This window comes from Emys orbicularis, chromosome 24 (genome assembly GCF_028017835.1).
Source record: "Emys orbicularis isolate rEmyOrb1 chromosome 24, rEmyOrb1.hap1, whole genome shotgun sequence".
NCBI classification, from domain to species: domain Eukaryota; kingdom Metazoa; phylum Chordata; order Testudines; family Emydidae; genus Emys; species Emys orbicularis.
In genome coordinates this window covers 2,698,262-2,833,641 of record NC_088706.1, presented here as the reverse complement: position 1 = coordinate 2,833,641, position 135,380 = coordinate 2,698,262, and the positions used below count along the sequence as shown (strand labels likewise).

The 135,380-nt window shown below is 50.5% G+C and overlaps 5 protein-coding genes and 1 long non-coding RNA gene across 6 annotated transcripts; 3 read left to right on the top strand and 3 right to left on the bottom strand.

Moving 5' to 3' along the window:
- The first annotated feature begins 16,299 nt into the window (after positions 1-16,299).
- LOC135894253 (bone morphogenetic protein 2-like) lies at positions 16,300-22,832 on the top strand. Its single transcript, XM_065422319.1, has 5 exons — positions 16,300-16,582; positions 16,852-16,994; positions 17,417-17,539; positions 20,310-20,508; positions 22,426-22,832. The coding sequence occupies exons 1-5, from the start codon at positions 16,300-16,302 to the stop codon at positions 22,830-22,832; spliced, it is 1,155 nt and encodes a 384-aa protein (XP_065278391.1).
- Positions 22,833-35,695: 12,863 nt separating this feature from the next.
- On the bottom strand, positions 35,696-42,410 carry LOC135894252 (potassium voltage-gated channel subfamily V member 2-like). Its single transcript, XM_065422317.1, has 2 exons — positions 41,160-42,410; positions 35,696-35,968 (listed from the first exon to the last, which is right to left on the bottom strand). Exons 1-2 carry the CDS (start codon positions 42,408-42,410, stop codon positions 35,696-35,698), a joined length of 1,524 nt encoding a protein of 507 aa, XP_065278389.1.
- A 10,367-nt stretch (positions 42,411-52,777) lies between these two features.
- On the top strand, positions 52,778-61,093 carry LOC135894131 (uncharacterized). Its single transcript, XR_010562362.1, has 3 exons — positions 52,778-52,896; positions 60,113-60,235; positions 60,799-61,093. It is a non-coding gene; the product is annotated as an uncharacterized LOC135894131 (long non-coding RNA).
- Positions 61,094-61,175: 82 nt separating this feature from the next.
- Positions 61,176-66,501, bottom strand: NDUFA7 (NADH:ubiquinone oxidoreductase subunit A7). The gene is made up of 4 exons (XM_065422176.1): positions 66,376-66,501; positions 66,105-66,154; positions 61,803-61,952; positions 61,176-61,449 (listed from the first exon to the last, which is right to left on the bottom strand). The coding sequence occupies exons 1-4, from the start codon at positions 66,424-66,426 to the stop codon at positions 61,353-61,355; spliced, it is 348 nt and encodes a 115-aa protein (XP_065278248.1). The 5' UTR covers positions 66,427-66,501; the 3' UTR covers positions 61,176-61,352.
- A 44-nt stretch (positions 66,502-66,545) lies between these two features.
- Positions 66,546-69,385, top strand: RPS28 (ribosomal protein S28). Its single transcript, XM_065422177.1, has 4 exons — positions 66,546-66,671; positions 66,926-66,973; positions 68,036-68,176; positions 69,253-69,385. Exons 1-3 carry the CDS (start codon positions 66,633-66,635, stop codon positions 68,156-68,158), a joined length of 210 nt encoding a protein of 69 aa, XP_065278249.1. The 5' UTR covers positions 66,546-66,632; the 3' UTR covers positions 68,159-68,176; positions 69,253-69,385.
- Positions 69,386-78,973: 9,588 nt separating this feature from the next.
- On the bottom strand, positions 78,974-125,304 carry KANK3 (KN motif and ankyrin repeat domains 3). Its single transcript, XM_065422074.1, has 11 exons — positions 125,260-125,304; positions 98,308-98,389; positions 90,783-92,711; positions 89,798-89,897; positions 89,340-89,591; positions 86,344-86,431; positions 85,132-85,351; positions 83,773-83,915; positions 82,772-82,972; positions 81,748-81,846; positions 78,974-79,851 (listed from the first exon to the last, which is right to left on the bottom strand). Exons 2-11 carry the CDS (start codon positions 98,342-98,344, stop codon positions 79,795-79,797), a joined length of 3,126 nt encoding a protein of 1,041 aa, XP_065278146.1. The 5' UTR covers positions 98,345-98,389; positions 125,260-125,304; the 3' UTR covers positions 78,974-79,794.
- Between the last annotated feature and the right edge of the window lie 10,076 nt (positions 125,305-135,380).

Below are 135,380 nucleotides of genomic sequence, written 5' to 3'. Positions count from 1 at the left end.
CCATAACACACACAGACACAGGGAGTGGAGGAGGCAGGCAGAGGAAGGAGGAATCGGGTGAGAGGGAGCAGCAGTGGGGGATGCAAAAGGAGCAGGACTGGGGAGGCAGTAGGAATGGGGGAGGGGAGGCAGGGGAATGTGTTGGAGCAGAGGCTCATCTGGACATTTCCCTTTCTTGGTGTGTAGGATCTGAGCAGTCCCAGACCTGCACTGTTCTGTATTACAAACAGCCCTGGCCCTGGCAATGGGGAAATGTGGAGAGGAAGGAAATAATCTGAATAGTTTCCTTCTGCCAATTAACTAAAAGCTACTCACATTGCTTGTAATTAGCTCCCTGTGTATTCTGGATAATTAGGAGCCCTCTCACCCTTGTTACTTTGGATTAGAATAAATTATAGACACAGATTTTCAAAGGAGCCTTCGACATTATCCTAATCCCATTAAACCTTAATCCCCTGTACAGTGCAGCCCAGCAAGGGGCTCAAATGGGCCAGGCACCCCACAAACTGCCTGGCCATGAGAGGATCCAATTTCAGGTCAGTCAGTCTAGTCTGTGATGTGGGGAAAATGAAAGGTGCAAGGAGAACCACTCTGCCCCTGCCAGCCCTGTGAGAGCAGCCTGTCCCGGGTCTGTAAGGAGAGGAGGAGACCAGGCTGCCGGCTGCTGCTTAGTCACTTCCACTGGTGAGATGACTGAAGGTTTAAGGAGCTGCCCAACATTGCAGCCAGGTGTGAGAGCAAACTCAGGAGGGTCCTTCAGCAGAGTTGCTGGCTGACTCCAGGTGGTTGAAGAGAACAGTCCATCCCAGTTCTCCCATCATTTTAACCCTTCCATCACTTTCTCCATCAAGCTAAAGTGCCCCCTGTGATGAGGGCAGAGCAGCTTGCAATTATGACTGAAGTAGCATAAGAGCCCAGCTGGCAGAGACTGCCTGGGCAATTCCCTGAACCTGTACTTCCCCCAGCCACCTGCTGTGAAGTTTTAAGGCCAGAAGGAACCATTCTGATCATCTAGTCTGACATCCTACATAACATAGGCCAGACTCAGAGAGTTCCTGCAGGGGAGAGAACACCCTAGTGTGTCACTGAGGCTACATCTACACTACAGGGGGGGGTCGATTTAAGATACGCAAATTCAGCTACGCGAATAGCGTAGCTGAATTCGACGTATCGCAGCCGACTTACCCCACTGTGAGGACGGCGGCAAAATCGACCTCCGCGGCTTCCCGTCGACGGCTCTTACTCCCACCTTCGCTGGTGGAGTAAGAGCGTCGATTCGGGGATCGATTGTCGCGTCCTGACGGGACGCGATAAATCGATCCCCGAGAGGTCGATTTCTACCCGCCGATTCAGGCGGGTAGTGTAGACCAGGCCTGACACTATCAGGCCCAGGGACTAGTGGTTGGACTAGAGCGTAGCTTTTAGAAAGACATCCAACCTCAGGATAAAGGCTCCTGGTGGTGATAAATGTACCTCTTCTTTTGGTAATGTTAAAAGGTTGCATCTTATTTCCAATTTGAATTTGTCTAGCTTCAACTTCCAGCCATCGGATGTTGTTATGCCTTTTTCTGCTAGATCAAAGAGCCTATCAAAGAGATCTAGTATCTCCTTCTGTAGGTAATCATAGGTCATGCTCAAATCATCTCTTAATCTTCAATAGATTTAAAATATTGAGTATCTTTAGTATCTCACTGTAAGGCAGGTTTTCCAGACCTTGAATTGTTTTTGTAGTTCTTCTCTGAACCCCTCTCCAATTTTTTAATATCCCTTTTAAAGTATGGAAGCGGAAACTGTACACAGTATTCTAGCAGTGGTCTCATAAATGCTGTATGCAGACTCCCTCGTCCTGTTTTCACATCCAAGAATCGTTTCAGCCCTTAAAGCCACAAAAGCGCAGTGGGAGCTCCTGTTGAGTCACTGCTTTCCAGAATACAGTTTGCCGTCCTCTGTTTCTTTGTTCCTAAATGTCTGACTCTGCATTTGGCTGTATTAAAAATCAGTGTTGTTTGGCTGTGCCCAATTTACTAAGATATCCCATCGCTCTGTCTCAGTGACCTGTCTCCATCATTATTTACCACCCCCCATTTGTGTCATCAGCAAACTTTATCGGAAATTGTTTTATATTTTCTTCCAAGTCATTGATAAAAATGTTGAATGGGTTGAGAGAGAACCATTCCCTGAGGAGTCCCAACTCATTGATAAATTCCCCATTTACAATTATGCTTTGAGATCTATCAGTTTGTTTTTGAGCAGTCTGATATGTGCCACAGGGATTTTATATAGTGATAATTTTTCAGTTGGAATCACATGGTAGTAAGCGAAAATTCAAGTATATTACCTCAACACAGTTACCTTTATCAATCAGACTTGTAATCTTATCAAAGAATGATATCAAATGACAAAACCTATTTTCCATGAAACCATGTTGATTGGCATTAATTATATTTTTCTTCCACATCAGTCTTTCCATTAATATTCCCAGGATTCATGTCAGACCTACTAGCCTATAACCAGGCACCCCATTTACCCTTTCTAAATATTGGCAGAACATTGGCTTTTGTCTAGTCATCTGGAATTTTCTCAGTTTTTCAAGTTATTCAGAGTTACCATCAAAGATTCATAGATTCCAAGGCTAGAAGGGATCATTATGATAATCTAGTTTGACCTTCTGTATAACACAGACCATAGCATATCCCTAACCTAATTCCTAGAGTAGTTCTTTTAGCAAAACATCAAATCTTGTTTTAAAAATTTCCGGTGATAGAGAATCCACCCTGACTCTTGGTAAATTGTTCCAATTATTAATTACCCTCACTATTAAAAATGTATGCCATATTTCCAGTTTGAATTTGTCTAGCTTCAACTTCCAGCCATTGGATCATGTTAGACCTTTCTCTGCTAGACTGAAGAAACCATTCTCATATATTTTTTCCCATGTAGGTACTTATAGACTGTAATCAAGTCACCCCTTAACCTTTTCTTTGTTAAGCTAAATAAATTGAGCTCCTTGAGTCTATCACTATAATGCATGTTTCTAAGCCTTTAAAAATATCAATTGTCCAGGAGTCTCAGCCAACTTCTTTAAAATTCAGGTGCAATTACCTGGTTTTTTAAAAACGTTTACTTTTATTAGATGCTGTTTATCATCCTGCTTGCTTACTGTTAAAATAGAGAGTATATGAGTACTTCTGGAAATTGAATTTTAAATTCTCTTTCTATGCCTATTCCAATGTGCCATAAACACTCATGTTGACAAGACTTGATCACAGAAATGTTTGTAGAAAGTGATAACAAAAGGGGCAGGAACATACTGAAATGAACTCAATGAAAAATTTGAATGAGTATTTGCAAAACATTTTTGCACAATTTCCCAGCTCTCATGTATATGTATACGCTGTGAGGGTATAATAGACAATTGCTTTAATATTCTTAGTATATAACTAGGGGTGGGAAAATCAATTCAGGCAAATTAAGAATTGGGCCTAATCTTTCTTGAAACAGACATAAATTTCCATTGATTTGGCAGTCTCTCTTGAGCCACTGCAGCTCCTTTCATTTTTCTGGTACCCTGGGCCTTTGCTATTTCATAGAATCATAAAATATTGGGGTTGGAAGGGACCTCAGGAGATCATCTAGTCCAACCCCCTGCTCAAAGCAGGACCAACCCCCAGACAGATTTTTGCCCTAGATGGCCCCCTCAAGGATTGAACGAACAACCCTGGGTTTATGCAGGCGAATGCTCAAACCACTGAGCTATCCCTTCCCCCCTAGCTATTTAGGTAGGTATAGTCATATTTTAATTTGTTTGGGGCAGAGACTATCTTTTAGTTATATGTGTATTCAGTACCTAGCACAATGGGGCCCTGATCTCTGACTGGTGCCTTTAGGAGCTAAAACAACACACATAGTAAATAAAAATATAAATTAAGGCATGATCCTGCAAACACTTATGCATGTGCTTTACTTTGCATATATATGAGCAGCTCCACTAAAGTCAATGGAATTGCTCAGATATGTAAAGTTACAGTATATGTGCTTGCAGGTGTGGGGCCTTAGTCATGAACCAAAATGCAACACGTACCCCTGGAAATAGTCACATTTTGTGTGTTGCTGCTGCTGCATACAGAGGTTTTTCCCTATCCCACTGCACAGTAGTGAGTACTCAGCTGGAGCACTGGGTCCAGTTCTGGGCACCACACATTAGGAAAGATGTGGACGAACTGGAGAGAGTCCAGAGGAGAGCTACAAACATGACCAAATGTTTAGAAAACCTGATATATGAAAAAAGGTTTTAAAAAATTGGCTTGTTTAGTTTTGAGAAAAGAAGACTGGGGGAGACCAGATAACAGTCTTCAAATATGCTAAGGGCTGTTATAAAGAGGATTGTGATCAATTATTCTTCATGTCCACTGAAGGTAGGGCAAGAAGTAATGGGCTTCATCTGCAGCAAGGGAGATTTAGGTTAGATAGTAGGAAAAACTTTCTAACTATAAGAGTAGTTAAGCTCTGGAATAGGCTTCTGAGGAGGATCATTGGAGATTTGTTAAGAACAGGTTGGACAGGGATGGTCTAGGTTTACTTGGTCCGGCCTCTGTGCGGGGGGCTGGACTTGATGACCTCTCGCATTTCCTTACATTTCTATGATTATATGAAAATCCTATATAATTTGTTGTCCATAATCACACTTTGGTCTCTTTTTGCATTAACGCCTCCCACACATCTCCCTCCTGTTCAGTATCTGGGCTTTGGATTCTTTTTCCCCAGGCCCCCAATTTTTCCAAAGTGGCTACCTAAAGTTAGGCTCCTAAAGCCTTAGGAAGTGGACAGATTTTCAAAGGTGTGGAAGACACTGAATTCAATGATATCTGAAAATCAGGTCACTTTCATTTAGGTTCCTTCATAGAGATTTAGGAGTCCAATTCTAGGCACAGGTCTGACAATTTTGGTCAAATGTATCAATGTATGTTTGCCTTTTGAATTCCTACCCATACCCTATTAATCTAAGTCAGCCTCTCAGAACTGCCACAAAAATTTACCAACCCAGGAGAATTTCAGTGTTTTGGTTCACCTGCCATTCCTGCATGGTGCTCCTCCATCACCATCTTCATCTGCCCCAAGGTTGGGAAGAGGGGGTTGCTATCTGGTAATTCCCATTTTGTGCCTGTCCCCTAAGGGGCTTAAACATGTGGTTTTGGCAGAATCGTTTCATTGCTGTTCTCCTTAATTCTTTCTCCTCATTGTGTGTGTGCTGATGTGCCACTCATAGTGCAAGATGCTGCTTCCTTTAACACAGCAGGGGGATGCATCATTTGTGTGTTGTAGGATTCTGGCTAATGCATTGGTCCTAAAACTATTGCTGCTTTGTGCACATACAACCAAGCTGTAATTCCTGGTAAAAGGTGACACAGACCAGGGCAGAAGAGAATGCCCTTGGTTTATTATGGCTGTATGTATTATGTATTACTTACGAAAGGTTACGGTCCTTCCACACACAGTGCCACCTTTCCTCCAGACCCTTCCAGAACAAGGCACTTCAAAACCTCGAACTCAGACTTACAAAAAACAAGAAATACTCAGTTAAGCTCCCTGCCCTCATGCGTAGCCATGACAATGCTCGCTAGTGTTACAAGAAAAAATGAAGTGCAAACTTACAAAGGAATGCAGGAACGAACATAAGGATTGTCAGACTCTATCAGAGCTGAGGTCCATTTAGTCCAGTATCCTGTCTCTGACAGGGGCCAGCACTAGATGCTTCAGAGGAAGGTGTAACTAAGAACCCCCTGGTAGCAGATGTGAGATAATCTGCCCCAACTTGGTCTCTAATAGTTAGAGATTGGCTCAAAACCTGAAGCACAAGGTTATATACCCCTTCTGGAAATTGTTGTTATAATGAATTATGATAGCTCTGGATATTCTTGATATCCATATAAACGTCCAATGCTTCTTTGAATCTTGTTAAATTCTTGACTTCAATGAGTTCCATAGTTAATCACACACTGTGTGAAAAAGCATTTCCTTTTATCAGTTCTGAATTTCCCATGTGTTAATTTCATTGAAATTCTCCTTGTTCTTGTGCTATGTGACAGAGATAACAGATGCTCCTGATCTACATTTTCTAGACAAGTAATTATTTTTTTAGATTTTTATTATGTCCCCTCATATTCATTTCTCTTCTAAGGTAACAATCCCAATCTTTTCAATTGCTTTTCATATGAGAACTTTTCATATGAAACTATCGTAAAGAACAAAATTGTCAGACACGTAGATGAACATAAATTGTTGGGAAATAGTCAACATGGTTTTTGTAAAGGGAAATCATGCCTCCCCAATCTACTAGAATTCTTTGAGAGGGGGTCAACAAGCACGTGGACAAAGGAGATCCAGTGGCTATAGTGTACTTAGATTTTCAGAAAGCCTTTGACAAGGTCCCTCACCGAAGGCTCTTAAGCAAAGTAAGCAGTCATGGGATGAGAGGGAAGGTTCTCTCATGGATCAGCAACTGGTTAAAAGACAGGAAACAAAGGGTAGGAATAAATGGTCAGTTTTCAGAATGGAGAGAGGTAAATAGTGGTGTCCCCCAGGGGTTTGTACTGGGCTCAGTCCTATTTAACATATTCATAAACGATCTGGAAAAAGGGGTAAACAGTGAGGTGGCAAAATTTGCAGATGATACAAAACTACTCAAGATCGTTAAGTCCCAGGCAGACTGCGAAGAGCTACAAAAGGATCTCTCAAAACTGGGTGACTGGGCAACAAAATGGCGCATGAAATTTAATGTTGATAAATGCAAAGTAATGCACATTGGAAAACATAATCCAAACTATACATATACAATGATGGGGTCTAAATTAGCTGTTACCACTCAAGGAAGAGATCTTGGAGTCATTGTGGATAGTTCTCTGAAATCATCCACTCAATGTGCAGCGGCAGTCAAAAAAGTGAACAGAATGTTGGGAATCATTAAGAAAGGGATAGATAATAAGACAGAAAACATATTGCCTCTAAATAAATCCATGATATGCCCACATCTTGAATACTGTGTGCAGATGTGGTCGTCCCATTTCAAAAAAGATATATTGGAATTGGAAAGGGTTCAGAAAAAGGCAAAAAAAATGATTAGGGGTATAGAACGGCTTCCGTATGAGGAGAGATTAATAAGACTGGGGCTTTTCAGCTTGGAAAAGAGGCGACTAAGGGGGGATATGATAGAGGTCTATAAAATCATGAGTGGTATAGAGAAAGTAAATAAGGAAGTATTATGTACTCCTTCTCATAATGCAAGAACAAGGGGCCACCAAATGAAATTAATAGGCAGCAGGTTTAAAACAAACACAAGAAAGTATTTTTTCACGCAACGCACAGTCAACCTCTGGAACTCCTTACCAGAGGGTGTTGTGAAGGCCAATACTATAACAGGGTTCAAAAGGGAGCTAGATATATTCATGGAAGATGAACATAAGAACATAAGAAAGGCTGTACCGGGTCAGACCAAAGGTCCATCTAGCCCAGTATCCTGTCTACCGACAGTGGCCAATGCCAGGTGCCCCAGAGGGAGTGAACCTAACAGGCAATGATCAAGTGATCTCTCTCCTGCCATCCATCTCCATCCTCTGACAGACAGAGGCTAGGGACACCATTCCTTACCCGTCCTGGCTAATAGCCATTAATGGACTTAACCACCATGAATTTATCCAGTTCTCTTTTAAACTCTGTTATAGTCCTAGCCTTCACAACCTTCTCAGGTAAGGAGTTCCACAAGTTGACTGTGCGCTGCGTGAAGAAGAACTTCCTTTTATTTGTTTTAAACCTGCTGCCTATTAATTTCATTTGATGACCCCTAGTTCTTGTATTATGGGAATAAGTAAATAACTTTTCCTTATTCACTTTCTCCACATCACTCATGATTTTATATACCTCTATCATATCCCCCCTTAGTCTCCTCTTTTCCAAGCTGAAGAGTCCTAGCCTCTTTAATCTCTCCTCATATGGGACCCGTTCCAAACCCTTAATCATTTTAGTTGCCCTTTTCTGAACCTTTTCTAGTGCCAGTATATCTTTTTTGAGATGAGGAGACCACATCTGTACGCAGTATTCGAGATGAGGGCGTACCATTGATTTATATAAGGGCAATAATATATTCTCAGTCTTATTCTCTATCCCCTTTTTAATGATTCCTAACATCCTATTTGCTTTTTTGACTGCCTCTGCACACTGCGTGGACATTTTCAGAGAACTATCCACGATGACTCCAAGATCTTTTTCCTGACTTGTTGTAGCTAAATTAGCCCCCATCATATTGTATGTATAGTTGGGGTTATTTTTTCCAATGTGCATTACTTTACATTTATCCACATTAAATTTCATTTGCCATTTTGTTGCCCAATCACTTAGTTTTGTGAGATCATTTTGAAGTTCTTCACAGTCTGCTTTGGACTTAACTATCTTTAGCAGTTTAGTATCATCTGCAAACTTTGCCACCTCACTGTTTACCCCTTTCTCCAGATCATTTATGAATAAGTTGAATAGGATCGGTCCGAGGACTGACCCTTGGGGAACACCACTAGTTACCCCTCTCCATTCTGAGAATTTACCATTTATTCCTACCCTTTGTTCCCTGTCTTTTAACCAGTTCTCAATCCATGAAAGGACCTTCCCTTTTATCCCATGGCAGCTTAATTTACATAAGAGCCTTTGGTGAGGGACCTTGTCAAAGGCTTTCTGGAAATCTAAGTACACTATGTCCACTGGATCCCCCTTGTCCACATGTTTGTTGACCCCTTCAAAGAATTCTAATAGATTAGTAAGACACGATTTCCCTTTACAGAAACCATGTTGACTATTGCTCAACAGTTTATGTTTTTCTATGTGTCGGACAATTTTATTCTTAACTATTGTTTCGACTAATTTGCCCGGTACAGACGTTAGACTTACTGGTCTGTAATTGCCGGGATCACCTCTAGAGCCTTTTTTAAATATTGGCGTTACATTAGCTAACTTCCAGTCATTGGGTACAGAAGCTGATTTAAAGGACAGGTTACAAACCTTAGTTAACAGTTCCGCAACTTCACATTTGAGTTCTTTCAGAACTCTTGGGTGAATGCCATCTGGTCCCGGTGACTTGTTAATGTTAAGTTTATCAATTAATTCCAAAACCTCCTCTCGTGACACTTCAATCCATGACAGTTCCTCAGATTTGTCACCTACAAAAGCCAGCTCAGGTTTGGGAATCTCCCTAACATCCTCAGCCGTGAAGACTGAAGCAAAGAATCCATTTAGTTTCTCCGCAATGACTTTATCGTCTTTAAGCGCTCCTTTTGTATCTCGATCATCAAGGGGTCCCACTGGTTGTTTAGCAGGCTTCCTGCTTCTGATGTACTTAAAAAACATTTTGTTATTACCTTTGGAGTTTTTGGCTAGCCGTTCTTCAAACTCCTCTTTGGCTTTTCTTATTACATTCTTGCACTTAATTTGGCAGCGTTTATGCTCCTTTCTATTTTGCATAGTTCCCCCTTTTGAAATTAAATGCCACAGTGTTGGGCTGTTGAGATGGTCTTCCCATCACAGGGATGTTGAACGCTATTGTATTATGGTCACTATTTCCAAGCGGTCCTGCTACAGTTACCTCTTGGACCAGCTCCTGCGCTCCGCTCAGGACTAAATCTAGAGTTGCCTCTCCCCTTGTGGGTTCCCGTACCAGCTGCTCCATGAAGCAGTCATTTAAAGTATCGAGAAATTTTATCTCTGCATTTCGTCCTGAAGTGAAATGTTCCCAGTCAATATGGGGATAATTGAAATCCCCCACTATTATTGAGTTCTTAATTTTGATAGCCTCTCTAATTTCCCTTAGCATTTCATCATCACTATCACCGTCCTGGTCAGGTGGTCGATAATAGATCCCTAATGTTATATTCTTATTAGAGCATGAAATTTCTATCCATAGAGATTCTATGGAACATGCGGATTTGCTTAAGATTTTTACTTCATTTGATTGTACATTGATCCATCAATGGCTATTAGTCAGGATGGGCAGGGATGGCGTCCCTAGGCTCTGTTTGCCAGAAGCTGGGATTGGGTGACAGGGCATGGATCACTTGATGATAACCTGTCTGTTCATTCCCTTTGGGGCACCTGGCATTGGCCACTATCAGAGGACAGGATACTGGGCTTGATGGAACTTTTGTCTGACTTAATATGGCCGTTCTGATGTTCTTATGAGAGTTTTTTCTGCCCCTTGATCATTCTTGTCGCTCTTCTCTGAATTCCCTCTAGCTCTACTAAACCCTCTTTGACTCGAGGTGTCCAGTATTGCACATAGTATTCCAGATGAGGCCACACCATTGGTTTGTATAAAGACCAGGAAATGCCCCACTAAGGGGCTGTTTCACACACACAGAATGACACACACACACACACCCCGTGAGATGGCAGCTCCTTGCTGGATTGTTCTTTTAGGAATGGGGAATATTTGCCTAAAACACAGGAACCTAATAACAGGGAATCCTCTAAAACATAATTAGCCTCTTTAATTGAGACTGTGCAGCTGGAAACAAGGAGGACAGGGTAGTTCAGTATGTCCAGCGTGATCCCTATATTGTTGCTGCTGCCCAGGCCACACTGAGGGGAGTCGTCCTGACTTGGAGTTGTGTTGGCACAGAGAAAATGGCATTGGCTGTGAGGGAGAGGCAAGGTACTGAGATGTTCCCACTTGCTATTGCCCTCCCTATGGAGCTGAGTTAAGGATACATGGTTGTGCCATGTGAGAAACAGCCCCTTAATTGTACATGTTCTGTTTTTCGTCAATCTGTGCTTTGTTGTTCCTTCTCATACTGACATTCTCTTCAAGGATATGGGGTGAGAGGAGGAGATTTCAATGGGAATTGGGTGCCTAGATAACTTTTGGATCTGGCCGTTGTCTCTAACCCAGAGTGGGTTTACTCATCTGCATGGCTGGGACAGCAGGTCTTTATAGACAATGTTAGACATGAGTCTCAGGGAGCTTGACTCATCCCTGATACTAGTGCTGCAGTAGGGTGACCAGACAGCTAGTGTGAAAAATTGGGACAGAGGGTGGGGGGTAATAGGAGCCTATATAAGAAAAAGCCCCAAATATCGGGACTGTCCCTATAAAATCGGGACATCTGGTCACCGTAGTGCTGCAGAGAGAACCACTGCCAGAGATCCCGGTCTGCACAACAGTTCCTGTGAGAGCCACCATCTCGTCAAAGGAAAGAGCCTAATCACTACTACTGAAATGTATGTTACAACATTCTCCCCACGCCTGTCCTCAGACATCCCCCTGATCTCACCCGGGGTACAGTGCTAAGGAGACAATGGTGAACAATGCACGTCTCAGAGATGGGAGTGTAGTGAACTGGGGTAACATTGTGGCTTCAGAAACACCTGGAGCATAGTCACTGTTGTCAATTTAAAACCAAAACCCTTACACAGAGCACAGCACTGACCCATGGCCCTGCAACATGCCCAAATATGCCCTCAATATAACTGTGGTGTACCCCCAAAGGCCCCCACAGAGCATCCCCACCACCAGAGAATGGATGATGGGGAATGTGGGATGCCCCAAGAGCTTTAAAAGACTCCTGAGGCACAGATCTGCCCTAAACAAGCCAAAATAGCCTCTTTGGCTTGGGTCATTATGAACCTCCTAAACAGAGGCTGCTCAAGGCAATCTGCCAGCCTAGGCAAAACTTCAGTGTGCCTCCCCCTTCCTCATAGGCCTAGGTTGGCATATTTGGTCCCAACACACAGGATCACAAAGCCACTCAAATTTGGTTCTACCACCTCCATCAGGAGTGGCCAGGCCATCACTGCCATCCTAGACAGCTGCCTAGTTCGTTTATAGCTAGAGCGACCTCTGGTCCTAAGGCTCAGGTCTGTTCTGTTCATTCCCTATGAAGCACCTGGCATTGGCCACTGTCGGCAGGCAGGAGACTGGGCTGGATGGACTTTTGGTCTGACCCAGTCTGGCCATTCTGATGTTCTTAAGGGATGGTGAGTCTCCCAGTATTGCCAACCTCAAGTGTTCAAAAATTTTGACTCAGGTCCAAAAATACATGAGATTGGCCTAAAAATCATGAGTGTTTTTTTAATTTCAAATGTGGTAGTGGGGAGTTTCCCTCTTAATCTTCTGGTTTCTGAGCCTTTAGGTTATGCTCGGGGCATATTTTCAAATTTTTAACCACAAGGGTTAGAAACTTACATTAAAAAAAAGTAAGAAGAAAGAAACTGAGATTTTGACATAATCCCATGACTCCAGAAACTGGGGATTTAAGAAAAAACACCACAAATGGTGAGACTCACAGTAAAATCACAAAAGTTGACAAGAAGTGACCCAACGACTGGAGGGGTGGGCATGGCCCCTCTGTGTTTCCTACAGCACCTAAGGTGGTGGTTGGGTCACTACACAAACCACAGGAGAGAGTCTCTGGCTTCGTCTCCTGGCTCTCCAGCCTGCTTTACCTAGGCACCCCATTTTCTACTCCCTCCCTGAACAGCAGAGGTCTAGGCCCCCTCCCCAGCCCAACTTCTGCCCAACCCCCATCTCTCCAGTGCCTCTTCCTTCTCACTACACAATTCTACACAGCTCTTCTGGGAGGCAGGGCAGGAGTATTATCCCCATTATACACTGAGAACTGAGGTCCAGCAAGATTAAGGCCAAAATTACTAGCTACCTGGAAACATTCTGTGGTAAATGTCTTACCCAAGAGCACCTAGGAAATCTGTGCAAAGCTAGAGAGAGAAACCAGTTCTGCTGTGGTCCATTGTATCAACCATAGGCTCATCATCTTTTCTTTCAAACGTCCTGCCTCATTCACTGCACAGACCTGTGTTTGTGTGCAACTATTTACAAGGAAACTTCATCTGCGTGTCTCACTGTGCTTAGCAGAGATGGATATGCAGGAGTAGGCGCACTGAACAGACCGCATAGACAAGGACATTAATTTAGCTTAATTATTGGTTGGGCTACATGAGGGAGCTAGTTTCTGTTCCTGGCTCTGTCTGACATGACCTTGTGAATCTTTTCTCATACTGCCGAATTCCTAGTTTTTCAGGTTGATTTGACTTTTTTGTACATTTTAGAAAATGCAAAATCCAGTTTGCTAGAGACCCTTAGCTATAGCCTTAACTAAACAGGGAAACAGAAATTCTGGCAAGGGTATCCCCAAGCTCCCCCATTCCACACTAGTCAGCAGCATGATCTTCATAGCCTCATCACAAACCTTGGCTAGTTCAGAGAGCACACATGGGTTGCACAAATATTTTCTAGACAACAGTAAAATGCTGAGAATCATGCGTCCTGGTTTCTCTTCCTGGATCTGGGAGAGGAATGTACTACAGAATGAACAGTCAAGAACAGAGATTTAGCAGGTGTCTGCTGAAAAGCAGTGTGACTAAGGGGATAACAGTCTTTCATGTTGAAGATGTGGGCTCTATTCACTGCTCTGTTTAAAATGGCTTTATGCACTTTCTCGATCACTTTATGAGTAAAGTGAGGGAAAGATGACAGTTGCCTGGCACCTGAATTGTGAAGTACAAAGAAATAATGTAACAGCAGTTAATGGAAAAGATAAGCCTAGAACTTGAAATTCAATAATCTTTTCTTTTAAGGGCAGCACCACACTTAAAATACTGTAGCTGTCGCACTTCAGTAAAGACACTACCTATGGCAACAGGAGGGCTTCTCCTGTCAGCATAGGTACGCCACCTCTCCGAGAGCGGGTAGCTATGCCAACTGGAGAATGCTCCCCTTGACCTAGCGCTGTCTATACTGGAGGTTAGGTTGGTTTAACTGCATCACTCAGGGATGTGGATTTTTAGCAACCTAATTTCCTAGTGTAGACTTGGCCTTAGTTAAATGATATTGAAAGTGTGTGTGCACTGCTAACTGTCACTTACTAGATGGCAACTACTCTGTAGCATCAGAAAGAAAGTCTAATCACTCTTTATATTTTGGTAACATATTCTATTTCTTAGCAAGGGCTTTCTGATGATATAAATATCATATGCCCCCTGCCGCCTATTTGTTCCCAGACTTAATGAGCTATGCTCACCCAAAGAAACTGCTTCCCAAAAACAGTAACTGTCCCATCAAAATAAACTACTCTCTGGTGCCTGTGAATATCAACCTCCACTTCAAATCCAGAATATTGTCATCTGCTACCATGCAATTTGTGACCCAAACTCTGTCCTTGAAAATTGGTTTGTTATCCAAAAATTTGACCCTTCAGCCTAAATGAACCAGATAACAATAGCCTCTGCTTGTCTGTGCCCCTGGTCCTTGCCTCCCCTGCAGGACGACAGGTATATGGGGCACAGGGACCATGCCTTCCCTCCAGCCACCTTCCCTTCAGAACATTTATTAGCAATCGGAAAGTAACTGGTGTTTATCATCTCGCCCCACACACACACCCCTGTGACAGGAATGGCGGACCCCTCTCCCCCGTCCCTGAGACAGGAATGACTGACCCCCCCACGCCCCTGTGACAGGAATGGCTAAGCCCCCCCCCCCTCCAGTGATAGGAATGGCTGAGCCCCCTCTGCTCCCCACACCCCTGTGACAGGAATGGCGGACCCCTCCCCCCACATCCCTGAGACAGGAATGGCTGACCCCCCCCACCCCTTTGCGACAGGAATAGCTAAGCCCCATCCCCACCCCATCCCTTGATAGGAATGGTTGACCACCCCCCCACACCCGTGACAGGAATGGCTAAGACCCCCTCCCCCCTAACCTCTTGCAACAGGAATTGCTTCCTTCCCCCCCCCCCACTTGTGACAGGAATGGCTGAGCCCCCCTGCTCACACACCCCATGATAGGAATAGCTGAGCCCCCGCTCTCCCTCCACCCACCCCCGTGACAGGGCTGGCTGAACCCGTCCCCTCACTCCCCCCATATCAGGAATGTCTGTCCCCGGCCCAGGAGGGCCTTGCCTGCTCTGTCCCTCTCAGTGTCTGTGTCACTGAGGCAGCTTCTCCTGGGTGTGTGGGATTTTTCCCATTTGTGGCTATGGAGAGTGGAAGATTTGGCTGGGAAGGGCCCACATTAAGGCCAAGAGCTCATGAGCACAGTCTGGGGTTGCTCTCATGCTTCTCTTGGCTTTTCATCCTGGCATGCCTGAGATGTATCTTGCAAATCAAATCAATCAACTTCACTAGCCTGGCAAACAGTTCTTATTTATCATGTGTATTGCGGTAGCACCTGAAGCCTGCCATGGTAGGCACTGTCCAGACACGTGGTGACACAGTCTCCACCCTAAAGAATATACATTATAAATGGACATGACAGACAAAGGGTAGGAAGAGAAACGGAGGGCAAGTGCCTTCTCAGCAGGGTAGTGACAGAGCTGTCCCACAGCAATACCTGACCCACTAGTTCCAACTGAGCACTGACTTGCTGTTAGGAGGTAGTTCAGTGCAACAATCATATGTCCAGGAGATGTTTTCACAGCAGGGAACAGGGTTTGAGCCCCTCTGTCCATTCAGTATGGGGCTGTGTCTACAGTATTAAGCTGTGTTTTAACTATCTGAGCGTCTAACCCTGCTCAGAACAGATCTAGACACCCAGGTGGTTATAATGGCGGTGGTTGAAGGTGGCTGGTCTATGGCACTTCTCCCGAGGTCCAGGTATTTGTTTTCAGACTAGTGGCAGTCTGCTGTCTCTGCCCTCTCTTTCCTCTTCCCACCCCCATGTTATGCATGGTTTGAAGTATCTTTCTTGGACATTGCACTAGAAAATGTCTCTTGGCCTTGATCTCTCATCCCTCTGGACAGTGGTTGCTTATCTGTCAGGTGCATTTCTTACCTCTACTACGTGAGGGGCAGAGGCCGTTCTACCCTTTCCTCCACTCCTGGTTCAGAGCGGTTCAATTCCTGAGCACAAAGGTCCTCCTGTTTGCCCCATTAATGCCATCATTAGAAGGCAGTTAATCTCCTATGGAGAGCAAACTCCGCTCAGCCAGTGCCTTACGACAATGGACATGGATGTTTACTACAGGGAGCAGTGCAGGTGCTCCTTCCTGCCTGCTCCCTTCCCTCCACATTCTGCTCTCAAAGAACAAGAGTACACAAGTGGGCTTCCTGCTCCATACAGCTTGTGTACTGGGCTAATTGCTGAAAGGCGTTCAGTAGCCCAGTTTCGCACCTTGTTAGCACTGCAATTAGCTCTCTTTACCCTTCCTGGTGGCTCATTTGCATATTTGACTTAATTCCATCTCTCCCCACTGTTATAAATGTGCTGCTGGATAGGGGGTGGGAGTTGTGCAGGGGGACTGGAAGAGGACAGCCATGCTGAGACTCCTGGTGCTGCTGCTTCTTGCCAGCCTGCAAAGCTGCAATCCCAGACCCCCCAATGTCCTTCCAGAGGAGGATTCAGAAGACAGGAGAACGGAGGCTCTTAGAAGGCTTTTGGAAGTATTTGGCATAGAAGACCCTCCCCGCTCTCCCCACCATATCAAGCAGCCTCCCCAGTACATGGTGGACCTGTACAACACGGTAGCAGGAGCTGATGGCATCACCAAAGACCCTGACATCTTGGAGGGAAACACCGTCCGCAGCTTCTTGGATAAAAGTAAGAACTCTTGGTGGCTTTGGTTGCTCTAATGGTCTGATCTGCTAGAGTTTGTGTGTAGTTTTCCAGGGCTCTTGGTGCTTGTTTGGATCCTAGACGCCAAGGGGAGGCCTGGAGTAAGCAGTATCCCATATGCACTGATGAAGCACATCCCCCCAGAGGATGTGCGGCATCAGAGTAGAGTGTTTAGAATGTGCCCATGTGATGTTCCTTTTTAGTTTGGCTGAAACTGGGGTCACCAAAGTTTCTAATCTGACCCTTTGGTCCAGCTCACAGTGATGAGATGCATTTCCTGTTCATCCTATCGAGTGTGGCTAAGAACGAGAGGATCCTGACAGCCGAGCTGCATCTCTTCAGACTGCGGACTAAGGTGACTGAGGGGCCTTTCTACAAGAGACATCACTTCTGCCAGGTAAGGAGAGATGAGAAGTGCATGTGTCTCTGCTTTGAAAGTGCATGGGCCATATTCTGCTCTCAGGGACACTACTATGAATCTGGAGTGACTCCTGTACATTTACTGAGAGTGGGATTTGGCTCCTGGTTTGTGCGCTGACCTCACCAAAGTTGGATCCTTACTGACTTCAGCTAAATCAATATAAACCACTTTTAAATCAATTTCAGTGTCCACACAATAAGTTGCACCAATTTAAGTAAATCGGTTTATAAAAAATTGGTGCAATTTTTATGAGTAGACCAGGCCTCAGACTACAGAGGTTTCTCACTAGGCTAGTTTGACTTTCCCCCATCTCTTCTCCTTTAAAACATAGACTTTCAATGAGATTTTCCTCTTCCAGTGGCACCTGGTGCTAACTACATTGTATTCACAATCCCCAGGTGAGTGTCTATCAAGTCCTGGACAAGAACAAACTGGATTCCTTTGAAGGGAAGAAGCTGCTGGCAGCCAGACTTATCGCTTTGCAGGGCTCTGGCTGGGAGGTGTTTGGCATCACACAAGCTGTAAGTGTCTTCAGCCTAAATTAAAATGTGTACAGAGAGGAAGAATGAAACCTTCCTGTCCCTTCTGTCAGCAAACTGCCATCCCCAGCCCTTTTAAACCAAAGGAACTCCCAATGCCCTTCCTTGGCCTCCAGCTGCTTCAGCCTAGAGGGGCAGCTGCTGAGGGGGGAGGGGATGTCTGTCAAAGGCTTTTCTGTGCCACCATTTGAAAAAGTTGGCTGAGTCTGCTAGCCCACCTCCTTTGACACTGCAGCCTTGACAGCCGATCCAGCCATTTCACAAACCTGTGTTCTTGAATCAATAGAGGTGACTCGCAGGGGTTTTCACTGAGGCTGTGCTAGCCAGGCCAGCCGCGTTTAAATCTTATTTACAGAACTGCTTTTGAACCGTATTGAAATGGCTCCTCTAGAACTGTTAAAACGTCTTGAGTAACAGAGCTGTGGGTATGGACAGCCCAGATGTTACAGTACAGATGTCAGGGCAGTGGCTATAATCTTCACAGCCTGAGAAAGGGACAGAGAAGTCTGGCTTTCTGCTAAAATTTAGTTTGAAGTGAAGTTATGATCAGGAAAGTGATGATGTAAAAACACACCAGCTTCTTTAGTCTGAGCAGCTGCCTTGTCAGATCAAAACCAGTTCTTGTCATTCCTGTTGGTGCCTGAGAAAGAGTGAGCTGAGCTCCAGTCTGCCTTGTGCAGGAGCCGCAGAATAGTTAACTAAATTCCTGCTGTAAATTCTTTACTCTGAGGTGTACAGTTCAATGTTACCTAAACCACACCCATAATCCACCATTTGGGTCAGGCTCCCAAGGGATGATCCAGGAGCCAGAAAGAACCCACCAGGACTGATCCTCGGCTGAGTTTGCAGTGCTGGTGGCAATCAGGAACAAACATCTTTTCCCTTGGAAATGGGGCAGTCTTGATTTGAAATCAGAGAGACACTAACCACTGAGCCCACCATGCCAATTTTTTTCACAGTCACTTTTCAGAATAGAACCAAACTTTCTATTGATGCTGCTGATTTTTGGGAGGTGTGGTGATGTCTGGTACACTGCATACGTGTAGCGTAGAGGGTGTATATTTCGGGAGAGACACCTGGCACCATGTGTATATTTGCAGGGAGACATCTGGCGCAGTGTCTACATTTGTGGGGTGATACCAAGAGCAATGTACATATTTTTAATATGAACCATTGTAAAAAAAATGTGCTAAATATCACCAAACAGTTGTATAGATCTATGTTTATTATGAAACAAGAAGATATCTTCTAGAAATAGTAACTAATGTAAGAACTAATTGGGAGAGAAAAGGCACCAAGGAGATGTGGCAGTCTTATATTTATTTGTCTTCCTCTGTAAGGGTTTGATAGGTGATGTGTCCATTTGCTTATAAGAGCAACCTTTAGCCATAGCTGGAGGGCAGGGCTAATGATGAGATGCAAGGGCTGGGGTTTAACATCTCTTAATTTCATCATTATGATCACATTCTATAGGAATGTTCCATTTAACAGATAATGAATATGAGTAGTATGAGCACAGCAGTAGGTGTTGCAGGTTACTATAAGCAACCTATTGGCTTGCCACACTCTATAACCATAGCTTAACCATTTATTAAAACATGTATTAAGCATGTATAAATCATAAATTATGTAAACTATTTAGAAGGGGAACCTTAATATAAACAGTTACCCATTATTTATTTGTGTTACAGTAGCTCCTAATGGCCACATTGTGTTAGGAACTGCACAAGTACACAGAAAGAGACAGTCCCTACCCCACAGATCTTTTAACAGGTCGTATTTCCAAAGCAGGTTCCCAGTCCAGGGCATTACACAATGAGAGACGTGTGACTCTTCAGTGAAAGCCAAGTGGGCGGGGCAGAGAGGAGAACACTATCCAATATACCAGAGGGGGTCAGGCAGAACCCTGCTTTCCTAAGTGGCTAAAGAGCTTACGTACTGTGGTGAGAGGCACAGCAGACTAACTTTCCACAGTAGATTGCTTTGGTCCCAGGCCTGCAACTGACAGTGCGCAACTCACCCCTGTGTCCATGCAGAGGCCCACTGAAAGCAGGGGTGTCCTGCATGCTGCCAGCAGCAGAATCAGGGCCTTAGACTGAGCTTTTTGCAGTAAGGATGGTCTTTATCACGTGTGTACAGCACCTTGCACAATGGGGCCCTGATCCCTGACTGGAGCTGCCAGGGCTACCACACTTGTGGCTGTTCGTTACAGAGGGACAGTCACAGGATTCTAGAATAAAGGGTGAGCTCTGGGCCCACTGAGAGCTGCACATAAATAGCACAGGGTAAGCCTTGCCGCAGGCCGGGGTGTTTGGGGAGCTCCGGCTCCAACCTGGGATCAGACCCAAGCGGAGTTGTTCTCAGGGAAGCTCAGTTCATCTCCTCTCTGACTGCAGGGCTCAGCACAGGCGAGGGGAGGGACATGTGTGCTGCTCGTACCCCTTGGCTGCATGCAGGATTCAACCCCAGGACAGGGGAATAGTGGGGCTGGTAAGCCTCACTCCCCACTGCTGGTGTGTGTGTTAGCCGTCACCAGGCAGGGCTGGCAGTGGCATTCTTTTATTGCCCCTTTCACTGGAGAGGCTGTGGGGGTTTGGACTGACACAATCTGAGGACTGAGATGTCCTCAGTGGTTTGGAAGACGCGTTGGTACCCAGTATCTCCTGTCTGTACCTCACGGTGCCTTCCTGGGGGCTGGGTCCTGTCCCTTCACAGGCGCTACTGCCATGCTGACCGTTGTGTGGTTTTGCAGGTTCGTGACTGGATGGAAGAGGACAGCAGTAATCACGGCCTGCTGGTGACTGTCCGCGGCTTGGGGAGTGCTCCGGTGGATCCCAGCACGGTGCGATTTGCATCAGGAAGAGATCACCATGAAAGCAAGAAGCCCATGCTGGTTCTGTTCACTGATGATGGGAGACGAGGAGCTGCTCTGCCCATCAGCAGCCTCCCAGGTCAGGCGAACCCACCCACGCTCCGCGGGGAAGGGCACAGAGTCGATGAAATAATCAGGGAATAAAGTGCAGCTCTTCTCTGCAAAGGGGCTGCCATCACTTCCTCACTCACCATTCCAAGTCATGGTTGCTGGGGCCCAGATCTGCAAAGGTATTTAAGTACCTAACTTCCATCCAACGGGAGTTAGGTGCCTAAATACCCTTGAGGATCTGGGCCCTGCTGACTAAACTAAGGGTCACTGCTTTGAACTCTTCTAACCCGTGCGGAGCCCAGGCCAGCTGTGGGAGGGGGGCTGGACTCTTCCATGGCTCACCAGCTACGTTCCAGCTACACTTGTTCTGGTTCATCATGGGTGCGATGCAGGAGCCAGGGAGACTCATAGACTTTAAGGTCAGAAGGGACCATTATGATCATCTAGTCTGACCTCCTGCACAACGCAGGCCACAGAATCTCACCCACCCACTCCTGTAACAAACCCCTAACCTATGCCTGAGTTATTGAAGTCCTCAAATCGTGGTTTAAAGACCTCAAGTTGCAGAGAATCCTCCAGCACGTGACCCATGCCCCACGCTGCTGAGGAAGCTGAAAACCCCCCCAGGGCCTCTGCCAATCTTCCCTGGAGGAAAATTCCTTCCCGACCCCAAATATGGCGATCAGTTAAACCCTGAGCATGTGGGCAAGACTCACCAGCCAGCACCCAGGAAAGAATTCTCTGTAGTAACTCAGATCCCACCCCATCTAACATCCCATCACAGACCATTGGGCATATTTACCTGCTAATAATCAAAGATCAATTAATTGCCTAAATTAGGCTATCCCATCATACCATCCCCTCCATAAACTTATCAAGAGCCCAGTGGGACTCTCATCCAGGGCAAGTTTGGCAGCTGAGATCATTTTATGTGGAATCTGAGGAGATTCAACATGGAGTCAGAGGCAGACTCCCTCCTCCCCCCTCCCCTGAGCCATTTGGGTAGAGTCCTCTCAGAGCAGAACTGGACTGTAATTCTCTGTCCTGTGCAGCTTCCCCTTCTGTGAAATGGGCATAACAATTGCTCCCCAGCCTGCCCCTGCAAAGCACCGTGGGAGCCTCAGGTGGAAGTGGCTAGTTATCTGCAAAGTATAAAGTATTAAAAACCCCTTGTTTTTATGCTGTCCCATGAAAGAGGAATGGGGGAGGGGCATCACTGTTAAATTAGTGGCTGCAAATTTAACACAAACGAAAAGAAATGCTGCTTCCCTCCAGCTTGTGGCAGCGATCAAGCAGTGGAATTTCCCGCTGTTGGATAATAACACTTGTAATTGTGCTGGGATGGGCTAATGAAATGTCATGGCTCAGGCTATCAGCTGGTCACCAAAAGGATCAGATCCCTCCTCCTTACACAGAGCACCGTGGAATTAGCCAGGTGCATTACAGGGATGGCTGCCTCAAGGTATTGCCCACAGTTAGAGCCGGGATACTGGACGGACCAGTGCTCTGGTCTGGTAAAGCAAAGCCTGTGCTCCTGGCTCCCGAAAGCTCCATGGCAAACAGTGGACCATGAAGGGTTTGCAGTTTCTTTCTACAGTGAAGGGAGCTGCAGCAGAACAAACTCTTTAGAGAACTAGGCTTGGACACATGCCTTTCTCTCATGCTATGTCAGCTCCATGATGGCCCTGTGTCTCTTCTCTATCCATTGTCGCTCCATGGACTCTAGTGGTGTCCCTCCTGATTTAAACCTATGTGAGTGAGAGAAGAATCAGTCCCAAAGTGCTCAATGATTCAGACTGACACTGGGATTTTTGAGAAGGGGGCTGAGTGACTAGATGGGTGCAGGAAGGGAGTGGTTCACACTTGCTACCTTGCTTTCAGTCTCACTTCAGGTTTGTCTGATCAATAAGGACGCTATTCTGATCTTGTTACTCCCCCCCCCCAGATTTGAGCCCTCAGACTCCAGACCTCCCGGCTGCACCGCTGGCACCAGAAGTGAGCGGGGCGCGGAACGCCCGCTCGGTGGATCAGTTCCTGCCATGCCAGAGACAACTCCTCTCCGTGGACTTTGAGGAAATTGGCTGGTCAGGATGGATCATCTCCCCGAAAAGCTACAATGCGTATCACTGTAAAGGATCCTGTCCCTTCCCCCTGGGCGAGAACATGAGACCAACGAACCACGCCACAGTGCAGTCCATCATCAACGCCCTCAAACTGAGCCAGGGCGTCAGCAGCCCCTGCTGTGTCCCAGACAAACTTTTCTCCATCAACCTCCTCTACTTTGATGATGATGAGAATGTTGTCCTTAAACAATACGATGACATGGTGGCTGGGAGCTGTGGCTGCCACTGATGCCTGTCCCATAGGAAGAGCAGGAATGGGTCAGGGCAACAAGGAACCTCCCTCCCTCCTGCTCCCAGGAACCAACCCTCCCAGAGCCACTCACCAGCGTGAGCCTATGCTATGCTGCCCACTCAGGTCAGCAGGCCAGAGGTACCTGCATTTTCACCACACTTTCAAGAATCTCTGTCCTGCAAGAAATCCACATCTCCAGCTGCCACCACTTGGCTCAGTGGGGCAATTACATCAAAACGGCACCTAAAGCACCTGGGAAATGCTTTGATTAAAGACAAGCAGCCTAAGCCTGAGATGCCTTTGTGTGCCCCTGGTCCCCTCGAACTGTTATGGCCTTTGTCACATGGCTAAAGCCTACGTACCATTTCAAAAGCTGTGGACTGGGTGCATTTAAAATAAAACGGAGTGACTTGAATTTCCCAGGTCCACTCCTGGTTCCAGTCCCACAGAGTGGTGGAGAGACCCTTTGGGAAGCATTGTCCATGGAAAGGCCTCCTTGCAGGCTGTACGATATGTATATAGCAAAAGCACTAATATATGATGGAAAACTCCTGTACAGTGTGCCTGTAAATGTCTGTACATTTCTGCCTTATGCAACCTGTAAAATGAATTCAGAGTAACTATTAAACATAGGACAGGAGTTCTCGGAGTGGGGTTTCCTTTGGCAAGGCTGCAGTAGCCTGGTGGCTGTTCATGGGGTCTAGGTCTGGGATACAGAGCCATTCTTCTCCAGGTCACGTGGTCCAGGCCAACAGCGGCTCTGATGCTGTGAGGTGCCCTGTATGGAATGACCTAGTGGGCTCAGCCTACCCCGGGGCCTGCTGTTACTCCTCATCCCAGCTGAAATGTCACACACTAGCAGGGTTCCCGGGGTGAGCAAGTTCCATCTCCCAGCCATTAGGGGGCAGCTTTCTCTACCTCCCCCCCTGCTGGCTTCTCGCCTGCCTCTCAGTGCAGCACAAGAGATTAACACGACGAGCAAGTAGTCATAACGTGTACCCCTAAAAGTCCCCAAACGGTGGGGTTCCCAAAGTAGCAAACAGCCCCAGAAGACAGGAAGATGTGGCTGCTTCCCTCTGCCCCTGAGACAGTTCACTTCTTCTCAGAAACTGCAGCTGCTAAGGGCCGTTTAATGTAAGATTAGAATCCTGATTTGAGGCTGGTGCTTGCAGCGGGTGGGGGATTGAGGCTAATCTGCAGGTTAAGTCCTCGTGGTCAGTCTCTGACTCCAGGTTTCTGAGAGAGTTTCACAATCAAATGATCTTGGCATCTTCCTTTCCTTAAGCCGCACGCCTAGGCTTCAGAGATGGCTTTTCAGCCTGACCCCAGACAGTGGGGTGCAGTTTTGGGACCTATGAAGAAGAGGAGGTGTAGGCAAACACTGTTGTTATGGCCGAACCCCCTGCTACTGAGGAAAGTCCAGTTGTTTATATATGTGCCCTCAGCACCGTGTGTTCAGGTGCTGCACAATCACACACAGTTGGGCCCCAATCGCCCCCATCAGTTAATGGGAGTTTTGTCACTGACTCCAGTGGCAGCAGGACTGCCCCCCGCCCCCCACGAGAGCTTTTAAAACACACATCTTTCAAGTGCAGAGATTTCTTGTTGAAAAATAGTCTTTTGGCAAAACTGAAATTTCCCCCCAAGTACTTAAACTTTCCATGGAGCTTTTCATACAATGGTTTTAGCAAAAAGGCTCTGGAAATGGTTATGGAGCCATGTCATTTACCCGCAACCTGCCGAAAATGGAAATTTTCAATCATGTTTTCAACAAAAAAATTCAACATAAAAAAATGTGTGAAAAAAAATGGTAAGAAGCCAACGCCTGTGAAAGGGAAACAGCACCAGTGTTACTGGGGAAACTGGCTGTGGATTTAATGCTGCTTTTAGCTCCCTCTGGGCCCCACCAGTTCTGCCTCCTCCTGGACAGCTCTGCTGAGCTGCTCTTGTTCTAAGCCCGTGGTTCCCAACCAGGGGTACACGTACCCCTGGGGGTACGCAGAGCTCTTCCAGGGGGTCCATCAACTCATCCAGAGATTTGCCTCGTTTTACAGCAGGCTACATAAAAAGCAAGAGCAAAGTCAGTACAAATGAAAAATTGTTTATGCTGCTCTATAAACTGAACTGTAAGTACCATATTTATATTCCAATTGATTTATTTTATAATTAGATGGTAAAAATGAGAACGTATTAGGGCAACTGTGACACTTGTATTTTTAGGTCTGATTTTGTAAGCAAGTAGTTATTAAGTGAGGTAAAACTTGGGGGTACAAGGGACAAATCCAACTCCTGAAAGGGGTACAGGAGTCTGGAAAGGTTCAAAGCCACTGTTAAGCAATGGGAGGCAGCAGCTACCCAGAGATAACATGAGGAGGGGTCAGGGCTGGCTGATAAAAGCCTCTCACGGGCTGAGGGAGAGGCAGGAAGCTGGATATACCCTGTGAATGAAGAGCTTAACCAATCCTCTGGCTGGGTCAGGGTGAGGGCTGGGGCTGGGGCGGATGCTCAGTGGGAGGAAGAACTTGGGTTCATTTGGGAGTGAGGGGCTGAGTGCAGACTGGATTAACCCATCACTGGGCCCTAGGTGACCACAGGGTCGCAGCACCACTCAGGTTTGGCTCGGCAGTCCCTCTGTCACGACAGGGAAGCAGCTGGGTCAAATTTGAGTGAGTGGCATTGTAATCTGGCACACAGGGTCACAGTGTTGCTGAGATTTGGGGACCCCGCAAATCTGGCACTGACTGTGGGCAGATGCCCAGGGGAGGGTGGTGCTGGGCACTCATAAGAGCATAAGAACGGCCATACTGGGTCAGACCAAAGGTCCATCCAGCCCAGTATCCTGTCTTCCGACAGTGGCCAATGCCAGGTGTCCCAGAGGGAATGAACATAGAATCACAGAATCATAGAAGATTAGGGTTGGAAGAGACCTCAGGAGGTCATCTAGTCCAACCCCCTGCTCAAAGCAGGACCAACACCAACTAAATCATCCCAGCCAGGGCTTTGTCAAGCCGGGCCTTAACAACCACTAAGGATGGAGATTCCACCACCTCCCTAGGTAACCCATTCCAGTGCTTCACCACCCTCCTAGTGAAATAGTTTTTCCTAATATCCAACTGTAGTGGGATGAACACCCGCTCCAGCCCGGAAGGGTTGGAAAAGCCCTGCCGAGGGCTGGGGCTGTGAAAGGGAGCAAAACCCCGGCTGATTGGGGGAAATGGCTGCAGCTGGGGCCACGCCCCAAACCAAGCAACTGGGCCTTATAAGAAGGCCAGGGCAGCCACAGGGAGTAGTCTCTCTCTAGCTGTAGAGCGAGATGGGCCTGGCTGTAGGGAGCCAGAGCACCTGAGTGAAGCAGGGCTGGGGACAAGCTGGGTAGCTCCAGCCTGGAAAGCCCCAGGCTGTGGCCTAGTATTAGGCCAAGGGGTACTGGGGGTTGCAGAGGGTAGCCCAGGGGCAGGCCAAGGCAGCAGGTCCAAAACCCCTTTGCCTGGGATGAGTGGCTGATACTGCAGTCTGCCCCAGTGAATGGGGCTAGATGGAGACTGGGCAGTAGCCAAGACTGAGGCAAAGTGGGGGTAGTGGGTGGGGGTTCCCCTGGGAGGGGGAGACCCAGAACTGTGGGGGTACTGCCAGGGGGCAGCACCCCAGGTAAAAGGTCACTGGGGTCCAGGGAGGGACACTGGCCTGCAGAGGGTGCTCCAGGACGCTGGAAGGGCTAATTCCCGGAAGTAACCAGCTGGAGGTGCCGCAGGGGTGAGTCTGCTCCTCTACACCAACCTAGACCTCCCCCACTGCAACTTGAGACCATTGCTCCTTGTTCTGTCATCTGCCACCACTGAGAACAGCCGAGCTCCATCCTCTTTGGAACCCCCCCTCAGGTAGTTGAAGGCTGCTCTCAAATCCCCCCTCACTCTCCTCTTCTGCAGACTAAATAACCCCAGTTCCCTCCGCCTCTCCTCGTAAGTCATGTGCCCCAGCCCCCTGGTCATTTTCATTACCCTCTGCCGGACTCTCTCCAATTTGTCCACATCCCTTCTGTAGTGGGGGGGTCCAAAACTGGATGCAATATTCCAAATGTGGCCTCACCAGTGCCGAATAGAGGGGAATGATCACGTCCCTCGATCTGCTGGCAATGCTCCTACTACTGCAGCCCATCACTGTAATCCCCAGGTCCTTTTCTGCAGAATTGCTGCTTAGCCAGTCGGTCAGAACAGGGAATCATCAAGTGACCCATCCCCTGTTGCCCATTCCCAGCTTCTGGCAAACAGAGGCTACGGACACCATCCCTGCCCATCGTGGCTAATAGCCATTGATGGACCTATCCTCTGTGAATGTATCTAGTTCTTTTTTGAACCCTAGCTTGATAACCCCCTAGGTGGGACTTATGGGGCTCCTTCACTTCCTTCGGGCTCATCATGTTGCAAAAACCCTTCAGCTCCTGCTGTGACACCCCTCAGTCACACTTGGTCCCCGGCATGGGAGGGATCCTGACACGTTGTCTCCTGGCCCTGGCAGTGAGCAAGGCTAAGTCAGTCTCAATCCTCTTTCAAACAGGGTTTCAAAAATAGCAGCTGCTTAGCCTGGGGACACAACCCTCCCCCCTCACCTGCTAATCCCTGAATTCCTACCTAGAGTCAGATTTGATGGCAAAACAACACTGGGTAAATCTGTGCTGACTAGGAGCACAGCCTGGGGGCTGGGCCGTGTGCTAAGCCAGCCGCAGGCTCCTTTCAGGGATGCAAAATACACTCCAAGAGCAGGAGAGTGGGAAATACACTGCGTTTAAATGCATGGCAACAACCAGTGAAGGTTCTTAACATCAATATTCCAGCTCAGACCTTCAGTTAATGGCGGCTCCAACGTGGCTCGGCTCCCTGCGCACGTTCTGGGGCAGAGCGCCGTTTGCTTGGGGAATGGGCTGCCATTCCGGTGTAATGGAATATTCGTGTAAACTGCCTGCCCTGGCCATTTCCCTGCTGGCTGGGTATTTGGTAGGTGGATTACATTGCTCCCAGGGTTCCCCTGCACTGCAAGCTACCCAAAGCCCTGCACCGAACCTGTCGGGGGGGGGGGGGGCAGTGCACCAGGTTAAGGCTCCTGAGGCCTAATTCCTCAGATGTCTCTTCAGGGGGTTGGACTAGATACCTCCTGAGGTCCCTTCCAACCCTGAGATTCTATGAGTCAGTCCAGAGTCCACTAGAGACAAACAAGAGTTTCTAGGTTTTCAGGCCTGGATCAGTTAGTGGGGTGTCTCCTTGGGGGTCCTCTGCCCTGGTTACCTGTCCCGCTTCTGATGCTTCCCCACAAGTTCTGCACAGGGCTGATCCTACAGTTCTGCATCATCCAGCCATCACACCCTGTTCACACCCACATCTGCCCTGATGTCCTGCCATCACACCCTATTCACATGTGGGTCTGCACAGATGTCCAGCCATCACACTCAGGTCTGCACGGATGTCCAGTTGTCCCACCCCGTTCACACCCACATCTGCCCTGATGCCAAGCCATCACACCCTATTCACACCTGTGTCTGCACTGATACCCAGCTGTCACACCCTTTTTCATGTGTTTCCCTGGCTTCTGCTGTAGCTGGCTCTGGACACAGCTCTCTGGCAGTTTTCCCTGCTTCTCTAGGCATGCTATGCAGCTGCCACTTCCCCAAGCAAATTTGCCCTCTGCCCCCACCTTTGAGAGGGCCCCAAACTGAGCGGCACTGTGACCTGACACACGAAATCACAGAGCCACTCAGGTTTGCCTGGTGGCCCCTTCGTCATGTGGCAATGCCCAGAGCAGGAAGCTGGATGAAGCCCAGCAGGCCAGGAAGGGATGCTGTGGGGTGAGTGCGGGCTGGGCTTGCTCCCCAGTCCCCTGGTCTTCTCTCAGCAGTAACTTTTTTGGAAGCGGGGGGTGGGGGCTCAGTTTCAGATTTTGCCCCTGGCCCCCCATAAACATCTGTGCAGCCCAGCCAAGCACCAGGGTCATTCCTGGGTCAGGGTTTTTCCATTGAGTTTCTGCCCCATCTGCCTATTGGCCAGGGGAATGGGGTACATAATTAATTGGGTACCATAATATAATTAAATTTAACATCCCTGTGGCAGGAAAAACACCACAGCAGCCCAACACTGTAGCATTTAATTTCAGAAAGGGGGACTACACAAAAATGAGGAAGTTAGTTAAACAGAAATTAAAAAGGTTTCAGAGTAGCAGCCGTGTTAGTCTGTATCTGCAAAAAGAACAGGAGTACTTGTGGCACCTTAGAGACTAATGCATTTATTTGAGCATAAGCTTTCGTGGGCTACAGCCCACTTCTTAAGTACTCCTGTTCTTTTTGAGAAATTAAAAAGTTCAGCACCAAAAGTGAAATCCCTGCAAGCTGCCTGGAAACTTTTTAAAGACACCATAACAGAGGTGCAACTTAAATGTATACCCCACATTAAAAAACATAGAAAAAGAATTTAAAAAGTGCCACCGTGGCTAAACAACAAAGTAAAAGAAGCAGTGAGAAGCAAAAAGGCATCCTTTAAAAAGTGGAAGTTAAATCCTAATGAGGAAAATAGAAAGGAGCATAAACTCTGGCAAATGAAGTGTAAAAATGTAATTAGGAAGGACAAAAAAGAATTTGAAGCACAGCTAGCCAAAGACTCAAAAAGTAATAGCAAAATTTTTTTTAAGTACATCAGAAGCAGGAAGCCTGCAAAACAACCAGTGGGGCCACTAAACACTCGAGATGCTAAAGGAGCACTCAAGGACGATAAGGCCATTGCGGAGAAACGAAATGAATTCTTTGCATCAGTCTTCACTGTTGAGGATGTGAGGGAGATTCCCACACCTGAGCCATTCTTTTTGGGTGACACATCTGAGGAACTGTCCCAAATTGAGGTGTCATTAGAGGAAGCTTTGGAACAAATTGATAAACTAAAGAGTAATAAGTCACCAGGACCAGATGGTATTCACCCAAGAGTTCTGAAGGAACTCAAATGTGAAATTGCAGAACTACTAACTATGGTATGTAACCTATCATTTAAATCAGCTTCTGTACCAAATGACTGGAGGATAGCTAATGTGACACCAATTTTTAAAAAGGGCTCCAGAGGTGATCCCAGCAATTACAGGGACCTGACTTCAGTACCAGGCAAACTGGTTGAAACTATAGTCAAGAACAAAATTGCCAGACACATAGATGAACATAAATTGTTGGGAAGAGTCAACATGGTTTTTGTAAAGGGAAATCATGCCTCACCAATCTGCTAGAATTCTTAGAGGGGGTCAACAAACAAGTGGACAAGGGGATCCAGTGGACATAGTGTACTTAGATTTTCAGAAAGCCTTTGACAAGGTCCCTCACCAAAGGCTCTTAAGCAAAGTAAGCAGTCATGGGATAAGAGGGAAGGTTCTCTCATGGATCAGCAACTGGTTAAAAGACAGGAAACAAAGGATAGAAATAAATGGTCCATTTTCAGAATGGAGAGAGGTTAATAGTGGTGTCCCCCAGGGATCTGTACTGGGCCCAGTCCTATTTAACATATTCATAAATGATCTGGAAAAAGGGGTAAACAGTGAGGTGGCAAAATTTGCAGATGATACAAAACTACTCAAGATAGTTAAGTCCCAGGCAGACTGCGAAGAGCTACAAAAGGATTTCTCAAAACTGGGTGACTGGGCAACAAAATGGCAGATGAAATTTAATGTTCATAAATGCAAAGTAATGCACATTGGAAAACATAATCTTAACTATACATATACAATGGTGGGGTCTAAATTAGCTGCTACCACTCAAGGAAGAGATCTTGGAGTCATTGTGGATAGTTCTCTGAAAACATCCACTCAATGTTCAGCGGCAGTCAAAAAAGTGAACAGATGTTGGGAATCATTAAGAAAGGGATAGATAATAAGACAGAAAATATATTGCCTCTAAATAAATCCATGGTACGCCCACATCTTGAATACTGTGTGCAGATGTGGTTGCCCCAGCTCAAAAAAGATATATTGGAATTGGAAAGGGTTCAGAAAAGGGCAAAAAAAAAATGATTAGGGGTATGGAACGGCTTCTGTATGAGGAGAGATTAATAAGACTGGGACTTTTTAGCTTGGAAAAGAGATGACTAAGAGGGGATGTGATTGAGGTCTATAAAATCATGACTGGTGTGGAGAAAGTAAATAAGGAAGTGTTATTTACTCCTTCTCATAACACAAGAACTAGGGGTCACCAAATGAAATTAATAGGCAGGTGGTTTAAAACAAATAAAAGGAAGTATTTCTTCACACAACGCACAGTCAACCTGTGGAACTCTTTGCCAGAGGATGTTGTGAAGGCCAAGGCTATAATAGGGTTTGAAAAAGAACTAGATAAATTAATGGAGGACAGGTCCATCAATGGCTATTAGCCAGGATGGGCAGGGACGGTGTCCCTAACCTGTGTGTGCCAGAAGCTGGGAATGGGCGACAGGGAATGGATCACTTGATGATTCCCTGTTCTGTTCATTCCCTCTGGGCACTTGACATTGGCCACTGTTGGCAGATAGGATACTGGGCTAGATGGACCTTTGGTTTGACCCAGTCTGGCCGTTCTTATGTAGATGTGGATCCACCTTGGAGGGTCCCAGGTCCTTGGGGAACGGGTTGGTGGGAATGGTAGGTTCCTGCAGGTTCATCACATTGATTTTGATCCCCACTGTGGTGACTTTGGGCACTTGTTCAACCCCTTTGAAATTCATAATAATATTGTAGAGTTTGGTCCTTTGATCTCCCCATGCCAACCCCCCCACATGTAGGTGGTAATTGGGGTTGCCAGCGCGCCCAAATTTACTAAGGCAATATTGGCCTCTGCTGCAGGATCCCACCCCCGTCCATAAATTAATTCTGTCCCTTCACACGCACCGTCCGTTCTGCCTCCGAGCCCCAAGCTAGTTCTGTGCCCCCCCGCGCGCCTCCTGCAGTTCCTGGGGTTTTTCCCCTCTCCTGAGTTTTGGTGTTTTAATCTTTGGAGTTGGCCTTGCAGAGTCGTGCACTTGTGAAATCCCTTGGAGGGCAAAGGTCATTCCCTGTGTGATCCACCCCCACGCAGTGTAGCAATGTCCCACATTTGGGCAGTCACTGCCCCTGCTACGGGAGGAGCTAGCAAAGGGGGTTTTATAACTCAGGTAGTAGAAGAAGCTCAGCCTTCAAAGTCCAGGGGTTGTAGGTTTGATCTCTGCTCCATGGGGTAAACTTTGCAGCACAAATTAATCTCCCCCCGGAGTTGGGTACTAGCGCATAACACGATAGATTCAGGGCAGATCTATTCTGTCTCCTCCTTAGGAAGCCACTCCTCACTGCTGTGACACTGGGAACCTTCCCCAGTATATTTCATTCAGCAAATGGTTTGTGCCCTTGAAGAAAGGGGGAGATTTGATCTACATAGCACAAGCAGCATAGCACTGCATTAAGGGCTAGACTGAGCCAGAAAGGGTGGGAGCCCAGAGTGTCTGGTTACTCAGTCACAACTCCTTCCCTGCTCCCCCTTTGGCTCTGCGGAGAGTAAACTACTGCAGTCCTAAAAGGAAGCAGCTTATTTGCCCCTTCACACCAGCTCCGCTCCACTGGCTAGTGAATTAGGGGGAGGGGGGAAAGGCTGAGCATTCCCTCTCCTCCCCCGCCCCCACCTATGGCAGAGGGCGAGTGAGCAGCAGGTATTTCCCCCTCAGTGTCACCAGCCTCAAAACTCACAAGTCAGACCTCCCCAATCACGAGATTCTCTTCAAAATCATGAGATTTTTTTAATGATAAATTCTGGGTTCCTTTATTTGCCTTCTGGGAGGTGAGACTTTAGGGTTGGCATTATCAAGGTTTTAACTTAGCTACAAGCTGAGATTCTCGTGTAATCACCACGTACCCAGAGCTGGCACTTTAAGAAAAACACCATTTATCAGGAAGCATGCAGTAAAATTGTGAGCATTGGGAACCCTGAGCTCCCTGCACGGCTGTGTTCGAGTGAGCAAAAACTGGCCCTATATGTGGCTAGAGAGAGCCTGGTACCCATCTGCTGAGCAGTGAGTAGCCACTGCGAGGAAAGGTACTACCTCATGTACAGGTGGCCAAACTGGGCCCATAGAAAATATCCCAAACCCTGGTAAATCTTACTGATTTTTCTGCTGATCAGAATCAGGAGATCTCTGCTGAGAGATGTATTCTGTGGCCAACAGCAATGGCTTTATGGCAAACTCTGATTTATCATTTTATTTTTTTCTTGTACAGCTGTTGTTTTGTTCAATAAAAATTAAAGAAAAGAAAAGGAAACACCAAACCAATTTTCTTTACACTTAGCATGAGGTTTATTCCCTGATGGGGCCCATAACCAGGGCCGGCTCCAGGCACCAGCGCAGGGAGCAGGTGCTTGGGGCGGCCAAGGGGAAGGGGCGGCACGTCCAGGTCTTTGGCGGCAATTCGGTGGCGGGTCCCTCGGTCCCTCTTGGAGGGAAGGACCGGCCGCCGAAGAATGAAGTGGCGCGGTAGAGCTGCCGCCGAAGTGCCGCCGATCGCGGCTTTTTTTTTTTTTTTTTCCTTCGCCGCTTGGGGCGGCAAAAAAGGTGGAGCCGGCCCTGCCCATAACTCAACAGGTTTGTGGTTTCTAGCTGGAGTAGTTTTGGCATTATAAGTGTGTGAACTTTGAGTTACCCACTAACGCTTCAAGGTTTGGCCATTATAGAAAATCTCCTCCCGCACAAGGAAGATGCAGGGAAGTGTGTAGCTGAGCGCCCTCACCCCCCGCTACATAAGGACAGCTGAGTCTGCACAACCAAGAGTTTAAAGCACAAGCACCACCCTGGGCCATGAGCAGCCACCCACAGACAGAGCACTGGACTCTTGCACCGAAAGAAGAGATCTGCCCACGAATGCAGCACGTACCTTGTAAAACATTCAGCCCAGGGTCCATAGAAGGCAGACTATGAAGGGAATCTATGTTCGAATTTGCAAAATCTCTCATGACCAATGTCTGCAAACAGCTTCCCCTGGCTAATCTAAAGACAGTACTGGCTCTGCCAACCCGCTCTCCCTGGTACAGCACAGAGACATTTGCCAGTGAATATGACACACTGTCCTATTCTGTTTTATTGGATGAACGTTCCTGCTGATACAGTCTCGGGCTCAGCCCTCCAGCAGACAGATTTCCCAGGAGCCACAGAGTAGCAGCGTGAGAACGGCCCCCCCAAAAGCGAGTTTCCCGAAGAGCTCAGCAGGCACCACCGCTGCCCCCACCAGCATGGGCGGTGGGTATCATAGGCTGGGGGAGGCTCAGCCTCCCCAACCAGCCAGACATGGCCCCGCCCACACTGCACCCCCTCCTACTTCCCGCTCTGCGGCTCTTCCCCTGTGCCATGGCCCAGGCTCGGCGCTCCAATTGTAAAAGCTTCTTTGAGGAAGAGACACGATTTCTCAGTGGCGTCCATTGGGTTCTGCCTGGGGCACGAGAGCTAGAAAAGACCTTTGATGTCCCATCAGCCCCTGGGGCCCAGGGCAGAGCAGCCCTTGGCAGCATATCCTACCTGGCTTTGTCTCATCTAGTCAGGGCCGGCTCCAGGCACCAGCCGAGCAAGCTCGTGCTTGGGGCGGCAGATTCCAAGGGGCGGCATTCCAGCCGCCTTTTCTTTTTCTTTTTGGTTTGCTGCTCCGGCCGCCCTGTAGGGGGTGGCGGCGCGGAGGAGGGGAGTGCCCTGCAGCAAACTCGGCAGGGCAGCCTGCGTCCTTCCCTCCCAGCCGACCGGAGCGGTGCGGAGCCCTCCCGGCCGGTGGTACGGCAGGAGGGGCCGCGTGGTGAGCGCCCTGCAGAAGCCCTGGCTGCCCCCCTGCTCTCTCTCTCCGCCCCGCTCCCTCCTCCTCCCCCCCGCTAGACCGGGCGTGCACTCTGCTGCACATCTGCAGCACAGGGAGTCCCCCTGCACCCTGGCTCCGGCCGCCCCGCGGGTTTTTTTTTTTTTTGCTTGGGGCGGCAAAAAAGCCAGAGCCGGCCCTGCATCTAGTTGTGTCAGCAGCAGTGGAGCTTCCACGCTTTCCTGGGGGGTGACCAGGTCTCAGCCTGACACATCTGACTGCTGGGGAATGTTCCTCCATTCAGCCTAATTGTGCCCCACTCCCTCCAGGGGTCACATTAATTCTCTGCTTCCTCTCATGGCTTGGAGCGCATTCTCAGGCCCTACCCAACTCCCTGAGCCAAGCCAGGCAGCTTCAGCTGTGCCCCACATTCCATCCCTCCAGCCCCTGGGTCCTTTTTGTTGCTCTTCTCTGAGCTCCTGCCCCATTGACAGTCTGTCCCTGGGACTGTGCTGTCCAGGAAGGAGCGTGACATTCCAGGCAGGTCACAGCAGAAGCTCGGTCGCCTCCCTACAAACGGCCTGGACAGTTCTGCAGCTGTATCACATTGCAAACACCAGCCTAACCTGCTGCTCTCACTCCCTCGTTCCTACATCCCAGGGTCTCCCTCACAGCGAATGTGCATGTTCCCTGGAGGGGAAGTGGCCAGGCCAAGGAAGTAGGTGGACAATTCCAGGAAGCCTACTTGGGCAAGGGGGCTGAGTGTCTAGCTTACCCAGATGGATGGCCTAGTTGTAGGGTGGAGTATCCATGTCGGATGGTCTAGCTGGGTGTGTGTGTCTAGGTTGGAGGTGGGGTAGCCAGGCTGGGAGGTCCGGTGACCGAGTTGATGGGGGGGGGTAGTCGGGTAGTCAGGTTGGGAGTACTGTTACCCAGGTTGGGCGGGCTGGGTGGTGGGTGGGGTAGCCATGTTGGATGGTCCTGCTGGTGGGGGGGGGGGTGTCTAGGCGGGAGGTCAGGTGGCCTGGTGGGTGCTCGAGTAGCCCAGTCATGTGACCCACGGGGTGGCCCATTCAGCCGTGGACATAGGCGTCACCACTGCAGCACTCAGCCAACTTCTTCAGGGCTCGCTCCTTAAAGCGAATCTTCTTGGTGAACTTGAGTGTGAGGCTGGTCTCGTTCTCATGGGCTTTCAGCTTGGCGTAGTAATCGGAGAACTTGTTGTAGAGGATGGAGATGGGCATCCCGTTGAGAATGATGCCGAAGGAGATGCACCCGAACGCCACCATCCGGCCCAGCACCGTGTCAGGCACCGTGTCTCCATAGCCCACTGTGGACAGACTGACCTGGAAGGGGGTTGAGAGAGGGAAATGATCAACCCCCCTGAGCTCACATCCCAGCAAGCTCCTCCGGGACTGCTCAGCTTCTGAGCCAGGCCCCACCACTGAGAAACTCACCCCATCCCCACTCCCCCAGCCTGATCCTGCGTCCTGCACCTGACAGCTGAGTCACACCCTCCAGGGTCCTTTCCCCCCACTCACCCAAGCTGGGCACCACTCCAGGTGGCACCCCTAGGCCCAACCCTGCAACCAGCTTGAGGGTCTGCCTCACCCTGTCACCCCTCCCCCCAGCTTGCCTGTCCCTCTCACCCTCACACACTCTCCCATGTCACCCTTATCCCCACCACCTGGGCACCAGACCATGTTCTCTCTCAGCCCCGGGGGTCCAGGCATCAACCCATGTGTCACCCCCTCTGCCCTCAAAGCTACTCACCAATCCATGAGTTCCCCTTCTCTGACCCAAATTCCTGGGAAGGTCTTCAATGAAGAGTTAGGTGGGCTCTTACCTGGATGCTGTCCCTAACCCCCTCCTCTCCACACACAAACCCCTCACCCTCAGGCTAGCTGGGACACTCAGGCTGGTAACCTGCCCACATTGCAAAGAGGATAATGGCTAAATCCCTCGAGTGCTGATAGTTATAGAATCAGGGGCCTCAAGGGGTCATCTAGTCCATCCCCCTGCGCTGAGGCAGCATTGAGTAAACCTAGACCATCCCTGACAGGTGTCTGTCCAGCCTGTTCTTAAAACCCTCCAGTGACGGGGATTCCACACCCTCCCTTCGTAACCTGGTCCAGTGCTTAACTACCCTGAGAGGTAGCAAGTTTTTCCGAATTTCCAACCTAGAGCTCCCTGGCTGTAAACCAAGCCAAATCCTCTTGTCCTTCTCTCGGTGAACATGAAGAACAATTGCTCACTGTGCTCTTTATCACAACTGTGACAGGTATGGCAATTTCCTGCTTATCCTTGGGAGACATTATCCACTTAAGTTTAAGTATGTTTGGGGTCCATTGTATTAACTGAATGGCTTTGTTTTAGGATGGGCCTGGATTGGATGTAATCTCTCTAGGGGGAGACATGACAGATGTGAGACTTAGGAGTTCAAAGGACTATATTGAAAATGTGCCAGGCATGAATGGACTTAGCCATGTCCTAAGGAAAGGGTGATTATTGTTGTTACCTGTTCCTGGAGACTGAAGCTCAAAGGCCGAGCTGTGTAAAGAAATGGCTGAACTGCCTAGCCGGTGCTCTGGTTCTGAATCTGAGACAGTTATGAAATTGTAACCATGGGGAAAACTCAGCCGTGGGGTTTGAAGTACTGACTCCCACCAGAGCTCACGTTTGGAGTTGGGGGATGATCTCTCGTAAGCTTTTCAGGATGCGTGTAGGTTCTTCTACTGTTTTTAATGTGTTTTCTCTGTAATGCTTTCACCATAAGAATAAAGGTGCTTGCTTAGAAAGAGCTGTGTGGTAACTTGTGACTGCAGGCAAAACACTGGTCATAGCCTCTGGAGAGAAAGCAAAGCACAGTCTGGCTTGCTGGGGATATCACAATGTAGGCAGGGAACTGTGTAGCCTGGAAATACCCCAGTCAGGAGGGAGTGAGATGTGGGTCTCCTCCCAAGAGAGGTGATGGCTGGGAGTCAAAAGCCTAAGAGTAGAAGACCTTGAGGTACCAGTTGCCCTGAAACTGTGTAAACAATCTTTTACAGATGGGTGTGTGGCTGGTGCCTCAGCCAACCCCCACGGGGGGCAGGGAGGGAGCACCACCCAGCTGCGCTCCTGGCCCCGGCTCTGTCCCTAGCTGCCGGCCCTGCACCCGGGGCTCCATTCCCGCCCCTGTCCCCAGCTGTGACCCCAGCCTCGGCTCCCTTATCCCAGTCCAGGTCCCCCCCTCTCCTGGAGCTGCAGCCCCACTCCCGTTCCTGGGGGGTGGGCAGGGACAGGGATAAGGGGGGAGCATGGGGTAGAAAGGTTGGGGGACCACTGGAGTACAGTGACAGGCCCGCAGACAAGCGAGCCTTTGAAACAGAAGGAGCCATTGTAAGACATCGAAAGGACATAGACTTTGTTGACTGCCCTCCCCACTCACATGAAGAGGAGTCAGGCACCAACACTTGTTCTATCACTTTGGACGCGGGGGAGAAGCAATAAAAATTCCTGACAAGGAGAAACTGGATTCCTATGCTGCTTGTACTCTGAGGGGCAAGATTTCTAAGCATAAGCAAGGAGTCCCCACCTGTTTTGTCTGGATTAGCCCCAAAGGATACAGAGTCTGCTTACTACAGAAATTTCTAGTAATTTGAAACCTTCTGAAACCTGCCTGTATCTCATTTGGGTGTGTATGCTGACCTGGTTTAACCTTGCAAATAACTCTCATTTCTTTTTCCTAGTTAATAAACTTTTAGTTAGTTTGTTCTTCTTTCGGTCTAGCTCTGTGTAGCTCAAAAGCGTGTCTCTCTCCCCAACAGAAGTTGGTCCAATAAAAGATAATACCTCAGCCACCTTGGCTCTGTAATAGCTTGGGACCAACATGGCTACAACAACACTCCCCTTTTTAGCTTCTGTCCTGCAGATGTCTAAACCCCAAGGGCTCGTCTACACGCAGGAAGGAGCTCCATGTGTAGACGCTTATTCTGGAATGAACTAACACAGTTATTGCACTTTACATGGACGCTCCACCTTAATCAGAAACAACTTCCAAGTGTAGCCAAGCCCTTAACTGCCCAAATCAGGTGAGTGGTGACAAAGGTTTATTTCAAAAGCTTCTAGGAGACATGGGGTTGATTCCCACCAACCCATCTCCCGCCCCTTGTGTCGATGCTCATGCCAGTGAAAGGTGCGTGACAGATGCCTCCAGATCAGGAGGGCCGAGTTTCACACCCACTGTGCCCTGGAGTAAAGAAATGGCTGCACAAAGCAATGGCAGGGCACTGGCAAACCAGGAGTTTGGTACAAAGTAGACGTGCTTCAGATAAAGTAACTCACTGGGGGTCTTCAAGGCTACTGGCGAGGTCACAAAATTACTATTTTCCCACCAACCAAGATGGTGTTTGAATGACAGGAAACAAACCAATGACGGGAAAGAAACATAAATAGAATTACTGACTCAGTGTTTTGATTGTGCAGTTTGGATGTGGTGAGATTGCTGCCACCTAAACATTTCTAGACATGGATTTTCAGAGGGTCACTTGCTGAAGCTTGGCCTGACAGGCTGGAGTGGACTTCCTGCTTCAGGACAAGGAGTGAGCTCTGTCATCCACTCCCCTGGTACCCAGAATGGACCATCATACTGCTGGGCTTCCACTCTCCTAACCATAACAGATGTCCTGACCAGACCAGACCAGAGATTCAGATACCATCACTGCATGTGTCTGGTTAACTCCAGGGCTGTAAACCTGAGATTCCTGATCACACCCACTCACTGGCAGGGAATTTTCCCACCCCCGCCTCTTTCCTTCTGTCAAATCAGAATCTGGTTTAGTTGGCCAGGACAGCAGCACCTTTGACTGTGAGCCCATGGCCAGCTCTGCACATCCCTTTAGCCCAAACCTGGTAAAAATTTGCCAGCTCTGAGAGAGAATAGGAGCATGCTACTACATCTGTAATTCTCCCAGCAGCTGAGCTGAGCGTTCGTATCTTTTCTTTTTCCTTTGAGCTCTTGTCTTTGAAAGAGACAAGAGTGGACTTTAGCAACTCAGAATAATCTCTGACCCAATGTGCATCCCCACAGGAACTTCCAATACCATCTAAAGAGAGCGGGAAGCTGTGGGCTCTCCCCTAGAAAAGACACCACACTCCTGCAGGGAAGGGAATGAGGCAAACTATTGAAAGGAATGTCCTGCTTAACTCTTCAGTCTCCAGTGCTTTAACTGATTTCCTGCCTGCTGTCAGCAGGTTTTCAATGGTGCTCATTGCATGGCAATCACTGGCCATAACTTGGTGTGACCCCCGTACCACACAAGGTTCTATAAACACCCCACTGGACCTGAGATAACTTCTATCAATACAAGAGTCCTTCCCTATGCCCCAGTCTGAGCCCCTCCTTCCCCACCCAAGCTCAGGCCAGAATACCCTCCAGGATGAACCCAAGCTCAACCTGTGTCGCTCTCCCCCTGCACAAACCCAGGCCAATCTGTTTCCCCATCGTAGACCCATGTGTTTGGGTTCTGAGCTGGGCATTTTCCCCTTAGGCCCTACGAGCCCAGGGCTGAGCCATGCATCTCCCTTCCCCTGCATGAGCCCCAGACACATCCATGTACCTTCCTCAGTCCCCAGGATCCTGATCTGTGCATCCCCCTTATACCTAGGCCACAATCTGACTTGTGTGCCCCTCCCCCCATGACCCCTGGCCCAAACCCCTTCATAGTTGATCTCCATGCCCTCCGTCCCCTGTCACCGGCTCTGACGTTGATCCGGGTGTACCCTCCCCCTCCTTCTGGTGGCCCCAGACACAGCTCTCCTCTCCAGCATGATCCCAGGCACTGCTGCGTGTGTCCCTCTTGCCCCATCCCTCCTGCTGTACGCCGTGCGGGAACTCCCTTCCCTGTGTCCTAGGGACTGGGAGCCATGAGTACCAGCCACAGAAGCTCACTGTCTCTGGATCCTGAGGGTTTAGCACCCTACCCCAATAACTAGACGTGGTGCTCTGCATGTTCCCAGTGCTGCATGGATGGTCCTGGTGCCTGGGCCATGAGTGTCCTGCGCTCCCTGGCACAAGGCTCTCAGTTCCTGGTTCACATCGGCCTGGTTAGACGCTAGCCCTGCCAGGGTTTGGTTCTCAGCTACAGCTCCTCACTATCCTCGAGTTCTCTGAACTGCTGTGCCACAGAGCCTGTCCCCACCTTGGCATCCCTTACACCATGGCCAGTGTCCTATGCTGTGAGGCAGGAGCCCCCAAGCCTGGTGTCTCACTCCCTGATGCCAGGCTTGTTTCGGGACCCAGGCAGCTTTCCAAGGGGCTCCCGTGCTTCGCTGCCATACTCCCAGTCGCCAACTTCCCCCTCCAGAGTCAGCAGGGGCCTGGGCAGCCTCTGAATTCAGGCCTGAGCCCAGCAGTTACTGCTTACATTGGGGGAGACTCCTGGCCAGCAGAGGTGGGGAATGTTCCTATGGCACTTAGCTCAGCCCCAGCAGATTCAGTTGCCCATGTGTACCCCACCCACACATTTCCCTTTACGCGGGGTGACTGCATCTTACCGCTGCCCACCACCAGGCTTCAGGGATGCTGGTGAAGTTGGTGCCGGGGACATCATGTTCCACGGAGTGCATCAAAGCCGAGAAAGTGAAAACGCCCAGGGCGATGAAGAGGAGGAGGCAGCACACCTGCTGGTAGCACTGGCGCATGGTGAAGCCGAAGGCCCTCAGGCCAGTGGAGTGACGTGCCAGCTTGAGGATGCGAAAAATCCGCATGAGTTTGATGAGTTTCAGGACTTTCCCCAGCTTGCCCACACTCTCCATTTTGTGCCGCTCCTCGTGGTAAAGTGCATCCCCTTCATCCAGGTGCTCAAAGAGAATCTGGATGTAGAAGGGCAGGATGGCCACCAGGTCAATGGCATTGAACGCTGCCCGCAGAAACTTCGGAAAGGTGGCCGTGGATATGAGCCGCATGAGGTACTCGGAGGTGAAGAAGATGGCACAGATGGTCTCCAGCTGCTCCATGAATGCCTTCCCAGTTTTGTGCTGCATCTCCTCCACTGTGCTGAGCGTCATGCCCACAATGGAGATCAGCACAAAGAAGCTGGACATGACAGCGATGATCTTAGCAGGGATGGAGGAGTAGGGTTTCTCAATGAGGTTCCAGACAGCTTTCCGGAACCCCCCCAGACACTTGCCCTCAAAGTTCTCCTCCTGCTCCATGGGCTCTAGCTCCGCCTCCAGCTCCCGCTGTATTTTCAGGTACTCTTTGAGCTCGTCTTGCTTTTCCTCAAACAGGATCCGGCAGCACCGCTGGGAATATTTCAGGTGGATACCCCAGTACTCAATTTCCTCCACAAAGTTTGTGGGGCACAGCTCATCCATGATCCACAGGACCCCGCTGCGGTAGAAGTGGAAGATGTAATGGAAGATTAAAGGGTCTCGGTCGAAGAAGTACTCATTCCTCTGCACCGAGTAGTCATCACAAAGTTTCAGCTTCTTCATGGGGTCCGTGGAGATGGCCAGCTTCCCGATTCTGGTGATGGGGTAACGGGCAGCCATTTTGTAAGCGATCTGGAAAGATTTGCCCCCAACGTTGATGTTGAGGAAGCATCTGCTCCGTCGGGGAGGAGCCTTGCTTTTCTCCTGGTTCCTCTCAGTCACATTGTGCATGGAGCTCCACTGCTTCACCACACTGTCTTGTGCAAACGGGAAGAAGACCTCTTCTTCCTCTGGAGTCCGACAACACCCATGGTGGTCCCCGATTTTCAGATTGGCAGAGAGGCTTGCGCGCCTCTTCCCCAGTTGCCTCATGGTACCTGGCATTTCACATCAGAGATCCCAAAAATGACAGCCTGAGGGTTGACAGCTTTGATTTCATGGTAATGCTTCCATTAGGTGTGTGCTGACTAAGAAAAGCTCCCTATACTTGTAAAGAGGCTATCAAGAGCACCCCACCTTCAGCCTCCATGGGCACAAGCTGCATCAGTGCTTCATGTGCTGATCCCCTGCCGTGCTGGGCTGACAAAGCTGAGTGCTTATCAGACTGAGCAACTGGGCTTATACTGCGGAGGCCGGAGACAGCTAAGTTCTAGAGCCTTAAGACAATAATAAGATTGACGTTTTAACCCTTTATATAAGGAACTATTTCCATACAAGCATTTCTTTCATTCTTTTTCTTGTTGCCTCCATTTTAGCTGGTTGTTCCTACCACAAACTAGCCCACTTTCAGGTCGGGAGACAACCATTTATCATTTCTGTTTCTGAACCTAATTGAAGGGCACATGGCCTGTCTCATGGTCATTTAACTCCTGCCACTGTCTCAAATGCCAAGGAGGCAACAGGAATAGAACTGTCTGGGAACTTCTACCAGCTTTAACCTCCACGGGCACCCCCAGCTGAGATACTGCTCAGAGATTTATTCATTCATCAAGCACCTGTGCTTTAAAGCAATCGCTACCGCTCCATTCTGTCATCACTTTTCTGTGTCACTGCAACAAGAGACACTGCAACACATAGACTAGGGATGGAAGAGACCTATTGGCTCCTAGCCCTTCCCAAGCCGGTCCAGGGCACTCCCTGTAGCGTCGCTCGATGCTTTGTACAGTCCAGTTATAAGCGATAGCGGGCTTCCACCACTTCTGTCAGGTTGGAATACTGGTGCTGACCTACTTTTCAGAGAGGCTTAATTAATTAATGTTTGTAAAGTGGAAAGGGCTAGATGCTAGAGAAAGACAATGCTCTATTACATATCCAGCCCTCCTCCCATCTCTCACCCATTCCTGTGGCTCCTCTCTGAACACTATAAATTGTCTATCACTTTCTGGTAATGAAGTGCCCAGAGCTGCACAGAAGGACCTCCCTGCTCCATGACTTGATGCCTCTTTGCATGGAGCCCATTCTCTTGCTACTATAATGCACTACAGAACCCTGAGTTAGTGACTGTTCCAAGACCACCATGCTTTTTGGATTGAAGCAGCTGGGTCTAATAACTCTGTGCATTTGCCTACTTAGACTTCCTCTAGATGCACGGTGCCATATTCAGAGGTGGCATGTTAGAGCCCCTTACACTGGCATAGAAACACGCCCTCCCCCCGCTTAAACCTACTTGCACCTACTCTATCAAAGTCGAAGGGAGTCCCAAATTTGGTGTAACTTGCAAGCTAAGGAATTAGAAGATGTTTAAGTTCCACTTCTTTACTAGCCCTAACCCTGCTTTAAATCACTCTTTCTTCTGGTAGCAGAGGACCTGCTGTGCTTCCCTATACCTTGTGCAGTCATTTACACCAATGTATACCATTCTGATTTGGTAGCATTTTATACCACTCTGCACCCTGTAAATGAAAACACACAGGGCAGAGCAATGGAGAACCAGAATACACGTCAGCCAACATTAGACTCCTATAAACATGTGTAAGGAGCTCCAAAGGAGTCTGAAAGGGAGTTGGGATAAATAACTTCTCTCTGAATTTGCTAAATATCACTAAGAGAATTTGAGTACTTGTGGCACCTTAGAGACTAACAAATTTATTAGAGCATAAGCTTTCATGGGCTACAGCCCACTTCTTCGGATGCATATAGAGTGAAAGACAACTTGTCTTACCAACTCCCACCTGTTCATGCTCTCTGTATGTGTGTATATATATATCTCCTCAATATATGTTCACAATATATGTTAGTCTCTAAGGTGCCACAAGTACTCCTGTTCTTTTTGCGGATACAGACTAACACGGCTGCTACTCTGAAACCTAAGAGAATTTGAATGACTGTATTAACACTTAAATCCTAGATTGACAGGCATCTTTAAAATGCCTTAAATATGGACAATTCATGGATCCAAACAAAATTATTAATATACACTAGAGAGAAACTATCATTTAAAACAGCTAAGGGACTTTCAAAGGGGCTTAATGGAATTAGGGCTGGATTTTTTAAAGGTATTTAGGTGTATAAAGGGATTTTCAAAAGCATCAATCTGCATATTCAGGCGCTGAAATACCTTTAAAAATCTGGCCTTTATTCAAATCCCCTTGAATGTCAATGAGAATCAGGCACCTAACTCCCTGAGGCTGCATGCATGATTAAAGGCTAGGAAACCAGGCTTTACAGTGAAAGGTTCAAGGAGAACAAGCTGTTTATCTTATCAAAGAGAAGTTTAAGGAGTGACTTGATCACAGTCTGTAAGTAGCCACATAGGGAACAGAAATTTGATGATAGAGGGCTCTTCAAACTAGCAGACAAAGGCATAACCAGATCCAGTAGCTGGAAGTTGAAGTTAGACAAACTCAGACTAAAATAAGGCACAATCTTTTTTTTAAACAGTGAGGGTAATTAACTAGTGGAAAAATGTACCAAAGGTTGCAATGGATTTTCCTAGGGTTACCATACATCCGTTTTTTCCCGGACATGTCCGGCTTTTTGGTAATCAAACCCCCGTCCGGGGGGACTTGCCAAAAAGCCGAACATGTCCGGGAAAAATACTGCCGGCCAGGCACTTCCCCTCCCGCGGCTGCTGTGCTCCTCCCCTGACTCTTCGGCTCTGTTTAAGAGCTGAGCTGCCCGAGCGCTACCGGCTTCAGGCAGCCCCCATGCCTCCGGACCCTGAGCCGCCGGCCGGGCACTTCCCCTCCCGGGCTCCGGGGGCGCAGGGTCCAGAGGCATGGGGGCTGCCCGAAGCCGGTAGCGCTCGGGCAGCTCGGCTCTTAAATAGAGCCGAAGAGTCAGGGGAGGAGCACAGCTGCCGGAGCCCGGGAGGGGAAGTGTCCGGCCGGGGGCGCAGGGTCCGGAGGCATGGGGGCTGCCGGAAGCCCGAGCGCTACCGGCTTCACGGTTTGCCGGGCAGGCTCCAGACCCTGCGCCCCCGGCTGGGCGCTTCCCCTCCCGGGCTCCAGCTGTGCTGGGGAAGCGCCGGCCGGGGGCGCAGGGTCTGGAGGCTGCCTGGCAAACTGTGAAGCCGGTAGCACTCGGGCAGCCCTTTTCGCATGGCTGGGAGGGAGGAGGGGGAGTTAGGGCGGGGACTTTGGGGAAGGGGCGGGGAATGGGCGGAGTTGGGGCAGGGAAGGGGCAGAGTTGGGGCGGGGCCGGGGGTGGGAAAGGGGCAGGGCCAGGGCCCATGGAGTGTCCTTTTTTTTATTTTTTAAATATGGTAACCCTAGATTTTCCATCACTGAAAATTAGGGCTGTCAAGCAATTAGAAAAATCGTGATTAATCGCACTGTTAAACAATAGAATACCATTTATTTAAATAGTTTTGGATGTTTTCTACATTTTCAAATATAGACCTCTACTCCCATATAACGCAACCAGATATAACACGAATTCGGCTATAACGCAGTAAAGCAGTGCTCCGGGGGGGCAGGGCTGCACACTCCGGTGGATCAAAGCAAGTTTGATATAACGCGGTTTCACCTATAACATGGTAAGATTTTTTGGCTCCTGAGGACAATGTTATATCGAGGTAGGGGTGTATTGATTTCAATTACAACACAGAATACAAAGTGTACAGTGCTAACTTTATATTTATTTTTTATTACAAATATTGGCACTGTAAAAAACCTAATAGTATATTTCATTTCACCAAATACAAGTACTGTAGTGCAATCTCTTTATCATAAAAGTTGAACTTAGAAATGTAGAATTGTGTGCAAAAATATAACTGCATTCAAAAATAAAACAATGTGAAACTTTAGAACCTACAAGTCCACTCAGTCCTATTTCAGCCAATCACTCAGACAAACAAGTCTGGTTACAATTTGCAGGAGATAATGCTGCCCACGTCTTGTTTACAATGTCACCTGAAAGTGAGAACAGGCGTTCGCATGGCATGGTTGTAGCCGGCCTTGCAAGATATTTACGTGCTAAAGATTCATATGTCCCTTCATGCTTCAACCACCATTCCAGAATACATGCGTCCATGCTGATGACGGGTTCTGCTCAATAACAATCCAAAGCAGAGTGGACCGACGCATGTTCATTTTCATCATCTGAGTCAGATGCCACTAGCAGAAGGTTGATTTTCTTTTTTGGTGGTTTGGGTTCTGTAGTTTCCGCATTGGAATGTTGCTCTTTTAAGACTTCTGAAAGCTCCACACCTCGTCCCTCTCAGATTTTGGAAGGCACTTCAGATTCTTAAACCTTGGGTTGACTGTCGTAGTTATCTTTAGAAATCTCACACTGGTACCTTCTTTGTGTTTTGTCAAATCTGCTGTGAAAGTGTTCTTAAAACAAACATGTGCAAGGTCATCATCCGAGACTGCTATGAAATATATGGCAGACTGTGGGTAAAACAGAACAGGAGACATACAATTCTCCCCCAATGAGTTCAGTCACAAATTTAATTAAAGCATTATTTTTTTAACGAGTATCATCAGCATAGAAGCATGTCCTCTGGAATGGTAGCCGAAGCATGAGGGGGCATATGAATGTTTAGCATATCTGGCATGTAAATACCTTGCAACGTGAATGCCTGTTCTCACTTTCAGGTGACATTGTAAATAAGAAGCAGGCAGCATTATCTCCTGTAAATGTAAACAAACTTGTTCGTCTTAGCAATTGGCTGAACAAGTAGGACTGAGTAGATTTGTAGGCGCTAAAGTTTTACATTGTTTTGTTTTTGAGTGCAGTTATGTAACAAAAAAAAAATCTACATTTGTAAGTTACACTTTCACGATAGAGATTGCATTACAGTACTTGTATGAGGTGAATTGAAAAATACTATTTCGTTTATCATTTTTACAGTGCAAATATTTGTAATAAAAAATAATATAAAGTGAGAACTATACACTTTGTATTCTGTGTTGTAATAGAAATCAATATGTTTGAAAATGTAGAAAAATACCCAAAAATATTTAATAAATTTCAATTGGTATTCTATTGTTTAACAGTTCTATTAATTGCAATTAATTTTTTAATCGCAGTTAATTTTTTGGAGTTAATCACGTGAGTCAACTGTGATTAATCGACAGCCCTACTGAAAATCTTTAAATTAAGATTGGATGTTTTTTCAAAAGATCTGCTCTAGTTCAAACATGAATTAATGCAGGGAAGTTTTTTAGCTTGTACACCTCTACCCCGATATAACGCTGTCCTCTGGAGCCAAAAAATCTTACTGCGTTATAGGTGAAACCGTGTTATATCAAACTTACTTTGATCCGCTGGAGCGCGCAGCCCCGCCCCCCCAGAGTGCTGCTTTACCGCGTTATATCCAGATTTGTGTTGTAGCGGGTCGCGTTATATCAAGGTAGTGGTGTATTATGTCCGACTAGCTGATCACAATGGTCCTTTCTGGTTTTATAATCTATGAAAATCACAGACTAAATTCATAAAGATGGACCAGACCATTATGACCGACAATAAAAACTACCATAAGCAGTAACAATGCAGCACAGGTAGGTGCATGTAAGACTGTAGAAAAATCAGTATGTTGCACTGTGTTATCTGAGAGATGGCACATGATCACAACCAACAGACTGTATGGGAACAACAGAGACTCACAAGGGGGCAGAGCTAATGGTGCACTTTAACATAGGCATTTCCTCACTTTTGGATATTTAATTGTGCAGTCCTATTCCACAGATCGTAGCTTTTTGCATTTAATGCGTGGAGTTGAAGTGGGAGCTTGATTAATATCCCTGATACATCCAGTCAGTTACCAACTCCTGGCTGCACTTGAAGTTTCTCCACATCCCCCAAAATACCACCCTTCCTTTCCTTTGCTATGGTAAAGCATTCTCACAGGCCTAGGTCACACTGTCTCACTGACTGCAACCTCCTCCTCTCTACCATACCCAAGTCACTTCTTACCCCCCCCCCCAACAGGCAAAAGCCCCTTCACTGGCTACTGACCAGCCCCCTCTTGCCTCATTCTTCAAGTCTGAGCTGCTCTTTACCAGGATCACAGCCATGCACAATTGTGCCTCTGCCCAAAGCTCCAGCTGCCTCTCCCCATTCCTTGTTTTGCTCCTTTTGCTTCAGGCAAGCCTCTCTGCTCCCTGTATTTCTCTTGCTCATTCTTGGCTTTGTGCTTTTTCCCATGTTGGGACTTGCATACAGAACTTACTTCTGCCAGCCTCTAGCTAAATCCTTCCTTAACTCCAGACTCCTGAGCAGCGATCAATGTTAACGCTCCAAACTAAGTGACATTGTCACATCCCCTGCCAAAAAAGCATTGTGCTGCACTTCGGACTCAGCCATCCTCTGTGTTTAGTATTGGAATTTTCTGTCCATACACTTGTCTGTCTGTCTTAATGCCGAGCAGGGACTGAATCAATCATAATAATGGAAATGACCCTCAAAACAAAATCCAGGAAGCCACCAAAAGTTTTCTAAAGATCTTTAATTCCCCCATGGTCATTCAGCACCCACCCAATTGCCAACTGTGGTTCTTTGTCCATTGTACAGGATGCAGCACACTGAGCCCTCAGGGGTTCAGCCTCTCGCTGGGAAGAGCCAAGCTTCTAAATATGGCATACCTCTTACAAACGCTCTCCTATTACGTATGCACATACACCCACTACACAAACCCCCAGGGAGTCCTGCCCTGGAGTGTATGCCCTGCAAGCAGAATCATCACCTTTAAGGCACCACATTCAGCCAACAGGGCAGCAAGCTTCTACCATATGTGTGCGTATTCAGCGAGCATCTGTGCAAAGAATATAATAGGTCTTGAATGTCAACAACGGATTAAAGGGACAAGACAGTGCTCGCCCTCCAACAGTTTCTACACTAGAACTGTTCCCTCTACAGTATTAGTGCTTTACACTTATTTACTAACAGTCCACGAAAGAATGTTGTACGGACCAAGATCTGAAATGGAGGCACATTGCAGCTACTAGCTGACCTTTGAGACCAAGACTACTCACAGGTAAAAGCGAAGAAGAGCAAAGCTGGCTCCAGATGTTTGTCAAAACTTAAAACATCTGCTAACAAACTCTTCTGACTGCACAGAGGATGCAACGTCCAGGGATTTCAGTGTCAAAGTGGAAACTCTGGGCCCAATCCTGCAAGGAGTTTAGTGCACCTCCTGCATTGAGTGCACTGGGAGTTGAGGGCACTCAGGCCCTGAATGCCCTGTGCTGTGCCTAGAGGCTGCTGCACCGCCTGTGACCCAATGCAAAGCGAAGCATACAGGAGACTCTTCATTTTTCCATCTCCTTGACAGTTCTCCTGCAGTCAATGATGTTTTAAGAACTTCTGGTATGTGAAGTTTGAGCTCATGGCTTAGAAATATGAGCACTATCCTCGGGGATATAAATTATATACCCATGTCACTTTGAGCTCTGCCCCTCATAGGTGTGTAGAATGGAACGGCCTGCCCTGGAACAGGAGCAAACAGCTATGCTTACAGGCAAGATTCAGCATGGTAGGAAGAGGTAGTTTTCAACGGACTCTTGGGTGGACATGGAAGGGAGAGCAGCCAAATGTACTGCAGAGGCTACATAGTGCACTGTCCAGAGCTATTCCAGCAAGAAGTATCTTGTGGAATAACCCACATTGGGGTGGGGGTGTTGTGTCTACAATGGGGGAAATGGATGACCCATTGTGACATTCCAAGCGTTTCCATCACATTCTTGTAGGGTTGATTTTAGAGCACGAGTGACGGTCATTTCTGATTCCCCATTGCCACTATAATTCCACAATCTAAACTCCCTGTGTCAAAGGAAGAGTCCTTGATTACTCCAGTGTGATTGTCACCCAAACCCCAGAAAACTTGTCCCAGAAATTGTGCAATCAGCATTTGGAGGGAGTGTGATGAGGACCACCGAATTGGGTCCCCATCTCACAGCACTGCAACTTCCTGCAAGATGAAGAAAAACCAAGACACCTGGTTATTTAATATCATAGAATCATAGAATATCAGGGTTGGAAGGGACCTCAGGAGGTCATCTAGTCCAACCCCCTGCTCAAAGCAGGACCAATCCCCAGACAGATTTTTGCCCCAGATCCCTAAATGGCCCCCTCAAGGATTGAGCTCACAACCCTGGGTTTAGCAGGCCAATGCTCAAACCACTGAGCTATCCCTTCCCCCCTGTGCCAAAGGCTTTTATTTCATTTTATTTTGCAAAGCTTGTGGGGAAGCCATCTACTGTAAAAAGCTCCAAAATTAGCAGTCCCTGAGTGTCTAGGGACTCAGACCTTCCTCTGGGTTCATCAAGCCCAATTATCTCCCCACTGCAACAAGCCAGTCATTGAAAGAGATGCCAGCAGTCTTCCCAACACAGAGAAGCTGGGTTTGTGTGTGGGGAGAGACTCCTTTCCTGTCCCTCACATAAAGAAAGGAACTCACTGCTGAGTGGACAGTAGGAAATGATTTCCACCCCACCAGAGAGCTAACGGAGGGCTAAGGGGTCAGAAGGGGAGGAAGGCTCAGCATGGGGGAGTTTGGCTCCAGTGTGGAGTGGGAGACATACCCATCAGGGAAACGAGTCCGAAGGTCTCCTGTCCGGCACCAGCTGCTCTTTGGAAGCTTTCTGGAGGCTGAAAGTGGAGAAGTTGTTCTTTCCTCTGAATTGGCCCCATCTAACAGTGCAGCCTGCAGCCACCAGCACACTCAGGAGCACTGCAGAGAGAAGAACACACAGGCAGTGAGTTGCTGTGATTTCTGCCTGAAGTAGGCAGCAGCACTGAGGCTAAGCTGCTCCATGCTAGCGCCCCAGCATTTAGACAGACAAACCAGTGACTCACAACAGTAAGAAGTGGGGCTGTGTCCCCTGGAGAGACGATTAGTGCCAAGTCCCATGCAGTGGGACTCCGTTTTCAACAGGAGAAGGAAATAATGTGCCTTTTCCCAAAGCTGGAAATGTAGAACCTTGGACTTTGCCACCTAAGCGCTTGAGACAAGATGCCTAAGCCACACTGCAGCGAGAGTGGTTAGAGGAAGTCCTAGGGCAGCCATTACTGAATGAACCACATCCTATCCAATCCGATATGAGCCGAGTTCAGTTTTCATTAACGCTACTCAGCAAAAGCCAAGATCAGTTCTGTAGCACCCTTGGAGTCTCACATACCAAAAGCAGCTGTCACCCACAAGGGGCCTCGAGTCTCAGACAACACAAGTTTCCCAGGTTTGGAGCTCGCTGGATTCTCTAAAATGAAAGCAGAGGGCACTCAATAATTGGGCTTTCAAAGGTCGCTTTTGTTAAGCTCAAAAAGGGTTCAAAGCAGTTCCCATTCTGCACCTCACCTTCACTTTGCTTGCCAATTTTGGGGGTTTCACCACCAGATTTTCATATTTTAAAAAATGTCTTCTCTGCCTTATTGCTGTATGAAAAGCCCCCATGAACAACTAAGGGAACCTGACTACTGGGGTAGGGGAGAAGGGAAAGCAGAGAGAGTTGTTGTAGGAAAGACAAGGTGGGCAAGATAATATACAGATAAGCTCACCCACCTTGTCTCTATGACAGGGAGGACCAGAAAGGACGAGATTGTGGGGGTGGGAGCAAAAAGATTGCCACCGAGCACTGTCACAGGCATAAAAAAACTAACTAAAGGAAAAAACGGAGAAAACGAGGGGTGTGTCTATTGTTAAACTCCTGCAGCAGCACGGCTGCTGGCCCTTAGCACTTCAGAGCAGACATGATCTATCTATGGTGACAGGAGGGGTCCTGTAATCCACCTCCTCTAGTGCTGTCTACACCAGGGCTTAGGTCGGCATAGCCATGTCTCTCAGGGATGTGAGAGACATGGCTATGCCAATGGAAGTTCCCAGTGTAGATCAGCCTAAATTTTCTCTCAGCCGTCCAAAAGGCAGGAATCCCTGGTGTCACTTGTAACAGGTGTCAGGTTTACAGACTAAAGGAAGTTTTAAAAGTTGATTGTGTTCCATCCCAGCCCAACCTGCCCAAGCACTACCCCCCTCAGCTCCCAACCTGCATGCACTCTCACTTGTCCCTGCCCTCTCCCACTCCATTTGACCCCCAGCCCATCCTGGTTGTAACATCTGCAGTCTCCCTGCACCCCTCACCTGTCCGGGCAGTGCTCGGTGCTAGGGAAGTCCCAGGTGAGTCTGGACTGCATTCCCGCTCATCCTGCCCATCCTCACAGTCCGCGTGGCCGTCACACCCCCACGTGGATGGGAAGCACTCTGCACCCTGCGCACACTGGAACAGGCAGGGGCAGGCAGGGGCAGGCGGGACTCCCGAGTGCTGACAAGCCTCTGCTGATTCATCGGCGCCGTCAGGGCAATCCGGGCGGCCATCGCAGAACCGCTCCTGGGGCAGGCTGCGGACGTGCTTTGGGCTCCAACACTGCTCTTCGTGCGGGCTGCACGGCAGGCCGGACGCTGAATCCGGAGGAGAAGCAGGTTAGTCCGGCCCGGCGATGCCCGCTCCCAGCCCTGCTCTGGGGGGTTGTTAAAGCCCCAGCCCCTGGAGCCACGCGACTGCCGCGTCCTCGGCACCAGCCTGTGCACGGCGGCGGCTGCGCCCGGGCCTGGCTGCCGTCAGAGACCAGACAGCGGCTGATGCCCCGGCCCGCGTGCGGCTGGGCTCGACCCCGGGGCTCCCGCCGTGCTGGGGGCAGGGAGTCCCATAGGGCAGGCCCAGCCCTGGCACCGCCCGGGGAGTCAAGGGGGGGGGGGGGGCGCTGCCCGCGATGAGAAGTGTCACCCCGGCACGCAGAGGGGCGGGGCCCAGCGATGCCCGCGGTGACCAATAGGAAGGAGGTAGGACACGAGCCCAGGCGGCTCGGGACCAATAGGCGCCTGATAGGCGGGGCCACCGGGTGGGGGGGGGCGGTGTCGAGTGACCGCTGCTGAGGGAGAGGATGAGCGTCCGGCAGTGCGGTCGGTCACCCCACGCCCGTCCCCCCGGACCGGGTCCTCACCGTTCCCCGCAGGCGACTCCAGCCCCGCGGCCACCAACTGCCTCAGGAGCAGCGCGAGGAGCTGCCACATGCCGCCCGCATTGACCGCTCAGGTCAGAAAGAGCGCGTCCACGCGCAGAGGTGCGGCGCATGCGCGACAGAGGAATAAGGCGGGGCAGGAGCCGAGGGTTCCCCCCCTCCAAACAGAACGCATGCGCAGGAGGCGAGCCAACGGGGCGCGTGCGAGGGAATTCATTGCCCTGCAGCAGCTGTGCGGTGTGCCTGGTGCGTGCCCCAGCCCCTCGCACGGATTTCAGCCTGCAGCCATGGAGAGTTACGCTGCACGAGACAAGGAAGCAGCGGGCCTGGTTGCTGCAGGACAAGCCCCAAGCAAAAAAAAAAAAAGAATTGAGGCGGCCAGAACGGCAAAGCAAAAAAAAAAAAAAACACCAAAAAACCTGCGGCACTGCCGGAGCGGCGAAGCAGGAAAAAAAGGAAAAACAAACCCTGTGGGGTGGCCGGAGCCAGGGTGCACGGGGACTCCCTGTGCGTGCCCTGGCTACCGGAGGAGGGGAGAGAGAGAGAGAATGGGGTTGGCCAGGGCTTCAGCGGGACGCTCGCCACGCGGCCCCAACCGCCGCACTGCCTGCCGGGAGGGCTCCGCGCTGCTCCGGTCGGCGGGGAGGGAAGGACGCAGGCTGTCCTGCGGGGCTTGCTACAGACCTGGGGCAGACGGAGCCTGCCCCCAGCAGGGCACTCCCCTCCTCTGCGCCGCCCCCTACAGGGTGGCCGGATCAGCGAACCAAAAAAAACGCGGCTGTGCCGCTCTAGGATTGGGCAGAATGCCATCCCATAGAATCTGCGGCCCCAAGCACGAGCTTGCTCCGCTGGTGCCTGGAGCCGGCCCTGCTAACAATCTGTTTAATGGGACTGATTTCTATGCAGCTACATTGCAGTCAGATGATAGTTTGGGCAGGCCTTTTGGCTCTCACTCACTTTCTTGCGTTTCCCAAAACAAACCCAAGGTGTGTTCAAGCATTAAACGTTCAACCTCAACCTACTTCCCTCTGTCTGTGGCCATTTAAGGCACCATGGCTCTTTTCCCCGAACACTTTTTGGGTTGGGGAGGGAAGCTAAAGGAAAATAGAAATGACCAATATTCCAGGAGAAAAGCTTTGCTAAGAGCTAGGGGAATGTGGGGAAAACAAGGCAAAAGGGCATTTAAACAGTTTCCCTTTCAGCAGCTAGCCCTGTCATGTTCGCTTGAAAGTTTTCCTTCTTTAAAACTTAATTTTTAGTTGCCTATATTAGTAAAACATGGTGTTTTTTGTTAACTCTAATACTATATTTGGGCTAAACATCTCCCTACTGCTTTTGAGTTTATTCAGCCCAGGATCCACTTATTACCTCAAACAGGAATGACCCTCATGCTATCTATATAACGGGATAAAGCTAAAGGGCAAGTTAGATATAAATATCAGGAAAAAAAAATCTTCCTGACAGTGTGAAAGGTGTATTAAGGTGCAGAATAATGTCCCAAAGACAATAGAAGCCAAATGCATTAGATGATGAGCTGAAATCTATTTTGATCTCTACTTTCCAGGATTTTATGACTAAGAATCCCATTTCCAGTTGAAAAACTCAAAGGATTCAGAGAAGGCAAAGGGATTTGGGAAAGATTTCTTTCAGGATGTGATCCCCATTGAGTATGAGTTGTAATTGTTTAATTATACCCCATCTGGGTTCCAGTGTGGGCTGGTATGGGACAACCAGGGGTGTGTGGGGTGTGTGGGTTTCCTCCCTCCCCCCCCCCCCATCAGGTTCTCTCCGGCTATTTGGGTGGCCTGTTCCTGGTATTTGAGTACTTACCTGTAGATAAGAGATGCCTTGGTGTGTTTGAGATGGTTACTGGATATATGAAAGTAGGTGTGGTGATTGTGGGTTTCTTGTATATAGTTGTCTGTGGGGTTCCTTTGTTGAAGCTGATCTTGGTGTCCAGGAAGTTGATGCTGGCGTGGGAGAGTTCTACAAAGAGTTTGATAGATGGGTTCTGGTTGTTGAAGATGTAGTGGAAATCTGAGGGAATTTAGGTCCTCTCTCCAGAGGATGAAAATATCGATTTATCTCAGACAGATCATTGGTTCTGTGGTGCATTTGTCCAGAATTTAGCTCTTACTTGGGTGCTGCCATTAACACTCCCTCCTTTCCCCACACAATACCCTCTCACTTGAGTTTGGTTGTGCTTTCAACCCAAGCTAGCCTGCCCAGCTGGGGGCATGGTTTTTTTGCTTGGGTTTCGCTTTCACTCAGGCCTTGGCTACACTTGCAGATGTACAGCGCTGTGAGTTAAATCTGACTTCGTGCAGCTGAGTAGGGAAAGCACTGCACTCTGTCCACACTGACAGCTGCCCAGCGCACTGTCGTGGCCACATTTGCGGCAATTGCAGCGCTGTTGGGAGCGGTGCATTATGGGCAGCTATCCCACAGAGCACCTTTTCCCATTCTGGCGCCGTGGGTTGTGGGAAGGGGGCGTGGGTGCGGGGGTTCTGGGTCCTGTCCCAATGCCCCGTGATGCATCACTTCGCATCCCAGAAATCCCTTTGTTTCAGTCCACCTTTGGCGCCATCTTTCAACGGTTTCTGTGCAGCGCGATCTGTCTGCGGGAAATGGAGTCCGAACTGCTGAGGCGTATGCTGACGAGTCTCGCCAGCACGTCATGTTTGGCTGTCGAACTATTCCTTAAGATCCAAAGTGACAGTGAGAGTGAGGATGAGGAGTCTGACGATGCTATCGAGACGCGTAACGCGTACGACACAAAATTGCTTGTAGCATTCACGGACATGCTCAGCACCGTGGAACGCCGCTTTTGGGCTCGGGAAACAAGCACTGAGTGGTGGGATCACATAGTCATGGAAGTCTGGGATGATGAGCAGTGGCTGCAGAACTTTCGGATGAGAAAAGCCACTTTCATGGGACTGTGTGAGGAGCTCGCCCACACCCTGCGGCGCAAGGACACGAGATTGAGAGCTGCCCTGCCAGTGGAGAAGCAGGTGGCTATTGCAATCTGGAAGCTGGCAACTCCAGACAGCTACCGGTCGGTCACAAACCAGTTTGGAGTGGGAAAGTCGACCGTTGGAATTGTGTTGATGCAAGTTTGCAAGGCCATTAATCGCATCCTACTCAGAAGAACCGTGACTCTGGGTAACGTGCAGGAAATAGTGGATGGCTTTGCACAAATGGGGTTCCCTAACTGTGGAGGGGCGATAGATGGGACGCACATTCCTATTCTGGCACCACCCCACCTAGGATCCGAGTATGTTAATCGGAAGGGGTATTTCTCTATGGTTCTCCAGGCGCTTGTGGATCACCGTGGGCGTTTCATTGACATTAACACAGGCTGGCCCGGAAAGGTGCATGACGCACGCATCTTTCGGAACACTTGGCTGTTCAGGAAGATGCAGGCCGGGACTTTTTTCCCAGAGCGGAAGATCACGGTAGGGGAAATTGAAATGCCCATTGTGATCCTTGGAGATCCCGCTTACCCGTTAATGCCGTGGCTCATGAAACCCTACACAGGGAGACTTGACAGCAGCAAGGAACGGTTCAACTACAGGCTGAGCCGGTGCCGAATGACTGTGGAGTGTGCCTTTGGCCGTTTAAAGGGCTGCTGGCGATCTCTGTATGGGAAGCTGGACTTGGCCGAAAACAGCATCCCCGCGGTTATATCCGCATGCTGTGCTCTCCATAATATTTGTGAAGGGAAGGGTGAAAGCTTGACCTCCGAGGTTCAACACCTGGAGGCTGAATTTGCACGCCAGAGAGTAGGGCTATTACAGGGGCCCAGCACGGGGCTGCAAGAATTAGGGATGCCTTGAGGGAGCAATTTGAGGCTGAAAACCAGCAGTGATATCTGGTGCCCTGCACGGGAGTGAAGTGCAGTAGTTCCAATCTTTAGGAATCAGTGTCTGCTTAGCAGACAAGCAGACTTGCAGTGCCTGTTTAGTTCCTGGGCTAAGGAGTCTTTTACTTTATGCAATAATAAAGAATGTTTTCAAAGCCAAAGAATCCATTTATTGAAAAGAAACAAGGGGGTGGAGTGGGGAACAGTACAATCACAGATTCGCGTCTGTCCTGTCTGGTGTGCTGTGCAGTGAGTGCTGCACTTCAGGACAGCTATACTGCATGGTGATGGGGGTTGAGTGCAGAGGGTAAGGGTCGTGGTTTTCAGGGCTGGGTGGTGAAGATACTGGTGTTGGAGGCAGCGGGTGGCGTGAAGAACACTGAAGTTGGGGAAAGTGGGTTGGAGGTGACAGTGGGGCACAACGGAAAGAGTTTTGGGACAAGGGCTGTGGGGGGTGGGGTGGCGTTTGCGGTACTGTTCCTCTTTCTGCATGGCTACCAACTCCTGGATAGCATCTGCTTGGCGCTCCAGGATGCTTATGAACCTATCAGTGCTTTGCCGCCGGTGCGCTGCGTTTTCCTGGCGGATCCTGCTTTCTCTCTCCCTCCAGTCCTGTGCTTTCTCATTCTCTTTAATAGATTGCCGCATCACTTCTTGCAGCATGTCTTCTTTGCTTTTTCGCGGTCTCTTCCTGAGTCTTTGCAGTCTCTGAGCAGGCGATAAGAGGGACGGCTGAGGTCTCAAGGTTGATGCAGCTGTATAGGCAAAATGCAACATTTAACAGAGGCAGCATTGTTTATACCAGACAGAGTAATGATTCCCCCCGCACTTAAGGAGTAGAAAACACACAGGGTCTACACAATAGCATAATTTTTCCGTCCGAAACAGAGCGCATATATCCCATGGGAGCCTCACAATGGTGAGTAAGGGGGACTGATTGTTTCAGGGCTGCACTGTCCTCTGGGTTTCTGTGCCTTGGGGAGAGCCTACAGCTTCAGGGGGCACCTACACTGAACACTGTCCCAACATTTTCCACAGAAGTTCGTCCTGGACAATATCTCGCTGCTGAGGGTGACCTGGGAAGCAAGGGAGAGTCTTCTACTGCAATGCGGCTTCCGCCCTGGCCCATATGCAGCTTGCCTGTGTGCAGCAATGGTCCCCCCGCCCCTCGCGGCACAGTGGCGCGGACACGTTAGCCTGGCTGGGACAAGGACCACGGCGGCTCTCCCGATAAACCTGCACAAGCGCATTTCGAATGTCTCATTCAGAACGTGTGCAGAGATTACCGAGGCCGATTACCGCGATGTGATAAACCACATCAATGCACTATTCCGCATCTAGGCATGCATGCCTAACCCTCCTCTCCCAAAGACCCCGCACCGAAAAAATTCCTTCCCGGAAAAAAAAACTGCTTACCGGGAACCTGCTCTTCCGTTTGTCCTCCACCAGGTACCGGCCGCTGTGACTGGCTACCTTCCTCCTGGCTCGAGAAGAGCTCCTGGCTGCATGGCTCCAGGGATTCCGGGGTGTCTCCATCCGGCCCACCACCATCACTCCCGTTTTCCTCCTCCTCCTCCCCCTCCCCCTCCACACCAGCTCTGAAGTGTCCGTGGTGTGCTCGGAGTGGAGGTGGGGTTAACCCCAAGTATCGCATCCAGCTCTTTGTAGAATTGGCAGGTCGCGGGGGGAGCACCCGAGCGGCCGTTTGTGTCGCAGGCTTTGCGGTAGGCACTCCGCAGCTCCTTCACTTTAATCCTGCACTGCAGGGCGTCCCGGTCATGGCCCCTTTCTATCATGTCCTTTGATACCTTCCCGAAGGTATCGTAATTCCTACGGCTGGAGCGCAGCTGGGACTGGACAGCTTCCTCCCCCCAAACACTGACGAGGTCCAGCAACTCGCCATTGCTCCATGCTGGGGCTCGCTTGGCGCGTGGAGGCATGGTCACCTGGAAAGATTCGCTGATAGCACTCCACACCACGCCGGGCTGAGCAAACAGGAAGGGGATTTTTAAAATTCCCGGGGAATGTAAAGGGTCGGTCACATGGTTGGTTACCTGAGGCCAGGGCAGTAGAGTTTGAACTGATGACCAGAGTGGCTAGAACAGGCATTGTGGGATACTGCCGAATAATTCTGGAGGCCATTCACAGCGCATTGGGCGGCCACACTGGCGCCGCAGCGCTGCACTCGCTATTCCTCTCGGAGAGGTGGAGTACATGCAGCGCTGCAACCACGGAGATACAGCGCTGCAAATGCCTTGCCAGTGTGGACGGGGAGTGAGTTACAGCGCTGGGGGCGGCTTTACAGCGCTGCAACTCGCAAGTGTAGCCAAGGCCTCAGGCTGCTAACCCACCCACTTTACAGGAAGGATGTAGGTTAAGCCACTCAAAGGGTTGACAGTTCTCCAATACCTTCCCTCAATCCCTCCCTGCCTCTGCCCAAAAGGGCAGACATTCTCCCATAATTCACTGGTAAAGAATCTGAGTAACTTGGCTTACTGCAGCACAAAGATTCATGGGATGTGTCTTCCAGAGGTCCTTCCAACACATAGGTGAGTGCAACACCACTGTGGACCCCAGTGACTTGATTATGTCTTTGCAGTGTGGCTAGGCTAAGCCAGGTGCCATCACCCAAGTTAAGTGTAATGAAGACATATCCTTAGCTTTTCTCATGTCCTTGAGATGCAATCAGCACTGGTGAGTGAAACAACCAATTTTCACAGCCCTGGGGAAAGTGAAAAAAATGCTGGGATTGCTTGGAGAATGCATGGTAATCAAGTATGATAATTTATGTACATTAATATCCTTCATCCTTTAGGATACCATAGTGCAGTACAGTGTCTATAGGAAAGAGCCTGACTAAAAATGCAACTATTTCTGCGATAGAATGAACAGACTGTACACTAGCAATAATACTACACAACAATTCTTCGAAGGAGAAGTGAGTAACAAGTTAAAACTGGTGAAGTTTGACCAATTAGGTCACTGGACACAAACATTTCTAGTTAACCTCCACACCCCATTCCTTTCCTCCCTATGACTGGAGTTGTTTTTACTGGCTATTTCACCTTGAATGGTCTGCTGAAATGTGATAACTACTTATATTAAACAATCTGTTCCATCTTGTATTTAGCTGTGACACTTTGAGCCCTGGTTTTCATTACAAAATTATGTTAGCATAACTACGTTGCTCAGGGTGGTGATTTTCCACTCCCCTAAGCAATATACTTATACTGACCTAACTCCTGGTTTAGACAGGGCTATGTCGACAGTCGGGCTTCTCCTGTCGACATAGCTACTACCTCTTGGGGAGGTGGAGTACCTGCGCCAACACGAGACGCTTTCCTATCAGCATAGGTAGTCTCTTCACTAAGCACTGCAGTGGTGCAGGTACTTACAGTGGTACAGCTGCACCACTGTAAGTGTAGCCAACCCCTGAGTAAGTTTCCCAGACATAAAGAAGAGCTCTGTATAAGCTCAAAAGCTTTTCTCTCTCACCAACAGAAGCTGGTCCAATAAAAGATATTACCTCACCCACCTGATCTCTCTAATATCCTGGGACCAACATGGCTACAACAACACTGCATATAGCTCCGAGTTGTAAGTCTCATTCTGACTATGGTACCTTTTGCAGAACTGCACCCTCTAGCACCATACAGAGCCACTGTTTTAATAATGATTCAGACAAAGTATCACCAGCTCTAATTTGTACACGACCTGTGTTTTGAGGATTCATCCCAGGAGTGATTAGGCTCGAATCTGTTTATCTTGTGAGAGCTGATGAGTTCACACCTCAAGATTATCCCTCATTTCCATAAAATACAAGTTTACTCCGAACCTTCATTTGAATAAAGAAAGTTCTGAAAAGAACGTTAGCTATACATTAGATAAATATGTTTAATCAGTCATGCCCCAGCAAAATGGTCTCTTTTCCAGAATAAATTCTACACAGCGTTACTGAAGTTAACCCCATCACTGGATCGCCAGCCAGGCTGCTTCTTTTCAGTTAATCCTATCAAGTCCATTCTCATTCAGCCTTCTCTTCATACTTGGCCAGCTCACAGGTAAGGTTGATCTTTCGATAGTTCCCACTTCTCAAGTGGAACACCTGGTGTCACTGGCTTTTTCTCAGTTGTTGCTACTGCAGATTCTGAGCTAAGGGAGAGACAGAGACTGGCCTTCAGAAACTGTTAGTTTATATAATTAATTCATATTTAACAGCAATACAGGGTTGATTAGTAACATAGAACATTTTAGGGAAACCATTCCCAACCCTAACATCCCCTCTTACTCAAAAGAAGGTACATAGAGACTGCACACTAATTCAGCATTCACTCACTAGCAGCAACACCTACTGAACAGTCAACATCATTTATTGCAGCAGCGATGTGTTATATGGTGGTGCACCAGCCAAATACTGACCAGACTTGACCCTGCTTAGCTTGCAAGATCACAATATCACAGCCAGAAGTTGTATGGCTGCAGATCATAGGATAAATAGGACCTACCTGGCACCTTGAGCGCATGATGCAAGGGATTTCTGCGGAGACATAACAATAATTGGAGGGTAGGACTCCCTGCGTCCATCACGAGTACAGTAGTAGTTATTTGCAAACTTGTGACTGGGACCCAGTGGAAGTTTAGGAGGTGGTTGAGTTCTAAACAGCAAACAATCCAAAGAAAGCATCAGCACACATACCAGGCTAAGCGAGAACTATATTCTCAGTCTTACTCTTGAGTGGAGTATTATGAGAAATAGGCACTGTAGTGTTATGCACAAGACACACTAGCATTATATCTTGAGCCACCTTCCAAGATTTCAGATTGAGCACATAAAGCCTTAGACAGAGTCATGGCTACGAATACAGAACTGGGGCCATGAATTCAGAGCATCTGTTAATGTAAACAAAGGCTCACAGGGCAAAGAATAACAGCCCAATCTCATGTACAGAAACAGAAAACAGGGCAGAGTTCCAAACATGTATGTTCTAATTCCCCTGCAGTATATTAAAAGTTAGGGAAACATCATTGCCCGGTACCAAACTAGGAGAGTAGGGCACCTGCAGAGAGCAAGTAGCCGGTATCTGGACTATGTTAACAAATCTGAGGAAAGAGCAAGCAACAAAAAGGATATCCAGAAAACTCACTCACTCAGCAGACTCCTGTAGTCTTTAAAGGACAATCATTTACACTAAAAACAGAGACACCTCCTTCAAATGAGAATACATCTCTTAATACAACATCATTACTGGGTTCCAACATACAGGTGGAAAACAACAAGTTAATTCCAGTTGCTCGAACAGGAGTATAGCTGCTGCTGAGAAGACAGAAATCAGGAACCAAACCTTTAAAGAACAGAGTGAGAAGAGGCAGAATCCGATATCTTGTACAGTAACTCTTCGCTTAATGTTGTAGTTATGTTCCTGAAAAATGCTATTTTAAGTGAAACAATGTTAAGCAAATCCAATTTCCCCATAAGAATTAATGTAAATGGGGGGGGGGTTAGGTTCCAGGGAAATTTTTTTCACCAGACAAAAGACTATATGTACATACATTAAAACTTATACTGTGTATATGTGTGTAACAATTTAATACTGTACACAGCAATGATGATTGTGAAGCTTAGTTGAGGTGGTGGAGTCAGAGGGTGGAAGAGGGTGGGATATTTCCCACGGAATGCCTTACTGCTAAATGATGAACTAGCACTCGGCTGAGCCCTCAAGGGATGTTGTTAATGTAGCCTTACACTCTACAAGGCAGCACGAATGGAGGGAGGAGACACAGCATGGCAGAGACAGACACACACCATGTGAGAGACGCGCATTGCCCCTTTAAGTACTCTGACCCCAATCTAAGTACATTGCCTTTTTAAGTAGGCCAGCAAGTTGAGACAGCAGCTGCTGCCAGCAAGCTCACTCTGTCCTGAGCCCTGTCGTGTCCCCCCCTGCTCTGTGGAGATGGGGAAAAGGAGCGGGGGACACCCTGACATTAGCACCCCTCTTTCCCTTCTTCCCCCCGCCCCCGCAAGCAGGAGGCTCCCAGGAGCAGCTCCAAGGCAGAGGGCAGGAGCAGCACAGGCAGTGGGAGGAGATACAGCTGAACTGCCAGGCAATTGATAGCCTGCTGGGCAGCTGCCGCACAGGGAACTTAGGGGAGCTGCTGGTCCACCCTGGTTCCAAGCTCCCACCAGTTAGCTCCAATGGGCTGCTCTTTCTGCAAGCAGTGGACAAAGCAGGCGGCTACCAAACGACGTTATACGGGAGCATTACGCAACTTTAAACAAGTATGTTCTCTAATTGATCAGCAATGAAACAACGTTAACTGGGGCCAGTTAAGTGAGGAGTTACTATATTTGGAACACGATCCAGCCTTTCACTTACAGGCTGCCACTCCAAGTTCAAGAACATGGGTAGTGAAGGAACGTTTCCACCTGCATGCAGTTGGCCTTTGGGAGAAATGAACTAGAGGTCTTACTCTCCATTTCCTACCAGGCACAGGTCTACATCCCTATTAACACTAAATGGACCTAAGCAGGGATATCATAGGTGAGGAGCTGATCCTCCCCATGACCCCAAATGTGGTGGTCTGAGCTTCTTTCCTTATCAGATGCTAATCAGCCATTATGTGGGTAACAGACATAACTTTTCCCACCAAGAGCTGTAGAACAGCGAGTTTGCATCCTCTTTTTCTTTTTAAGCAATACAATGGTAAGGCTGTAACTTTAAATACAAAAGTTGGGAAACAAAAAGTTAATACACCTCTACCCCAATATAACGCTGTCCTCGGGAGCCAAAAAATCTTACTGTGTTATAGGTGAAACTGCGTTATATCGAACTTGCTTTGATCCACCAGAGTGCGCAGCCCCGCCCCCCCCCGGAGCGCTGCTTTACCACGTTATATCCGAATTCATGTTATATCGGGCCGCGTTATATCAGGGTAGAGGTGTATTTCCACAGCAATATTAATTCAGCTATGTGTAACAGGATTTTGAGTTCTTTGCAAGGCTAAAAAGTAACTATCATGCAATTATATGCAACAGAGAAAGTTAATGTTGCTATTGAAATCTTAAGTGTGACTGACAAAAGAGAAAAAGTAGGTATTGTTTCTTTAGGAAGTGTAAAGAGGTCTGAAAACCTTGTGGGTTTTCCCCCCCAGCTTTATTATTTACCTTAGAAATACCAGGACTGTCCAGTCTGGTTTTGCACTCCAGAGGTCTCAAACATAGTTCTGAACACTTTTAGTCCCTGATTGGCTGGAGCACAGTCTTAAAAATTCAATATGTTTCTCCAGCATTTTAATTAACTAGAATAATTTATTTTAAAAAAACCCCACAGGTGTAAACTGTTTGAATAAAACTCACTCCCCTTCATGATCAAGTTTTCCTTGCATGGCATTGGATATGATTACCCTATTAGATCCTCAGAGTTTCTCCCCCTCCCTGCCTCCCAAAAAGAGAGACAAAACTTGCATTTCTAATATAAAATAAGCAGAAAGAAACAGAGGGCAGGGAGAAACTTTCAGGTCTTTATGTACTGAACTCAGAAAATAGCACTAAACCATTTTTCTACTTTTGAAGGTCTCCTTTAACTTTTATGATCCTTTACTCTCACAGATCTTGGGAGACAGACCTGTCCTCGCTTACAGACAACCCCCCAACCTAAAGCAAATACTCACCAGCAACCACACATCACTGAACAAAAACACTGACCCAGGAACCTATCCTTGTAACAAAGCCGGATGCCAACTCTGTCCACATATCTATTCAAGTGACATCATCATAGGGCCTAATCACATCAGCCATACCATCAGGGGCTCGTTCACCTGCACATCTACCAATGTGATATATGCCATCATGTGCCAGCAATGCCCCTCTGCCATGTACATTGGCCAAACCGGACAGTCTCTACGCAAAAGAATTAATGGACACAAATCTGACATCAGGAATCATAATACTCAAAAACCAGTGGGAGAACACTTTAACCTGTCTGGCCATTCTATGACAGACCTGCAGGTGGCTATCTTAAAACAGAAAAACTTCAAAAACAGACTCCAACGAGAGACTGCTGAGCTGGAATTGATATGCAAACTAGACACAATCAACACAGGATTAAATAAAGACTGGGAATGGCTGAGCCATTACAAACATTGAATCTATCTCCCCTTGTAAGTATTTTCACACTTGCTTCTTATCAAACTGTCTGTACTGAGCCATCTTGATTATCACTTCAAAAGTTTTTTTTCTCTTACTTAATTGGCCTCTCAGAGTTGGTAAGACAACTCCCACCTGTTCATGCTCTCTGTATGTGTGTGTATATATATCTCCTCAATATATGTTTCACTCTATATGCATCCGAAGAAGTGGGTTGTAGCCCACGAAAGCTTATGCTCTAATAAATTTGTTAGTCTCTAAGGTGCCACAAGTACTCCTGTTCTTTTTGCGGATACAGACTAACACGGCTGCTACTCTGAAACCTTTAACTTTTATGGTTCCTGAGATTTGTATTTAAATTGGTAGCAACAAGTTACTAATAAATATTATGGTAATTTTGTCTAAAGTTTATTTTATCTTCTGCTGTTACATTTAAGGTTCCTATACGTGAAAGATTAGTGAGAACAGTTGTTTTCTCTCTTTTTACGCCAAGCTGCACGTCTGTATTCAACAGCAGTTTGGGTCCAGTTAGGCTTCACCCTTTCCCCTTTGCGGTTGGAGAGTTTCAGCTGCAGTTGGTGAGAAGTGTCACACGTACTAACAGAAGGCGAAGGGCTTGCCTAGGAGCAGTCCAGCTCTGTCCCCATCTCCCCGGATTTACCTCTTGGAGATCTCCGTGTACCGAAGCTGCAGCTTGGCTTGAAGATCCCGCTGTAAAGAAGACGAGAGGGTCTCAGGGAGGTGCCAGCCAGCCCGGGGACAGGGGAGAAGGGGTCACAAGCGCCCGGGCCCAGTGCGGGCAGGAAGCACAGGCTAGTAGGCAGACCTGGGGGAGGGGCCCGCGCTACGCTGGTCCCAGCACGAGGGCGTTGCTAGGCCCCGGGGACCGCGCCACAGGGATTCGGACAGGCCCGCGCGAGTCCCCCCCTTACCCCCGCCGTCCAGTTGCGGAGCCGCTGGATGAAGCGGGTGGCGGACGCCATCTTGGCCGCTGCGAAGGACGCCGCCGCGGTGCTACCTGGGAAGTGGCGCGGCGCTTGTCGGGAACGGAGAAGACGCAAGCGGTGCGCGGCGCACGCCGGGAAGGGGCCAGAGCGCGGTGCACGCTGGGTCTCGCGATAGCTGGGGTTATATAAACGCGCGAGGGGGCCGGGCCCCCCCTCTCCTATCCGCACCCGCAGCAGCCGCCATGGATACGAGCCGCGTGCAGCCCATCAAACTGGCCCGGGTGCGAGCGAGCGGGGCCGGGGCCGGGGCCGTGCGGGGAGGTCGGGCTGGGCCCGAGGGCGAGCGGGGCCGTGCGGGGGGGTCGGGCTGGGCCCGAGGGCGAGCGGGGCCGGGCGGGGGGGTCGGGCTGGGCCCGAGGGCGAGCGGGGCCGGGCCCGAGGGCGAGCGGGGCCGGGCGGGGGGGCCGGGCTGAGACCGAGGGCGAGCGGGCGGGCGGGGTCTCTGCGCCTGGCTGACCCGAGTCTCTCCCCGCAGGTCACCAAGGTGCTGGGCCGGACGGGCTCGCAGGGCCAGTGCACCCAGGTGAGCGACCGGGCGGCGCTGCCCGCCCCGTGACCGGGCTTCCCGGCTGGGCCTCGCTCCGCGGAGCTGGGGACCCCGGGGCTCACCCGGCGCGGGGCTGAGCCGCGGGCGGGCGGGGGGTGATCCAACGCTGCCCTAGCTAGAGCGGTTCAAGAGCGTCCTGGGCTCCCCTCCCCAGTGCGCTGTGACCAGGGCCGGCTCTAACTTTTTTGTTGCCCCAGGCAAAAAAGAAGAGTGCTGCCCCGCCATAACACCCCAGCGCCGCGCCGCCGACACCCCCGCCCCCCCCCCCCCAGCGCCGCGCCGCCCAAACCCCTGCGCCCCCCCCCCCAGCGCCGCACCGGGCCGCCAAAACCCCCGCCCCTCCCGAGTGCCAGGCCGGGCCGCCCAACCCCCCCACCCAGCACCGCACCGGGCCGCCCAAACCCCCGCCCCCCTCGAGCACCGCGCCGGGCTGCCCAACCCCCCCCTGCTCCCCCCCCCCCCCCCACGCCGCGCTGCCAAAACACCCCCCACGCTGCCCGGCCCAAACAAACAAACAAAAACCCCTCGAGCGCTGCCCTGCCGGAAAAAAAAAAATACCGCGAGCGCCCCCCGCCACCCCAACATTGGCCGCCCCTTCTAAGGTGCCGCCCCAAGCGTGTGCTTGGTCGGCTGGTGCCGGCCCTGGCTGTGACTCGCCAGGGGCTTCCAGTGGCGGAGAGTTCTGCAGTTTATTTCTCTCTCTCTTCCTCTCTTCCCCCCCCCCCCAGCATGGAAACGTTTCCTGTTACGGTTTTGATTTGTCCACAGTTTAATTTAATTGCCGGTTCCCTTGTCCCCGTGTTGCGAGACGGGGGAACAGGCGTTCCCCATCTGCCATTTGTAGACAGTCCATTTTTATATCCTCTCATCATAGCGCCTCCTGCTCCTCCCCTGTGACTTCCAGAGTGCACTGAAACTCAGTGGGGCATGTTCGCTGAGGCCTAGGACCCACGAGCTGAGCCGGCATGTCCGAGGGCAAGGGGCCCAGTAAAATGGGTGTTTAGAGCATTTCTGTTCATTCTCTGCTGTGGCTGTCAGGTTCGTGTTGAATTCATGGACGACACCAGTAGATCCATCATCCGGAACGTAAAGGGGCCTGTCCGTGAGGGGGATGTCCTGACGTTGCTGGAATCTGAGCGTGAAGCAAGGCGATTACGCTGATCTGCATGCTGCAACTCGGTAACTCATTTCATTTTCAGGCCGTAATTAAGCCCTTATTGTCTCTGAGATGTTAATCTTCATTGTGAATAAATTAAACACCCAGCCAGAATTTTTTTTTTTAAAGTGAGCTTCTGGTTAAGAAGCCAGAAAATCATTAGTTTGTCTAGGTCTAGAGCATGTGCCTGGGTTCTGAGACCCCTTCTCTGTAGAGTGCTCACGGATGTTTGCTTTGAGGCCATAACAACCATAACACTGAGTATTTGAGTCTTGTGCTTTGTCTTGAAGACATAATAAGGTTAACCCTAAGGTTTGCTCTCTAGGGAGTGGTGCACGTTGCTTTACTGCATATAACTGTGACACGCCATTTGTTGGTCTGCACTCTAGCAGTGTTTACAGTGTGTGAACACAGCTGTGAAGAATTGAGTTAGCAGTCATGAGAATTGACCACAATTTGTCTGTCTACACTAGCTGCAAAATCATAGTTGTTGCTTGTCATCTAACTCAGTTCTTCATAGAACGATGTTTTTCAGAACTGTTCAGATACAGTAACTTTTTGTAGTGTAGACAACAAAACAGATGGAACAATGAGATCCTGGTCCGTGCCTAGGGCTTCGATCCAGGCTGAACTTCAGGCCAAAGAGGAGCCGTATGTAATTGTTATGGAGTGCTCAGGTTCTGCTGGCTGTGGCTTTTCCTATGTGTAAACTGGAGAGCGCAGCCTGTTTCTGTAGTAGAATGTTCTACTTCTGGGGCTCAGGCATGTGTCTGGGCAATTAACTAGCTATTTTGAAAATGGCCCAGAATATTTCCATTTATGTAATGATCTCCTGGCCACAGGAAGCTGTAACTGGTCCTCAAGTTTCGATGAAATACGGTGAGTGAGAGCAGGCAGGTGAAATCCTGAATTCCACTTACTGCAGTGACATGTGCAAATGCCCCATTAACCACGTTAGGGCTGTTTGGCTCCTGAACTAACTATAGGAGCAAAATGAAACTGATTTTTCAGTTATCTCTAGTCCCTCTTCCCCCCGCCTCCCCTCCCAAGTCTTGGAAGATAATGTAAGACTCAGATCTGCATTACACTTTCTTTATAGATGGCAAGCCTGATGCGACGACCATTTCTGATTTCCTGTAATGAAGAGGCGACAGTTCATACCTCCTCTGCTTGACTTAGTGAAGAGGAATGTTGTGTTTCAGAGACTAAAATAAAGGATTTTTTTCCAGTAACATCTTTCCTTTCTTTCCGTTATTTAAGAAACAAATGTTTGCTGAAACTTCATGCTGGAAGCCAGTGCATTTCTAAACATCCTCAGACTTCAGCAGTACCAAGACTGACAATATTCATGAACAAAAAAAGCTTTGAGACCATGGACTGTCAGGCATGAGATAACGAATGCTTTTCAGCTGTAATTAAAGGCTAAAATTATGTCGTGGAAGTCACAAAATCCATGACTTCCAGCGACCTCTGTGACATTGGCTAACCAGCCGCTGCCGGCAGCAGGGGACCCTACAGCAACCCAGCCTCTGCTGGGCAGCTGCGGGTGGCAGGACCCCCCGGCAATTGACCGGCCGTTGGTGACGACCCCTGAGCTGCTCAGCTGCTGCCACTGGCAGGGGTCCCCCCTGCAGCGGCTCAGCTGCTGCAAGCAGCTGCCCCTCCCCAGCCACAGCCACCAGCAGCAGAGGGACCCTGGAGCTGCTCAACGTTGGCAGGGGGTCCTCCGCAGTACCCAGCCCCGCAGGGTGGCAGGGGGACCTCCCAGCCACTGGGCAATGGAGTCCCTGCAGCTCCCAGTTGCTGGGTGGGGGTCAGGGAAGATGCTGGACCCTCCCTCAGGGACAGGTCATGGCTTCTGTGGGATTTTTTTATTACCTGTGACCTGTCCATGACTTACTAAAAAAATACCCATGACACAATTGTAGCTTTAGCCATAATGCCCTTTGGGGGGGAGGGGGGAGGATTGAGGATTAGAGCTGTTTTATGTAGTAGCAGCTAGAAGCCTCAACAAGATCAAAGGCCCATTGTGCTAGGTGCTGCATGTGTACAGAGTGAATGATAGTCCCTGCCTTAAAGCTGCCCTGTGCCGGTCTTAAGCTAAGAGCTTCTGTGTCTGGGTAACTTGCACCAGTTGAACTTTGGGTGTGAGTTAGTTAAACCAGTGCAACTTTCTCAGAGGGACAAAATAAGGGGACTTGGCTAAGGTCACCCCAGCAGAGCAACAGCTGAGCTGGGCCAAGAAGCCCAGGTGTCCTGACTTTCATTTCACTAGCTCTTTCTGCCTCCTGTAGGCTAGGTTACCCCAGAGTTATCAGGACTGGGCCATTTCCCCCCATTCTGGGTACAAATACCTGCATCTTGACTGGCTCATCAAGAGTCTGTGCTTTTCTGGACCTGCCTCTTACAGCCAAAATATGCATGCAGGCCCCCTAACCTCTCACTGAGACTACTGTAGCCTCCCTTCTGGTTTACTTGACAGACATTGCCCCATCCAGTCAATCGCTGTCCTGTTGATCCTATAACCTTCACCCCTCCCCTACATCAAATTCAAGCTGCTTCTGGCACACAAGTCCCTGCTTCCCACCTGCCCAGTCTCTTACTGAGGTGCCTCCATTCATGATGCCCCATTTGTTTATTTTCACAGCCATGGGTGCAGGCTTCCCCTCAGCATAGCCTATGCAGAGAATATCTCCCCTGAGCTGGCCTATCAGGCCCCTCCCTCTTATCTCAAGTCCCTTTTCTACCACAACATCCATAAAGAATGAGTTAGCCATGGCTCCGTCAGTGTATTTGTAATATAAAAACAAATCTCCCCTGGTTGTGCCTACAGCCAATGATCCTCTGCCTGATCTTGTTGCTGTGTCCCCCCCACCCACCCTGTTTTGTCCCCTCCCTGTTATGTGTCACTTAGAGCTGGGGCTTTTGTGGCCTTATGACACGTATCCTGCTTTTGGGCACTTAAGGGGCCCATGTCCTGGTTCTGGGTCCACTCCGATCCACAAAGCTCCCACCCCACACCGTAGGCATGTAACGTCACTTGGCACCCAAGTTTTCAGGGTAAAAGTCCCCTCAGGGCATGTGGGCTGCTGCCTGTTAGCTATCTGAATGCCTAGCCCTTGCCTAAGCAATTCACAAAGCTGGGGAAGACAGACATTCGTCCACCTGTGTTGTGGGCAGGGTCCTGGCCAGTAGGTGTGCTCAGAGACTGCCTATTGGATTGGGTCGAGTTCAAACTCTAGCAGGAGGAGGTGCTGCCACCACATTATAACTGACCCAAGCACTTGCCTGGGATGTGGGAGTCCCAGGTTCACTTCCTCCTGCTGGAAGAGGAGAAAGGCTTCAAAGAGGAGATCTCTGTATGGTCCACTTTGGTCAATTTCATCGTCATAGGATTTTTAAAATAAATTTAACGATTTCAGATATTTAAATCTGAAATTTCACAGTTGTAACTGTAGGAGTCCTGACCCAAAAGTCTCAAGATTATTATAGTCAGGTTGTGGTATTGCCACTCTTACTTCTGTGCTGCCGCCGGCAGCAGTGCTGTCTTCAGAGCTGGGCAGCTGGAGAACGGTGGCTGCTGTCCGGGAGCCCAGCTCTGAAGGCAGCAGCGCAGAAGAGTGGCATGATATGGTATTGCCACCCTTCTGTGCTGCTGCTGGAGGGGTGCTGCCTTCAGAGCTGGGTACCTGGCCAGCAGCTGCTGCCACTCTCCAGCCATCTAGCTCTGAAGGCAGCGGGTGGCAATACTACAACATCCCCCAGCAATAACCTTGCAACCTCCCTTTGGGTCGAGGATGGACACACATACACAGTTTGAGAACTGCTGGTCTCCCCTGTGAACTCTATATAGCATAGAGTAAAAGTACACAAAAGACCAGATTTGACGGCTGTGAATTTGGTAGGGCCCTACTGATAGGTGCAGCGAGTGCTGAGTGCACAAATACCAAAGAGATGATGCTAGCACTTGAGCTGGCCTCCAATGTAACCACGTGGGCCTTAGTCTAACCAGCACATCAGGACGGAGCAAAGGGGCCAGGGATTGCAACTGAGAAATTAATTCATAGATTTTAAAGTCCGACGTGAACATTTTTGCTAGGCTGACCTGCCTAACACAGCTGAATATTTCACCCAGTGATTCCTGCATCCAGCCCACACCTTCTGGAATGCTGAATGGGGGAAGGCAGGCAGAACTGCTTCAGCCAATGCATAATAAACTTGGAAGAAATCAGGTGAAACAACAAGCTGTGGTAGCCAGCTCAGGTCGCCTTGTTCTGTAAAGTTCAGGTTCTGGACACCTCAATTGGAGGCGGCCTTAAATGGTTAAGGGGATGCTGATGGCACCTTGACTTGATTTTAAAATATATTTAACTTTACGTTTTATTTATATTTTAAAAAATAAACAATATTAAAATATTAGCAAACAAAGACACCAGGCAAAAGCATTCTAATGGGTGGTACATACAAAGCGAGTGTAATCAGCTGGGTTTCAGTACTAGAAAGTTGCTGTGAGCATCCCACATCGACTTCACTGTATAGCAGACACAGGCCTGCTGCAATAAGCATGGGAGCCTCAGCCCAGATCCTTAAAGGTATTTAGGCACCTAACTTCCACTGAAATCAATAGGGATTAGATGCCCAAATACCTCCGAGGCTCTGGGCTTTTGCCCATCAGAAGAGCAGTTCTCAGATGCTATAAACTTGGCTCAGACAATAACAACTGGTCTGGGAGAGTCAGGCTAGAACTGCTGGCTCTATACCAGTGGTCCCCAAACTGTGGATTGTGCTCCCCTATGGGGGCGTGGAGAAATGGCCAGGGGCTGCGATGGCGCCCTGCTCTGCCCCCACTCTCAGCCCATGGTCCCCACCCCCAGCCACGACTTGGCTCCCGGCTGGGGTGGGGGGAATGTGGACACATCCCATTACTGGTAAGCGGGAGGGAGAGAGGAAAAGTTTTGAGACCACTGCTCTATACTGATAACATGGAAGCAGTCAGTGGTAACAAACCCAGCTGTAAGCTCTCAAATGCTCCAGCATGGTTGTCCACTAACCCAAGGGCGTGTATGTGTGTCCTGGCCCAGCCTTTGCCGTTCTGAGCTCACATACCTGCTATGTGACGGGAAGGTTTTTCACAGAGCTGCTGGACAGCGTTGCTGTACACGAGAGGAGGCGATCACTTTTTCAAACCCCCTTACATTTTTCATGACCAAATATTCTGATTTTTATAGCTGGCGGGAGGCCCCTCCCACAGTTAGTGAAACCTCACAGTGCAGTTGCTAGTACCATGCCCTGTAAGTGGAGTATGTTCAGCTATGCAGTGCGTTTGACAGGTTCTGAGTCCTTCGAGAAGGGCCGAGTGAAAAATTGGGCTGAAAAGGGGCTAAGGACCAGATCCTCAAATGAATTTAGGTGCCTAACTCCCATAGAAGCCTAAGTGAGCAGGCCCTCTTGGAATCAGGGATACCAGCCCAGCCCATCCCATGCACAAGGGGCACTGGGAGGCCATGGACTATGATGTGTTGGATTGTGAGTGGAAAGGTGCAGTGCTGGTGTGAGGCCCACACAGTGTCTCCTGTGCGGAGATCAAGGGAAAGGAGTGGGTCTCTCCACCTGCTTTTCAGGCTGCTTCCGGAGGGCATAACCAAAGCTCCAGGCTAGAGCTTCTCAATGATTTTCCGCGGCTGGGTCCAGCTCCTGCCCCAGTGAAGGAGGTGGCAGGTCTCTGGGAGTGCCAGCCCTTTGCTCCCCCAGCTACTGGAAACTTCCACTGTAGCGGAGCAGCAGAACCTAAAGCCCAGTTGTGACCTGTCCCAGGAAAGCCCTGCTCTGGTTTAGATATTTGCTGTTACATTCCATGGGTGTGTCGCCCCCCCCACCCCGGCTGCATTCATCCCCATGGACCTATAATCTTAGCTCTTCCCCTCCCCGCACAAGCTTGGCTGCCCTGTCAGCTGCTACTTCCACTTTTCACTCACTTATGTAACCTTCCCAGCTGCCTCTGGCTCCTCCCCACTGGCAGGGCTGGATGGAAGGGTGGGTAAGGGGCAAAAGCTGCCAGATTCTTTAAAAGAGAGGGGGGTGAAGTTCTACAGGGAATTTCCCTGCCTCCCTCCCCCACCCCATTGGAGAAGGGGGCCGGCCCCAAGTGGGAGGAGGCAGTACCAGGTGTGGGAACTCCAAAAAAGCCCCAGCTGACCAGTCTGAGTGGATTCATGGGTATGGGGTTTCCCCACTCTGGCCCAGTCTGGTATTCTAGCCCCCTCCCGAACCAGTGCACTACAGCAAACACAAGAGCTAGTTCCTGCCAAGCTGATTAAACTAGTAATTTAATTTTCCATTGAAACTTTTTAAACTAAAACACATTTTTTCATTAAAAGTGCAGGGTCTCCTACAGAAATGTCAGATTTTTTTGTTGAAAAACTGAATGTCTGAAAACCAAAGTATTTTGATTTGGAAATACTGCCATGGTGCCTCATGGGAGGTGTAGTTCAGGTGCTTCATGTCCCCATTATCCTCTGTGGGCCTGCCTCACCAGATGGACTACATCTCCCATGATGCACCCTGGCCACAGACTTCGCCAAGAGAGGAGGCTGGTGCATCATGGGAGATGTAGTCCAACAAGGGAGCACAGCCTATGTGCTGAGGCACAACTCCAGGAAGAGGTAGCATGATCTCTTGCAGGAATTGAGCGCCAGGTGCAGCCAGAACACAGGGCAGTGAGCAGTAACACAGCCACCTCCCAGAGTTATGTTTCAAATGCTAAATAAAATCCTTTCTATAAAACAGCATCCGTTTCATAAAGTAGCAGAACAACACGCGGTACCAGAAGTGGCCGGAGGGGAGAGCACTGTCTGGAGAACATTTAAAGGCAGCATGTTAAGGAAAGAGGGATTGTTTCAAGCAGCCTTACATCAGAGAAGCTCCCCCCTCTCCCTCCTCCATAAACCCACCTCCTCTGCAACACAGGCAAAAAAAAAAGAAAGGATAGCATAAAGCCCCCACTGGAACTCAGGTTAATGGGGAACATAGAGGAATCCTGGACGAGGTTTAAACATTGTTTGTTCTATACATGATGGCAATAGATGCAGGCTCCTTGAGTGGAAGCCCAGAAAGCAGCCTCATTGCTAACTGTAGCTGGAAGGGAAGCTCTAGATCTTTTTAACAGCTTCTAGCTGTCCCCTGAGGACAGTGAAGATTTTGATAAGGTCTTAGCACAATTTCAGACTCATCGCATTCCTAGAAAGAAGGAAACAATTTTTTTCCACACATAAGTGCAAAAGGAAAACAAAGGCATTGAGGATTACGTCACAGACTTCAAGCATAAGAGCCAGTCTTGCATCTTTGGGCCCCTAAGAGATTCCTTGATTAGAGATAGGCTGCAATGATCTAAAGCTACAGGAATGTCTACTGAGAGACTGACTTAACTTTGGAGAAAGCCATAAACACCTGCAAAGCAACAGAATAGGCAAAATTGTAAATATAGGCTTTAAGCAAAGAGGGTACCAGGGACATCATGCAGGAAGTCACTGCATAGCAGGACAAGGAGACGCACACAAAAAAAGTGATAAACTGACACCAATCAATATAAGAAAGGGCAAAAAAAAAAAAAATTCTGTGGAAGAGCCATTCCAAACAAATGTATGGGATGTGTGGAACCAAACTTGTGTACAAACAATGCCCAGCATTTGGACAGAAGTGCAGTGTGTGTCTCAAGTACAACCATTTTGCTAACCAATGCAGCCAGCAGCAAACGGTGGATGCAATCCAGAAATATGGCGATAGCTCCAGTGAGGAGGCAGTGTATGTTGATACCCTACAGCTGCCAGAAGACAAGAACTGGTTCATCGCTCGTAATACTAATGGCTCACAACTCATATAATGTAGATACAAGATTGACACCAATGTACAACCAGCACAATGGTGGTGAACTTTAAAATATAAGACCCCACTGATGAAACAGGCAAACGTCCAGACAGCTCATGATGGACTCCTGTGGTGGGCTGATGCTGGCTCATTCTCACATGCAAGAAAGAAAAGACTAAGTACACCTTTCCTATAGGACACAGAACACCTATATTGGGCCTGGAATCAGGTCAACAGTTGGGACTAAGATGCAAGCTGATTAATACAGGACACAACTTGTCGCGAGGCAACAAAACTTTAGTAGATACAGATACAGATGTGTTCAAAGGCTTGGGAAAATTGACAGTCATGCATACAATAACTTTGAAGAAGGATGCAAACCCTGTTATACATACAGCCAGGAAGGTACCTGTGGCCCTGAGAGGCAGACTCCAGCAAGAACTGCCATGTCTCCAAGCCATGGAAGTAATAGAAAGGGTTGAGGAACCCACAGACTGGTGATAGTACAAAAGAAATCTGGATCTTTGCGCTTGTGTCTCAAACCCAAGGAATTAAACACTAACATAAGACGAGAGCATTATCACAGACTGACCAAGATGAACTCTTGGGAGAGATGGCGGGTGCCAACATTTTCACCATTCTAGATCTCTTAGAGCTCACGGCTGTGTGCAGTATTTGTAACACTCCTTTTGGCAGATACTGCTTCTAACGTCAACCTTTCGGAATTTGCTCTGTACCTGGAGTATTCAATAGAACAGGGGTGGGCAAACTTTTTGGCCTGAGGGCCACATTGAGGTTGCAAAACTGTATGGAGGGCCGGGTAGGGAAGGCTGTGCCTCCCCAAACAGCCTGGCCCCCGCCCCCTCCCACTTCCCGCCCCCCTCAGAACCCACGACCCATCCAACCCCCCCTGCTCCTTGTCCCCTAACCGCCCCCTCCCAGGACCCCCACCCCTACCTGCCCCCTGGGACCCCACCAAGCCCCCCAGGACCACACCCCTATCCAACCCCCCTGTTCCCTGTCCCCTATCCACACCCCCGCCCCCTGACAGGCCCTCTGGGACTCCCATGCTTATCCAACTCCCTCCCCCCCCACCTCCACCCTTTTCCAACCCCCCGGCCCCGGCCCCCTTATCATGCCGCTCAGAGCAGCATGTCTGGCAGCCGCGCCGCCCGGCCAGAACCAGACACGCTGCCCTGCAGGAGTGCCCAACCCCGCCGCCCAGAGCGCTGCCCGCACGGAGGCATGGCTGCAGGGGAGGGGGGGACAGCAGGGGAGGGTCCGGGGGCTGGCCTTCCCGGCCGGGAGCTCAGGGCGGGGCAGGGCCAGATGTGGCCCGTGGGCCGTAGTTTGCCCACCTCTGCCATAGAACCATGCATGTTTACTGGATGGCACTGAAGGTGTCAAGGTTACATAATGATATTTTCATCTGGGGCACTACAGAACAGGAACACTATGCAAGGCTTGCAACTATTCAGCAGTTTGCCAGGGACAAAGGATTGAAGTTGAACAAAGGAAATTGCCAGTTCATGAAGACAGAACTTCTCTGTACAGGGGAAATCTTGTCAGAAAGTGGTGTCAGGCCTGATCTAGGAAAAGCATCCTTAGGATGCCAAACCCAAAGCAAACGAAAGACTTACAAAGGTTTATAGGTTTGGTGACTTGGCTGGGCAACTTCATAGATAACCTGGCTGATACAACAAAAAATACAAGAAAACTATTACTTAATGATGTGGAATGGAAGTGGACTAGAGTGCATGAAAATGAATACAGCAAACTTGGATATAGAGACATGCAAAAGAAGGGCATGGGAAGCACTCGATTGGCCAGGCATGAATGACGACATCACTGATATGGTAAATACCTGTGCCACATGCCAAACCCATAGGCCAGCCATATCCAAAGAATCACTGTTACATATAGATGTGTCAGCTGGTGTTTGGGACACAGTGGGAGCAGATACCTTTACCCTACTGGACAGAGACTATGTGGCTATATTAGATGCATACTCAAACTACCCAGAGGTAGAAATACTGACGGATGCCACATCCTACCCGGTCATACTGAAACACAAAGCGACTTTTGCCAGATTTGGGATTTCACAAGTAGTGAGGACTGACAATGGACCTCAACTTGTGAGCAGAGACTTCAAGCCTTGTGCAGATGCATATGATTTGAATATACAACTTCTAAATACCTGCAGGATAATGGGCTTGAAAATGGCGCATGAAATTTCAGAGTGTTTAGAATGTGGTAAGTCACCCGTAGAACTTGTGCTAGGATGTCAGGTACGAAATCAACTTCCTCAGCCTAAGATCAAACAGGGTGCAGCTAAAGAACAGAGGCACAAACAGGTGCAGAAGGAACGAGAAAGATGAAGGCATAAAAATGTGCTATTATGACAAAACCGCGGTGCACCCGAGGGAACTACGCCCTGGAGAATCTGTTAACACTTGGAATAATGGTTCGGGGGGGGATAAGGCTGAGGTGATTTGTCCGGTTGCTCCAAGATCACACGAGATCAAAACAAGGATTTTTGTTGAGACAGAGCCATAAGCATCTCTTACTGGTACTGGTGATAAACGTCCCAGATGAGCTACCTCCACATACAGTGCAGAACTTCACAGTAAAACCACCCACACACCAAACTAGGAACATCCTGATAGCAACACTGACACATACCAAAGTGATATCACCTGCTGGGACTACAAGGGATGTGGACCTATCAGACACAAGATCATTGGATACTTGGGTCGGTTATCTGGGAAACACACCACCATAACCACAGGAAACTGATGCTGTTCCAAGACTCCCAGCGGAGGTGAGAACACATTACGACACAATGGTCAAAAAAACCAAAAAGACTCATTGAAAGCTACTGAGCAGCAGCAGAATCACGTCTCACCATTGTATGAACAATGAGGGTATGGTTTTATTTGTATTTTTTTTTTTAAAAGGAAAGATGTGTGGAGTATGCTAATGAAGTTATGCATATGCATGACAAGGGCACAAACCCAGGAAGTGGCAGTCAGACATCTTGCAGGAACTGGGAGCAAGGCAGAGCCAGGGTGCAGGGCAGTGACCAGCAGCCCAGTCACCACCAACAGTTGTTATGTTTCAAACGTGAAATAAGAATTCTTGGTACGACAGGGTGTACGTGTCAGAAAGCAGCAGAACAATACCGCCCGGAGAGGAGAATGGGACCTGAGCAACTACAGCTACAGCTGCATTTCCCAATCAAAACACGTTTTATTTTTGGCCTTTTGTTTTGTTTTCAGCCTCAGGTATTTTGGAATTCAAATTTCCACTGAAAAATTAAAATTTTCTGTGGAAAATTTAGATGCAGATGATTTTTTCCTATTTTTGCTGAAAATTTCCATGATGAAACCCAACTTTTCTACCAGCTCTAGGTCTGATGTTATAAACAGTGCTCATGGCTGCCCCGGGTAGCAGACTTGCCCGGTTTAGCTAGACGAGCATCAAGGTGGGGAGAAGAGAGGAAATGCTGGAAGTGACCCTCTGTTTCACTCTACAGCAGCCCCCGTGACACAGATTAGTGCAAGCTGCTTCCCTTCAGTGGAGATTGGGTTAATTAGGCTGAGAATAGATGCCTGTCACACTTGACAGGAATATAAACACACGGGACCTTAGGGGATGGTACAACATATGGACTGGGCTCGAGTTCTTGGATGTGATGAGATATGGGGGAGTTTCCGTTTTCAGGACTATGAGGAGTGAGTGCCTGGAGAATCCAGCTGCCTGGGATGTGAAGGCTGCTCTAATGCTTCTTCATTAGGTTGCTAGAGCTCTTCAAGGCTATCGGTGGGGTCCCCTGCTGCAGAGAGAGAGAACATCAGTCACTAAACTTTTCTAGGATGCAGAAACAACAGCCTCCTCCTCAGCCCCACTGGTATTCCTGTGTGTGGGACCAAAGGGGAAGCTCCTCTCGATCCAGCCCCTGATGCGCTGTTCAGCTAGGGCAGTGGGAGGACAGGCCCCAGCAGTTCAGTCTGGGGAGCCTGCAAAGCCACGCCTGAGCTCTGCTCAGTAGCCAATTCCTTGTTGATGCCTTATGAGAATTTTTCATCTACATTATGAGTCACCCCTTCTCTTGGGTTGCATCTCTGGGTGAGCCCCTGCGGAGAACGCCAATCACTGCAGAACAGCATGGATAGGGTTAAAAAAAAATCTCTTCCTATTTCATCAGTTCAGCAGAGTGGCTCCTTACCCCTGGCCCAGGGACAGGACACAATGAAAAGTTTGATGCTGCTTCAGAGTCAACTAAGTGCAAAAAAAAAGCATCTGAAAATATATCTGAGTGCATGAAATTACCTCTCTGCTTCCAAACGCAGAGAACTCCCTAATGGCTGAAGCTGTCTGCTTCAAACTTTCACCCAAAATATGCATCCCAGCTAAGAACCACCCGGAGAGATGCCAGCCTAGCTCTTAGTCCTAGTGTGTCAGTGCTGCAGCGCTAGGACATATACTGACAATTCTGGAAGTTCGTCCAACTTTATAATACAATCAACACCAAACAACAGAAAATCACGTACAGTTTAATAATTATTTCAAATATAATAATGTAATTTACTTCCTAGATTCTGCTTTCCTACCATGTATTGTGATTTATATGCATTTGTATGCGTGTGTCATTGGGGCACTAGGTAAAGCTGATGTTCTGATCGAGAGCAATAATTCCTGAGTCTAAAGGCAAGATGGAAAAATAACAACTGCATTTCAGAAGAGCTGAGCACTAGAGAGGAACTTCTGGGATGTTCCTTAGAACTCCACCCCCTCGTCTCTCCACCACCAGGTGGGTTGAGTGACAGCTCACTAAGCCAATGAAACACCAAGTGGGAACTTAGCACAAACTCTCATTGAGGTGGGTGGCACATAGTTCTGAGGCCATTCAGAAAGACGCCTTTTCCGAATTCCCCCTTTCCTGGGTGTCAGAAGCCAGTTTCACATACATTGTAGAGCAGATCACTTGACGATTGCCCTGTTCTGTCAATTCCCTCTGAAGCACCTGGCCACTGTCGGAAGACAGGATACTGGGCTAGATGGACCTTTGGTCTGGCCCAGTATGGCCGTTCTTATGTTCTCATGAATAGTTCTCGCATATATGGGAAATCCCAGCTGTTTTGCCCCCTTAACAATTCCTAATATATTCAGTACAGATTATTCTCCCTCAGCCTGGGCAGGCCGGTCCCCACAGAGCCTACCCTGGAGCTCGGTCTTGCTCAAGGGTTAAACAATTCCAAGGCTGGGGTTTTCCCCACTTCCCTTGGGAGACCTCGCCACTAGCCCTGATGGGAAAGGTTAGTTCCTATCCATCTTAACCTTGCCTTTGTGCAGGTCCATTGGGTGACTTCTTGTTATTCCTCCCCGAGCCCCACCTGGCAAGATCCCTCCCTTTGATAAGCTGGCAGCAGAGAGTTCAATTCCTGAGAGATTTATTTGCAGTCAGTTCACCTTGCTGTTGTCTCAGGTTTTCATAAGCCTCCAGGCTTGGAGAGGGCCGATGCTGGGACCTGTGCTAACCCCCCTGGCCTATCACCCAGTGAGAGTTCAGCAGCCAATTGCATTTAAAAGCCAGCTCGGGAAATGTCCGGACAGTGCTTTCAGCAGGTCCCGGTGAGCACGGTGACCTGTTTCCTGCGCAGTACTTTGGATGGTCTGGATGGGGCCAAAGCTGTCATGATTTCCACTGGGGGAGCCTTCGGTTACTTACGGGTGACTGTGCCTTGGAGTTGTTGAGGTGGGCGTACATCAATACTGCAATGTTGCTGTGACCGGCCTCCAGGGCGATGGCCATGGCATTGTTCCCATCCTAGGGAAGAAAAGGAAAAGGGTTCCTCAGAGAGCTCCCAGCAGGAGACTTGGTGTGACCATTTAAGTAACACAATACTCAATGTTCGGCGCTTCCAACGCCTTGGAACAGGCAGCAAATCACAAGGCCAACAGACAGGGCCTGACAGGCTGGGCAAGTTACTGAACTTCTCTCCCAGGTAAAGGTCCGGGGCTGGAATAAAGGATGGTGTGATGACATAGGAGACAGGTTCTAAATGGGAACTGGCATGGCTTTTAAAAAGCAGGGCCTGCCAGACCCACCTCCCCTCTTGCTTTTGGACTGGCCATGGAGTGCAGGTGTCATAGGGTGAAACCTGCACAGCAATGCTTTCAGTCTGCCGTTGGCCCTCTAGTTGTGGGCTGTTTGTTTGAATGGGTTGGTGTTTCCATGTGCTTCCATGGGGCAGTTCTCTGGCCCGTGTTGTACAAATCAGACTGTGGGCCCTTCTGGCCTTGCAGTCTCAGAATGTCTGGGGCACAGCTGTTCTTTACAATACCTGGTTTCACTTGCAAACAAGGGCATGCACTGTGCACTAGTCCCTGTTAGGCAGGCAGACAGGTAGCAGAAACACCACCCGAGGCTGTAGATGATCAATCGGATGCCGTGTATGGTGACTAGTTCAAGTGGAAGGTTTGTGAGCTCCCGACAGGCTGAGTTTTGTTCACATAAAGGGGTTAGTCAAACAATCCCTGAGCACAAATACACTGGGAAAAATCAAACTCTGTTTGTGGATAATTTGCAGGCCAAGAAAAGGTGAAAATCCCCAGGGAGGAGTGATTCACCCAGCTCTGTCATACAGGGAACCGGTGAGGTGGCAGCACATCGGCGTATGCAGCACAATGCAGCAGGGGTGAGAACCCAGCACTACGGTCCCTGGGGGTGAGTGGGGCAGGCAGTGACTTACGTTATCCACAATGGAGACGTCACAAGCTGGCTGGGCCAGGAGCAGCCTCACGGTCTCCAGTCGCCCGTGCTCGCAGGCGCACATCAGGGCTGTGGAGCCCTCCTCATCCTGCAGGTTGACGTCGGCTCCGCAGGCCAGCACGGCTTCAACCATCTCCTGCCTGCCATGGCTGACCGCCAGCATCAGCGCCGTCTGGCCAGCCTGCAAGCGAGAGGAGAGGTGAGGGGAGCCGCATGCAGGCGGACATGGAGAAGAGACATGGCACGGTCCCCTCCAGCTGGGAGAGGGGATATTAGTAACAGCTGGATGCTCTCCTAGACAGACAAGTGCCCAGGACCCACAGACTCATACTAGGCCAGAGGGGGTAAGGACTGCAGGGAGAGGACAGCGGCTACTCAGCCATGGCTTGTGTGCCCCACAGGGGGAGGAGGGATTCTCTCCACTTCCGCTGGATCTTCTCCCCCGAGGACCTGCTCGGCTTTGCCCATTCCCCAAGTCTGCTGGCTACCCTCTTCCCCCCAAGTCCTGGTTCCCTCGGGGCAGCTTCACACAGAAGGCAAATCTAAATAAGGAACATGCTTGGTCCTGACAGCGACAGAGCACTGGAAGCTCAGCACTGAGCACATGCAGGATCCGGCCAGCAGCTGCTGACGGGGACAAGCGCTATTTGGGAACCTATCGGAGACTCTAGAGTAGGCTGGCTTGGCTCGTGTTCCCGGCCCCATGTGGGGAGCCGCCTGCAGCCAGCCTGTCCCACCCAGAGCTCACTAGGGTAAAACAAAGCTTGTTTTGGTCCAAAGCAGGAGTAGCTTCCAAAGCTTAGGGCAACCAATCAGGGGACAGACACGAGCCCTGTCACTCAGGTGAGCCGGCCCACCTGCTCACAAGCTGTTCTTTCCAACAGTGGAGGACAGAGGCACGGCCTGGGAGCTCCGCAGGGCTGAATCTGGGGGTTTACAGCAGAGGTGACAGCTGCAGGGAGCAGCCCTGCTAGCACTGACCTGGCTCGCCTTGGCATTGACGTTTCCCAGGCTGAAAAGTCTCCTGACAACGTTCATGTCATCTTCGTGCTCCACTGACGCCAGAGCTGCCAGCATGAGGGCTGTGTAGCCGGCTTTATTCTGATGGTCAACGTTGCAAACCCCTGCAGAAAGAGAAGTGGGCCAGAGCAAACCCCAGCAGGCCAGAACGTTCAGCAGCAAAACTGCCCTTGGGTCTGCTCCCAAGAGCTCGTCTCAAGTCAAGGAGCGGCTGGTGCTGAGCCATTGCGCGCGGGGAGGTCTGGATTCTGGATGGCCAGGCCCATTGTGTGGCGGATGCAGAGCACCTCTTGCGCTGGCACTGCCAGGCCAAGGCACAGTCACCAGAGAGTCTGGCCCCCACCCTTCTCAGGCGCGGGGTCAGACCCACTCGCCGTGGGATGCTCTGCACTTTGGAAAGGCCTTGTTCCCTTCATGTTGCCATATGGTACATGTTTGCTGGGCAGCCCCCTCCTCCACAGCTGCGGTCCTGCGGGGAACCCCTTGCTGGATTCCTGGGGCTGCAAAGGAGGTTGGACATGCTCTGTGCGGCACGGAGCCTTGAGCAGGACTGGAGGATCTGCCGCTGCATGGAATCTCCTGTTCTGTTCCCCACCCTGCCAGGGGTGGGCCACGTCAGGGCCCGCGGAAGCTATTTCAGCTACCTGGGCTCATGACAAATGCCTAATGGCTGCACTGAACAGTGTTCTGCACAGGGACCCCTTTCACATGCCCCTGCAATGGCCACTGCCTGGGCTGCGTCTTGCTCTCTGAACGCAGGCGGCACCTTGGACTGCAGGTGGGGCATGACTGAGGGCAGCGAGCTTAGGCCCCTTGTCACAGCACAGACACCAAGACCCCGTCCATGTGTTTGTCACTGCACCCGCCCTGCGGTGCCCATGGGCAGCACTTCTGCATCAGAGTCTACCACTGCCACTGGGGACCCTGGAATGGATGCTGAGGGCAGGGAAATGCTTGTGTAGTAGGTTCATTTTCAGGCCTAATTCACTTGACACGTCTGTAACCCCAGGGCATGGGCCAGTGATGCGTTCTACACCTGGAGCACAGGCTAGTTTCTTGGGCTAGAGCCTGGCCGCTAGGGGGCGCTAGGAGAGGGAGGCAGACTGGCCTCCGGCTGTCGGGAGGAGGCGGTGGGTCAGGGCTCCCGGGTGGGTGTGTTTCATGGGAGGGCTCGGGATCAGCAGCCAAGAGGAGCTCGGGGACCAAGGTCTCTGCTCCCGTCCCCTAGTGCAGAACCCTCAGCTGAGCCATCCCCACTTCCGGGCTGGACCGGGTTACATCGCGCCCAGGGGTAAGCAGAAGGCACTTTGTGCTACTAACCCGTGTCCAGGAGCAGCTGCACGATCTGGAAGTTGGAGTGTGAGACACTGTAGTGGAGAGCTGTGTTACCGTTCCCATCCGAGAGATTGACCACGTGGGCCAGCATCCCCGGAGAGACCTCCGCGAAGGCCAGGAGGTGGTTGGCGACCAGCTCTGGGACAGAGGACTTCTGGCTGGACACTCGGAACCACTCCTGGAGGAGGATGCTGCTGCTGGACAGCTGGGGAAGGAGAAGCGCAGGCCTCAAGCTGGGAAATGCTTATCTCTAAGGGAACATGCTCATTGGCCAAAGCTGTTGCTGCGCTCAACACTTCCTCTGCTAAGTTTCACCCTAACACGAAGCCCGGGGAGCCTGAGTTCCCATGAGCAGCTGCACCATCCCCAGCCAAGTCCTCCCATTGCCACAAATACAGAGCAGTGCAATTCCCTACACCTCCCCCCTGGATAACATGGCACGGATCCGAGCTGCACCAAGGCCCTGGATGACAGGCCAGTGCCGAATCCTCTGGACTGAAACCTTACACATGGCGCTAGGCATTCCCTGGGCGGGGAGTGGACACGGACAGGAAGCCCCAGGAGGGAAGGCACAGATGTCTGGAGACATGGGTAGCAGGCAGCAGCTGGCTCTGTACCAGCCCTCAGGGCTTTCTCAGCATGCTGAGGGGATTGTGTGTGCAGGGTAAGAGCAGCCCTGGATAAGTCCCCTGGGGATGCAGGGAGCACGGGCTGTTCGGCCTCCAATCTCTTAGGGTCTGTGATGCCTGGAATGTCAGGCTGAGCCCAGCCGGGAGGAAGGGTTAGTGACTCAGACCATGACTCCACGGTGATCGTCTCATCTGACCTCCTGCACGACACAGGCCAGAGACCTGCCCAGAACAATTCCTTCTGCACTAGAGCAAAATACCCCCCCACACCTCCCCAAAGGGGCGCTCCAGGGTGCGCAGGGTGTCCAGCGTGTGGCATGCAGGGGAAGGACTAGTCTTCCATTGTCCTGGCTCACACACCTTTTCCTTGCGCTCAGTGTGGCGGATTACGGGCTCTAGCCGTGGGGCCAGGCAGGGCTGGTGTACAAGGGGTTGCAGAGGAGTTTGTGGATCCAGGCTCTGATGAGCTAACAGAAGCCTCTTTGGGGAGAATACCCCCGACTGCTGGTCTCCATCCCACCTAGGGCAAGCCCAGCTGTTTCACTTCTCGGCACCCCCTCCTACTCACCACCTCTTTGCTCTTCACGGCACTGGGATGGCTGAGGTGGTGCTTCACAATCATGCAGGCCTCTCTCATCCTTGGGCTCAGTTCAAACCTGTGAAAAGCAGTGGTGGGACGGAGCTGTCTGCAGTGTTACCCCAGAGAAGTAGGTGGCCTGCAGAACAGCAGGGGCAGGCCTCGAGCGGGCGCAGCTGCTGGTTAACAACCTGATCCCAGAGTTCCTGACGGGCATGTGCATAAACATCACACCAGCTTCTAGCCACGCCTCAGGGCGTGCAGGTGCAGCCAGGAGCTGCTTTTAAATCTCTGGCAGGACAGGCTAGGGGGGTTGCAGCAACTAAGTTAGTTGCTCATTAAAGCACAAAAGGGGGGGGGAATTCATCAGCAATAGACTCAAAGGATTGTTAGGAGAAAAGAAAACGAGCCACGTGCTGCTTCCATGCATGACTGGAGACAGCCCTGAACCCTCCCTCGGTACCCTGGCACTACCTAGCAGATACATCTGTGGCTCCCCTTGCCAGCGGATCTCAGCACCTCACAAACATTCACAGATTCATCTGCTACTCCCCATTTTGAAGACAGGAAACCGAGGCACAGACAGGAGGGCCCATGGCTCCCCCAGGGAGCATGGAACGGAGCAAGGCATTGAACCAAAACGTCTGAGTCTAAGGCAAGTGCCAGAGCCACAAGATTATCCTTCCTCTTCTGCAGTAGGGATGCTCTCACCACTCAGGTGTTGGGCATGGGATTCTGACGCATCAGACATTGGTAACAGCCAGAGACTGGATCCCAGAGTAAAGGCACGAATATCTGATCTGGTGCAGCAGGGAGGGGCAGGCTAGAGGGGTCAAAGGGCCGATTTGGATTCCTGCCTTCCTAGGGGGTTGCCCTGGAAAAAGCCCCCATTATTTCCATCATTCAGAATCCCATTTGTGTTCTGCACAGGCCCAAAGGCTCCCGGACTGCAGCACTCGGGGAGCGTGCGTTTCAGTCTCTGCTTCCCAGGAGCTCCCAGAGAAATGATTACAGGCCCTAGCAAGCAGCAACATCGGAATGGAGGGACTGCCCAGCTGGGTTAGACCAAAGCTCCATCTAGTTCAGTGTCCCGTCTCCAACACTGGCCAGTCTCAGATGCAAAAACCCCACAGTGGGCAATTATGGTATAACATGGCCATAGCAGAAATTTCTTTCTAACCCATCATTTAGTGCATGGGTCGGCAACCTTTCAGAAGTGATATGCCGAGTCTTCATTTATTCACTCTGATTTAAGGTTTTGCGTGCCAGTCATACATTTTAACGTTTTTAGAAGGTCTCTTTCTATAAGTCTAGAATATATAACTAAACTATTGTTGTATGTAAAGTAAGTAAGGTTTTTAAAATGTTTAAGAAGCTTCATTTAAAATTAAATTAAAATGCAGAGCCCCCCCCAGACCGGCGGCCAGGACCTGGGCAGTGTGAGTGCCACTGAAAATCAGCTCGCGTGCCGCCTTTGGCACGCGTGCCATAGGTTGCCTACCCCTGATTTAGTGGTTGGCTGATGCCCAAAGCATGGGGTTTTTTATCCATTCCAAGCTTTGTGGTTTTTTTAATCCTAGCCAATGTGGATGTTCTCATATAAATGTTGTACCTATTTTTTAATCCTGCTGGGCAATTGCCCTCGATTATATCCAGAGGCAGTGAATTCCACTGGCTAATCTTGTGTTGTGTAAAAAGGAAGTGTCCCTATTTCAGTTTTAAATTTTCTGCCTTGGAGGTGTCTTTGTTCTTGTTTCAGTAGTGCCCGATCCAGCTTTTCTGTACCATTCATTATTTCCTATACCCTTATCATGTTCCCTCTTATTTGTTTCCTGTCTAAATTACATGTATCATGTACCTTGCCATTTATGAATGGTTTTCCAGTCCCCCAGTGCAGCCCTTCTGAACAACACATGCTACCCCTTCTCAAAAGTACAGCAAGGCTCTCCTGGACACATGCTCCCCTGATTGCCCCTGGAGGCGTTATGGCTTTTCTTGCTAGGAGCTTCAGCAAAGGGCAGTGCACTTCCTTCCTCTGGCCCTAGGAGCGGGTGACTGCACCTTTAGCAAGCTGGGTGCACCTGCAGATCGAAGGTGGCTTTCTTTGTGCATGCGTCATCACAGATTTCAAATGGGCGGATTGCTAAACTGAAATCTGTTTTTTCCCCCAACAGAACAATGTCCCCAGAGTAGTTTGCACCCAGGCCTATTTTCAACCTTCCACTGTTTTAATGAAGCCCTGCTCAAAACACCAAGCAGGGAGAATTCCCCCCTGACTCCCCCATAACACAGATACAGCTGGCAGAATTTTGCTCCAATTTCCTGAAAGAGTCACCTTCTAGCAGAGCCCAACCAGGGCAGATGCCAGCCCCCAAGGGGGAATGTTTTACAAAGCTAGGAGCAGGTGGAAATGGGGGTAGAATGCAAACTGTTTAGCAACCTTAGCTTCACTGGTTGCCACTAGTGATGGCTCTAACAGCGTCTGCTGGCAGCGCCCAGCTGGGAGATGCTGGCTTGCCCAGGGGGGTGGGGCTAGGATGAGTTTGAGTGGCCGATCTTTTTACTAACCAATTCAGCTGAGATTAGGGCCGGTCGGATCTTTTAAACTCAATTATTTTTCCTGTCAAAAAATACAATTCAAATGTTTCACCAAATGGGTCCAATTGTGGCCACAAAGAGTTGGAAACGAGATGAACGTGGTGGCTCTGTTTTGTCTTGTTCACTGGGGGAGGGAAGGAATTGTCTATGGCAAAATTAGAACGAAATCGTTTCCTTGGACATTTTTGCAGAAATAAAATTGGCTTTTTCGGCCAGGAGAGGGAGACAGCAGCTGGAACCGCTCCTGGCCTGAGACGTTTCTGTGGAAGGGGCTCTAGACAACTCCTCCTCCCTCCCCACTGGCTCCAGGGGGTTTGGGGCTGGAGTGCTCTCATATAACTGGGCCTTTCTGACTAATTCCAGCCCTGGGGAGACTACCCTGCACTTACTTCTCCTTCACCTCGGTGGGGTCCAGAGCTGGTGCACTCTCTGTCCCCTGCTCCCCGTTTCTCTTCCTTTGCTCCATGCCCGGCTCAGGACCCTCCACGCTGCTCGCAGTCTCACCCACGTTCGCACCGATCTCCTCGTCCCAAGTGTTTGCGTCGTCCTCCGCGTCGCTGTCAGAGCTGGTGGGTGAAATCTTCTCAGAGGAGCTGTCTTCACTGTCCTCCTCCTCCTCCTCACTGGACGTGCTCTCGTACCTGCCGGGAGAGAGAGCAGGGTCAGGGCACTGCAGTGAGATCTGCCACTTTCTCCCATGATGCCCGTACTGTGCAGAGGGAGAGCTGCATGTTGCAATCATTGCAGCTTCTTGCCCTGCAGTGGGACTAGGATGCAGCCAGGTTTACAGAGATCTGCGAGTGCTGGAGCTTGCGCCCTGGCAAGAGATGGAATGAAGGGCACATACTCCCCATTCAGCACCCCCACGAACTGCAGGCTCTTCCTCCCGCCCTCGGCCTCGCTCTTCGGAAACCCGTCTCGCTTCTTCATGATCGACTTCAGGGCACCTGAGGAAACAGAGATGGGAAGTCACATGGTGGAAAGCCCTGCCTCTGGCATAGACACAGGGCCAGGGTCTCACTCCACCCACCCCGAGTTCCTGGAAAGGAGGCTGGGTGGGGTGGGAGGCTGTCCAGGAGAGGCTGGGGGTGAGAACAGGCTGTTCCTGTCCAGAGCCTGCTGGGCTGGGGGATTCTCCGCTTGTCGCTCCGTCTCCCGCCCCGAAGGCCTGGAATTTGTTCTACCTTCGTCTCACTAGAGAGTAACAAAGCACAGGGGAATCTGCTGCTCTGTCCATCTGGACACCCCGAGCTTCAGCAGAGCCACAGGCCCAGGCAGCGTCCTGCATGTGCCGAGGAAGGCAGCTCTAACCCACAGCACTCGGGGCTCTAATTCTCAATGGCTGCCCAGGTGTGGGAGCTCCTAGCCATGCCCAGGTCTTGTCCCCCCAAACACAAGCACACAATCCCTGCCCTCTTACCCCTCCCCCAACCCCCCACCTGTCCTGCTCCACACAAACACTGCGCTCCCCCTCCCCCAGCCTGAAGATCCTCAGTCACCCCACAAACCTCTGGGCTAATTCACTGGGGAGCTGGAAGCATGTGGTTACCAGAATCGCTGTCACATGACCTATGGTGAGGTCATCTGCCCAGGTGCCTGATCAACACAGCCTCCTCTCAGGTTGGAAGTCTCCTCTCACTGACACTGCTGAGTAGCTCCATTGAAGTTAATGGGATGGTGTCAAACCGGTGTGAGTGAGTGGAGAACCAGGATCCTGGGGGGTCAGGCTCCAGCTAACTGCTTGAAAAGAAATGCAAATGGGCGTGTTCCGCCAGGGCCTGACAGGTGTGAGGCTTGTCAGCATGCAGCAGATGCTGGCGTAAGTGACTCACCAGCCCCAGGACTCAGAGGAGCGTTACTGTCCTTCTCCAGAGGCCTTTCCCGCGTTGCACTCACACACTCGTGCACCCCTTTCCTGGAGTCCTGGGGAATTAAACGTGACCCTTGCTCCACTTCCACTGTCCCTGTCCCTCCCTGAGGCATGGCTGTCTTAGTGCCACTGGCGACACCAGACTCAGCAACGTCCACCTGGTTTCCACCTTCTCCGGCACCATTGGGGGTTTGTTTAGACTTATCACCAACCACACCTTGATCAGTTTCTTCCATTGCTGCATCGATTCCTGCCTCTATATCAGCTTGGGTGTCCTTCTCTTCATACAGGGCTGGTGAATCTGGACCTACAGCAACTTCTCTACTTTCCAAATTGCAGTTGACTCCAATGCACAACATCTCTGGCGAGCAATCCACACCCTTATCGATCATTTCCAAGTGGCTGCCCACCCCCTGGCTCTGCATTGGTACCGCAGCCTCTGCATGCGCTTCTACCATCTGAGGCTTGGCCATTATTTCCTTATCTATCAAAGTTCTTGGCCTTCTGGAACAAACCTCTACTCTTAACTCCTCAAGCTCCTTAGTCGCATCCTTCAAGTGGCCTTCCATCATGGCGATGACCTCTCTCTGGTGGCCAATCGTGTGCTGCAGCAGCTCCATTTCCTTCTCTGCTTCCGTCGGAAGCCCTAACAAGGACTCCACGACCCACACTGCAGCGTCCTTGGTCTCAGTCTCTTGGCCAACGGCAATCTCATGGCATGGCTTCTGAGATCGGTAGTAGAACACGGCCTCGTTCATGTTCACCCCCTCGCCCACACCTACAGACTTACACGCTTTCTCCATGGCCTTTGCGGGGCGGGCAGCCGCCCTGCTGGCTCGCACATTCCTGTCCGAAGCAGACAGTTTCTCAGTGAGTCTCCTTAACTCTGTGATTTTACTTGCTCGAGCCTTCACCGACTCCAGTTCCCTTTCCAGTTCCGCGGGAGCCTCCTGGCTTGCCCTGGCAACCTCTGCGCCGAGAGACCTGGGTGGAAAGCTGAAAACAGAAGCCTCGCTCGTTTCGGGCAGGGGTTGCTCCTGCAAACCTGCCATCAGCTTCTCCTTCTCCCGCTTCAGTTCGCAGATTTTCATTTCTAGGACTGGGATCGTCTTAACTTGTTCCTCCAGCTCTTTGAGTTGCTTGAGGGCAGCAGCCATCTGCTCCCGCACATGCTGCAGATGCGCTGGGCTGATGTTGGTGGCCGGGGTGCTCCTTCCGGAATTCAAAGGGCTCATTCTCATAGAGCCCGTCAGAGACGGGCCAGGTGTGGCTTGGCTGTCCCCATTTCCATTCAAAGGGACAGCAGAGGAGGAGCGGGTCTGGTGAAAAGAAGCGGTACTGGAGATGGAGATCCATGTTTTAGAGGGACTGCTGGGTGGCCCAGTCATCTGGGCATCTCCACTACTCAGCAAATGGAGCTGCTCTAGCTCCAGCCTCCTACTTGTCTCTTGCAGGGTTTTCTCCACCCGGGGATTTCGCATGAGGGATTTGGGGGCAGGAGGTGGGAGGAGATTTATAACTGGAGTTGGAGACACAGGGTTGGAAGCCTGTTTGCTCAGGGGCTCTCTCATTTCTGAGGACCCAGACTGCGTTCTGATGCGTGGAGATAACAGGAGCATGTTCCTTCCATCCTCGCTGGCCGTGGATGCCAGAGACTCGGTGGAGGTCCATCCACTGGCGTGGCCGCTGGGGCTTCTCAGGGAACTGGGCTGCTGCTTGGGCCCTTTCGCTTTCCGGTGCTTCGGCACCTTCTTGAGAGTTTGGCCACTCTCAATGTCATCGACATATTTCAGAAAATCGAGGTCTAGCAGGAAGCCATAGGGGGTTTCCACAGAGTAGGAGCTCTTCTCCCCATCGTCCTGATCTCTGTACAAGAAGGGGCCACCTAAATCTGCCAGGAAAGCCAAAAGGAAACCATTGGTACAGTCAAGAAAGACCTAAGTTCGTCAAACCCATCTCCTGTCCCTGTCTCCAGAGGTGCTGGAAGTAGGGGTGTGGGGGGTGCGGTAGCACCCCCTGGCTTGAAGCGGTTTCCATCATATACAGAGTTTACAGTTTGGTTCAGCTCTCAGCACCCCTGCCTGTCTCCATGTTCTCAGCTTTTCCTGCTGGATGCAGGGCAAGTGTTTGATGCCACAGAAAGTTCACGTAGGTGCCCAGACTGGACAAAAAGGCCTGGGGCTTTCTCACCTGGCAGAAGCTGGGAAGCAGGGGTCTGGAATACCCCATGTGCCCTCTGCTCTGAGCACCACTTGGAGCCTGTGGGGAAGCCTGGACCCATGTGAGTGTCACACCCAAATTTGAGGGTGAGGATTAATTCAGGGTCTTTAAGAGGGAGGTGAAGCAGCGGTCAGTCCATGGACAGAGGATGCTAAACTGGGGCATGTTCAGCAGGGACAGGGCCATGAGACAAAGTGACCTAGGGCCTGATCCAATGTCCATTGAGGGCAGCGGTGGCACTAGGCTTTGGATCAGGCCCAGAGAGAGGTTAGGAGTCTGCGCTTCATGAAAAGGCCTTCACTCTGGTGTTAAAGTAGAGGGGAGCAGCGGGGGGGGGGGGAGGGAGGGGAGGGGGGGGAGGGGAGGTGCCCAGCTCCCCATCCCTGCCTGGTGCAGCTGCCAATCAATTCAGGTGTATGGCTGAGCCCCAGAGCATCTGAAGGAAACCCTCCATCATTAGTGTGAATGGACCGACAGCGAGAGTGTCTGAGCCCTGGGATCCCCTCTCCACTTGACTCAGGTGTGTGACCCTCCCACTGGATTAGCTCTGAATCCTCACTAGAATCCTGCTAGAGCTGGTTGGGAATTTTCTGTCACAGTGATTTTCTGACACAAAATGCAGTTTCCACAAAGTCGACATTTTCAGTAGGAAAATCTTGATTTTACCAAAAATTTTCAATTTTCCATCAGTGATAAATCAAAATAAAATATTCCACTTTGTCTGCGTTTGACCCAAATCAAATTTTGTTGAACTGACTCAAAACAGATCATTTCAAATCTGTTCAATAAAACATTAAACGACATTTCCCTGAAGCACAGGGCCTTGTAGGAATTGTAGTTCAGCCCTGCCTCCTGCCTTAGAATAATAGAATATCAGGGTTAGAAGAGACCTCAGGAGGTATCTAGTCCAACGGGGGGTGCTCAAAGCAGGACCAACCCCAACTAAATCATCCCAGCCAGGGCTTGGTCAAGCCGGGCCTTAAAAACCTCTAAGGCTGGAGATTCCACCACCTCCCTAGGGAACCCATTCCAGTGCTTCACCACCCTCCTAGGGAAATAGTGTTTCCTAATATCCAACCTAGACTTCCCCCACTGCAACTTGAGACCATTGCTCCTTGTTCTGTCATCTGGTACCACTGAGAACAGCCGAGCTCCATCCTCTTTGGAACCCCCCTTCAGGTAGTTGAAGGCTGCTATCAAATCCCCCCTCACTCTTCTCTTCTGCAGACTAAATAAGCCCAGTTCCCTCAGCCTCTCCTCGTAAATCATGTGCCCCAGCCCCCTGGTCATTTTCATTGCCCTCCCCTGGACTCTCTCCAATTTGTCCACATCCTTTCTGTAATGGGGGGGACCAAAACTGGACACAATACTCCAGATGTGGCCTCACCACTTCCCTCAATCTGCTGGCAATGCTCCTATTAATACAGCCCAATATGCCATTGGCCCTCTTGTCAACAAGTGCACACTGCTGACTCATATCCAGCTTCTCATCCACTGAAATCCCCAGGTCCTTTTCTGCAGAACTGTTGCTTAGCCAGTGTGTCCCCAGCCTGTAGCGGTGCATGGGATTCTTCCTTCCTAAGTGCAGGACTCTGCGTTCTCTCCTATGAGCCAAGCTCCCTGGAGGACTACATCTCCCATAATGCAGTGTAGATTTCCCTCAGCCCAAGCTGTGTGGTGCATCATGGGAGATGTAGTCTGGGAAGGGAGTCTGGTTCATAGGGAGAATGGGACTCCTGAGCTCCCATGAGGCAACGTACCACAACAGGTCCATGCAGTTTAACATTGAAATGACTGGAAAGAAGCATTTTGAGTCATTTCAACGAAGCAAACAGTCAGCATGGATTCACCAAGGGCAAGTCATGCCTGACTAACCTAATTGCCTTGTATGACAAGATAACTGGCTCTGTGGATGAGGGGAAAGCAGTGGATGTGTTATTCCTTGACTTTAGCAAAGCTTTTGATATGGTCTCCCACAGTATTCTTGCCAGCAAGTTAAAGAAGTATGGGCTGGATGAATGGACTGTAAGGTGGATAGAAAGCTGGCTAGATCATCGGGCTCAATGGGTAGTGATCAATGGCTGCATGTCTAGTTGGCAGCTGGTATCAAGCAGAGTGCCCCAAGGGTCAGTCCTGGGGCCGGTTTTGTTCAATATCTTCATTAATGATCTGGAGGATGGTGTGGACTGCACCCTCAGCAAGTTTGCAGATGACACTAAACTGGGAGGAGTGGTAGATACGCTGGAGGGTAGGGACAGGATACAGAGGGACCTAGACAAATTAGAGGATTGGGCCAAAAGAAACCTGATGAGGTTCAACAAGGTCAAGTGCAGAGTCCTGCACTTAGGACCGAAGAATCCCATGCACTGCTACAGACTAGAGACTGAATGGCTAGGCAGCAGTTCTGCAGAAAAGGACCTAGGGGTTACATTGGATGAGAAGCTGGATATGAGTCAACAGTGTGCCCTTGTTGCCAAGAAGGCGAACAGCATTTTGGGCTGTATAAGTAGGGGCATTGCCAGCAGATCGAGGGACGTGATCATTCCCCTCTATTCAACATTGGTGAGGCCTCATCAGGAGTACTGTGTCCAGTTTTGGGCCCCACACTACAAGAAGGATGTGGAAAAATTGAAAAGAGTCCAGCAGAGGGCAACAAAAATGATTAGGGGACTGGAGCACATGACTTACGAGGAGAGGCTGAGGGAACTGGGATTATTTAGTCTGCAGAAGAGAAGAATGAGGGGGGATTTGATAGCAGCCTTCAACTACCTGAAAGGGGGTTCCAAAGAGGATGGATCTAGACTGTTCTCAGTGGTACCAGATGACAGAACAAGGAGCAATGGTCTCAAGTTGCAGTGGGGGAGGTCTAGGTTGGATATTAGGAAAAACTTTTTCACTACGAGGGTGGTGAAGCGCTGGAATGCGTTACCTAGGGTGGTGGAATCTCCTTCCTTAGAGGTTTTTAAGGTCAGGCTTGACAAAGCCCTGGCTGGGATGATTTAGTTGGGAATTGGTCCTGCTTTGAGCAGGGGGTTGGACTAGATGACCTCCTGAGGTCCCTTCCAATCCTGATATTCTATGAAAGGTTTCAACCTTTCTAAATAGAAATTTCTCAGACTTTCCATTTTATGAAAAAGTTCTACATTTCCACTTTTCATCCCAATTTGTGTGAAAAGAAATGTTGACGTACAGGAATTTCCTGCCGGGTGGAAATGCTGGGTTTTGCTCAGCTCTACCAACCGCCCACAGAGAGAGACGGCTGCAGCCAGGGCCAGCCTTACATAGGGGCGAACTGGGAGAAAGCCCAGGGCACCGTTATAAACGGGGCGCCTCCAGAGCAGGGGTGCCCCTCCCCCTGCTGGTGCCTGCAGTCCTGCGGCTCTGCCCCCTGCCTTGGAGCCGCCCCTGGCCAGCTGCTCCTGGGACCTTCCTGCCTGCTGTATGGGGGGGGGAGGGGAAAGGGGTGCTGATGTCATGGTGTCCCCTGCCCTGCCCCCCACCCAGGTACCCCATCTCCGCAGAGCAGGGTGTGTGTGTGTGAGGACAGGGCTCACCAAGAGAGGGACTGAGCTGCTGGCGGCTGCTACAGTGTCTGAAGCTTTCCTTAAGAGAGCTGCACTCAGCCGTCTGAAAGGGCCAGAGCGTGGCCTCTCACACACACTGTCTCTTTCACACTCATCCCCCAACACATACTTATATTGTTGGTTTTGTTGGTACTTCCCGCACTGCGTATATGTTCTCTGTAATTTTATTCTTTCAAAGTGCTGTTATTTTAGTTTTTTGACCGGTCTGTGCATTTCGTAATTTTATTTCTCTCTCAGGCTTACACTGAATTCTTTGAGTAGTGAGTGCTAAAATGCCTAACCTGTCCTGGCTGGAGTAATTATGATTATTACCGTTATTATCATATTGTGCTTTGTCATTCATTATTTAAAGTGGTACAATCAAATAACAGTATCCTTCTAGAATGTAACTTTAGCTTGTACTCACCGTAGCAGTGCCAGTTTAAAAAACATTAGCTAAATGCATAACTTTAGACACTGGGTAGATGAAAGTTGCTTATTTTCAAATTGTATTTTTAGTTATATCTGTAAAATAACTTGAAATTTGCATGAAAATAACTGCAGTTCCAACTCTGATACCAATAGCAATGATGGAGTCAAATGTTAGTGAGTCACATACATGATTGTGATCGGTAAACATAAATGCCAAAATAATTAGAAAAATAAATTCCCTTTCTTAATAAAAGAGCAAAAAACCCTTATCACATATGTTAAAATTATGTTTTTAGTGAAAAACAATTGACTAAAGTAGATAATGGCAGTAACACAGATTTTAAGCCGATTTTATTTATTTTTATGTATCTCTAATAAAGATAGTGTACAAAGTATCAAACGTGTAAAGCTCCAGAACTGATACCTCAAGGTTTGGGATTGGGAATATCTTGCTGTATTATCTCCTGATTGTTCTAAATTTACATATAAACTTTAAACGTGGCTTTAATTGGTGTTGGTAGATATTTTTTTCTTTCTTTATATAACAATTAGATACAGTGCTCCTGTCAGCTAATTCCTACGTTATTATCTGCAAAAACCCTGGAGTTTTCAGGTACCTAAGCAGTCCCTGGACTCACGGTTAAAGTTTCCTCCCCACCAAATCTGAAATGGTGCCCTGGATGAGCCAGGAGGTCGTGGGCTCTGGCAAGATGCAGCCCCCATGTGACAGCGCGAAGCCACATGCCGAGCATCAGGCACCACAAGCCCCAGCAGCAGCGCAGAAGGGTGTCAATACACCATATGCCAGGCCCCCCTTCTGCGCTGCTGCTGCTGGTGGCGCTGCCTTCAGAGCTGGGTGCCCAGCCAGTATCAGGCCACCCTGCCAGTGCTTAGGTCTAGCCTCTGGCATCTCTTTCAATACAAATTAAACACTAGGGGAGGCAGTGGGGCCCAGAGGTGATGGGGGGAAGGGAGGGAAAGCCCAGGGAGCCTGGGGGGGCTAGGAGTGATGGGGGGAGGGGGAAATGCCAAAATACAAGTTCCCCAGGGTGCCATTTTTCCTAAGGCCGGCCCTGGCTGCAGCCTTGGAGGTGCAGACGACTCTGCTTAGGCTGCAGCCCCTGCCATTTGCATTCATGGCAGAGGTTGATCACCCCTTTCCATCTCTTTTTGTGGGAGGGCAGGGGGTGCCCCATCTCTACATTCGGAGCTGAGCACTGGGAGAACACATCATCCTGGTACCCCTTAGGTAGGAGCTGCCCATGTCTTTACCTGGGAGATTCTGGTTCAGGTGTATGGGCTGTGCCATCTTCTCCTAGGGGATCACAAAACCATAGACCAGCGGACTGCGAATCTGAAAAGACATTATGAGCCGGAGTGAATTCCTTCCTGGTAGGTAGGCTGTGGCTCTCAGCAGCACAGACTAGAAGGAAGCCCGTCTATGCAACCCCAACTGCCCTCCCGCCTTCACACCCCAATTCCACTTCATATGCCAAAACATCACAAAGAAACCCCAATCACAGGGGAACAGCCTCCTGCCGCATCACACCACCACACGGTGAAACCCGCCTCCCTCAGAGAGCTCTGTGCCCAGACAGCCTCCGCGTTCCTCCCCCTGCAGAGACGGCCTCATGGAACGCTCAGCGCAGCAGGAGCCTGCGTTTCCCACACACACCCCCTCTGTCTCCCTTTCCCCAACTCCATTCTGCAGCATTTGTGTTGGCTCCTGCCCTGGAAGCCTTTAGCCACCCCCACCCCGTCTGGGCAGCCTGCCTCAAAGCACAGCATAGGAGGATTAGGGGAAATTGCAGCTAGACTCTGCAATGCATTCTGGGGCACAGAGGGAAAGGGGAGACCTGAAGTGAAACTTGGAAAAGAAAATATAACCTGAAAGGTAAGGGAGGAGAAGACCCTGCTCAGGCAGCAATTGCATCAGAGAAAGGGCAAAATCTGTACCATGCCCCAGCTTCTGTTCAGCACTTGTCAGCTGGAGATCTTGAAGTAGCATAAGGGCTGCTGGAGAGAGCACTGGACTGAGGCTCAGGAGACCTGGGTTCTGGTCCTGGCTCTGCTGCTAGGTGACCTTAGGTACAAGTCACCTTTCTGTGCCTCAGTTTCCTTATTTGTAAGATGGAGAGAATGACACTGACCTTCTCTGCAGATGTACTAAGGAAAAGCGCCATATAAGAGGTAGGGATGGTTATTAAAATGCTTTACAATGAAGATCACCTTCCCCAAGATCCCTAATGCAAAAATCTCTGTGGAGAAAACCGTCGTGGAGGCTTGAGCAAGAGCTGGGCTATTTGCTGAAGACTGGGAGTGTGGGGGAATCTGAGACACAGAGAGGAAATGACTCACCCAAGGGCACTCAGCGGTTAGGGGCAGATCTGGGAACAGCTCTATGGTGCGTCCACCCCTTGAATACTGTGTCCAGTTCTGGTCACCTCATTCCAAAAAGGATAAAGTGGAACTGGAAAAGGTCAAGAGATGGGCAACAAAGATGATCAAGCGTATGAAATGGCTTCCATATGAGGAGAGTCTAAAAAGACTGTTCAGGTTAGAAAAAGAGATGATTAAGGGGGGATACAATAGAGGTCTATAAAATCATGATGTGGAAAAAGTGAACAGAGTTCTTTACCATTTCCCACAATACAAAAACAACAGGGGTCACCCGATGAAATTCATAGGCAGCAGGTTTAATACAAACAGGAGGAAATACTTTTTCACACGATGCACAATTAATCTGTGGAACTCATTGCCAGGGGATGGCCAAAGGTATAACTGGGTTCAAAAAAAGAACTAGATAAGTTCATAAAGGATAGGTCCATCAATGGCTATTAGCCCAGATGGCCAGGGATGCAACCCCATGCTCTGGGTGTCCCAAAACCTCTGACTGCCAGAAGCTAGGAGGGGAAGACAAGGGTGGATCTCTCCATAGTTGCCCTGTTCTGTGCACTCCCCTGGAAGTTCTAGCACTGGTCCTTGCCGGAGAGAGGAAACTGGGTTAGATGGACCATTGGTCTGATGCAGCATGGCTGGTCTTATGAACACGGGTCTCCCAAGTCCCAGACCGGGACCCTGGCCACTAGACCCTGCGGCCATAGTTAAGGTAACAATGGAGGTGGAGGGGTTTCTATCTGAGCAGGGCCTGGGGCTTTCTGGGACATGACGAACACACTGAAATGAGCTCTTCTGGAGGAGCCACTCTCAGCTTCTCAGTTCCCGCTGCAGTCTGGCTCCCAGGGCACCAGTGAGATTTTTAGAATCAAACTGTCTGTAAGACCTGGGGTTGTAAGTGCATTTCTGGAATGTTTTCTAAGCCGTTTCTGGAACGTTTGAAAGGCTTTTTGGCCTGTCTCCCACCTCAGAGGGAGGTTCGCTCTCCACTGCTGACACCCCCACCCCTAGCAGGGGCTGGGGCCTTACGAGTATTTCACGCAGCACGTGGACAGAGACATTCAGTCCCAGGACACCATGGCCAATGCCCTCCCCGCTGCTTAGGGAAGAACTTCAGGGAGGGTGTGCTCATACCCGTTCTCCCCTGCCAGCCCAGGCCGCTCCAGCAGCCCTCCCCTCCAGGATGGCAGCGGGGCTCAAGGGATCTCACTGGCGTTGAGGGGCAGTTTGGACAAGGTGTTTTGGAGGTTCGGGGTAGGGCTGGCCTAGGCACGAGCTTTGTGCAGTGGGACTTTGCCCTGCTGTGTAGCAGGCTGCGTCTCTCTGTTTCAGCTGGGTTCGTCTGTACTGCAGGGGGGACTGGTTGCTACTGGGTTCCTGGTTACAGAATTGGCTGTAGTTTTTTATACCACTCTGGCTACTATATGGGCATTGTTGCGATCAAAGCGAGGGACACCAAAAGAGACAGCTTTTACTTCCCAGGGAACAGGCCAGGGTCTATTCCATTCTCTCTGCTTTGGGGAAGACACAATGTTGGTCTGGTATCAGAGGGGTAGCTGTGTTAGTCTGGATCTGTAAAAGCAACAGAGAGTCCTGTGGCACCTTTAAGAGTCCTGTGGCACCATAAGCTTATGCTCCAATACATCTGTTAGTCTTAAAGGTGCCACAGGACTCAATGTTGGTCTGGCTTCAGCAGCACACTTATTGTAATGCTGCAAAGTCTCCGAAATGCACAGTGAAGCATGAAGAGGCTGGTGCAGATCCTGGGCTGTCTCCAGCTGGGTTGAGGTTGCTTTGCACCCCCAGCACAGCATAAATCAGACTTCCTATTAGGGATGTAAAAGGTTAACCGGTTACCTGGTAAGCATTAGGCTTACCATTAACCCCCCCGGCTGGCTGCATCTGGCCAGCCGGTGGGACCCCAGCCCTGGCCATGCCTGCGGGACCCCAGCCCCAGTCGTGGTGGGCGGGCCGGAGCGGCCCCAGCCCTGCCGGGCAAGCTGGAGCAGTCCCAGCCATGCTGCGCCCAGCCCCAGCCACACCGGGCCGGCAAGACCCCAGCCCTGGCGGGACCCTAGCTCCTGCCTCCCCATGCCAGCCCGCCGCTGGAGCGACATCAGTTAACGGTTAACCAGTTAAATGATATAATTTTAATCGTTTAACCGGTTAACTTTTTAAACCAATATTTGCATCCCTACTTCCTATTATGTAGCTTGGTTCCTGCACCAATGATCTAGTGTCAGTCCAGAAATCCTGCCAGGCAAATGAAGATCTCCCACTTTTCACTTCTGGCCTGTTAGTGTCCCTGCTTCGTTCCCAAGGTTTGCTGGATCTAGGGCATCTCCCATCAGTCGTGGGTTGGGTCTTCATGAGGACAGTTGGCGCCTAACTATGGTTACATGAACAGAGATGGAGGTTCCTGGATGTCTGACATGCTCAGAGCAGGAACCATAAATGGAAGGGTGGCCAGTGGGTCGCTTTGGGCCCGAAGCAGAAGGCAGAGACTGCCCTTCTCCAAGTGTCATGGTAGAGGTCGGTGTGGAGGGCTTTCCGTTCACCTTGTCCACGTCTCGCCACACTCAGCAGTCGCTGATTATCTCTGTTGCAAGGGGCTGTTCATGAGCTCTCGATGGAGCTGCTGCTCTGAGTCATGCCTGCTAAAATTAGCTCCTTGTACACAGAGCAATTCCATACTAGGTGCAGAGAGAGAGAGAGGGAACGCTGCCCCTGCTTCACTGATAACACAAGAGGTGCCAGAGATGAGGCCCAATCTCAGTCATTGCCAAGGAGAGTGCACAGGAAGGGGGAAGGCACAGTAGCCAGGGATGCAAGAAGCAGCAAATCAGACTTTTGAGGAGCTTAGGCCACAAGAGGGCCTGGAATCCTTCTCACCCTTTGCATGGCCAGATCGTGAAAATGAGGAGGGAGGAGAAGCAGAGGGAGAGGATGAGAGGAGACAAAGATGAGGAAGAGAAAAGCAAATGGGTCACGGAGGGGTGCAGAGCTGAACAATTTTAGTGTTTCCTTTAATCCATGTACGTGGCATGTTGCTATCACAGTGAAGGCTCATTAGAAGATGCCCCAGAGACACCTCAGTCACCCTCCCCAGCTAGCCACAGGACAATCAGGATAACTCGTTCAGGCCAGAGAAGCTAAACTCAGAGCCGGGCGCAGATTCCAAGGATGTAGCCCAGGGCTTTATGGAACTTGCGCCTCGCTGCTAAGGAAATGATTATCTGGGACCAAGACGGTTGGATTTGGGAGGCAGACAGGTTGTTTTATACCCAGCCTGAGGGCAGCTAGAATGCAAATGACCAATGACAAGGCTGCTGCCGCAGGGGAGATCACGGCGTCCAATGGACTCGGGTCTGAATTTAGTCCCACTTGTCTCCTCCCTGTTGGCCCAGCTGGGATTCCTGTGTTCTAGTGCCCATGTGACCAGATCACCTGACTAGCTCCTAGAGCACCTGCTCCAACATCCTGCAGTGATAAATGTGGCTCAAGCAATGTCCGACCATTCTGCAGTTCACCTTTGGAAGCCCAGTGGCTCCTGGCTGCCAGGGCTGGGTGGAGCTGGGCTATCCCGGGGAGGAGGAGCAGCAGGCCAGCACTAAGCATGGCATCAGGACATGTTGAGAACCACACTCCTAGCGCCAGAGCAGGGGCAGCTAGGAGGAACCTCTGGGTGTGTCGTCAGGCAGTTGCAGGGGGTGCGGTCTGGCTGGTGTGAGCTAAGCTAAGGGAGCAAGAGGCACACAGCCCACTCCCGTGCCATCTGTCACCTCAGGCCTGGAATCATTTCCTGGTGACCACACCCTGCTGAGCAGGAGCTTTCCACAGGGTCGATGGCTTTCCAGGAGCAGCGTCCGAGGTGACCTGCAGCAGGAATGGCTCCTTCAGCAGCGCGTTCAGGCCGTGCAGATCTGCGAGGACGGGAATTTCTGGTCACATGGGACTGAGCTCTCCCGGGGACAGAGTGTGAGCCGAGCCCCAGCAGGGAGTGTTGGGGCTGCAGTCGCGCAAAGACAGATTTTCTAACCCGACCTTCAGATGCACACGGCGGGCTGGAGTTGAGAGCAAATGGGAATCAGTAACACTGTAGCCACGTATCAGGGGGTAGCCGTGTTAGTCTGTATCCACACAAACAACAAGGAGTCCGGTGGCAAATACATCTGTTCGTCTTTAAGGGGCCACCGGACTCCTTGTTGTTATTGTAGCCGAGGCCTTGGGGGGGACACAGTGTGAGGAGGGAAGGGGGTAAGAGCAGGAGAGGGAGAGGGAGAGAGATCAGGGCAGTGAAACTGAGCAGAGCTCCAGAAGCGAGTCAGAGAATTCCATGAAATGGGGGGGGGGGGGAATCTGTTTTTGAAAGAATTCCAAAAAGTGAGTTAATTAGCTGGGGAGCAGAGAACAGCGCTGAGCCGCTAGAACATCTGTCTGCGTCTGCTGGCCGACTGCACCGGGGCTGCGGGAACAATGATGTTTGCTTTTGTGGGAAATTGCTGGAACAAACAACCCTGCAGTTTGGGGAGCGAAAGGGAGGGGAGTTGGTAATTCCCAGAACCAGCGCCAGAGCGGAGCAGCCAGCACCCCAGCCCCAACAGCTCAGGATAAACTCCAGCTCCAAAAACAACCCGCTTATCAGATGTGATACATCATTGAAAGCCGCTCAGCCAATCACAAGAGATTTACTGCGTCCCACAGGCCGCTGCTTAGAACAAACCCCTACAAAGGGAATGCAGCAATATCTCAAACACTGGGGTCCTCCTCCTCCTGCCACACCCAGAGATGAGCACAAGTCACCAGACTTGGCTCCGCCTCTGGATTTTGACTCCCACAAAGGGCAGTGGGGCTGGATCCAGCGTTTGGGGTGAAATCTGCAGCTAGATTTGGACTCCCCGAAGTCCAGGGATGCTGCGATCTGGGGTTTGGTTTCAACCCCTTGCTAGGAACGAGATGTAACATAGTGACATGGCAGCATGTCTCTGAGTTTGAGTCTCCTGAATGCACCAGAGCTACTCAGATTCCCCTGAATTTTCCTACACCAAGAGCGTGTGGATGTGCTGCTATCCACAGTGACTGCAGAATTGTTCCAAATAATGGTCACGCTAGACGTGTCAGTGACAGGAGAGGCGATGGTGGGGGGAGTCATGCGAGGTCATGTGCACCCCCAGATTTGCTGCTTGTGAGCATGCTCAGTAACATCTGCTGAAGCCGCTGCCCTCACTCCCCCTCACCCCCATGCCCCACTCTCGGCAGGTACAGGTAATCTTTGGACTGATGCACATACAGGTTTCACTTGGTGGACACATACAGAAATCTGAGATCTCTGGGCTCTGGCACACTCTGTCTCTTGCAGAGATCATGGGGCTCCGGCATGCCAGAGGAGAAGCCTGTGATTACAGCTGGGACACAAGAGACCCAGGTTTAATTCTTAATTCAGCCACAGACTGTGTGTGTGACCTCAGGCAAGTCACTTCATCTCTTTGTGCCTCCCTCGGCTTCCCTATCTGTGAAATGGGAACAATGATCCGTCCCTGCCTGGCCAGATGTGGGGAGGACGAATGATTGTGACGTGCTCAGCGCCTGCAGAGACGTGGGGCATACAAGGGTCCAAAAGGCAGGCTGGGAGCTGCCAGGATAAAAGGGGATAAAATTAAGAAACAGAAAAATGAGGGTGACTATTAGGGAAAGACTCTGCCAGCCTCCAGGGCAAGGCAGGGGGTGGAAATCTCTCTCCAAGGAGGACTGACAGGGGTCATGGATGGGCTAAGAGATCTCCAGCATTATCAGAGATGTTTATTCTTTAAACACTGCAGCACATTTACAAGAAAAACCCAGTGTTGGGGAGGGGGAAGGCAGGTTTTGTCTGATAGCTGCAATACTTGCGGCTGGCAGCAGGGGGCACCATACTCTGCTCCTGATCAGAAAGGAAGAAAATCAGAGCAGGGAAGCTGCTGAGAGCAGATTAGCATCAGCCTGTGAGAACAGGACATGCCATACCAGACCTTGTGTGTCACACAGCCATGGCCCAGACGGGGTCAGAGCAGAGTCCAGCTAGGCCAGGGTCCTGTGTCCAGCAGCAACCAGTATCAGGTGTTTCAGAGGAAGGTGAAAGAACCCCCTAGTGATCCTGCTCATAGGGAATGTTTGTTCCTACTCCCTGTCACTTAGTGGTTGGCTTATACCCTGAAGCTGGAAGGTTTATAACCCATCTGCCTAGTGTGACAATGGACGTGCCCATTATCCATAGAAATGTCAGTTCTTGGTTTGAATCCTGCTCTAAGCGCTTGGCCACAGTGATATCTTGTGGCAGTGAGTTCCGCTGGTCATTGGGTGGGGAAAGCATTCCCTTTGATCATTTGCTGATCTTTCAATTTCTTTGAATAGCTACTTTCTCTTGTGTTATATATGGTCATGATGGAGGGGCAGCCAGGCCAAACCCGAGTGGTGCTGCAACCCCGTACACCAGAGCAGGGCCCAGCCACCACTGCAGGATGAGTGCAGGGAAGGCATGCTCTTCAGCCTCCACCACCTGGGCCCTCCTCTTCCCACTGGGCCAGTAACCTGCCGTTTGGGGAACACTGCTCTATTAAAGTCACGGACACACAGAAATAGCCCAGTATCCGTGACTCTTATCATTGTGACAAACCTGCGGAACAAGTTATAACTATATAACTTCTGCTGCGGCAGCATGTAGAGGACTCAACCAGAAGAGGAAGGCTGGCCCCGTGGTAAGGGCACTAGCCTGGGGCACAGGAGACCCAGGTACAATTCGCTGCTCTCGGCAAGTTGCTTAGCCCCAGCTCCTCAAAGGTATTTTGGCTCCTAACTGCCACTGATTCCAATGGGAGTTAGGAGCCTTCCATACCCTTGAGGGTCTGGGCCTTGGCCTCTCTGCCACTCAGTCACCTCTCTGTAAAACGAGGACTGTGACAGACGTGGCAATTTCCTGCACTCTGCTGGAGAAACCTCACTGAAGTAAGCTTCAGTGTTTTCCAAGGTCATTGTATTGACAGTGCACATGTTGATGTATTGTTGTGGGACTGTCAGTAGCCCCTTTAAGGGGGAGCCAAGACTACATAACCCCTGGGAAGTGCCGTGAGCGTCAAAGGATTCTTAAAAGAATGGGCCAGACGAGACTGAACTGTTGGTTGGGTGTGTTTCCCAGGAAATACTTGGGAGGCGGGGAATGCAGATTACCCACCTCTGGACCCAGCCTTTCCAAGCTAGGCCTTGCAGAGAACCCCACTGTCTGTCTGGTTACTTACTCACGGGCTCTGCAGACCACACACACAACATTGGCTAAAGGGGCATCTGCAGAGTCATGGGTGGGCTTGTGCTGAGCTAGGAGCTGTTCTGAACTTGTGACCACAGAAAAATTCCTGGATGGGGCTGGGAATAAGTTTACTGGCATGGGGGGAGGTTATTGTTTTCAGTGTGGTGTTTTCTCTGTAATGCTTCAACCTTAAGAATAAATGTACGTGCTTAGACAGTGCTGAGGTAACTTGTGCCTGGGGTAATTATGCCAGTCATCATAGCCTTCAAAGAGTGAGCAAAGACCTGTTCAAGCCATCGGTCTTGCTGTGGAATGACCCAGCGTAGGCAGGGAACTGTGCAGCGGGGGAAGACCTTGGTGAGGAAGGAGACAGAGGCAGGTCTCCACCCAAGAGAGAGGCCAGCCGAGGAGCCAGGTGCCTAGAGTGGGTTCCCACGAGGGGGGAAATAGAGCTGCCATTGCCCAGACTATGCCAGGGCTGAGAGCTCTGTCCGACCCACGGGGTAAATCCATTCAAGATTGGGTGGTGCTCAGATCCTACGGCGATGGAGCTAGGTAAGTACCTTCGAGGAAATCCCTGACCCATTGTGCTAGGTTCTGCAGAAATGTGACAATTCCTGACCCAGGGAGCTTAAAGATAAGAGCCACCAGACCGGAGAGGTCAAGACGAGCAGTAACAATCCTAGCAGGGAGTGGTAGTGCAGACTAGCTGCGTGACCCAGGCATGGGAGCAAGAAGCCAACCAGCAGCCTCAGCCAGGGGTCGTCGTCAATCACCCCCTGCAGTTGTCTGCAAGCATCGGGGCAGGGATGAGTTTCTAGACGGCTGAGCCGCTGACCGAGCCGTGAATGAAAGTGCTGGGTCTCTGCAGCTAGCCTGCCTCCTAGTGCCACTAGCCATCGCAGTGTGTGAACGCAGCGGGGGTCGGGAATTCCCAAAGTGGAGGGCGCAGCACTGCCCAGATCTCCAGCTTCTTAGCAGTTCAAAGGTGCCTGCGGTTGGTGTGGAATCTGGTTGCCTGCACCCAGGGGCCATGCCAGGGCAGTGATGCTCTCGCTGCTGATCAGAAATATCACACCTCCGCCAGGGAGCTGACTGTCAGCAAGCGGCCCCTGAGAGCCCAGATCTCAGCGCTCCCAGTGGGTGGACACGACACAGCTGCCGTGTGGGCTGCTAAGAGAAGAGGAGGGCTTGCTCTCTGGAACAGCCGGCTCACAGAGTCGCACCTGCTTTGGGAATTGCCAGCAGAAGAGCTTCAAACCAGCTCCCTCTGACAGCAGAGAATATCTTTTCAGACACGCTGGCAATCGAGTCCCCTGGCTCTAAGCCCTATAATTACACAGCTAATCACAGACATTAGACAGCAGCCTAATGCAGCCTGCCAGTTCCTCGAGGAATCAGTTACATTCACGGAGAACATGCATTTGGAGCTTGTGTGTATTTCCTTGTTTATAGGCCTCATCTGCCTAGAGAAGGAATGATACCTACTGGCCCAAGACGGGAGGTTTGTAACCTTACCGCTGCTCATGGGCATCCATTCACCAGTCCCGTGCCCCTGCTTGCTACAGCTGTACAAATATTCCTTCCAGGCTTCACCTGAGCTTTTCGTAAAGTCCTCCAGCCCAGAGGTTCTTCCCAGGAGCTCTGCAGGTGCTCCAGCCGCGCCTGCGAGCACAATATAGTAACAGCTATCTGCTGTGTTTGCTGGACTCCACCCAAGGCCTTCGAGCGCATCTGGCACATGGCAAACTTGCCAGTTTTACAGATGGAAGGGCCTTAAACCTCTGCCCGGGCCCCTCCCCGACCTTCCCAGCTGCTCACTGAGCAATGTCCCACATCCAGACATTCATGGAAATGGCAAAAGTCACCAGCGCTCGGCCAGGGGACCAAGTCTGTACATAAAGGGGCTCCTAGTCCTGCCTGGACGGTGGGGTTAGCAGCCAGGTCTGCACACCATCCCCTTCCCTCCCAGTCTGGGCCGGCGGAGACTGGGAGCCACACATGGGGACGGGATGGAAGGAGTAGGTCAGAGGCAGGGCTGGGGACACTGTCCCTCTGAACTACAGCTGGCAACGCTTGGCAACCAGCCCCGAGTCACCGCGAGAGGTGCACACTGCGTCTGGCACTGGCTCCAGCTACAGACCGGCTTCGAGGTGCAGCCCCCGGACAGCGCACAGCAGAGATCCAGCCTCCAGGGGCCAGGGCGTGCCTGCAGGAGGAAAGGTCACAACCTGCTAGCCAGGTGCAGCTGAATCAGTGCCCTGGGCGCCTGGCAGGTGCCGAGACACTGATCGGTATCCAGGAAGTCAGACTCCCCCAGCCAACAGGGCTGGAACAACCTTTGCCAGGCCAAGCTCTGACAGGTACGGCCTGGTGCCATAGCAGTGGGGCAGCCCCGAACCTCTCCTTCCCCCTGAATCTGTGTCTGGGTTTGTTCTGCCCCTCCCCCAATCGGTTAGCCCTATTTGTCCAGTCTGAGTCCCAGGCAGTTAGCAGCCACTCAATTTCCCACTTCTCCAGGGCCTGATCCAGATCCCACCGTGTCTCTCCACTGACTGCAGTGGGAGTCAGATCAGACCCTCTGCCGGCACCATGTCTCCTTGGCATCCACCCCCTGCCAGTTCCGGAAGGCCAAGCCAAGGCTCCGGGACGCTCTGATGCTCTCTCATGGGATGAGTCGTCACAGCTTCAGCCTCCAAGCCCATCCCAAAGCTCTCGCATGCTCTGCCCACTATTATCAGGAGCGGTGTGGTGCAGACAGACCCTGCTGCGCGGAGCTCTGGGCCAGGCACTTCCCCCTCCCAACTGCCAGGCAGCGAGTTCACAAGTTAAAGCCGAAAAGGCCACAGCCTTGTTCTTCAGAGCCAGCTTTGTACACAAGCCTATTCCGGACAGATGGAGGCTGAGGGGAGCAGCCGGCACGGAAACCCAGCAGTCACCCTGGATTTTCCCCAGCTGCTGCAAGGAAACACCGGGACCATGAGAATAACATTGCTTTCCTTCCCCTTGCCCACAGCTCTGCAGACTCCCTCCAGGCACACAGCAGCCCTGCAGAACCCCAGCGCCTTCCGCAGCCAGCAATGTTCTCACACTTTTTGTCCTCCTGAGAGACTCAGGCTCCCAAACACACTGGATTAGATTTTGCTCCCAGTAACATCCCCACTGAATTCAAACAGGTCACTTTAGATTTACACTAGTGTCATTGACAGCACAGTCCAACTGCACCAAGGCCGGAGCTCCCAGAGTTTGCAGGGCATTTCACAATGCAGCTCAATCAGGTTCCCTGTTCTGCAGAGGACAGACAGACCGACCTACCATTCAAATGCTCTGTAGCTTAGGGGGAAGTGCACTGACCTGGAGCAAGGAGACCCTGCACTCGAGTATCCCACCTACTGACTGCTGTTAATGTCTCTATGCACTTCCCAGCTCTTGCAATCGAGCGAAGCCCCGTGTCCTGTCCTAGGCAGTACCTTGCCCTCGTTTGATAAACATGCTAAATGAGAGGTTACCCAAGATCATTTCTGGCAGAGTGCAGAATAGAACCCAGGTTTCTGCTACTCAGCCACATTGCCTTCCAGGCTGATTGTACCAGATCTATGTGTGTGGCTATCCTGTCTCTAGCCACTAGATAACGCTACCCTCCCAGAGCCAGGAAGAGAAGCCCAGGTTCCCGATCACTTGCATTCTACTGCTGTCTGGCAAATAACTATGTAACCCACTGGCAAGGGGTATGTCACACCCCTCTAGTGGTAAGTCCACAAAGAATATGAGTTGCCCCTTCACCTCACGTGGTAGAGGTCTGGGGATCTGAAAGTCCTGTGTTCAAAGCACTAAGGATGGGCCATATGGGGAGAGTTTACAGCTGCTCAAGACAAAACTTCTGGTTTCCCAAGTTTCCTCTTTCAGAAAATCATGGATTATTGCACTGACACCGTGAGAAAACAACAGCTTCTATAGCAAGTAACAGTCATAATCTGGCACTTGTGGTGGGACATGCAACAAAGAACAGATTCCCACATTCTGTGCATCTGCAGGGCCGGCTCCAGGCACCAGTTTAGCAAGCAGATGCTTGGGACAGCCAAGGGGAAGGGGCGGCACGTCCGGCTCTTCAGCGGCGGGTCCCTCGGCCCCTCTCGGAGGGAAGGACCTGCCGCCGAATTGCCGCTGAAGAAGAAAGCGGTGCGGCTGAGCTGCCGCCGATCGCAATCGCGGCTTTTTTCTTTTTTCCCCCCGCCGCTTGGGGCGGCAAAAACCCTGGAGCCGGCCCTGCGCATCTGTCATATGTTTATCCAGCTAAGGTACATATCTGACCCTCTCACCACAATATCTGAGCACCTGCCAGTCGGTACCGTATTTACCCTCCCAAGCACTCATGAGGCAGGGCAGATGGGAACTGAGACACTGGGAGCCAGTGACTTGCCCGAGGTCACACCGGAAGTCTGTGGCAGAGCAAGGACTCTCCAGAGGCGGAGGGTAGTGCTCTAGCCTCTGGACCATCCTTCCTCTCAGGGGAAAGAAGCCGTGGACTTCCACAGCTTGTGCCACACACTGGCAGGTTTGAAGGCTGAGAGGACATTACCACCCACAGTGTCAAACTCTGATGCAGTGGAAAGGTGGTTATATAAATCTGGGGCAGGGGGGTCTCCTGGCACCCCCACGCAGAGGTGCTGCTCTGGCCTGGCCCTACCCTGGGAGCGGAGGGGCACTGTGCATGTCAAACATGGGCAGAGTAAATTCTCCTCCCCTGCACCGGGCCTATGCATAGCTTCTGTTCCTTTCCGAGGGCTCAAGCGGGACATACAAGGAGCACAGGACTCAGGCTGGCCCCAGGCACGGGGTGAACCCCACCCTATTTGCACCTACTGCATGGGAAAGGAGGGGAGGGAGATGGACATTCTCTGGCAGCAAAGCCAGGAGAACTGCCTTGACAGAGCCCCTCACACAAAGGCTCCTGCTGCGGGGATTGCGGCTTGAGGGAGGCCGCTGGCTTATCACACGCTCACAGGAGGCAGGACTAGCTCAGTCTCTCTGCTCGCTTAGACAGAAAAGCCTGGTGCTGTTATCTGCCAGAGCCCCGCCAGGCTCTGGGACGCACCACGAGGAATCAGACAGACAGACTCCTTAAAATAACCCCAGCAGGCTGCCTCCCCGCACTGCCGGGCCACATCCACTGACCTGAGTGACCGAAACAAGTGTGTGCTGCTTCTTACTCCTGGTAGCTCTGCAGAGCCAGCCCAGGGGGAGCGAGCAGGGCTCTATTCCTGCATGGGGTGATCACCCTGCCTCGGGGTTTCTTACAAATCCAAGCTAATAACAAATCAGCCAGCGACGGGCTTGTTCATTACGTTCCACTTGGTGACCTGACAGGAGTCACCGGGGCCTACCTTGGTGCAGAATCTCTGTTACTGGGAGGGCCCAGCTTGGCGCTCAGAGGCCAGGCGGACACGGCGCTGACAGAGCCAGCTCTTAAGCTTCCCTTCCGGCAGCCCCTGGTGCAGAAGGAATCTTGGGGGCCAGGAGGAGAGGAGGAGTGGCTGGAGCACATCACAATCCATCTGTGCGCAGCTTTGTGGATGGTTCCTCAGGGACCGCTACTGGCTAGCGCACATTAGAGCATCCCCCAGGCTGCTCTAACTTGTGCTGGGGCCAAGCAGAGAAACATACATCTCCCTAAGGGGCTTCTCCATCCCCTAAGGCTCCAATCACAACATGACCCTGTATTTTTTACTGTTTGTCTTCATCTGGTGTTCCCATGCTCCCTGCCCTCCAAAGGGCATGTCTGTCTGTCTGTCCAGGCATTTCTACTGCACTCCTCAGCATGGTAAGTGAGTGCTTCTGTTAGAAACCTGGCCACATATGGGCCTTTAGAGAAAGACCTGCTTTAAACCTCTTTGGGGTGATTTTCAAAAGCACCTTGGGGATTTAGGAGCACAAATGCCATCCAAAGCCAAAGAGATTTAGGACCACAGTTTCCTTAGGTGTTTTTGAAAGCATCAGAGCATGCTGGGAAACCACTAACCTCCTTATACCTAGATCTTAACACTCCTTCCTCCAGCAGACTCCAGGACAGGCTGACCCTCCCGGGGGGGGGTTCGCACCCGGAGAATAAATCAAACCAGAGGAAAAGGGACAGTGACAGACCGACAGCTATGTAGCCATCTCTTGCATCACAATTAATTACCCTGCTTCCTGAGAGAAGGGAAACAGAGGAGCAGCTCCCATCCGCTGGGAAACCTGGCTCTCTCCTGTGCGAGGAGCATGCCAGGAAAAACCTTCCGCACTCCATCCCAGACTTCCTGAGGAGCTTCAGCCTGCAAACAAACCATCTGGGAGACAATCCAGGGCTCAGCCACTCTGCCTTTGAAAATATCCCCAGCTGCCTTGTCCTCCCTCCTGCCCTCCAGCCAGAACCTGCATCCATGTCGTCTGCCAGCCATGGAGAGTGGGTTTCTCCTAGAGTCCAGTCCCATCTCACAGCACATCGCAGTCACAGGCAAGGAGTCCTGGCATGTCAGAGGTTGCCCTGCACATGAAGCTGCCAGGAGGCATCCTAGCAGAGTCTGTTCTCCTCGGAGCTAGGCTCCAGATGAGCATCCCTCTGCTGCTGTGATCCGGTCCCTCCCTGCCCCTGTTGCATGGCAACATTCCCAAAGGAGATTCTGGCCAGCCCCTGTGCAGAGGTGCGAGGGGGAGGTGGATTCCTAGTCTCCTCTCCTAGCTACCCAGGTACCTGCTAGCAGAAATGGGGCGCTAGACTGGCAGAATTGCTATAGCCTCAAGGTGCCACAGACATGGTGAGGGCAGCCTTGACGTATTTATTCCAGCTGGTTTAAACTGATACCACTGTTATGTGTCGATCAACCCTGGGGAGAAATTAAACTGACTGGAAGATCGTGGCCCGTGTCACAGATCCACGGGATTGGGGCTACGCCCCCAGCTTTGGAACAGTCTCTAGGATGAACCCTTCAGTGTGGCAGACCCCTTAGGAGTGCCACTCTTCCTCCAGAGTGAGCCACATCACCCCCTCCTTAGACTGGACCTCTGGGCCTGCAGCCCTCCGGCTTCACCCCCTGAGCTCTGTTCAGCGAGTCCGGCTGAGACGTGTGCACTCTGCAGGCATTGCTGCAGCTCACCAAGCATTTGCAGTGACACTCACAGCGCTGTCAAAACAGTCGGGATTTTTCTTTAACTGGAAGGCAGCATGGTAAGTCCTTAGCTTAGCAGAGAACTGAAGGTCCAAACAGAGACCATCCTGGTCAGCCCAGAGCCCAGCCAAGCTGCAATGAACCCCACTGTTCAAGCTCTGTCTGTCTGTGGTGAGAACCCCGACTCCTTCCAGCAGCCAGCTCTTGTGCCCCACCTCACCCCTCCCAGTCCTTTGTCTCAAGCTTCCCTGATGAGAGGTGGGGAGATCTCTCTCCCCGGTGATTGCTAGGTGTCAGTGTCTTAATGGATTTTCCACTGATATGGGGTCGGCCTCAGCCAGTCTTTTTCCAATGACCCATCCAGGGTCAGACAGCTGGGCAACATTCATACCCATGTCTCTTCGCCTGCCCTGAGAACAAGCAGTTCTGTCCCGCCCACTGGGTAACAGTACAGCATATAGGAGAAACTGAGGCATACACAGGATTCATGAAAATGTTACAGAAAATTCCCACGTCCTCACAACCAGGATCACTTGTCTGACTTCTTTTTGAAAATCAGAACCGCATTTGCTTTCTCCAGTCTCCTGGTAGCTCCATGGTTTTCCATGACTTTTCAGTCGTCCGTGGTACAGTACCACATTTATTATCGCATTCCCTCGTTGTTCTGGGATGTGAACCAGACAATCAAGATGGATTTGAATAAGTTATCACTCTCTGGAGGTTTCAGAGTAGCAGCCGTGTTAGTCTGTATCCGCAAAAAGAACAGGAGTACTTGTGGCACCTTAGAGACTAACAAATTTATTAGAGCATAAGCTTTCGTGGGCTACAACCCACTTCTTCGGATGCATATAGAGTGAAACATATATTGAGGAGATATATATACACACATACAGAGAGCATGAACAGGTGGGAGTTGTCTTACCAACTCTGAGAGGCCAATTAAGTAAGAGAAAAAAAACTTTTGAAGTGATAATCAAGATAGCTCAGTACAGACAGTTTGATAAGAAGCAAGTGTGAAAATACTTACAAGGGGAGATAGATTCAATGTTTGTAATGGCTCAGCCATTCCCAATCTTTATTTAATCCTGAGTTGATTGTGTCTAGTTTGCATATCAATTCCAGCTCAGCAGTCTCTCGTTGGAGTCTGTTTTTGAAGTTTTTCTGTTTTAAGATAGCCACCCGCAGGTCTGTCATAGAATGACCAGACAGGTTAAAGTGTTCTCCCACTGGTTTTTGAGTATTATGATTCCTGATGTCAGATTTGTGTCCATTAATTCTTTTGCGTAGAGACTGTCCGGTTTGGCCAATGTACATGGCAGAGGGGCATTGCTGGCACATGATGGCATATATCACATTGGTAGATGTGCAGGTGAACGAGCCCCTGATGGTATGGCTGATGTGATTAGGCCCTATGATGATGTCACTTGAATAGATATGTGGACAGAGTTGGTTCTGTGCTTTCTCTTCATCAGTCTCTCTTTTACCAGGTCTTCATTACTTACCTCGTTGGCCAAACTTCTTTTCGATATTTCTCTTGTTGAAGACAGGTTCTTAAAGAGCAGTTCAGCATCTCAGCCATTTTCATAGATGATAAAGCGAGAAGGGACCATTGTGATCATCTGGTCTGACCTCCTGTATAACGTGTGCCAGAGAACTGCCCCCAGATAATCCCTTTTTGAACTAGCCCAGTGGTTTCCAACCTTTTTTCCTTTGCGGACCCCTAAAATTTTTTCGAATGGAGGCGCGACCCCTTTGGAAATCTTAGACTTAGTCTCCCCCAGAGGTCCGTGGACACAGGTTGAAAAGCACTGAAGTGAAGCATCTCTGTTAGGCCTCGCACTGGTTACTGTTCTTGGTTAGGTCACTAAGAGCTTGTCTAGAGTAGAAAAGTTGCAAAAGGTTAAACTACATCTTTTAAAACTAATCTAGTTAAACCAGCGCAAACTCCTCATGTAGATGCACTTAAACAGGCTTAACCCATTCTTAAATTGCTTTGGCTTGCACAGGTAAATTACTGAATGAAGCTAAACCAATTGAACTGAGGGGTTAGCTGGTTTAACTGTGTTTGCATTAGGGGTTTTCACCAGTTGATTAGATCTATTTAAAATGGAGATAGTGAGAATGGTCTTAGTGGCTGCGAATGTGCTAGGAAGCTGGGTGCATCTAAAACCTTGCTCTTTTCATCAGAGAATCTCAAAGCAATTTACAAACAAGTCAGTTTGTAACAGATGGAGAAACTGAGGCACAAAGTGGTGAAGTCACTTGCCCAAGGCCATTCAGCTGGTCAGTGGGTGGCAAAGCTGCGAACAGAATTTCAGGTCTCGCGAGTCTCAATCCAGTGCTCTCCCCAGTAGACAGCACCCCCCCCCCGCAGTTATTGGGGTACAGTGGGGCGATCTGCCATAGCCACATTGCACTGCAGAGGCAGCAGTGTTAATCCAGGCGCACTGTTCTTTAGTTTGCTCCTTTCTTGGACTGGTTGACACATTCAGGAACAATCCAGAGTAAGAGTGCACAGAGCTGAAACCAAAAGGGGCCAGATGTCACTGAGGCAGGATCCCAGCCCCTCTACCAGCCATTTCAGCAGGTGGCCATGGCACCTGGGGCAGAGACCCCACCCTCTGCAGCCCTGAATCCAATCAAGCCTGTCTGCAAAGAGCGATGCCTGCCCGGGGAGAGCACAGTGATCCATGTGTTGGAGACACGTGGCATCAGCTGCCCCAGTCAAACATTAACCAGCACCGTCCACTGGCAGCAGCTCTGGCAAGGTCCCTCTCCACCGCACAGCTACCTTTTCTGAGGAGGGGTCACAAGCTCTATTACAGTAGCAGCCAGTGCCGCACTGCATGAGCCAATCCCTGCCCCAATGACCAAACAGTCTAGCTTACCCAGCAGGATGGGCAGCAGAGCCAGGGAGTGCCCCAGGGTCATGCCCAAGGCCAATGGCAGAGCCAGGATTAGAACCCATGTCTCCTGAGTGCCAGCCCAGTGACTCCAGTGGCTCAGCCCCTCACTCCCACTGGCAAACAACTGACTTCAGCTACTCCCCAGTTAGCCCAGCAGGAGCAAGAGGAGAATCAGGGACCCTGCTTAGAGGCCTCGCTGGGTCACTCCTTAGCACACTGGTCGCTGCACGCTCACCAGCGCCTCTCACCATCACAACAGGCTAGAGGGGACGCCACAGACCCGTGACTCAATGGGCATGGGGGGATATAAGGGGCTCGCCCATCTCAGGTGTTCCTTCACACCTCGGAGGAGTTCTAGGCCAGGCTTTCAAGGGCTCAAAGCCCAGCTCTTCAGGTGCCTACACAAGAGATGAGAATTTGAAAATCTGGCTACTTTCATCTTTCAGCACGCACACACTGGACCTCCCCACCGCTCCCGCTGCGTCTGAGCAAACGCCCCTGGTTTGGAAGTTTCCTGGCCTTAGCTCTCAGCACGTCTCCGCTAATGCTGGGCAGGTCTGTTCTCCAGTTTCCTGCTGCTCGGGGGTTTCTCACACAACAGTGTTAAGTCACCTCCAAGCCCTTCTTTGGCACTTTCCACGGACCCCGCTAGAGAGGAAGCTGTGCTGTTATTTTTAAAGGCAGGGGTGGAAACGGAGCCCCCCGGTTCCCTCGGACACAAGCACGTGCTTTGCTCGGCTCTTTCTCCTCGTCTCGGATGTTTAGACGGGGTTCGTCAGCTGCCCAAGCAGTCACTAGCTCTGGGGCTGTGCTGCCCTTCTCTGGCCTTTGGGGGGACAGTTCATGGAGCTCCCCCTGATTTTCCAATCCATACCCCCCAGGAGTTCGAAGGGCTGGACTGTTCTTGAGCAGTTGGCCTCGGCCAATTTGCTAGACTATAAAAATGAAAAAACTCTGTGGCCGTCTGTGCAAAGCTCAGAAATCAGGGTCAGCTCCATACAGCATCACTGCAAACCCTCCCGGGTCAGGCAGCGTAGAATTCAATGCAGCCCAGCTCCCATAAACACTTCCACCATGAGTCACATTCCCAAACCACATACAATGGCAGGAAACGTCCAGGGAGCCAGGACTGTGGAATGTGCAAGTGGAACAGAGCCTGGACGCAGGCTCTGCACTTCTCGCCTGGCAAGCAGCAGGTGTGTGGAGGAATCTGGGGGCTCCTGGGGCCTGATTCCAAGTCAGTCGAGTGACACTGGCGCAAAGCATTGTGGATAGACCAGGCCCCGGGTCTCTGTCTTTATTTCTCTGAATGTTCCTTGCTGTGTTTTTAACGGCCACAAGTGAGGTCCCAAATCCTCTGCAGCACGCTGCACCTAAGTTATGCAGCAGGCTCCCACTTTTCTATGGGCCCCCCTCTGGATTTATACAGCCCCGCAGGAACCTTCTGCAGCTGTGGCAGGAACAGAGAACTCGCCTCCTCAGCACATGGCAAGTCTGAAGCTGGAGAGGTTCTGTGGCCAGCTGGGGGGCCGGGGGAGCAGCCCTTGCCCAAGGGACAGAAGTAAATGTGGAGCCATGCTCTAGGACACCTTGCAGGCCCTTTGCCCAGGTGCAGACCTTCGAAGGGGGAAGCAGGGGAGCGTCCCAGGAGAAGAGCACCAGGCAGAGAAGAGGCAGTTGGAGGAGGCGAGAGCATTTGTGTGACTTGACAGTGCAGCAAGCAGCTTTGCTGCAGACACTTGAGGATAAGGAGAATCCCATGGCCATTTGCACAGCTGCGAATCAAGCTACATGTGGAAGACACTGACCTCAATGAGACCTTCTCCTCCACTCCAGCTCCCCCAGCATCTGCCTTGCCGGGTCTCTAGCTCTCTGCCCCGACACAGTCTCATCCTCAAGAATCCCAAAGCACTTAGAACGTCCCCCGATCGCCTGTTACTGTACATGAAGCACTGAGCCTGCCCTGAAATGCAGCCATGTTGCTATCCGAGATGGGGCTGGCTCCCAAGTGGGGGTTGCAAGGAAAAGACTGGCCATTACTCATAACGATATGTGGTGAGATGTACCGGTCCCATCCAGGGGATGGCAGTAAAAGCCTTAACTCAGTGGGTCTCAAACTTTTTACTGGTGACCCCTTTCATATAGCAAGCCTCGGAGTGTGACCCCTCTCATAAATTAAAGACACTTTTAATATATTTAACACCATTATAAATGCTGGAGGCAAAGTGGGGTTTGGGGTGGAGGCTGACAGCTCGCGACTCCCCATGTAATAAGCTCGTGCGGGGTCCCGACCCCTAGTTTGAGAACCCCTGCCTTAACTCCTGGAGCAGAACGAAGACCTAAGCAGGGATCATTCCTAGAAACTGTGAGCTGACACCCTGCCTGCCTCCTGCCCCACTGGTTTGTATTGGTTTCTTGCCAGGTCCAAACCTTGGCTGCACAAAGCCACCCATTGTCCTTTTTTGACTAAGATCAGGTAGACGCCAGGCTGAAGGAAGCCGTTCTCGGAGTCTCTGTTCAAATCCCTGACTGAAAAGATTTACTGTTGTCAGCTGAGGGCCAAGGCCCTGGAATATTGGCCCCATCACACCTTCTGTCTAGAAGAAACGGACTGCAGTGCTGCCAACTCTCGCAATTTTATCATGAGTGCCATGATATTGGGGTAAAGCCCCAGCTCTTGGAGCCAGGTGAATTCGGGCAAATCTCAGCTTATAGTTATGAAAAACATTTCTAGCCCTCCTGAATGTGGAGAAAAGCTGGGCATGTGACCCTGGACAATGCAACCTAAAAGCTCAGAAAGCTAAAAAGAAAAAAATCTTTAAAAGTCTCATGATGTCAAACCCAATCTCTTATTTGAGGGCCTGACTCCTGGTTCTTGACCATTTGAGATCAGCCGTACTGTGATAGCTTGAACGCTGCATGGAAACTTAACTCTGAATTTTCTGGCTTTCCAGACTGCAGGGAGTCTGGCTGGGCTCTGTGTGTTTTGTGGGGGAGTCTGGAGTGTGTTGTCATATGGGGATGTGGCTTTTTTAAAAGCTTCAAATTCCTTTAAGCCACTTTCCAAAGAGGTCAGTCTGATGTCTGCTCCCCCCAGCTGCAGCACAGTCTGCTCCTGGGAACCCAGGAACGCTTCTCTAGGCGATTTCAAGTGGGATAAGTGACCGAGATGGTGGCTCCAGCTGATCCTCGCGCCCCGCCAAATCATTGAGGTCATCAAGAGTGTGAGGGGGACAGTGCCCAGAGCAGTCCCAGGCTGATTTATCTTTGCAAAGCACATTTCCCCTTGAGCTGGGTCATAGAGATAAGCTCTGAAGACCCAGCACTGAGGCTGTTCCAGAGTTAAAGGGAAACCTCTGAGCAAGCAGGCTGCTTCCTCTCCAGTGAGCGGGCAGAAATCCTCACCAAGAGCTGCCAAAGCAAGGCTGGGAACGCCAGGCCCCAGCCAGGCGAGAACAGCAGGAGAAGCTCGGAGCAGGGGAGATGGGCTGGCTGCATAGCTCGCTCGGGCCTGCTTTTCAGAAGGGATGGCCACCTGTAATGCTGGCTGCCATCTGGGCGCTCGGTGTTGAAGATTCGTCTCATGTGGCCTCTCCAATACTGGAGGTTTGCAACCAAAGTAGCCAGCCCTATACCATCCTCTGCGAATCTCTGGGGCTGAATGGTCCTTTTGACGCTCCCAGGATACCACATCCTCCACCCAAGACGATCGTTTCCTCCCTAGTGTTCTCCTGCCATCAACTTCCCCTTCCATTGGCTGTAAAGATGCATTCCACTGGACCTCTTACAGGGTGCCCTTCCAATCAAATCGCTCCCCAGAAGCTCTCTGACTCGTGTCTGCACAGTTCCATGGTTAGGCACCCCAAAGCAGTGGCCACTCTCGGAAACATTGGGCCCAAGTGTGTAAAGGTCATTTACGCCTGCAATTAGTTGGGGGCTTAAAAGTGAACTCCCCAGACCTGGAGGCCCATGATGTCATCTGGAAACATCTTGTGTGTCCCTCACCATAGAATTCATTGTACTCCGCTGGAGAGCAGTAACCATGCTGGGCAGTACCATTCTGCCCCTCATGCTGGGTACGCAGCAGAGAGGTCCTTCTGTCATGCCCAGACCTAGATCTCTGACCCGAATGCCTCCCTGAGCAATTGCCTTGTTAGCTGTTGTAGCATTGGACCTGCTGCTGAAGTTACAGCTCACTTGTCAGTAGTTTCTTGTTCCATCTTACAGGCTGGTTCCACACGTGGTCTTCTCCATGCATCTGACTTCTCACCTCTTCTCCAGGAGCCACCAGTGACCCTGACACACCACATATCAATCTGCAGGTGAATGCTCCCTGCTTTGTCTGACTGACAGCAGGAAGGTAAGAGTGGTCTGAGATGCCCAGATGTCGTCTCCAAGACAACCCAGGGATATACATCCCAGGCATCTTTGTTAAGGTTCTCAACTATTCCAAAGTTCATTCAGGAGCCAGAGCCACACCAGAAGGGGTGTAGTTGGTCTGACTCACTGAAGTCAGGACTGGAGGGAAGGAGGCAAGCTTGAATATCCTCAGACATCTAATTCCAGGGTGGAGTAATGATTTACGGAGTTATCATCATCACAATCTAACCCTCTTCCTTCTGCAGAACAGTGGGCCTGTCTATACTAATGCAAAAAGGCATTGCTGCAAAGGGGCTGTTGGAACATCCTGAGCTTGCGACACCTGGGCCAGATCTTCAGCTGGTGTAAGTGGCATGCTGATTACACCAGCTTGGATCTGGCCCAACATTTCTAGTTATTTAGTTTGATGTATGCACATGCTCCAGTAAAACGGGACATCCATCCATCCCCCTCTCTGCAGGTTCCTGTCAATTCCTGGAATCTACATATAATGATATAGACAATGGCTTGAACCTGAATCAATCCAGCAGCAAAAGCACATTGACCATCTCCCACCGACCGCAGCAGGTGACCCAGGCTACTTGAGACCAATGTGGGAGTCAGGAGTAAGGTGTCCGTGGATGAAACGGTTACATTTTACAAAGAGTCAACATCCACTTTCAGCCAGGATAACCCGTGATTTACATTACACGAGTCAGAATGTGCGCACACAATCTGTGCAAATCTGCATGTTTGTATGTGTGTGGGCACATGTATGTGTATTTGTATTCATCTGAGAACGCCTCAGTGCAGCAGGGCACACGTATAAAAAGTGTGCTTGCAGTTATTACTACATTGGTTCACAAATACATTTGCATGTGCACACACTTCCTTTGAAGGCATGCAGGTATGTTTACATACCCACGCTGGGTTGACACACATGCATGTTTGTGTCTCCTTGCACATGTAGTGTCTATATGCCTGTATACACAGTATAAACTCTAAACTACCAGCCATGTTTTCCTTTTCATTTTTCTTTCCCTTGGGGATGAACATTCATCAGACTTTACAACTGTGTTTAATACCCACATAATTTAACTCTACTACCAGGAACAATCGTGCAAGTTCAAACAAGTTCCTAGGCCACAGCTTTTCATCAGACACTAGAAAGAGTGTGCCAGTGAACCCCACAGCCACGCATTTCCAGCAGCCCTGAATGGCATTGCTGGACTTTGTACCCAAGGCCCTGCTGCTAAATTATACTTCATACAACCAGGCTCGAGTCAGAACTCACTAACCCTGGGGGGAATCAAGAGTAGCCTCATTGAGAACAATGGAGTCCAACCTGTGTCAAACGGGGGCAAGGGGTTCAGAATCAGGCCCAATGGCTATGAATCGATACTGTGGCTGGGCTAGGATTCTTGTGAAAGGGTGGGGCAAATTAACTGCTGTTTCACAGTCTGAGACAACATGTTTGTGCTTCAGCAATAAACCTACTGCAGGCAACAATAAAAGCCCTTGTTCTTTCTCCATATTACTGAGCACATTTCCAAAGCTCTGGGAGAACCTTAGCTAACCTCTCCTGCCTTTGTGAGAGAATCTTTCCTTTGCTCTGTTGTGCACCCTCCGCACCTGTATCCTCATTAGCACCAAGGGCTTAGCCCAATGAACTGTGCAGTCACTGACCTGGGCCCCACCACTGTAATATCTGAGGACTTGTGTATGGCGTCGATAAAGGGATCCTCACAGGTACCTCTCATGTAACCATCCGTACAATGACTTGCACAGCTCTGGTGCTGTGTGCATTCTGACTAATAACGGCATTGATGGCAGGTGTATGCGCTTACGGCAGCTGGCGTGTCTCCAGGGAGAGTAATTATCCTGGGAAAGCTAATCTGAGGTGGTTCAGTGGGACATAGAGGCCCGTCACGACCCACATGGCAGGACGAGGTAATCAACAGGATTGCAGCGTTAGTACAGTACAGGGGAAATGGAGGCCTGTCCACCCTGCAGAATTCAGGCTCAGCCACAACAGCTGAGGCCATTAAGCCCATAACAACTCACTCCTCTTTAGAGGATAAAATCAATACAGAAAAGCAAAGCAATGTGGTTGCAACCCAGATACCTTGGGGGAGCTCAAGGCGTTCACTCCCAAAGTGGGTCTGGCCTGTTCCATTCCTCTGCCTCTTGGAATCCACATACGCTTCCTTAAACACAGCATTTACGGTGTAAATCAGCATAGCTCCTTTAGCTTCAATAGAGCACCAGTGAGTTACACCCGCTGAGGATATGGCCCCACAAGTCTCATCTAACAAGCCTGGCATTTGGGTTCAGTATAGAAAGATCTCCCCCTTCCTGGGGTGGGCATTTACAGCGGACATTCCCTTACGCGAGGGCTGTGTCATTGTAGTCTTTTTAAATGATCTTCCAGAAAACTGGGGAAGAACAGATTCTTACCCTAACCGTCTTTCCACTTTGTTCCTTTTATTACTGCTTAACAACAGAGGACACAAAATCACCAGCCGTCGCAAATAATCCATGTTCCTGGTATCATTTGCATTAGACAGACGAGAAAGGACAGAGCAGCAGGAGGCTCAGACTGTAGCTGCAGGAAACTAGGCAGTTATGGGAAGTTGGGGATCAAGTCACTCCTTGCCAAATTCCCACACGTATAGATTCCTAGATCCTAAGCCCTGAAGAGATGACTGTGATCATCTAGCCTGGCCGCGTGTATAGCGCAGGCCACAGAACTTCCCCCAAATAATTCCTAATACCGACTCCGAGCTTTTCGAATAATGTCCAGTCTTGATTTGAAAACTGTAATTGATGGAGAATCCATCACAACCCCTGGTAAATTGTTCCAGTGGTTAATTACTCTCCCCATTAAAAATGTACAGTTTATTTCCAGTTTGACTTTCTCTAGCTTCAACTTGCAGCCACTGAATCACGTTCCACCTTTCTCTGCGAAACCACTCAGAGCTGCCAAACCCCAGAGTGAGCTCCAACTGACAGGGTCCTTCTCGCAAGAATCCGATAGGCGTCTAACAGAGCCACTGGCCAGGGCAGGGAGGGCATTTCTATATGTACCATAGATAGATATGGTGCCTGAGAAAGTATTTCATTGACACCCGTACTTCATGTAGGGAATGGCTGATTTGGAGACAGCGAGGCACTTCTGTACAAGGTACGGTAGGAATGTCAGTCACGTAAAACTCGGTCTGTCCACCTCGCTACATTTCAAACGTGCCCATCACTGTGGTGTGAAGGCGCCATGGACATAAACGAGCTACCCCATGAATTGGGTGTGAGACAGGATCTCATCTCTGCCCCACTCCACACAGCCATGGCCAAGGATGGGAGCTCCCCATTAGCAGAGCTGACTGCTCTTTGGGGACTACCCCGCTCTGTGGCTAGCATTACTGAGCCATTCAAAGCAAAGGCAAGGAAGGAAGGAGGAACATAGGCGCTGGAACTAGGGGTGCGGGGGGGGGGGCTGTCGCACCCCCTGGCTTGGAGTAGATTCCAGTCTATACAAGGTTTACAGTTTGGTTCAGTAGCTCTCAGCCCCCCACCATAAAAGTTGTTCCAGTGCCGCTGAGGGGGAACCTCCAACCTTGGGCTCCTCTCACGAGCTGAGGTTTGGGGATGGAGCCAGGGCTCTGCCCCAGCCCCCGGCCATGGGACAACACCCACCGCAGAGCTCACCAGAGCAGCCCCCGGGAAAGCCCCCCGCCCCTTCAGTAAGGGCAGCTCCAAGCGGGGGCCATTGAGCCCCCCGTGTCTGAGCGCGGAGCCCAGGGGACAGGCTCCAGCCCCCCGGGGCCCGTCCACGCGAAAGACACGGACCCACGTGGGGCACCAGCCCGCGGCTCTGCAAGGGGCCGGCTGGGAGGGGAGCAGAGCCCAGCGGGCAGCGCATGGGGCTGTGCCTGGCCCTGCTCCGCCTCGGGACCTTTCCCCGAAGTCAGGCACCGGCGGGTCCCCGGCCTCCCGCTGCACCTGTGCAAGCGGGGCTGGGCTCGGCGCGGGACTCGCCGGCTCGTGTCGCCGCGCCCGCCGCCCGGGGACCCCGCAACCCAGCGCCGCGAGCGGCCCCCGAGCCCCGGCTCTCCGCACCGCCCAGAAAATCCCTCCTGACCTGCAGCTGCCGCCTGCCGTCCGGCCCGGCGCGCCCCGCGCAGCGCCCGCGACTCTGGCTGCGGCTCGGCCGGCCCAGCAGCTCCCCTCGCTCACATCTGGCCAATTGCGCGCCAGGGGTGGGACCCGGGACCCGCCCGCGGGCGCTGCCTGCCAGGAATGCGCTCGGACGGGCCGCGGAGCCGGGGTCCGAGCGGCGCTGGGCATTTCCCCGCGCCGGCAGGACAGAGCCGCCGCCACCCCTGCAACACTGGGGAGCCCGCGCAAGCTGCCGCTGAGCTCACTCAAGGCGCCGCCTGGCTTGTCAGCGGGGGGTTGGTTCTTTGTTTGTATTACAGCAGCGCCTAGCGAGGGGCCGGGACCCGCCGGTGCTAGGCGCTGTACGAACCAGGCTGGCCTTGCCCCGGACAGCCAGCAATGCAACCCTAGCGCGTCAGCTCTGGGCGCAGGGACTTTACAGCGCACGGTACTTTGTTATTTGCATTAGGGTGACACCTAGGGGACCCCAAGTGAGATCAGGCCCCCACTGCGCCAGGCGCTGCAGGGACACAGCAGGCTGCAGGACACCACCCAATGATTCTTACTGAGGCCTTGTCTACATTTAAAAGTGGTGCCAGCATGGATATGTCGGGGGTGAGGGGAAAAGATTCCCCCCCAACATAATTGTGCTGTCAAAAGCCCAGTGTAGCGATGAATGTAAGAACGGCCACACTGGGTCAGACCAATGGTCCATCTAACCCCAGTATCCTGTCTCTGGCAGACGCCAGTACCAGATTCAGGAGGAGTGCACAGAACAGGGAAGCTGGAGCATCCACCTCTGTCTTACCCTCCCAGCTTCTGGCAGTCAGGGGTTTAGGGTTGCTCAGAGCATGGGGTTGAGTCCTGGATCATCTCGGCTAATAGCCATTGATGGACCTGTCCTCCATGAACTTACCTAGTTCTCTTTTGAACCCAGTTGTACTTTTGGCCCCCTTTCATCCCTATTTAATGATGTTCTTTTAATGGAAAGTTCCCATTCTCATAAGTGCAGGAGTCTCATTCTTGGGTCTTATGCTTCTAGGGTGATACATGGTAGCAGGATTTGATTAAAATGTAGACACTATTAGTCCATGCCTACGAATCTAGCTCCTGGAGTCACCCAATGAGATCAGAATCTCAGCTTTATATTTCTAATCCTCCTCATGGATACAAAGAAAAGCCTAAACTGAGTGTAATCGATACCTGCCTGAGTCTGCTGACAGCCTGAAACAATAGCTTGCAGGAGGTAGAAAGGGCCCAGTTCAGCTTAACTCTGCAACCTGCTCCTACCCTAAGGAGGTATGGGGCAAGGGTACAGGGACAGAGCCACAGCATGAGGTAGAGGCATGGGGCCCCCAGATACCCAGTGGGGGTATGTTGAGGACCATGGGTGGCTGCTGAAGGGCGGAACTCTTGTATCTCAAAGAATTTTTGATCCTTGAGTGAAATGTCATTGTTAGTATGAAGGAGCATGAAAACAGAGGTCCAAACCAAGCTGTAATGTCCTGGCACTGTGTACTGTTTTTGCAGCAGCTCTATACCTAAGAATGATTTTAGTTAGAGACAAAACACACTTTGCTGGTGGTATGCTACGCTTCTCCAAAGAACTGCATTAGTGCTGACAGATAAGCTGTAAGTTTTAACTCCTATAAATAAGCAAGACTATCTGAGATAGCGCCATCTGGTGACTCCCAATAGTATTACACTGGCAAATGTTACCAGTTTTGCATCTACTCTTAAATTGCTCATTTCAAAGAAGTGAGGAAATTAGAAGGGCCAGTAATAGAAGCCATCTCTCTGTGTTCTTTATTCCTAAATTCTATTTCTATTTAATTTTTCCTAAATCTATATAGACACAGAAAGAACAGTTACAAAGGCTGATTAACATTTTACGGTAGAGTTAAACCATATGTACATTACAGAGCATGCAGTAACTAGTATGAGCATTAATTAAGAAAATTATTTACAAAATTCCAAATGACAAGAATAGACTCATCCTATTATCTGAGGCATACATGCTTATGAACATACCCCTTATAAACAGAGACCAGAGATCTGTGCATAATTAGAAGGGCTCCTACAGGGCAGGCAATGTAACCCACTGGATATGGCACTACTGTGGCAGTCAGGAGAGCTAGCCTGGACTGGTGACCTTGGGCAAAACACTTCACTGCTCTGTGCCTAAGTTTCCCCATCTGTAAAATGAGGGTAACGATACTTCCTTTGTAAAATGCTTTGCAATCCATGGATGTAAAGCACTGTACTAGGTTAAGCTATTGTTTAAGGTACATTTGAATTGCTGCTGTCATGCTCAGGTGACAGCTGCCATCTTGGCCAACACACCATGGATGGAACCGGGAGCCAGCACAGCTAAAAGCACAAGCTGCTAGCATTCCCTAGGCAGGGCTCTACCCCTGCTCTCCTCTCTGGACAGGCACAGAGGAGCCCTGGTAACAACTCACCAGTCAGTACTGGGTTTACAACGGCGCCAGTGGCGCCATGGAGCCGAGTCCATGCTCAGAGGGGGCCCCTGGCCTGCTCCTCTTGAACTACATCCTGAGACTCTGCCAGCCCACTGGCTCCCCCCATCCATCACTTGCTCCTCTCTGCCCCCTGGCCAGACCCCAGTGCACCTCCAGCTCTGGGCACTCTCTGCTTTCCACCACCTGTGGGGCCCCACCTGTCTCCCTGGAGCTGAGCCACCTGGGACTGGTGCGGAAGCCTGGCCAGTCTCAGCAGTCAGGAGGGGGGAACAGTGTGGGGGGCTTGGCTGGGCCCCTCCAGGCAAGTGGTGCCTGGCCCACAAAAGGTTAATCCGGCCCTGTCACCAGTGGTTACACTAGGTCTGCCTTTTCTCATGCTGTTGGTAATGGGATCCTGTGTGTCCACCAAGTTGTGGGTTAATCAAGGCAGATTCAGCATTAACATTGTTTGTGATACTTTTGGGAACATTTAATACTTGAATGAGTGAGTGGGAACTGGATACATCAGTGTGTTAAAGTACCGGAGCCTAAGGAACCTCTCCCCTGGGATCAGTGCAGCCTTTCAAAGCAAAGGGAAGGATATTTGTAGACCGGAGGCTGGTCTGGGAGGGACAATAGACATTCCTGTCTCCGGAAGGACAGTCCAGCCTCCCACTCTGCCTGCGTGGGGGAGACTCACTCACTCACTTTTAGCTCCATTTTCCTTTGATCCTGACCAACAGCACAAGTCTCCTCATTTGGAGAGCTGAGGAGACACTCTAGGCTGCACTTGGCAGGATCTTTAGGGTCAGAGGCCTCCAGAACTCTAAGGACTCTATAGAGATGTAGCCTAGACAGTTCTCAAGCAGGGGCCTGAGACCCTCCAGGGAGGATCAGGACCTCCCTCTCTTTCATTATGGCTGGATGGGAGGAGGGTCCCAAAACTCCCTTGTATTGTAACATGGGGTCACAGTCTGGAAAAGGTCAAAAGTGGTGCCCTGCAGCACAAATCCCCCCATCTACCCATGCCATAGACTCAGAGCTCCCAATGGTATTTCTAAACACAGGTATTTTGGTTATTTAAGAAATGGTATTTCAGTCTAAATCTGCAGGGCAGTTACTGCTCGTTGGGGCTGTCGGCCTGCCAAGGTTGGCTTTCGGATGCTGAACTGTTTTTAAAATTGTCCTAGGGTAAAAGACATCTGAAGAGTGGCCCTGTAATGATGGCATCATTACTTCCATGTTTACTGACTTTCAGTAATTTGCATATAAATGCACCAGCCAGCTTTGCACTCAGTCTGGGACCTGAGAGTCAAGCTGGGTTCCTTCCTTCTTGCAGAATAAATGTTCTACAGGCCAGGTTCTACCCCCACTGACCGCTACCTCCACTGTGTTTGCACACACTGCTGAGGTGCGTTAGAAGAGCCCAGGAGAACAGGCCTGCCCAAGAGTCAGGGAGCTGGTCCCAGTTCCCTGACAGCTGACCTGGTTCTCTCAGCCAAAGGAGAGAACCAGGCACAGCACTGTGTTTATTCAAGGCACACCTGGAAAGAGGTCTGATATCTTCTTTGAGTCGTTGCCTGGGAGTCGGAGCTAATCAGGGATTGTTTATGCTGCACTGCACCCACCAGGACCTCCAGCCTGTCAGCTCTTTGGGGACTGGCTCTCCTCTGCCCGGCACCTTGCATCCTACTGACTGTATAAAGAGTGTGTGAAATGCTGTCATTCGGATGTGGATCCGTTTCACACTCACTGCGCACAGACGTGAATGGCTACACACGTGCGAGAAGGGGAGAGTCGGGCCCTATGTTCTGTGCCTGCCCTGTCCCCTGATGCGAAAGCACTGCGTATGCCTGTACACCTAAATAAATAAACCAAGCCGAGCAGCAAGGGGGGTTTGCTGGTCCCCTGCTGAGCTGCTCAGGGTAAGCCCTGGGCAGGATGTCCTCCTGCACGCTTGTGTCTGCAGGCTTGGGCAGGGGGACGGATGGGACAATTGTTTCCTGAGCTGCAGCATCCAGCCTTGAATCCCTCCCCTCAGGGGATTTTAACACCAGCTGCAGAGCAATGTAAATGACCCCCCACAGTACCCCATACACCAGCCCCCCAACTGTCCCTACCCCCCACAGTGCCCCACACACCAGCCCCCCAACTATCCCTACCCCCCCACAGTGCCCCATACACCAGCCCCCCAAGTGTCCAAGCCCCCACAGTGCCCCATTCACTATCCCCCTAACTGCCCCAACCCCCCCACAGTGCCCCATACACCAGCCCCCCAACTGTCCCTACCCCCCACAGTGCCCCATACACCAGCCCCCCAACTGTCCCTACCCCCCCACAGTGTCCCATACACCAGCCCCCCAACTGTCCCTACCCCCCACAGTGTCCCATACACAAGCCAGCCCAACTGTCCCTACCCCCCCACAGTGTCCCATACACCAGCCCCCCAACTGTCCCTACCCCCCACAGTGCCCCATACACCAGCCCCCCAACTGTCCCTACCCCCCCACAGTGTCCCATACACCAGCCCCCCAACTGTCCCTACCCCACCACAGTGTCCCATACACAAGCCAGCCCAACTGTCCCTACCCCCCCACAGTGTCCCATACACCAGCCCCCCAACTGTCCCTACCCCCCCAGTGTCCCATACACACCATCCCCACCCCCACACAGTGTCCCATACACAAGCCAGCCCAACTGCCCCAACCACTACACAGTGCCCCATTCACTATCCCCCTAACTGCCCCAACCCCCCCACGTGTCCCATACACCAGCCCAACTGTCCTAACCCCCCCACAGTGTTCCATACACAAGCGAGCCCAACTGTCCCTACCCCCCCACAGTGTCCCATACACCAGCCCCCCAACTGTCCCTACCCCCCACAGTGTCCCATACACCAGCCCCCCAACTGTCCCTACCCCCCCACAGTGTCCCATACACCATCCCCCCAACTGTCCCTACCCCCCCACAGTGTCCCATACACCATCCCCCCAACTGTCCTAATCCCCACACAGTGTCCCATACACAAACCAGCCCAACTGCCCCAACCACTACACAGTGCCCCATTCACTATCCCCCTAACTGCCCCAATCCCCCCACAGTGCCCCATACACCAGCCCCCCAACTGTCCCTACCCCCCCACAGTGTCCAATACACCAGCCCTAGCCCTGCACCTACCCCCCCAAACGCTGGCTGTGATGTTCCGATGTGTGGCTTCACCCCTGTGGTCACACAAGCACCAGTGTCAGCGTGCTGGCTGAGTATGTGTCACTCTCCCCCCACCAAAGCCCCAGGGCGAGACACTGCCTGTCTGAGGACAGATACTGTACAAAGCTTAGCCTGGGCCAGCTCCTCGGCTGGCGTAACTCCAGAGGAGTCAGTGAGACTACAACAGGTACTGTGCTTGGGCTGAGGCGTCACTTGAAGGTGGGCCAAGCCCGAGCGCAGTCTGGCCTCCTTTGTGAGGGTTTCGCAGACAGAGCAGGGAGCTGAGGGAGGTCGTGGGAGCAGGGCCGGTCCCTGGCAAGGGCCAGCTGGTAGGTCTGGTCTCGTCTCCATTGATAACTGGGAGCAAAGCAAGCAGCAAGGTAACGATGATGATGGGCAATCACTCGTTACCAAGTATGATCATCTTCCATGGGAGTTATGGGTCCTCAGGTGGCTAATAAGACCAATCCTTGAACCACAAGTTCTATTACAATGAGGGCAGATGTTTTCAGGCTCAGCAGGAAGCTGTTGACCATGACTGGGAGCCAGTTTCTCCTTCCTCCTGCACCTCTTGTCCTCTTCGGCTTGTCGGTGAGCAAGTTCAAAATGTAGGGGACCATCCCGTAGGACTTCACTCCATTTTAATGTCGATCATTTCCTCTACCTCGGAAGTCATCTTTCATCCAAGGCAGATATTGATGCAGAAATTCAACATCGCCTGAGCTGTGCCAGTGTAGCTTTTGCTCGTTTACAGCACAGGGTTTTGAAGATCACGACATTCGAACAGACACCATTTATCAAGCCATTATTCTCCCAGCAAGGTAACAGTGCCCGGACGACAGTACCTGCCCAGGAGGGCAGCTCTGGCCTTCTCTTGGCAGCTCGAGGCTGGGAGAGGATTCGCCACGCCAGTGCTCTTTGGGGTAGCTGCTGGATACTTCTCTTCACCTCTTCCAATTCAGCACAAGAGAGTCTATTCAAGTTCTAACTTGTTCCCCACAGACGGAGGGTATGTCTTCACTAGCAACGTAGCGCTTTAATGTGGCTGTGTAGTCACGGCAGAGAGCTTGGAGAGAGCTCTCCCAGCGCTGTAAAAAACCCACCCCCACGAGGGGAGTAGCTATCAGCGTTTTTTCACACCCCTGAGCGAGAAAGTTGCAGCGCTGTAAAGTGGCAACGCAGACAAGGCCTGAGTGAAACCACAGATCTCTGGGGCCTGGGAGTGGAGCGTGTCAGGCTGTGGGGAAGGTAGAAGAGTCACAGGCACTATTGGCCATGGCAGTGAAATAGGGAGCAAGGAGACCAGTCCTGCCTCCCCGAGGAAAACAGCACAGGGGCAAGAGAATCAGACGGGCCTGAACTCAGACAGGAAGCTTTTCAGAGACAGCTCCCCATGGGCGGGCCAGGCTGGCATTGCTGTGAGCTGGATGATTCCTCCCACCCCTCTTTGACCTTTACAGAGTCAGCCTGAAGGAGCTCGGGGCCCAGACAGGGGCAGCCGCCCTTGGAAAGAAGGAAAGTGGGAAGCTGATGGTAAGTTGCTGGGGTTGGCCATGGTCCCTCTGAGATTGCCTCTCCAGTCTCCTGTGTCCTGTTGTGGTGGTTGCGGGCTACTGGGTCAGTCTGGATTCGTGCCTCAGGGGCTGAGATCTCTAGGGCATTCTCAGAGGCGGCTGTGCGGGATCTGGAGCTGCCTGTAATGAATACTCTCTGCTCTGATTGCTGTAGGAAAAGGTGGGAGTAATTCAAGAAGAGGCTGGTGGTTGCATGTAGGAAGAGAAGAGGACAATGGCTTCAGAGAGCCACGCAGCTCCCAACACTCGAGGGACAATGCAAAAGCCACGAAAGGGAGAATGCAGACTTCAGTAGGCTAGGCTAGGATAAGGATAGAATGCAGACTTCCAGGGAAGATAGACATGCCTGCAGACCTTTTGTTGTTTTAAAACCTTTTTGCCTCATGCTATGCAGTGTTCCTATGGTTAAACAAACAACGCTTTGTTTTCAGAGGATGGTTTTGGGTCAATGCAGTGCTCTGGCCGCAGACTCTGAAGGGAAGAACTGCAGGTACTGAACCCTGTAGGAGCTGATGGATAAGCGTGGTTGATGCCCAGAGCCTGGTTTAAGAGTGGGAGAATCGTAGGAGTCCACCCTGAGAGGGGAAGGCAGGAGGCCTGAGACCTGAGACGGTGAATCCAGAGAGCCCAGAGAGGTGCAGCTAGCCCTGTAACCGTGACAGGGACCCTCTCCCCTGGATCCTGCTCCCTCCAGCTGCCCACCAGACCCCCCATTTCAGGATTGCCAGGGCTCAGTGTAAGAGCTGTTCAGCCAGGACTCTGAGATCAGTTTAACTGCAGTGAGCTGGGCTGGGGATCTTGCTCTTGTGTCTAGGTTTTTGATAATAGCACTTTCCTCTGGTCTAAGAGTCCAGGTGCCGAGGCGATGGGGCTATTATAAACTGCCCCTCCTCCCCACCCCCATTCCTCCTCTCCCACTATACGGGAACACCCCCAAAAATGCTGACATCAGTCACCATCCCACCAAGCACTGAACGGACGTGTGCAGTGTGGCCCAGTTAGTCTCACTGTGGGAACCACCTGATTTCTGTGCCGTCACATGCTCAGTCTAAACAGGGCGTTACCACAGCATTTGCAGGGATAGAGACAGTGGGACTGTTCCTTACACTGGTGTTGGTGCCAGGGCTGGAGGGGGAGTCTAAGCCCCTCCCATTTCCCTAGAGTTATTTGGACAAACCTTATTCCCCTTTCTTTGGAAGGCTCCCACCATGAAATTCACCAGTCCCTAGCACAGCTGCTGAGCTAGGGTGACCAGACGTCCTGTTTTTAAAGGGACAGTCCTGTATTTAAGCCCTCCTGCAGGTGCCCCAGCCTTTTCTTAAAAACGGGCAAATTGTCCCATATTTTCTGTCTCCCTCACATCAGTACTGGCGGGTCCTGCTGCTGGCCAGATCCCTGCTCGCCAGCCGCCCTCCCATCAGTGGTGAGTGGGGGCGTCCAGTGGCTGACGATGGGGGTGGGTGGGCAAGGCTGGTGGCGGGGTGAAGATGCAGCACGCAGGGCCAGCTGCTCCCCCTGCTGGTCTGTCAGTGCAGCCCCCGCTGCGTGCTGGCTCTCGGCAGCTCCCCATTCCGTTTCCAGCTGGCACTGGCTGCGAGCTGTGGTGGTTGGTGAGTGCAGGCAGGAGCCAGGCGGTGGCTGGTTACGTGTCGCCTCTGCTGCTCACCCATCAGCCCTTTACGTGCTCCCCTCTCACTGTCCCCTCCCTGCTTTTCCCCTTTAGCAAAGCTTTTGATACGATCTCCCACAGTATTCTTGCTGCCAAGTTAAAGAAGTATGGGCTGGATGAATGGACTGTAAGGTGGATAGAAAGCTGCCTAGATCGTCGGGCTCAACGGGTAGTGATCAATGGCTCCATGTCTAGTTGGCAGCCGGTTTCAAGCGGAGTGCCCCAAGGGTCGGTCCTGGGGCCGGTTTTGTTTAATATCTTTATTAATGATCTGGAGGATGGTGTGGACTGCACTCTCAGCAAGCTTGCCGATGACACTAAACTAGGAGGCGTGGTAGATACACTAGAGGGTAGGGATCGGATACAGAGGGACCTAGACAAATTAGAGGATTGGGCCAAAAGAAACCTGATGAGGTTCAACAAGGACAAGTGCAGAGTCCTGCACTTAGGACGGAAGAATCCCATGCACAGCTACAGACTAGGGACCGAATGGCTAGGTAGCAGTTCTGCAGAAAAGGACCTAGGAGTCACAGTGGATGAGAAGCTGGATATGAGTCAACAGTGTGCTCTTGTTGCCAAGAAGGCTAACGGCATTTGGGGCTGTATAAGTAGGGGCATTGCCAGCAGATCGAGGGACGTGATCGTTCCCCTTTATTCGACATTGGTGAGGCCTCATCTGGAGTACTGTGTCCAGTTTTGGGCCCCACACTACAAGAAGGATGTGGAAAAATTGGAAAGAGTCCAGCGGAGGGCAACAAAAATGATTAGGGGTCTGGAGCGCATGACTTATGAGGAGAGGCTGAGGGAACTGGGATTGTTTAGTCTCCAGAAGAGAAGAATGAGGGGGGATTTGATAGCAGCCTTCAACTACCTGAAGGGGGGTTCGAAAGAGGATGGAACTCGGCTGTTCTCAATGGTGGCAGATGACAGAACAAGAAGCAATGGTCTCAAGTTGCAGTGGGGGAGGTCTAGGTTGGATATTAGGAAACACTATTTCACTAGGAGAGTGGTGAAGCACTGGAATGCGTTACCTAGGGAGGTGGTGGAGTCTCCTTCCTTGGAGGTTTTTAAGGCCCGGCTTGACAAAGCCCTGGCTCGGATGATTTAGTTGGGAATTGGTCCTGCTTTGAGCAGGGGGTTGGACTAGATGACCTCCTGAGGTCCCTTCCAACCCTGATATTCTATGATTCTA

Excerpts from the sequence above, each read along its gene's own strand:
- LOC135894253 (XM_065422319.1), top strand. The coding sequence starts at position 16,300 with ATGCTGAGACTCCTGGTGCTGCTGCTTCTTGCCAGCCTGCAAAGCTGC. Across the intron at positions 16,995-17,416 it reads AGAGACATCACTTCTGCCAG|GTGAGTGTCTATCAAGTCCT; the intron begins GTAAGGAGAGAT and ends CACAATCCCCAG. Across the intron at positions 20,509-22,425 it reads GCCCATCAGCAGCCTCCCAG|ATTTGAGCCCTCAGACTCCA; the intron begins GTCAGGCGAACC and ends CCCCCCCCCCAG.
- LOC135894252 (XM_065422317.1), bottom strand. The coding sequence starts at position 42,410 with ATGAGGCAACTGGGGAAGAGGCGCGCAAGCCTCTCTGCCAATCTGAAA. Across the intron at positions 35,969-41,159 it reads AAGCCTGGTGGTGGGCAGCG|GTCAGTCTGTCCACAGTGGG; the intron begins GTAAGATGCAGT and ends ACCCCCTTCCAG.
- NDUFA7 (XM_065422176.1), bottom strand. The coding sequence starts at position 66,426 with ATGGCGTCCGCCACCCGCTTCATCCAGCGGCTCCGCAACTGGACGGCG. Across the intron at positions 61,953-66,104 it reads TACACGGAGATCTCCAAGAG|AACTCAACCACCTCCTAAAC; the intron begins GTAAATCCGGGG and ends TTTGCTGTTTAG. Across the intron at positions 61,450-61,802 it reads TCATGCGCTCAAGGTGCCAG|CTCAGAATCTGCAGTAGCAA; the intron begins GTAGGTCCTATT and ends TCTCTCCCTTAG.
- RPS28 (XM_065422177.1), top strand. The coding sequence starts at position 66,633 with ATGGATACGAGCCGCGTGCAGCCCATCAAACTGGCCCGG. Across the intron at positions 66,672-66,925 it reads AGCCCATCAAACTGGCCCGG|GTCACCAAGGTGCTGGGCCG; the intron begins GTGCGAGCGAGC and ends CTCTCCCCGCAG. Across the intron at positions 66,974-68,035 it reads CGCAGGGCCAGTGCACCCAG|GTTCGTGTTGAATTCATGGA; the intron begins GTGAGCGACCGG and ends TGTGGCTGTCAG.
- KANK3 (XM_065422074.1), bottom strand. The coding sequence starts at position 98,344 with ATGGCACAGCCCATACACCTGAACCAGAATCTCCCAG. Across the intron at positions 86,432-89,339 it reads CCCACCGAGGTGAAGGAGAA|GTTTGAACTGAGCCCAAGGA; the intron begins GTAAGTGCAGGG and ends TGCTTTTCACAG. Across the intron at positions 82,973-83,772 it reads TCAATGCCAAGGCGAGCCAG|GCTGGCCAGACGGCGCTGAT; the intron begins GTCAGTGCTAGC and ends TCTCGCTTGCAG.